The following is a 144179-nucleotide window of genomic DNA, read 5'->3' as shown; positions in this document are numbered from 1 at the left end:
CTTTACCTTTTCCCAGATTACACGCTGCAGCGAGTGCTTTAAGCTCTGCCTCTTGCGCAGAGCAGCTGGAGGGGAGTGGTTCTTGTATCACTGCCTTACCATTGTGGACTACTGCATACCCGGTGATGAATCGTCCTTGTTCACTGTCCCAAGCTCTGGATCCATCTACAAAATACTCAGCAGAGGGGTTAGTGAGTGGTACATCAGTAATATTTGCCAAGCCCTTTATTTCAACTTACATCAATGCCTGACAATCATGTTTATGTGCCATATCAAATTGAGCTTCCTCATCTGCTAATTTGAAAAACAGGGGCAAATCTTGGCTCATGGTCTCTCCCTCTTCCACATCCTGATACTTTCCTCCCTTTTCTAAATCCACTGGAAGTGGTGTAGCTGGATTTAGAACATTACAGCATTTGATAGTTATATGGGGAGGTGTAAGGAGTGAGACTTCATATTTTGTCAACCTTGATGCTGAGAGGTGACGGGTCTGAGCCTGTTGAAGTATTTCAGATACCGCATGAGGAACTTGAAGTGAGTGGGCTTCCTAACACTATGTCCTCTGTCTTTTTAACAAGTTCTGAAGCAGCTGCCACAGCTCTAACACAAGTAGGAGAACCCATAATGACTGGATCTAGGGTTACAGAGTAATACCCTAGAGGGCGCTGCCTACCACCATGTTCTTGAGTAAGGACACCAGACACATGTTCAGCCTGTTCGTGGCAGTATAAAGTAAAAAACTTGTCATAATTCGGTATACCTAGAGCTGGTGAGGCAGAGAGAGTGAGCTTGAGGGTGTGAAATGCATCAATAGCCTCAGAATTAATGGTGAAAGGCTCAGTTTTGAGGCATTGGAACAATGGGGCCATAATACTAGAGGCATTTCGTATCCAGAGACGGCAGTACTGGACTAGGCCCAAGAATGCCCAAAGGGACTTGGTAGATCTTGGAAGGGGTATTTTTAGTATAGCCTCAATCCTCCCTGGGCTGAGATGCTTAATGCCTGGAGACAGGCAATGCCCAAGGAAAGTGACTGTGGACTTGGAGTTTATCTTTTGAAGCTTTTCACCCATTTTCAGCTAAGAATATCAGCAGAGATTGAGATTCATTGTGGCATATCTGGTCAGTGGTGCAGCAAAGGAGAAGGTCATCCACATATTGTAAGAGTATGGTGGATGAATCAAAGGGGCACCAGTTATCGAGTACAGTCTTTAGGGATGTGGAAAATAAGGAAGAGGAGTTAGCAGCTCCCTGAGGAAGGACTGCCCATGCATACTGGGCACCTCTGTGGGTGAAGGCAAAATAAGAGGTACACTCCGTGGACAAGAAGACAGAGAAAAAAGCATTGGCCAGATCAATCACTGTGAAACAGGTGGCTGTGGAGGGGACCTGATTCAGGAGAGTATGGGGGTTGGGTACGAGTGGAGTATCTACTATAGTTACTGCATTAACTGCCCTAAGATCATGTACCATACGATAGGCTACTAGTTGTCCAGGTGGGGTTTTCTTTTTAACTGGGTACAGGGGAGTGTTAAATGGGGAGGTTATAGGAATAACTAGACCTCTTAACAAAAGCTCCTGGGCATTCTCATGTATTGCTGCATCCTGAGCAGCACTTAAAGGATACTGCTTTATACAGGGGGGTTGGGCACCTGGTTTAAGTTTTACAGTCTCCGGAGGGATGAGTAGTTTTCCCACATCAAGTTTGCTACATGCCCACAATTGACTGGGTATATCCTCAAGCCAAACAGGATGGGAATGAGGTTTAGAGTCTGTATTGTCTAGAACTGTGGGAATTGTTAGGGATAGAAGACTACACAATGTGTCATCATCCAGGGGGGTGGTCATCTTGGGGCCATTTGGAGTGAATTCTATGCAGGCCCCAATTCTCTGCAACACATCTGTTCCCAACAAATTAAAAGGCACATCAGGGGAAACTAAAACCTGGGTTACAATTGAAATTGAGTCATGCAAATTTAACCAGAGAGGATGAGTCATTTGTAATTTAGTAAGTCGTCCCTCTACCCCTTCACAAGTCACATAGTCGGGGGACAAAATGTCATCTGGAACATGTTCTTGCATTAATACTGTACGGGCTGCTCCAGTGTCTACCATGAATGAAATAGTTTGTCCCTCCCCCAGGGATATGGGGACAGTGAGTGTGGGTCCCTGGGGAGTGACAACGGGGCAGAGGGAGACATCTGGATTGCCAGTTTCCTATGGAGAGGGCTGGGTAGTGGCTGTTGATTTTGCGGGACATTTGATGGATAGATGTTCATTTTGCCGGCAAGACCAACATTCTACATTGCTGTAATCTCTATTTCCTCCTTGGTGGTTACTTCCTCCTCCTCCCCCCCCCCCATCTTCCCTTCCTGGTCTGCACAGGAGCCAAGTTAACCCTTTTCTTTGACATGCTTTCTAGTTCAGCACCTCGGGCTATTTCCTTTAAATCAACCCATTGCATATTGCGCCACTCCAGGCGACTAGTGCATCCTACAGTCTGAACCGTAGGTTTAAGACCATTCATAAAACACTGCAACAATAATCTGCGATCCTTATCATCATTATGCTCATATCCAAAATCCAACCATGTTTGTTCTAATACAGAGGCATATTCTGAGACTGACTGAGCCTTATCCTGTACTACAGTTTGGAACAGGTCTTGTTTTTTATCCTGCTCTGCCCGTGCCCAGTTTTGCATCTTTCGTATAAATACCCGACCTGACTCTGATGTATTTTTAATGGCTTGTTCCTGGCCTGGCAGCATCTGAGTAATTTCCATAAGTAAGGGGTCACTGCCTTTCTGCAGAATGACAGAAACTATATCATCCCATGTGGCCCGATATGCCTCCTGAACACCCTGGAGGCGCATTCTAAATGATAAGGTTTTTTTTCCGGGTTCTGGGAGCTGTGTAGCGAGGGCAATAAGTTCACTGGGGGACCAAGGCCGATATGTTTCTATTGGCCATATTTGGGGGGGATCGTGTACCGGAACATTATCAACCATCCTAGGAGGTTGAAACTGTACATGACTAGTGGTCCTCAGAGGGAACAGAGGCACCCTGGGTGTTGTCCCTGGGTGTGAAGACCCACAGGACCTGCAACAATTAACCCCAGGGGGATTCTGATGACCACAATGTCTGCAAGTCCATCCCATTGACCCAGCATAAGGCGGTGGTGCTGAAGGGGGTGCAGAATTTACATCAGGTACAGAGACTACAGGCGTCTGAGAGTTTTTCAAACTATCATAGATTACATAGACAGTTCCATGCCTGGTTTCCTCTGATTTATGTTCACTCATTGAGAGATGTTTTGCTACTTCTAACCACATTCTAGCCTGCTCTAGTTTGTTTTTATATTTCAACCATCCTTCCCAATTGCAGATATAGTTCTCCCATTCCTTCTCTTCCAAATTTCCCCACTTTCCCATACCAAATTTCCTCAATTTTAATTCACATCCTTCTACTGCTTCTTTCCCTTTCAGTCTCTCCACTATCTCACATGCTGGAACTGTGGCCACGCCCTTTAGGTTAGTCAATTCCTTACTGTTGCCAGTCCCCATGACTGCAACCACTCTGCCAGAGTTAACGCAGAACTCTCTTCAGCACACCTAGAGCCTCTCAGACTCTAAATTTGATCCCGTCCCAGTCTCCTCTGATACTCGAAAGACGGATCTGATCCTGTCCCAGTCTCCTCTGAGCCTCGAAAGACGGATCTGATCCTGTCCCAGTCTCCTCTGAGCCTCGGAAGACAGATCTTTAAGGAAGTACTAACACAGATTTTCCAGCCCTGTGAGCTAGGGAGATTCTTACACACAACCAAACAAATAACAATACCAATAAACACCGATAAATCATTAGGCCAAAAAAAGAGAGACAATGAATAACACCAAATTAGGGCAAAAAAATGAATACATAGCCCAGATAAGAATTTGCCAAAACTTTAATAAAGACATATAAAGGTAAATACACACAATAATAAAATCAAAGACACACCACAGAAGGAAAAGGATGGAGAATCTGGACCCCAATCGTATATGAGGTAATATATCCTACTAATAGTTCCCCCAGGTAGACACGTGACCACTAATATAACATTAAAGGGCATAAAATGTAAGGCAGCAAAAAATGTGAAATATAAAGAGATGACTGAAAATTACCAAAATGGTTTTTTATCAAAATATATAAATATATACAAATGGCAAGTGAAGTATAGCTTAGTAGAATAAATAAATATATATGGTATAAAATAACACCACCAAATTATACATATATATACACATAGAGCTGCATACATAGATGACAGTGTCAATAAAAAACAGCCCCTAACAGTATCATTAAAGAAGTAACCATAATTACCCACGGGAAGAAATCAAAGGTCCAGATCCCCACCACACACCCGACGCGCGTTTCGCATAGGAAATGCTTCGTCCAGGGGTGATGGGATGCTGGAAGGAACAAGTATATAAATGGATCCTGGCCAATACTGTTGAAACAGTGATGATGAACAGCTGCGTTCTTGCGCATAGCTTGATTTAGAATTTAAATATTACCATGGGTACCTGTGTGTGTAAATCGCGCTCCTGCAATAAGACGCCGCTGCCACGTCGACCGCGTGCATCAGAGCCGCCGGAAAAACAAAAGAATAGCGTACTTCCCGTCACGTGACCACAAATGGTCACATGATCGGAACTAATTCACGTGATCAGTCTCGCAAAGCGCATGCGCGATGGCATTCAGATTTAAAGCAGGAGAATTGCTAAGACCCACAGAGGTAAACTTAGAAACCAATAGAAAAGCCACATAGTAACCAAGAAATTTATATAAATAAGAAGAAATTGATAAAAATAAAAAATATAAAAAAATATATAATAAGAGACCATAGTGAAAATTGATAAAATAATCCAGTGTATTTATTATTGTATCAAGAGCCTCATACATAGAAGCAAAATATTAGAACACCAAAGAAGTGCAAATATCGACGAATAAAGATTGAAAAAAGCTGTAAAATGTGACAAAGAAAAAGAAAAACACAAAAATGTGAAATAGAAAGTGACATGTGCACCAATAGGTAATAAATATCAAGAATATATAAATATATATATATATATATACATATAAAAAACATATATATATAGAAATATGTGAAAAATATGAAAAATATATATTGTGTTAATATGAAAAATATATACATAACAAAATGTATATTAATGACAAAAAATGGCTGAAGTGGCAAGTGCTATAGATAAAACATGTATATAAAGAAAAAGGAAGGGCTGGGGGAAGGAAAAAGGAGGGGGGGGAGGGGGAAAGGGGGGAAAGGGAAGGGAAACAGGGGGGGGAGAGGGGGAAGGGGAAACAAGAAGGGAACCGGCAAAGGAGGAAAAAAGGGGAAGGGGAAAGAAGGGAAGGGAAAGGAAGAGGGAAAGGGGGGGGGGAGGAGGGGGAGGGGGGAAAAGGGGGAAAGGGAGGGAAAGAAAAAGGAAAAGAGGTTAAAGTGGCAAAAAGGAAGGCACAAGGATCCAGGACCATCTAAAGAAAAATACAGTCAAAAACACACATAAAACATACAAGAAGTAAATAAAAATGAAATAAATAAAATAAAATCAGCATAGGACTCAGATCAGAAGGCGGCTGCAGAATATTTGTACCCAATTATAAATTATTCAAAGAAAAGGCACAAAACTATTGTGATCATTCAGACCATAGTGTCATATGGTATTAAGTTTATAAATCCATTTCGTTTCTTTTTGGGACAATAGTTTCTTCCAATTTCCCCCTCTAAGACTCAAAAAAACTCGATCAATGCCCCTAAAGACTAATCCAGTCGGATCACAGTTGTGAATCATTTTAAAGTGACGTGGAATAGATTTCAATAAGGACAAGTCATCAACTTGTCCCGCCCCCTCAATATCCAACACGTGTTCACGAACACGTCTTCTGAACTCACGTGTCGTCATACCAATATATATCAGACCACACGGACATGTGGCGTGGTAAATAACTGCCTTAGTGGTACAATTAATGTTATAAGTGATTCTATATCGTGTGCCCTTAGAGTCCAGAAAAAATTCTGCAGTGTCAACATTTTTGCAGGCAACACATTTGTTGCATGGTGAACATCCCCATTTTGGACCTTTTGAACCGAAGATATATCCCGTTCCAGGTCCCTTATGATAGCTGTGTACCAGATGATCACGTAGATTTCGAGCTCTTCTATATGCAATAGATGGTTTCGTATCGATGAATTGAGAGATGGTTTTGTCCAAAGACAGAACTGCCCAGTGTTTCTGCATAATTGCATATATCTCCTCACTGTGGGAGTTATAGTCAAAAACACAGCGTACCTTTGGATCCAAGAGAAAAGTACGGGGTTTGTTATTTAGTAGATCAATTCTTTCACTGTGGCGAGCTCTTGTATGAGCTTTACAAATAAATTTCTTTCCATAACCGCGGTCTTTGAACCGTCTGTATAAGTCATCTGCCTGTTTTTCGAACCGAGAGGTGCTGGAACATATCCTCCTGGCCCTCAAAAATTGTCCAACCGGAATGTTGTTAACCAAATGTTTCGGATGCTGTGATGAAGCGTGGAGAAGGGTATTGGCGGAGGTACTCTTCCTGAATAGATCTGTCTCAATGTTTCCATAACAATCCACCTGTATTAAGATATCAAGAAATTCAATACATTCCCTACTACTTTTGTAGGTTAATTTAACATTAAGATCATTGTTGTTAAGGTCACTGAAGAAGGAACATAGTTCGTCCTGTGAACCCTGCCAGATTAGGAGTACATCATCGATGTAACGCCACCATGATACTACCTGATTCACTAAAATCGGAGGAGAGGTCTGGAAAATGTTCCTCTCCCACAGCCCCAGGAACAGGTTAGCATATGAAGGCACACAAGACGCCCCCATTGCTGTACCCTGGAGCTGCAAGTAAAGTACATCCCAAAACATAAAAAAATTATGTGTAAGCACAAAATTCAAGGACGCAAGAAGGAACGTACACAAATCACCATCCAAGCTTCAATGCCGTTGCCGTGTCGAATGGATGTGTACAGTGACTCGACATCACAGGTAACCAGCCACATATTTGGTTCAAGTTGGATATTGTCTAATTTACGCAACACGTCATTAGTATCCTTTAGGTAAGACGGCAATGTCCCAACCATAGGTCGTAAGTAGTGATCTATCAATTTACATAAAGGATCATAGATACTGTTAATCCCCGACACTATGGGCCTACCTGGTGGTGACAAAGGATTCTTATGAATTTTCGGGAGGAGATATATTCCAGCAACAGTCGGTTCATCAATCCAGAGCCCTTCCATTTGTTTTGTGGTGATAATTACTCTATCCACCGCGTCCGACAGCATTATCTCTAGTTCACTCCTAAACTTAGAGAACGGGTTAAATGTCAGCCTGCGGTAGCAATCGGTATTTTTAAGCAACCTATACATCTCCTTTTCATACATGGCTGTCGGCCAAATGACCACGTTACCCCCCTTATCGGATGGTTTAATAACCACTCCTTTAAAGGACTCAAGATCCCTTAAAGCCTGTCTTTCCTGTCTATTAAGATTATCACCCTTAATGGTCTCAGGAATCTTATCAAGGTCCTGTATGACCATTCGTACAAAAAGATCAATTTCAGGAAATCCTGATATTTGAGGGAACTTTTTGGACTTGGGAAGAAGATGTTGAGGGTATGTAGAATTACTAATACCTGATGATTCCTCCTCCAGCTCCTCCAATATCCTTAGAGTCTCAATTTCCATGGGTGTAGATAAAGCAGATCTATTAGAATATAGTTTTCTGTAAACCAATTTCCTAGCGAACAGCTGTAAATCCTTAACAGCTGCAAACCGATTAAAACTAGATGATGGAGAAAAAGAAAGACCTCGACTCAATACGAAATTTGATCACTAGATAATGCAATATCCAACAGATTAATTACCTTAAGAGAAGTCTTTTGTTGGTTACCCTTAAATATTTCCTGACGTCTCTTCCCATTGAATCGACGATATTGATCAGCGCGACGTTTGTTGTGTCGAAGATAATATCCACCATTATCCATAGATGAGACACTAGACGAAACACTAGATGAGACACTAGTAGTAGGTGTGTCCCTCGAACCTACAGTAGGGGCATCTGTTTTATGAGTCTTTTTGGAAAAATTCCATCTAAAAACTCTATTTTGTTACTTATCTTGTAAATCTCTTTGAAACCTCTTGGTTTTCGTATTAGATATCTGATTTTCCCATTCCACACAACTTTTATCAATATCTCTTTTATATTCCTCCATCTCCTCCTTGGAACATTCCGTCTGTAATTTTTTCAGAACTTCCTCTATCTCAAGCCCCAATTCATCCAGAGTTCTGCCATTGATCTCCACCAATATTTCCATAAATGTAGCGGAGCAGGTATTACAAGCCGCTTCCCAACGCATACGCATATTGAAGTTTTCCACAGGAAAAGACGGGAACACCTGCACTCGTAGCCCACGAGGTGTTAACCCTTTAGTCAAATAATTTTCAAGTGATACCATATTCCACCATGTCCGTGTCCGACGGCTAAGTAGGTGTGAAAGAGTATTTTTAAGAGCCACCTTCTGAACTGAGTCCTGCATCTGGGGTGTGTCATTTGAAAAGACTGTCTGAGCACGAATACGCCAGGACGCTTCTCTGCTCCTGTAATCCATAATGGATATAATAAAAACTGAAAAATAAATCAATAAACACCGATAAATCATTAGGCCAAAAAAAGAGAGACAATGAATAACACCAAATTAGGGCAAAAAAAAATGAATACATAGCCCAGATAAGAATTTGCCAAAACTTTAATAAAGACATATAAAGGTAAATACACACAATAATAAAATCAAAGACACACCACAGAAGGAAAAGGATGGAGAATCTGGACCCCAATCGTATATGAGGTAATATATCCTACTAATAGTTCTCCCAGGTAGACACGTGACCACTAATATAACATTAAAGGGCATAAAATGTAAGGCAGCAAAAAATGTGAAATATAAAGAGATGACTGAAAATTACCAAAATGTTTTTTTATTAAAATATATAAATATATACAAATGGCAAGTGAAGTATAGCTTAGTAGAATAAATAAATATATATGGTATAAAATAATACGACCAAATTATACATATATATACACATAGAGCTGCATACATAGATGACAGTGTCAATAAAAAACAGCCCCTAACAGTATCATTAAAGAAGTAACCATAATTACCCACGGGAAGAAATCAAAGGTCCAGATCCCCACCACACACCCGACGCGCGTTTCGCATAGGCAATGCTTCATCCAGGGGTGATGGGATGCTGGAAGGAACAAGTATATAAATGGATCCTGGCCAATACCATTGAAACAGTGATGATGAACAGCTGCGTCCTTGCGCATAGCTTGATTTATAATTTAAATATTACCATGGGTACCTGTGTGTGTAAATCGCGCTCCTGCAATAAGATGCCGCCGCCACGTCGACCGCGTGCATCAGAGCCGCCGGAAAAACAAAAGAATAGCGTACTTCCCGTCACGTGACCACAAATGGTCACATGATCGGAACTAATTCACGTGATCAGTCTCGCAAAGTGCATGTGCGATGGCATTCAGATTTAAAGCAGGAGAATTGCTAAGACCCACAGAGGTAAACTTAGAAACCAATAGAAAAGCCACATAGTAACCAAGAAATTTATATAAATAAGAAGAAATTGATAAAAATAAAAAATGTAAAAAAATATAAAAAAATATATAATAAGAGACCATAGTGAAAATTGATAAAATAATCCAGTGTATTTATTATTGTATCAAGAGCCTCATACATAGAAGCAAAATATTAGAACACCAAAGAAGTGCAAATATCGACGAATAAAGGTTGAAAAAAGCTGTAAAATGTGGCAAAGAAAAAGAAAAACACAAAAATGTGAAATAGAAAGTGACATGTGCACCAATAGGTAATAAATATCAAGAATATATAAATATATATATATATATATATATATATATATAAAAAACATATATATAGAAATATGTGAAAAATATGAAAAATATATATTGTGTTAATATGAAAAATATATACATAACAAAATGTATATTAATGACAAAAATAGGCTGAAGTGGCAAGTGCTATTTTTAAAACATGTATATAAAGAAAAAGGAAGGGCTGGGGGAAGGAAAAAGGAGGGGGGGAAAGGGAAGGGAAACAGGGAGCGAGGGGGGGGGAGAGGGGGAAGGGGAAACAAGAAGGGAACCGGCAAAGGAGGAAAAAGGGGGAAGGGGAAAGAGGGGAAGGGAAACATTTTTGTGTTTTTCTTTTTCTTTGTAACATTTTACAGCTTTTTTCAACCTTTATTCGTCGATATTTGCACTTCTTTGGTGTTCTAATATTTTGCTTCTATGTATGAGGCTCTTGATACAATAATAAATACACTGGATTATTTTATCAATTTTCACTATGGTCTCTTATTATATATTTTTTTTATATTTTTTATTTTTATCAATTTCTTCCTATTTATATAAATTTCTTGGTTACTATGTGGCTTTTCTATTGGTTTCTAAGTTTACCTCTTTGGGTCTTAGCAATTCTCCTGCTTTATATCTGAATGCCATCGCGCATGCGCTTTGCGAGACTGATCACGTGAATTAGTTCCGATCATGTGACCATTTGTGGTCACGTGACGGGAAGTACGCTATTCTTTTGTTTTTCCGGCGGCTCTGATGCACCCGGTCGACGTGGCGGCGGCGTCTTATTGCAGGAGCGCGATTTACACACACAGGTACCCATGGTAATATTTAAATTATAAATCAAGCTATGCGCAAGGACGCAGCTGTTCATCATCACTGTTTCAACGGTATTGGCCAGGATCCATTTATATACTTGTTCCTTCCAGCATCCCATCACCCCTGGACGAAGCATTTCCTATGCGAAACGCGCGTCGGGTGTGTGGTGGGGATCTGAACCTTTGATTTCTTCCCGTGGGTAATTATGGTTACTTCTTTAATGATACTGTTAGGGGCTGTTTTTTATTGACACTGTCATCTATGTATGCAGCTCTATGTGTATATATATGTATAATTTGGTGGTGTTATTTTATACCATATATATTTATTTATTCTACTAAGCTATACTTCACTTGCCATTTGTATATATTTATATATTTTGATAAAAAACCATTTTGGTAATTTTCAGTCATCTCTTTATATTTCACATTTTTTGCTGCCTTACATTTTATGCCCTTTAATGTTATATTAGTGGTCACGTGTCTATCTGGGGGAACTATTAGTATGATATATTACCTCATATACGATTGGGGTCCAGATTCTCCATCCTTTTCCTTCTGTGGTGTGTCTTTGATTTTATTATTGTGTGTATTTACCTTTATATGTCTTTATTAAAGTTTTGGCAAATTCTTATCTGGGCTATGTATTCATTTTTTTTGCCCTAATTTGGTGTTATAAATAACAATACCAAGCCTAATGCTCCACCTACTATTCCAATTATTTCTGCATGATCATATAACATTTCCCAGTTCAAAGGTTTTCCTTCTACACCTTGTAAAGGCACTGCGTGACAATTATTTCTGCAATAAGTGTTACTTTTTATACTATATGTTTCCCAGTCTGGGTATACAGGCTAAGCAAGAACTTCAGCTACTATGATTTTCCCTCTCTTGAGCTTACACAAAACAGAACACAGACACTGAGGACAACGATTCTGATTCATCAAAAACAACTTAACAATGCGTCAATCATTCAACACACACTGCACAATCGCTGATATTAATCCCCCTGCTGTATTCAGGCTAAAAACTGCATTCAGTTACCCCTTTCTTGAGGGTGCCCTTATCAATTTACAGGGGAATTCAATACCCTCAGAGTACTACCTTACCGTGAAGGATTCCTCTGTTAGAGGCAATCACACTTCCCTGATCCTCTTACGGACCGATTTCCTCTCCACCACATGTGAAGGAACACACCTACTGGGATCCCTTATCAAGCAGAGACCGTAGTCCCTTATTGGTCAATCAAAAATCATTCAGTCCCATATTCAAGGATCCTCATAGTTTACAATATCATACCAGACATTTATGACGTAGACAAAACAAACAACATAAAACAATCCTCCGACTCCTGAAATATACAGAAGAACTGGGAAGGTGCTTAATCCCGACATGCTGGGCAAGGTTGATTACTCGTCACTTCATTCAATTATCATTCAACCGTCATTCAATCGTCAATTATACATCTAAAAACCACATCAAAACATATAAGACAACAAAATCAATCACTGGCAAGGGTTCAAAACTGATTGTCTTGTTAGGACTACCAATTACCCGTCCTGGAGCCCTCTAGGTAGTACTGAATTAGTAGTAATACAAGGGATTACTTACCGTGGATTTCATTCAGTAATTCCCAGAGAGATCCTTGTTGACGGGTCCAGAGGAGGTCCGGTTATGACAATCCCAGGTTTCAGGCACCATGTACTGTTATGGAGACCGTCTTTGTTTTAAGGAGAACTTTGGAATAGACAGCAAAGGGTCTTCACATTGCCAGTGAGATTCAAATTAAGATACTTCATCGATGAAGGAAGAGATACAGAATACATGCGACATGCATTGTCAGCAGGTAGAGTCTTCTGGTGTGGCAACATAGACTCACCATATTTATTAGCTAGACACAAAGCGGAACTTCATTGTTACATACAACTGAACAGGAAACCGAAATAGACTTATCAGTAGTAAACACATTTCCCTTGACCCAACGTAAAAAACTTCTCAGGGACTTCACAGGAAACCAGTATCTTAGTCAGACATTTCACAATGTATGTCTTAAAACATTCAAGCAGAGGCCTCATGGAATAGATTGCTTTTTCTAAATTAATAATGATATCTAGATATTAAAAATTAACCATAACAAAGGTGAACCTCTGTCCCAGTCTCAAATCACTGACAGACTGAAACAGATTTTGTTCAAGAATATGACTGTATTTTGCACCATCCATCTTCCCATTGACTCAGAATATTTTACCTGTCCCTGCTGCGGAAAACATCCACACAGCATGATGCCGCCACCAATACGTTTCACTGTGGCGATGGTGTTCTTTGGGTGGTGAGCTGTGTTGGTTTGGCACCAACCATAGCGTTTACCTTGGTGGCCAAAAAGTAAAATTTTGATCTCATCTAACCACATCACCTTCTTCCATACATTTGGGAGTCTCCCACATGTCGTTTGGCAAACTCAGAACGAGCCTTACAACTTTTGTGTGTAAGTAAAGGCTTTTTTTCTGCCCACTCTTCCATAAAAGCCACCTCTATGGAGTGTATGGCTTATTATGGTCATATGAACAAATATTCCAGTCTCTGCTTGGGAACTCTGCAGCTCCTTCAGGGTTACCTTTGGTCTCAGTGATGCCTCTCTGTTTAATGCCCTCCTTGTCCAGGCTGAGATTTGAGGTGAGCGGACCTCTCCTGGCAGGTTTGTTGTGGTACCATGTACTTTCCATTTGATGATAATGGATTTGATGGTGCTCCGGGGAATCATCAGAGAATAGGATATTTTTTTACAACCCAACCCAGACTTGTACTTCTCAACAACTTTGTCACTGACTTGTTTGGAGATCACCTTGGTCTTCATGGTGTTGTTTGGTTAGTGGTGCCTCTTGCTTAGTGGTGTTGAAGCCTCCGTGGCCTTTCAGAAAAGGTGTGTATATATTGACAGACCATGTGACACTTAGATTGCACACAGGTGGACTTCTTTTCACTTAGCATGTGACTTATGAAGGCAATTGCTTGCACCAAAATGTATAGGGGCTTCATAGCAAAAGGGGTGAATACATATGTACATGCCAATTTTTAGTTATTTGATTCCATAAATTTAATTTATGCCTGTAATTTTCTCACTTGACCAACTTAGACTATTTAGCGCTGATGCATCACACACAAATTGGATTACAAAAATGTGTGTGTGTGTGTGTGTGTGTGTGGATATCAGCAGTCCATTAACCCTATAGTCATCTTTATGTATTTTTACTTCTATCTTTGATCCCAAGCAGCTAAGCAACTCACTGTCAGTAGACAATGTACACAGAAAGATGTGCTGTTAAGTTTCTGAGCTCTGCCACATGCTACATCTAAAAACTTTGTGTCACAACTGCTGCACCCAGTAAACTAAGTGACTGAAATCAGGGTCTCTTCTCCTACATTATGCTGCTCTCAGATGAGGTAGAGAAAACCTGGTGACAGATTCCCTTTAATGTGTCAATAATGATAAGCTACATGATTGAGTGAAATAAAAATATAAACCTACATCAGGTCAAAATACTGCTATGGAAAAACAAAATAATGCAGCTGCTACATCAAGCCAGTGGCTCCGTCATGATTGGGCACAAACGATTGAAGGGGTTGTCCGAGACTTTACAACTGATGACCTGTATAGGTCATTAATATGAGATCAGTGAGGGTCCTACAATCAGCACCCCATTCAATTGAATGGGTGATAAATGGCACTACTCAACTGCTCCTAAATATATGGTAGCTAGCTATTCTGATTTCTATTACAAAAAAATAATCACCATTATTTATGGCCTGTTTCACATATTTTAAAGTACAGGGAGAATCATTAGGACAGGACAGGGAGAATCATTAGTTGTCACTATATTCATATGTTTCCTGGAGGAATAACAGAGGAATGGTACAAAGATGTTCCTTTAGTGTTATTTTTATGTGGAGAATATCGGTATTTAATAAGACATGTCAGGAAAGAGGACAAGTCCATTTAAGTTTTTACAGAATATTTAGCTTTCAGCATAAATAGGAATGTTAGCCTTGTAATCACCTCCAAGGCCACATTACAATTAATGTTATATATTTAAAAAAAATAGTTTTCCTCATTACATAACCCAGGACAAAGCTAGTTGCTTCCCATTAAATCCAATGGATGTGTTAAAAATGAGCCCGTTATGATCTTAGACTCTTGTCTGCCAGCTAGTTTTGGGTGACCTCCCTACTTTATGAGTCACATATTAAAGGCTCAAATGCTACAACTGAAAATAGACAAGTTCAGCTGGAGGAAAAACAAGATACACTGAGAAATAAGAAACAGTCTCTCAGAGTAAGTTAACTATGCCAGCCAGAAGAACGTATCTAATGAATTGAGAGATAATGATTTAATTGTATGTGGCCATTTTATTCAGTTTCCATAGAAACTGCCAGAATGCCCTAAGTACCAGAATGAGTTCACCACGTTGAGACAGAAAAGAGATGGAACCAATGTATTATATGCACAATTAGGCAAATATGTTTCATCATGTGAACTTTCCGTGTAGATGTATCAATATGATTTCTCCATTTATCATATTTTCTGCATATAAAACATATTCAGATTGCTATTATGGTAAATTTATACAGATTGTGTCTACTAAAATGTAATCTGAAAGTTAATCATGCACAGGTTATGTTTTTTGATCATTAGATTTAAGAGCTTTGCTTGCCAAGGTAATAATTTTAAGTACTTATTAGAACATTCTTATATATATATATATATATATATATATATACAGTACAGACCAAAAGTTTGGACACACCTTATCATTTAAAGATTTTTCTGTATTTTCATGACTTTGAAAATTGTACATTCACACTGAAGGCATCAAAACTATGAATTAACACATGTGGAATTATATACTTAACAAAGAAGTGTGAAACAACTGAAAATATGTCTTATATTCTAGGTTCTTCAAAGTAGCCACCTTTTGTTTTGATGACTGCTTTGCACATTCTTGGCATTCTCTTGATGAGCTTCAAGAGGTAGTCACCGGAAATGGTCTTCCAACAATCTTGAAGAGTTCCCAGAGATGCTTAGCACTTGTTGGCCTTTTTGCCTTCACTCTGCGGTCCAGCTCACCCCAAACCATCTCGATTGGGTTCTGGTCTGGTGACTGTGGAGGCCAGGTCATCTGGCGTAGCACCCCATCACTCTCCCTCTTGGTCAAATAGCCCTTACACAGCCTGGAGGTGTGTTTGGGGTCATTGTCCTGTTGAAAAATAAATGATGGTCCAACTAAACGCAAACCGGATGGAATAGCATGCCGCTGCAAGATGCTGTGGTAGCCATGCTGGTTCAGTATGCCTTCAATTTTGAATAAATCCCCAACAGTGTCACCAGCAAAGCACCCCCACACCATCACACCTCCTCCTCCATGCTTCACGGTGGAAACCAGGCATATAGAGTCCATCCGTTCACCTTTTCTGCGTTGCACAAAGACACGGTGGTTGGAACCAAAGATCTCAAATTTGGACTCATCAGACCAAAGCACAGATTTCCACTGGTCTAATGTCCATTCCTTGTGTTCTTTAGCCCAAACAAGTCTCTTCTGCTTGTTGCCTGTCCTTAGCAGTGGTTTCCTAGCAGCTATTTTACCATGAAGGCCTGCTGTACAAAGTCTCCTCTTAACAGTTGTTGTAGAGATGTATCTGCTGCTAGAACTCTGTGTGGCATTGACCTAGTCTCTAATCTGAGCTGCTGTTAACCTGCGATTTCTGAGGCTGGTGACTCGGATAAACTTATCCTCAGAAGCAGAGGTGACTCTTGGTCTTCCTTTCCTGGGGCGGTCCTCATGTAAGCCAGTTTCTTTGTAGCGCTTGATGGTTTTTGCAACTGCACTTGGGGACGCTTTCAAAGTTTGCCCAATTTTTCGCACTGACTGACCTTCATTTCTTAAAGTAATGATGGCCACTCGTTTTTCTTTACTTAGAATTTGTATTATGGCAAGAAAAAAAAACAGCTAACAGTCTATTCAGTAGGACTATCAGCTGTGTATCCACCTGACTTCTGCACAACACAACTGATGGTCCTAACCCCATTTCTAAGGCAAGAAATCCCACTAATTAAAGCTGACAGGGCACACCTGTGAAGTGAAAACCATTTCCGGTGACTACCTCTTGAAGCTCATCAAGAGAATGCCAAGAGTGTGCAAAGCAGTCATCAAAGCAAAAGGTGGCTACTTTGAAGAACCTAAAATATAAGACATATTTTCAGTTGATTCACACTTTTTTGTTAAGTATATAATTCCACATGTGTTAATTCATAGTTTTGATGCCTTCAGTGTGAATGTACAATTATAAAAGTCATGAAAATACAGAAAAATCTTTAAATGAGAAGGTGTGTCCAAACTTTTGACCTGTACTGTATATATATATATGCTTACTCGTCGGATAAACGGTGGATTGTCCATTCATGCCAGACAGAAGAACGTGATCCGAGGGTGGAAAATCTGCTGTGTGTTACTGTAACAGCAAACTAGATGAGGTTTTACAGTATCTTATCCATCCAAGTGCACGACCTTCCATTCATGTATGTTACACTTTAATTGTCATTTCTAGGCCCAAGACTCTAGCTTCTCCAAATCCCTCTGTAACATTAAATTATCTTACTTTATGTTGACTACCTTGTATAGCTTAATGTCATCTGCATGTAAAGGAGTGAGAAGTTGTTGACATTGTTGACATGCATTGCCATGTTTGATATGTTGTTTTACTTATTTTGTGGCCTGCAGCACTTAGTTATCCTGCGGATACGGTCACTATTATTAAATGAACCTCAACCCACACATTTAATATTCTGTCAAGAATATTTGTTATAATTAGGTCTAGAAGAGACCCCCCTTCTTATTAGGTCCTATACCAGTTGTGAAAGGAATTTGTCTTTTATAATGACTAAAACTGTTAGGGTATGTGCCCACGATGCAGATTTTAAGCAGAAATTTCCTGAGCGTTTTTTCCTCTTCCTGGCAGAAAAGAAGCATGCAGATTTTACATGCGTTTTTTCTGCCAGGGAGAAGCGTTTTTTAAGTGTTTTTACATACGTTTATGCATGCATTTTTCAAGCGCTTTTCCCAGCGATTTTGAGCATCACTTGGAAAAGGGCTTGACAAGTTGGTCACACAATATAAATCCATGCAACTGGCATGTATTTATATTGTGTGACCGAGAGTTCTGCTTAAAATACTGCACCTATAGTAAAAAAAAAAAGAATTCTAAAGTAAAAAATAAAAAAAAATATTAATAGTCACCTCTCCGGCGGCCCCCGGTCTGCTCCCAGCGGCATCCTCTCCGGGGGCACGCAGTGTTCTGCCAGGACCTGCGGTGACGTAATTTAGTCAGCTGACCATCACCTGACCGCTGACGTCAGCGGGCGCGTAACCATCAGCTGACTAAATGATGTCACCGCAGGTCCTGGCAGAACACCGCGGGCCGCCGAGGAGAGAGGACGCCACCGGGAGCAGACCAGGGGCCTCCGGAGAGGTGACTATGAATTTTTTTTTTATTTTTAACTTTATAATTCTTTTTTAACTTGCAGGTACCATGGTACCTGGGCTGGAGGCGAGTCTCCTCTTCTCCAGACCCGGGTACCATCCGCGCATTAAAACGCATAACATCCGCATGTATACATGCGGATGTTATGAGGTTCAATGTAAGTCAATGGCGGCAATTTCGCCACGAAATCGCACAATAAATGGTTGTGCTGAGGATTTTTCCGCAGCGGAAATTTCCACAGCATGTGCACAGCACATGCGGATTATCATTGGGAAACATGGCAGACATCTTAACAAGCGATTTTAATGCGTTTCCGTGGCGGTGAAACACATTAAATCGTGGGCACACAGCCTTACTTTTGTTGGACCTGCAGGATTCTGTTCCCCAATTTATAGCAGTGTAGTTGAAGACCCCTATAATAATTACATCACCTTGATTTGCTGCCTTATCTAATTGCCTCATTATATCAGGATACAAAAGCCATTATTCCTTATTTTCACTCATAAGGATATCGCACAATATTAAAAATTTCTTCCAACAATATTAATTCATTCTTACATCTTGTTGGTGAAGTTTCTGGCATTAGCATAAACGCACTTTATATTTATCTGTATCTCTATTTGTCTTCTCACAATTAACTGTTCTAACCCTTCTTCCCGATGCCTCTCCCATTATCACTACTTTGGCCCAGGCCACTATCTACACTATCGTCCTTTCCCTTCAGTCCCTAATTTAAACACTCTCCAACCTTCTAGCAACTCTTTCTCCCAGCACAGCTGCACCCTTCCTATTCAGGTGGGGCCCATCCCTACCACAAAGCCTGTAAGCAACAGAAAAGATGCTGCAGTTCTCCAGGAACCCGAAATCTCCTTCCTCTATCAGTTCCAGAGCCACTTGTTTACCTCCCAAATGTCCTGCAGCCTCTTTGGCCTAGGACAGGTATTTTTTCAGAAAATACTACCTTTGAGGTCTTTGCGTTAACCCCTTTCCAACGTGGCCAATTTCTGTTTTTTGTATTTTCGTTTTTTCCTCCCCTTAGTCTAAAAGCCATAACATTTTTTACTTTATACAACTGTAACATTGTTTTTTGGAAATTATTTTTACGGTGTACATTGCATGGTAAGAATGACCTGGCAGTATGATTCTCCTCATCAGTACGATATCAAACTTGTCCAATTTTTTTATTATTTTAGTGGTGGAAAAAAAAACAGCAATTTGTAAAAAAAAAAAAAGTTTTTTTGATTGCGTCACCATTTTGCAAGACAAGTAACATTTTTATTTTCAGCACATGGAGCTGTGAGAGGGCTCATTTTTAGTGGGGTGAGACATTTTTATTCATGCTATTTTGGAATAGATATGACTTTTGATCATTTCTTAAAGTAATTTTTGTGAAATTGGGGTGACCAAAAAATTATTTTCTGTTTACAGTGTTTAACCCCTTCCCGACATGTGCAGTACATGTACTGCTCTGAGGTAGCTGCCTTCCTGCAAAGAGCAGTATTGTAGCGTCGGCGTCCCTGCCTCCTGCTAGGCAGGGACGCTGTTCCCCTCACCTCTCCGCTCTGTGCCCGGCGTCTTCCTCCCGCTCTGCTGGCAGCGCGCGCTGCTTCCCGGCCACAGTGCTTAGGGCGCGCGCGCGCTCCCCCTCTCTTGAAGGGGCCGCTCGCGCCGTCCTAAGGAGTCCCCGGCCAATGGCCGGAGGACTTCACCATATATAAGGCACCTCCTCCAAAATGGAGGTGTCCGAGCAATGTTGTTGCAAAGCCTTCACTCTGCTTCAGCCCTCAGGTCCCGTTTCCAGTTACCTGCCAGTCACCTGCCAGATTCCTGCCTGTTACCTGCCAGTCACCTGCCAGATTCCTGCCTGTTACCTGCCAGTTACCTGCCAGATTCCTGCTTGATACCTGCCAGATATCCGTTTACCTGCTTGCAAGCCTGCGGTCCGACGGTCTGCCTTCCGACACCTGTCAGTCTGTCTATGGACCAGCCTGCCCGCTCACCTGGGAGCGCTCATCTGCTACCTGCCTGCTAGCCTACCTGGAGGCTCTGCCGTCACTTGCCGTGACCACCTGCCTGTCCAGAGACTCTAGCCTGCTCACCTAGGAGCGCTCACCTGCTACCTGCTTGCTAGCCTACCTGGAGGCTCTGTCGTCACTAGCCGTGACCACCTGCCTGTCCAGAGACTGTCCCTGTCACTTGCCGTGAGTACCTGTCCTTCTACCCAGAGACTGTCCCTGTCACTTGCCGTGACTACCTGTCCTTCTACCCAGAGACTGTCCCTGTCACTTGCCGTGACTACCTGCCCTTCTACCCAGAGACTGTCCCTGTCACTTGCCGTGACTACCTGCCCTTCTACCCAGAGACTGTCCCTGTCACTTGCCGTGACTACCTGCCCTTCTACCCAGAGACTGTCCCTGTCACTTGCCGTGACTACCTGCCCTTCTACCCAGAGACTGTCCCTGTCACTTGCCGTGATTACCTGCCCGTCTTCCCTGGGAGCCACCCGCTTCCTTACAAGGACCGCCCCCTTGTATAGTTGCTCAGAGGTTCCGCCTCCCAGACCCGTTACAGTTTGATCGGGCCATGGAATCCGGTGGCTCCCAAGCTCCCTCGCTCTCGGACCTATGTCATGAACTGTTCCGTCAGAGGTCCCAACAGGAGTCCATCCTGAGTCACCTGCGGAGTGTCAACTCTCGCCTGGACACTCTGTCTGCTCCACCTGCAACCACCGCTAGTGTCATGACTCGCAACCCGGCAGCACCGCTGCCCACCAATACCACGGTATCCTGTCCCGGACCCCGGCTTTCTGCACCTCCTCGTTTCGGAGGTGACTCCGCTCAAGCTCGGGGCTTCATAAACCAGTGCACCCTGCACTTTGAACTCTTGTCCCACCAGTTTATCTCCGACCGGTCCAAAGTAGCCTTTATCATGTCCCACCTCACGGGGGAGGCTCTGGCTTGGCTAAATCCTCTGTGGGAGAGAGGAGATCCCCTGGTGTCCGACCTGCCAGCCTTTCTCACGGCTTTCCGGAAAGTCTTCGACGAACCCGGACGGAAGACCTCATCCGCATCGTCTCTGCTACGCCTCCGTCAAGGAGATCTCACCGTGGGCCAATATGCCATACGGTTCCGTACCCTTGCTTCGGAGCTGGCCTGGGATAACGACGCTCTGGTGTCTGTCTTCTGGAAGGGTCTGTCCGGCTGTATTAAAGATGAACTCGCCGGTCGGGACATTCCTACCACTCTCGACGACTTAATAACACTTGCCACCCGGATTGACATCCGATTCCAGGAGCGCGCCAAAGAGGTCACCCGTGAGAGGAGGTTTCCACGTCTAGCCCCCACCTTCCAGAAACCCGTCACTCCCTCCGTTTCCGTTACTCCCCAGGCACACTCACCTGAGCCTATGCAGGTCGACCAGACCAAGATGGTCAAAACCCGTCAAGACTTACGCCGTGCCGAGGGGAGCTGCTTCTACTGTGGCAGTAAGGAGCACCGGATCCGTTCCTGCCCAGAGAGGTCGGGAAACGCCTGTGTCTAGGATCGCTCAGAGAGGTCGCCCTAGACAAAAGTAAACCCTCTCCATCTCTGATGCTGTCAGTCTCTATCACCTGCAGAGAGAACCGCTATTTCGAACTGGCTCAACTTGACTCAGGAGCTGCTGGAAATCTCATTTCTCAGTCTCTGGTAGAGAAATACCGCATTCCCACCAAACCTCTGGCCGTACCTTTATCTGTCGCCGCCGTGGATGGGGGTCTCTTACCACATCCCATCCAACTCATCACCGAATCCATAACTCTGCAGGTGGGAATGCTGCATTCTGAGAGCATCTCCTTTCATGTTCTGCCTGGACTCTCTCACGCACTCTTGTTAGGCCTACCTTGGCTCCAGAAACATGCACCCGTGCTTGACTGGCAGACCGGAGAAGTCCTTCGCTGGGGACAGGACTGCCTTAGGACTTGTCTAGTTCCCGTTCATCCTGCTCGTCCTTCTCCTACCCCAGTCAGTCTACCCGGTCTACCGGTTCCCTATTGGTCTTATGCGGATGTCTTCAATAAAAAAGAAGCAGAGACATTACCGCCTCATAGACCATACGATTGTCCAATCGACCTGATACCCGGTTCTACTCCTCCCCGTAGGCGTATCTACCCTTTGTCCGCAGCGGAGACCCGGTCCATGTCAGAATATATTGAGGAGAATCTGGCCCGGGGATTTATCCGGAAATCTACCTCCCCGGCGGGAGCAGGCTTCTTCTTCATCAAAAAGAAGGACGGCTCACTCCGTCCATGTATAGATTATAGAGGCCTTAACCAGATTACAGTGAAGAATAAATACCCCCTCCCGCTCATTCCTGAATTATTTGACCGCCTGAGTGGGGCTAGAATCTTCACCAAACTGGATCTCCGTGGGGCGTATAACCTGGTCCGTATCCGTCAGGGGGATGAGTGGAAGACGGCATTCAACACCCGGGACGGCCACTATGAATACCTGGTAATGCCCTTCGGTCTCTGTAACGCTCCTGCCGTCTTTCAAGAGTTGGTCAATGACATCTTCCGCGACCTTCTCTACTCCTGCGTGGTGGTGTACCTGGACGACATCTTGGTCTTCTCTCCGGACCTTCCTACTCACCGGAGGGATGTTCGTCAGGTCCTGCTCAGGCTCAGGCAGAACCACCTCTACGCTAAATATGATAAGTGCATCTTTGAGCAGACCTCTCTTCCATTTCTGGGCTACATAATCTCTCAGACCGGCCTACAAATGGATCCTGAGAAACTGTCTGCCATCCAGAAGTGGCCCCGACCAGAGGGGTTGAAGGCTATTCAGCGGTTCCTGGGCTTCGCCAACTATTACCGCCTCTTCATACCGCACTTCTCTTCCCGGACTGCCCCTATCTCTGCGCTCACCCGTAAGGGTACTAATCCCAGAAGATGGCCGCCCGAAGCTGAGGAGGCCTTTCTTTCCTTAAAACAGGCCTTCTCCTCCGCCCCGGTGCTGCATCGTCCGGACGGCAACAAACAATTCTTCCTAGAAGTTGACGCTTCCTCCTCCGGAGCCGGGGCGGTACTTACCCAAAAGTCATCTTCCGGAAGAATGGTAACCTGCGTTTTTTTCTTCAAACTCTTCTCCTCTTCTGAGCGCAACTATTCTATTGGAGACTGTGAATTGTTAGCCATTAAGCTGGCACTGGAGGAGTGGCATTACCTGCTCGACGGGGCTCTTCACCCGGTAATAATTTACACGGACCACAAGAAGTTGGCTTACCTTCAGAGCGCCCAGAGACTTAACCCGCGCCAAGCCCGGTGGTCCTTGTTTTTTGCCTGCTTTGATTTTGTTCTTCATTTTCGCCCGGCAGACAAAAACATCAAAGCTGACGCCTTGTCCCGATCCTTCCTGGTATCTGATCTAGAGGAGGAACCTAAGCACATCATTGATCCCGCCAGAGTAATGCAAGTGGCTCCCGTGAATCTAAATCGTCTCCCTCCCGGTAAGACGTTTGTAACTGTACCTGATCGGAAGAAGGTCCTACACTGGGGTCACTCGTCTAAGCTAGCTGGCCACGCCGGTCAGAAAAAGACCCTCCAGCTCATTACCCGGCATTACTGGTGGCCTACCCTGCACAAGGATGTAATAGACTTTGTTTCTGCCTGTGTGTCCTGCGCCCGCAACAAAGTTCCGAGACACCTGCCAGCCGGGCGCCTTCTTCCTCTTCCAGTACCTGCTGCCCCGTGGCAGCATATTGCTATGGACTTTATAACGGATCTTCCTGTCTCTGCCGGTTGTACGGTCATTTGGGTGGTCGCTGATCGCTTCTCCAAGATGGCGCACTTCATTCCCCTGCCGGGTCTCCCGTCTGCACCCGAACTGGCTAAAGACTTTATCCGCCACATCTTCCGTCTCCATGGCCTGCCCCTCCACATCGTGTCAGATCGTGGGGTTCAGTTCACCTCACGCTTCTGGAGAGCCACATGTAAGTTGCTTGACGTCACTCTGGACTTCTCCGCTTACCATCCACAGTCCAATGGTCAAGTGGAGCGGATCAATCAGAACCTGACCAGTTACCTCCGGCACTTCGTTAATGCCCACCATTCGGACTGGGTGGATCTCCTACCATGGGCCGAGCTCTCTTACAATAATCACGAGAGCGAATCTTCCTCCAAATCCCCGTTTTTTGTAGTCTTCGGTCAGCATCCTCGGATCCCATTTCCCGTCTCCACCTCGGTGGACAATCCGGCTGCGGAATCTCTCATTCGCGAATTCTCCTCCATTTGGGAGAGTACCCGATCCGCACTCCTTCAGTCGTCCGAACGGATGAAAAAACACACTGACAAGAAACGCCTGGATCCTCCACAATTCCGTCCTGGAGATAAAGTCTGGCTCTCGTCCAAATATGTCCGGCTCAAGATTCCCTCCTACAAGTTAGGGCCTCGGTTCATCGGCCCACTGGAAGTTATCAAACAGATCAACCCGGTGGCCTATAAATTAAAACTCCCGGCCAACTTACGGATCCCTAACTCCTTCCATGTATCTCTCCTCAAACCCGTGGTACTTAACTCTTTTTCCAAGTCTACAGGTACGCCTCCTGCTCCGGTTTCCGCTGATAACGAGTTTGAGGTAGAGAACATTCTGGCCACCAAAAGGGTAAGAGGAAAAACCTTTTTTCTGGTAGATTGGAAGGGGTTTGGTCCTGAGGAGAGAACGTGGGACCCCCGGGAGAACATCCATGCCCCTCTCATCCTTGATAAATTTCTCTCTGGCCTAAAGAAGGGGGGGCCTAAAGGGGGGGGTACTGTAGCGTCGGCGTCCCTGCCTCCTGCTAGGCAGGGACGCTGTTCCCCTCACCTCTCCGCTCTGTGCCCAGCGTCTTCCTTCCGCTCTGCTGGCAGCGCGCGCTGCTTCCCGGCCACGGTGCTTAGGGCGCGCGCGTGCGCGCTCCCCCTCTCTTAAAGGGGCCGCGCGCGCCGTCCTAAGGAGTCCCCGGCCAATGGCCGGAGGACTTCACCATATATTAGGCACCTCCTCCAAAATGGAGGTGCCCGAGCAATGTTGCTGCAAAGCCTTCACTCTGCTTCAGCCCTCAGGTCCCGTTTCCAGTTACCTGCCAGTCACCTGCCAGATTCCTGCCTGTTACCTGCCAGTCACCTGCCAGATTCCTGCCTGTTACCTGCCAGTCACCTGCCAGATTCCTGCTTGATACCTGCCAGATATCCGTTTACCTGCTTGCAAGCCTGCGGTCCGACGGTCTGCCTTCCGACACCTGTCAGTCTGTCTATGGACCAGCCTGTCCGCTCACCTGGGAGCGCTCATCTGCTACCTGCCTGCTAGCCTACCTGGAGGCTCCGCCGTCACTTGCCGTGACCATCTGCCTATCCAGAGACTCTTGTCTGCTCACCTGGGAGCGCTCATCTGCTACCTGCCTGCTAGCCTACCTGGAGGCTCCGCCGTCACTTGCCGTGACCACCTGCCTGTCCAGAGACTTTTGTCTGCTCACCTGGGAGCGCTCATCTGCTACCTGCCTGCTAGCCTACCTGGAGGCTCCGCCGTCACTTGCCGTGACCACCTGCCTGTCCAGAGACTCTCACCTGCTCACCTAGGAGCGCTCACCTGCTACCTGCTTGCTAGCCTACCTGGAGGCTCTGCCGTCACTAGCCGTGACCACCTGCCTGTCCAGAGACTGTCCCTGTCACTTGCCGTGAGTACCCGTCCTTCTACCCAGAGACTGTCCCTGTCACTTGCCGTGACTACCTGCCCTTCTACCCAGAGACTGTCCCTGTCACTTGCCGTGACTACCTGCCCTTCTACCCAGAGACTGTCCCTGTCACTTGCCGTGACTACCTTCCCTTCTACCCAGAGACTGTCCTTGTCACTTGCCGTGACTACCTGCCCTTCTACCCAGAGACTGTCCCTGTCACTTGCCGTGATTACCTGCCCGTCTTCCCTGGGAGCCACTCGCTTCCTTACAAGGACCGCCCCCTTGTATAGTTGCTCAGAGGTTCCGCCTCCCAGACCCGTTACAAGTATATGTATAGTGCAGTGATCATGTGGGCTTACACTGAGCCCTGCGGCGGTGATCACATGAAGGTGTCAGCTCTGTGTGAGAGCTGACACCCTGCAGCACCGCTCACAATCGGTGCTAGCACCAATCGCAGGCGTTTAACCCCTCTGATGCCGCTATCAATAGTGACAGCGACATCGCAGGGCATTGCAGAGGGAGATGGCTCCCTTTATGATCCCATCAGCACAACAATCGTGTTGTATTGATGGTCTCCATAGTGACCTCCGGTTCCAAGATGGCTGCGGGGTCCTTCAGGGAGCTGCAGGAAGGTTGCCACTCAGCGCCTGCTTAGGATGCCTCCTTGCTGCCTGTTAGACACTGCTCTGATGCCAAAACAAAATTTTCATGGTAAAAATGTAATTATTTTTTCTACACTGCCCAATAGTATAAAATTATGTGAGACACCTGTGGTGTCAATATGATCACTGCACCCCTATATGAATTCATTGAGAGGTGTAGTTTGTAAAATGGGGTCAATTATGGGGGATTCAGCTGATCTGGCATCTCGTGGGCTCTACCAATGTGACATGGCACCATCAAACCAGTCCAGCAAAATCTGAACTCCAATATGGCGCTTCTTCCCCTCTGAGCTTTGCACTATGCCTCAAAAGTAGTTTTCGACCTCATATTGGGTATCTGTGTACTCAAGAGAAATTGCACAAAAAATGTTGGAGTCCAATTTCTCCTGTTACCCTTGTGAAAATGCAAAATTTTGTGCTAAAAAACATTCTTGCAGAAAAAATGTTTGTTTTTTTTATTTTCATGGCTCAATGTTGTAAACTTCTGTGAAGCACCTGGGGATTCAAAGTGCTCACCACACATCTAGATAAGTTCCCTGAGGGGTCTAGTTTCCAAAATGGTGTCACTTGCGGGAGGTTTCCACTGTTTAGGCACATCAGGGGCTCTCCAAATGCGACATAGCGTCCGCTAATTATTTCAGCAAATTTTACATTCAAAAAGTCAAATGGCGCTCCTTTAGTTCCAAGCCCTTCTGTGAGCCCAAACAGTAGTCTTCTTCCACATATTGGGTATCTGCATACTCAGGAGAAATTGCACAACAAATTGTATGGTGAAATTTTTCCTGTTACCCTTATGAAAATGCAAAATTTCGGGCTAAAAATAAAATTTTTGTGGAAAAATGTGATTTCTTTATTTTCACTGCTCAACGTTATAAAGTTCTGCGAAGCACCTAGAGGTTCAAGGTGCTAACCACTCATCTAGATGAGTTCCCTGAGGGGGATAGTTTCCAAAATGGTGTCACTTGTGGGGGGTTTCCACTGTTTAGGCACATCAGCGGCCCTCCAAACGCAACATGGCATCCGTTAATTATGCAAGCAAATTTTTCATTCAAAATGTCAAATGGCGCTCATTCCCTTCCAAGCATTCCCAATCCATGCAAACGGTATGGATTATATAGTGTGACCATAAAGAATGGTAAAAAATAAAAAAATAAATATATACTTACCTTCTGATGGCCCCCGGAGTCTTTATTCGATCCGTCCTGGCTTGCCGGCAGCTTGCAGTACACTGAAGGACCTGCCGTCACATGACTAAATGACGTCAGCGCAGGTCCTTCAGTCCACCACGATCTGCCGGCAAGCCAAGACAAGCACACCGCGGGCCATCAGAAGGTAAGTATAATATTTATTTTTTATTTTTTTATTTTTTTACAGGTTCTATTGTACCCTGGTCCTGAGGAGAGTCTCCTCTCCTCCAGACCCAGGTACCATCCGCACATTGAAACGCATGGAATGCGCATGTACAGATCCAGTGATGCGGATTCCATGCATTCCAATGTAAGTCAATGGCTGCGAAAACGCAGCGCTTCCGCAAAATAATTGGTAGTGCTGCGTTTTTTTCCGCAATGATAATCCGCAGAGGAAATTTCCGCAGCATGTGCACAGCACATGCGGATTATCATTGGGGAACATGGCAGGCCTTCTACCAAGCGTTTTTTAAGCGTTTCTGCAGCGGAATTGCAGCTGCGGAAATGCTTAAAAAATGCATCGTGGGCACACAGCCTTACTCTTGTGAAAGTAAAAAAAATTGGGTCTAAAGTAAAATTCTTGTAAAAAAAAAAAGTTAAATGTTTATTTTTTTCTTCCACATTCCAAAAATTGCTGTGAAGCACCTGAAGGATTAATAAACTTATTGAATGTGTTTTGAGCACCTTGAGGGGTGCATGTTTTAGAATGGTGTCACTTTTGGCTATTTTCTGTCATATAGACCCCTCAAAGTCACTTCAAATGTGATGTGGGCCCTAAAAAAATGGTTTTGCAAATTTTGTTGGAAAAATGAGAAATCGCTGGTCAACTTTTAAACCTTATAGCTTCCTAACGAAAAAAAAATTTTGGTTCCAAAATAGTGCTGATGTAAAGTAGACTTGTGGAAAATGTTATTTATGAACTATTTTTTGTAACATGACTCTCTGATTTAAGGGCATAAAGATAAAACTTTTGAAAATTGCAACATTTTCGCCAAATTTCAGATTTTTTCACAAATAAACGTAAGTCATATCAAATATATGTTACCACTATCATGAAGTACAATATGTCACAAAAAAACAGTCTCAGAATCACCGGAATCCGTTGAAGCGTTCCAGAGTAATTACCTCATAAAGTGACAGTGGTCAGAATTAAAAAAATTGGCCGAGTCAGGAAGGTGAAAACAGGCTTCGGGGTGAACGGGTTAATAATCAAGTTATTTTTGAGTTATAATTATAAAAAATTATTTTTATATCTTGATAGATTGGACTCTTCTGGATGCGAGGATACCACTTGTGTATTTTTTTTAAAAATGTTCTGAACTTTACTTTTAATGTGGGAAAATGTGGGTGATTTGAACTCTTATGTTTTGTTATTCATATTTTTAAAAACTTTTTTTTTTTTACTTTTTACTGGATTTGTAAGAACCTGCGATCATCTGATTGCTTGTGCTATATACAGAAATAGCACAGTATTGCTGCATATAGTAAAAATCACGTTCTCCTTTGAAGCTTGGCCACAAGCTGGGTTTCAAAGGAGCTCCATGATGACAGGCATGGAGGTCTTAAACAGACACCTGACTGTCATATCAACCCATCGGTTCTCCACGATTGCGTCACATTGGTGTCGATAGGCTCATAGAATGACGCGCCCCTATGCCAGAGTTTGACAGCGGCATTTAACAGGTTAACAGTTGCAAGAGGAGGCTCTGCTCCACCCTCGGCTGTTAGAGATAGATCCTGTCTATGTGTCATAGCCATTATCTGCCAGGTATAGGTCAGGTTCACCCCGTGGGCCCGCTCTATGCTCCTGATAGCGACTTGTGGCATACATGTACAGCAAATGTCGCTAAGGGGTTGAGCTTCTAGCCTAAATCTCTGACATAATTTTTAAGAACCTTCCACCCAATTCAAACTTTGTCATTGGTGACAATGTGCACCACCAGCTCCTCCCCTGCTGGTGGTCCTCACCCGGTCTTCCCAGTAATATATTAACATGATCTGTGATGTGTTGAACTCAAGCACAGGGAAGATGACACATCACTCAACAATTTTTGTTTCAGATTGCACTAATTGAATCCCCAACTAGCAGCACCTGTCTGGCCTGCTCTGTGCTCCTATTCCTTACTACAGGAGTCACTCCCAACTTTCAAAGCCCCATCATCTTCCATCCTAGAAAACTTTTTGGTGTGTGCCAGACCAGGACTAGCCACCTTGAATCCCAATATCTCGCCTTCTCTCACCCAGTTAGCTGCTTTATTATTATTATTATTATTTATTATTATAGCGCCATTTATTCCATGGCACTTTACATGTGATAGGGGTATACATAGCAAAAACATTTACATAGTCTTAACAAAACGAGTCAGCGACTTGTACAGGAGGAGCGAGGACCCTGCCCGCGAGGGCTCACAGTCTACAAGGGATGGGTGAGGATACAGTAGGTGGGGGTAGAGCTGGTCGTGCAGCGGTGTGGTGGAGCGATGGTTACTGCCGGTTGTAGGCTTGTCGGAAGAGGTGGGTCTTCAGGTTCCTTTTGAAGGCTTCCATGGTAGGCGAGAGTCTGATGTGTTGGGGTAGAGAGTTCCAGAGTAGGGGGGATGCACAGGAGAAATCTTGTATGCGATTGTGGGAAGAGGAGATAAGAGGGGAGTAGAGAAGGAGATCTTGTGAGGATCGGAGGTTGCGTGCAGGTAAGTACCGGGAGACTAGGTCACAGATGTATGGAGGAGGCAGGTTGTGGATGGCTTTGTATGCCATGGTTAGGGTTTTGAACTGGAGTCTCTGGGCAATGGGGAGCAAGTGAAGGGATTGACAGAGGGGTGAGGCTGGGGAATAACGGGGGGACAGGTGGATTAGTCGAGCAGCAGAGTTTAGGATAGATTGGAGGGGCGCAAGAGTGTTGGAAGGGAGGCCACAGAGCAGGAGGTTGCAGTAGTCGAGGCGGGAGATGATGAGGGCATGCACTAGTGTTTTTGCAGAATCTTTGCTGAGGAATGCACGGATCCGGGAGATATTTTTGAGTTGGAGTCGGCAGGAAGTGGAAAGGGCTTGGATATGTGGTTTGAAGGAAAGATCAGAGTCCAGGGTTACCCCGAGGCAGCGAGCTTGTGGGACTGGGGAGAGTGAACAGCCATTGACGTTGATGGATAGGTCAGATACGGGATATGAATGAGAGGGTGGAAAGATGATGAACTCTGTTTTATCCATGTTGAGTTTTAGAAATCTGGCAGAGAAGAAGGATGAGATGGCGGACAGACATTGTGGGATTTTGGTTAGTAGAGAGGAGATATCGGGTCCAGAAAGGTAGCTCTATGTATCATCAGCATTGAGGTGATACCGTGAGACTCTATGAGCTGTCCCAGACTGAAGGTGTAGATGGAGAAGAGCAGGGGTCCTAGAACTGAACTTTGGGGGACACCAACAGATAGGGGGCGAGATGAGGAGGTTGTGTGTGAGTGGGAGACGCTGAATGTCCTGTCTGTTAAGTATGAGGAGATCCAAGATAGGGCTAAGTCTGTGATGCCAAGGGATGAGAGAATCTGTAGTAAGAGGGAATGGTCCACTGTGTCGAAGGCAGATGACAGGTCCAGAAGGAGGAGGATGGAGTAGTGTCGCTTGGATTTGGCATTTAGTAGGTCGTTGGTGACTTTGGTCAGGGCAGTTTCAGTCGAGTGGTGCAGTCGGAAGCCTGATTGCAGGCATTCGAAGAGGGAACAGGAGGAGAGGTGGGAGGACAGTTCAAGGTGGACATGTTGTTCTAGTAGTTTTGAAGCAAAGGGGAGAAGTGATATGGGGCGGTAGCTAGTCAGAGAGGATGGGTCAAGGGAGGGCTTTTTGAGGATGGGTGTGATTGCGGCATGTTTGAAACATGAGGGGAAGGCACCGGTTGTTAGTGACAGGTTGAAGAGGTGGGTTAAGGTTGGGATGAAGACTGTGGTAAGGTTAGGGATGAGGTGGGATGGGATTGGGTCAAGTTCGCAGGTGGTGAGGTGTGATTTGGAGAGTAAGGAGGAGACTTGACCTTCTGTAATGTGGAAAAGTGGGGTTTGGAGGAGGAAGATTGAGTAGATATGAGAAGGGGTTGTGCGGATTTTAGGCAAAAGCTTTGTCTGATGGTGTCAATCTTCTGCTTGAAGAATGAGGCAAAGTCTTCGGCTGAGATGAGAGAAGAGGGAGGAGGTGCTGGGGGACGAAGGAGAGAATTGAAAGTGTTAAATAGCTGTTTAGGGTTGTGAGACAGGGAGGATATGAGAGATGAGAAGTAGGTTTGTTTTGCTGTAGTGAGTGCGGACTTGAAAGTAGTGAGGGATTGTTTGAATGCGATGAAGTGCTCAATGGAATGAGACCTTTTCCATCTTCGCTCCACAACCCTGGAGGCCCGTCGCAGTTCTTTAGTAAGTTTGGTGTGCCAGGGTTGCCTGTTGATTGTGCGAGATTTGGTGTGTGTGAGTGGGGCGATCGAGTCGAGAGCTGCAGCTATTGTGGTGTTATATGAAGCGGTAGCAACATCTGCATTGTGTAAGGAATTTAGGTCTATGAGAGGGAGGAGGGATTCAGAGAGTGAGTGTAGGTCAAGGTGTTTGAGGTTTCTGCGAGTGTGTGTAAGTTTGTGGAGTGGGGATTGTGCACCTGGAAAGGAGAGGGTAGAGAATGTGAGGAGGTTATGGTCAGAGAGAGGGAGGGGTGAGTTAGAGAGGTTAGATAGGGAACAGAGGCGGGTGAAGATGAGGTCCAGTGTGTGGCCATCTTTATGAGTAGCTGCCGAAGACCATTGAGCAAGGCCGAAGGAGGAGGTGAGGGATAAGAGTTTAGAGACTTGTTAGAGTTTATTGTTCTGCACCTCTATAATACTATCCTCCCCCATATCTTCCCCAGCAAGCACATGTTCAGTGAGCAGAAAACTCCTTTGCATGTTGTCAATGGATATCACTGTTGCAAGTTGCTCATTTAGATCTGGTATCTGGGCTTCAATGTGCTCAATGTGCACACATACAGCAGTATGTAACCTTAAATGGCTGTTGAAGGTTTTCATACATGCAACAAGATCTACATTGGATGACATTGTTAAAAATGGAGCACATTTTACTAATAAGGATAGCATAGCTAAAAATAGGAATATATGCAAATAAACTAAATCAGTGAATTAATACAAGGTACAAAGTCCCTGAATCCAAAGTCAGTGGATCTCAAGTCACATACTTAAAGCACCACTCCAGCATTATTTTTAATTTCAGCACTGGAGTGGTGCTACTAGTCGATGTTCTTATACTTGCCAGCTGCTGTCTTCAGCTCTTCGCAGCTCCGCTAACACCCCACGCCGCCATCTTGTGACTGACCGGAAGTCAGAGGTATCAGTCACAAGCTCTCAATGTAAGTCTATGAGAGCATCGTTCTGGCTGTGATAGACTTACATTGAGGTTTAACTTCCATATCACCCAGCAACCAATGGAGTGATCCAGCAGGTCACAAACTGCGGTGCTGATAAAAGATGAAGACAGTGGCCAATGCATATAAGATTAGGTGTAGGGAACTTACATTAGTGACACCACTCCAGTGCTGCAACAAAAAAAAAGCTGGAGTGGTGCTTTATTCACTCGCTTTTTTAGATGCTGTTAAAAGCTTTCTTGTACTTTGCTGTCATACAGCATGCAACTTACAGCTGTGTTTCCTGTAATTTGTCAAGTTTATTAAAAAGTATCCAGTTCAACCTTTTGCCAGCCTAAGAGCCTAATAAAAACAAAATGTACAAAAAAAGGCCTCAATAGTGATGTCACTGCAGCTGCCGATGCCACAAACACTGACTGGTGATGCTGAATTGTTAACGAATCTCAAAGGAAGAATAGAATAGAATAGAATTTTTCATTTTTACAATTTTGTGTTCATCTACAAAAAACATTTAGGAATAGAAAAAACCTCTTACCCTAAACTTACCGTATTATACATTTAACACATTCACTTCACCTGCTCCAATTTTTCACTTGGATCAGACATGTCAATATGCAGAAGTGGCACAATTTGTTTTAAGGAGCAATTTCCCTTATGGGCACAAGTCAGTTTATCCTATTTTCTATGCCAAAGAGTATCAGCAGAAGATATATTTTCAATTTCACTTTTCTACTTGATTGTCATTAACTACTTGATAATAATTAAGAGAATGCCAAGGGTTATGTAATACAGTCAATGTCCTGAGAACACATCCCATCTTTATATACTGTATAAGGTAGAATAATTTAACCACCATGTTTGCCACAATTGTTTCTCCTAATACCAATTTGCAACAGAAATATTGACACAAAAATCATATAGTAGCCTTGAGGATTTTCCTTCTGCAATTTTGTATTAATTTAGCAAAAATCTAAAAAGGAATATCTAATAGGCTGCAAGCTTAAAGCAAGGACCTCCAAGGTGGTATTCTCTGAAATACTACCTGTACCACGTGCCACGCCAGAGAGGCAACGGGAGATTAGTGAGATAAATAAGGGGCTCAGGAACTGGTGTAGGAAGGAGGGGTTTGGGTTCCTGGAGAACTGGGCCGACTTCTCAGTTGGCTACAGATTCTACGCTAGGGACGGGCTGCACCTCAATGGGGAGGGTGCAGCTGTGCTTGTGGAGAAAATGGCTAGAAGGTTGGAGGAGTGTTTAAACTAGGGATTGGGGGGGTATTCAATTTATAGGTGGGGAAGATAGTGCAGATAGTGACCAAGGCACAAATAAAGAAATTGGGGGTGGGGTTAGAACAGTCAATATAGTAAGAAGGACTAGAGGTACAGAGAGATACATAAAATGCATGCACACTAATGCCAGAAGCCTCACCAACAAAATGGAGGAATTAATATTAATTTTGTTGGAAAAAAATTATGACATGGTGGGGATATCTGAGAAATGGCTGGACGAGAGCCATGACTGGGCAGTTAATTTACAGGGCTATAGTCTGTTCAGAAATTACCATACAAGCAAGCGAGGTGGGGGGGTGTGTTTATATGTAAAATCATCCTTAAAACCCATCTTGCGTGAGAATATATGTGAATCTAATGAAAATGTAGAGTCCTTGTGGTTGGAGATAAGGGGAGGGGGAACAAAATAATAAATTACTGATAGGGGTTTGTTATAAGTCTCCAGAAATAATGGAAGCAGGGAGAATAACCTCATAAAGCAAATAGATGAAGCAGCGACTCAAGGAGAAGTCATTATTATGGGGGACTTCAACTACCCTGAAATACATTGGGGAACAGAAACCTGTAGTTCAAGCAAAGGTAATAGGTTTTTGACAACTATGAGAGACAATTACCTTTCACAACTGGTTCAGGACCCAACAAAAAGAGGGGCACTGCTAGACCTAATATTAACCAACAGGCCAGACCGCATATCAAATATACGAGTTGGGGGTCACTTGGGTAATAGTGATCACAAAATAATAAGTTTTCATGTATCCTTTAATCATAGAATCATAGAATCATAGAATGGTAGAGTTGGAAGGGACCTCCTGGGTCATCTGGTCCAACCCCCTGCTCAAAGCAGGATTCACTAGATCATCTCAGACAGATGTCTGTCCAGCCTCTGTTTGAAGACGTCCATTGAAGGGGAACTCACCACCTCTCGTGGCAGCCTGTTCCACTCATTAATCACCCTAACTGTCAAAAAGTTTTTTATAATATCTAATCTGTGTCTCCTCCCATTTAGTTTCATCCCATTGCTTCTAGTCTTTCCTTGTGCAAATGAGAATAAAGATGATCCTTCTACAATGTGACAGCCCTTGACATATTTGTAGACAGATATTAAGTCTCCTCTCAGTCTTCTTTTTTGCAAGCTAAACATTCCCAAATCCTGCAACCGTTCCTCATAGGACATGGTTTGCAGACCAGTCACCATTCTGGTCGCTCTTCTCTGAACTTGCTCCAGTTTGTCTATGTCTTTTTTAAAATGTGGTGCCCAAAACTGTACACAGTATTCCAGATGAGGTCTGACCAAAGAGGAGTAAAGACCGATAATGACTTCACGTGATCTAGACTGTTTGCTTCTGTTAATACATCCCAGAATTGTATTTGCCTTTTTTGCTGCTGCATCACACTGTTGACTCATGTTCAGTCTATGATCTATTAGTATACCTAAGTCTTTTTGACATGTACTGTTGCTTAGCTCTATTCCTCCCATTCTGTATATGCTTTTTTCATTTTTATTGCCCAGATGTAGTACTTTGCATTTTTCCCTGTTAAAAACCATTCTGTTGGTTGCTGCCCACTGCTCCAGTTTATTTAGGTCTTTTGGAATCCTCTCTCTCTCTTCTATAGTATTAGCTATCCCTCCTAGCTTTGTGTCATCAGCAAATTTAATCAGTTTACCCTCAATTCCTTCATCTAAATCATTGATAAAGATGTTGAACAATACAGGTCCCAGGACGGAGCCCTGTGGTACCCCACTTGAGACATTCATCCAGCTGGATGTGAAGCCATTTACAACCACCCTTTGAGTCCGATCACTAAGCCAGTTATGAATCCACCTAACAGTTGCCTTGTCCATTGCATACTTGGTCATTTTTTCAATAAGGATGGTGTGAGATACTTTGTCAAATGCTTTGCTGAAGTCAAGATATACTATATCTACAGCATTTCCCTGATCCACCCAGTCAGTGATTCTGTCATAGAAGGAAATTAAGTTAGTCTGACATGACTTGTTAGTTACAAACCCATGCTGACTCTGGTTAATCACTTCATTCTTATCCATGTACTTACATACATGTTGTTTAATAATTTGTTCAAAGATCTTTCCTGGTATAGAAGTCAGACTCACCGGCCTATAGTTCCCTGGGTCCACCTTCTTCCCCTTTTTGAAGATAGGAACAACATTTGCTCTTCTCCAGTCTTCTGGGATTTCTCCTGTTCTCCAAGAATTTTCAAAGATTATGGAGAGTGGTTCTAAAATTTCTTCTACGATCTCCTTCAGTACTCTGGGGTGTAATTCATCTGGACCTGGAGACTTGAACTCATTTATGTTAGCTAAATATTCCCTCACAATCTTTCTGTTTACAGATAACTTGGATTCCTCTATTCCATTAAAAGGACAGTGAAGATCAGTTGATGTTACATTTTCTTTCTGAGAGAAAACAGATGCAAAATAGGAATTAAAAAGTTCGGCTTTCTCAACATCCTCTCTTACCATTTCTCCATTTTCATCCTGTAAAAATCCTATAGCATCTTTGACTTTTCTTTTACTTTTGACATACCCCCAAAATCCTTTTTTATTGCTTTTGACATCTCTTGCAAGCCTTAATTCATTGTCAGCTTTAGCTAACCTGATACGTGCCCTGCAGGATCTGCAGACTGCATTATAATCTTCTTTAGATATGCCTCCCTCTTTCCATTTAATAAACATTTCTTTCTTTCTTTTTAGCATGTGTTTAAGTTCTGTGTTCATCCATCCTGGTTTCCTTAAATGCTTCCCATTCTTCCTACTTTTCGGGATTGTTAACGATTGTGCTTTGAGAATCTCATTTTTAAAAATTTCCCATCCTTTCTGGACATTTTTGTCCTTAAGGACATCCAGCCATTGGATCCCTCCTATTCTCTTTCTGAGTCTCTTAAAATCTGCCTTTCTAAAATCTAACCTTGAAGTTTGAGTCTTCACATGTCTTCCTCCTCTAGTTATCCAAAATTCTATAATAGCATGATCGCTGCCTCCTAGGGTCCCAGCCACCTTTACCTCCTCAACCATTTCCTCCCTGTTTATAAGGATTAGATCCAAAGTAGCAGATCCCCTTGTTTTCTCCCCTACCTTTTGGAAGATAAAGTTGTCAGCAAGAGAGGATAAGAATTTGCTTGACCTGTTAGTTTTACTTGAGAGAGATTCCCAACAAATGTCTGGATAGTTGAAATCTCCCATGACCACTACGTCATATTTTTTGGAGAACTTGGTCATTTGATACATAAAGAGTTCATCCATATCTTCAGCTTGCCCAGGTGGCCTGTAGTAAATGCCTACAATGGTGTCCTTTCCGTTGTTCTCTCCTTGTATTCTTACCCAAACAGTTTCCACAGAACTCCCAGTCTCTGAAGCTTCAATCTCTGTGCAGATATACGCTTTTCTAACATACAATGCAACACCTCCTCCTCGTTTATCAAGTCTGTTTCTTGCAAATAAGTTGTATCCTTTTAGCCTTTTATTCCAATCATGTTTATCGTCCCACCAAGTTTCAGTGATTCCAATGACATCATATTCCTTTTCCTGCATTAGTAGTTCCAATTCTCCTTGTTTGTTGCTCATGCTTTGTGCATTTGTATAAAAACATTTTAGTTTGTGATTGGTTTCTCTTCCTCCCATATTTTTATTATTTAAATTGTTTTGTCTTTGTTCTTCCTTTCCACTTCCAGTAGCAGAGATCTCAATAGTATTTGTCAGCTGTATGGCTTTTTCTGGCCTTTTGCTTCCCTTCCCACATTGTTCTACTTTAAAGCTCTTCTGATGAGTGTAGCAAGGCGACTTCCAAATACATGTTTTCCAGTCTTCGTAAGGTGCACCCCATCTCTAGCAAGTAGTCCATCGTATAGGTAATTCATTCCGTGATCCAGAAATCCAAATCCTTGTTGACGGCACCATCGACGTAGCCAGTTGTTCACCTGTAGAATCTTATTCCACCTCATTGTTCCATGGCCATCCACTGGGAGGATGGATGAGAAGACCACCTGCGCTCCCAATTCTTTCACTTTCTTGCCTAAGTCTTCAAAGTCACTGCAGATGGTTTCCAGGTCCTTTCTTGCGGTGTCATTTGTCCCCACATGTATTAGCAGGAATGGGTAGTGATCTGTAGGTCTGAAGAGTCTTGATATCCTGTCAGACACATCTTTAATTTTTGCTCCTGGAAGACAGCACATTTCTCTTGAGGTTATGTCTGGTCTGCAGATAGTGGCCTCTGTTCCTCTTAACAGGGAATCCCCCATGACCACCACTCTCCGTTTTTTCTTCACAACATTCTTCAACATAATAAGATGTGTAGTAGAGGGGTTACAAGGACACTAAACTTCAGGAAGGCAAATTTCCAACCGTTGAGAGATGATCTTAGTGCAATAAACTGGGACAATATCCTGAGACATAAAACTACACAAAGCAAATGGGAGACATTTATTTGCATCCTGAATAGGACCTGTGCACAATATATACCTTATGGGAATAAACATGCTAAAAATGCGAGGAAACCACTATGGCTAAATAGAGCCGTAAGGGGCGCAATAAGTGACAAAAAGAAAGCATTTAGAGAACTAAAGCAAGTAGGTAGTGGTGAGGCATTAAATAAATACAGAAAATTAAATAAATTCTGTAAAAACCAAATCAAGGCAGCAAAGATTGAGACAGAGAGACTCATTGCCAGAGAAAGTAAAAATAATCCCAAAATATTCTTTAACTACATAAATAGTAAAAAACTAAAAAAATGATAGTGTTGGCCCCCTTAAAAATAGTCTGGGTGAAATGGGGGATGAGGATGAGGAAAAAGCCAATATGCTAAATGATTTTTTTTCAACCGTATTTACACAAGAAAATTGCAATGCAGAAAACATGATTAGTGATAACAAAAATTCTCCATTAAATGTCACTTGCTTAACCCAGCAGGAAGTACGGCGGCGTCTAAAAATCACTAAAGTTGACAAATCCCCGGGCCCGCATGGGATACACCCGCAAGTACTGCTGGAATTAAGTAACGTCATAGATAGACCATTATTTTTAATCTTTAAAGATTCCATAATAACAGGGTCTGTACCACAGGACTGGCATATAGCAAATGTGGTGCCAATATTCAAAAGGGGACAAAAACCGAACTTGGAAATTATAGGCCAGTAAGCTTAACCTCTACTGTGGGTAAAATCCTGGAGGGTTTTCTAAGAGATGCTATACTAGAGTATCTGAAGAAGAATAACCTCATGAACCAATATCAACATGGGTTTACGAGGGACTGTTCCTGTCAAACTAACCTGATCAGCTTTTATGAGGAGGCAAGTTCCGGACTGGACCAAGGAAATGCAGTGGATGTTGTGTATATGGACTTTTCAAAAGCTTTTGATACGGTTCCACACAAAGGGTTGATACATGAAATGAGAACAATGGGGATAGGGGAAAATATATGTATGTGGGTTAAGAACTGGCTCAGTGATAGGAAACAAAGGGTGGTTATTAATGGAACACACTCAGACTGGGTCTCAGTTAACAGTGGGGTACCACAGAGGTCAGTATTGGTCCTGCTTCTTATCAATAATATTTCAATATTTGCAGATGACATTAAACTCTGCAGGGTAATCAATACAGAGGAGGACAATTTTATATTACAGGAGGATCTATGTAAACTAGAAGCTTGGGCTGATAAATGGAAAATGAGCTTTAATGGGGATAAATGTAAAGTAATGCACTTGGGCAGAGGAAATAAAATGTATAATTATATGCTTAATTGTAAAACACTGGGCAAAACTGTAACTGAAAACGACCTGGGTGTATTGGTGGACGACAAGCTCAAGTTTGGTGGCCAGTGTCAGGCAGCTGCTGCAAAGGCAAGTAAAATAATGGGATGCATTAAAAGAGGCATAGATGCTCATGAGGAGAACATAATTTTACCTCTATACAAGTCACTAGTGCGACCACACTTAGAATACTGTGTACAGTTCTGGTCTCCGGTATATAAGAAAGACATAGCTGAACTAGAGCAGGTGCAGAGAAGAGCGACCAAGGTTATTAGAGGACTGGGGGATCTGCAATACCAAGACAGGTTATTACACTTGGGGTTGTTTACTTTGGAAAAATGAAGGTTTAGGGGTGATCTTATTACTATGTACAAGTATATGAGGGGACAGTACAAAGACTTTCTACTGATCATTTTACTTTGAGGCCTGAGACGGGAGGAAAGAAGGTTTAATCATAATCACAGACGGGGATTCTTTACTGTAAGAGCAGTGAGACTATGGAACTCTCTGCCGCATGATGTTGTAATGAGTGATTCACTATTAAAATTTAAGAAGGGCATGGATGCCTTTCTTGAAAAGTATAATATTACAGGTTATATATACTAGATTCCTTGATAGGGCGTTGATCCAGGGAACTAGCAAAAACTTAGAACAAGGATGAATCATCATCGCCACACAATAAAAGAAAAACAAATAGATCTACCTGTAGCCAAGCAGTTTTGTTCCCCTGATCACAGCATAAAAGACATGAAATTACTGGTATTAAAAGGTAACTTCAAATCTCAAAGAGAAAGAAGAATCTCAGAATATAAACTTTCAGAGCAGGAATGAATGTGTCACATGGATTTATGTCATTCTACATCAACTAAGGAATGTGCTTCTCAGACTCTCAGAACTGTGAGGTCATCACAACACTGGACCTAGTCACAGGACAATAAAACCTTCACACTCCTTATCTATTAACTGCTAAAAATATTTGTAGCCAGAACTGTTTATCTCTTCCATAATAACTCTGCTTTCCATCACCTGTCTTACCTATTGCATTTTTTGTGTGTCTTATTGTGTATAAGTATGTGACTCTTCAGATTTTGTGGTATACTATGCCTGATGAAGAGACCTGAGTAGTCTCGAAAGCTTGCAATTTGTTACCATCTTTTCAGTTAGCCATTAAAAGGTATCAACCACTGAGGACTCTCAAATCTAAATATTTTTCTATCTACTGGCTAACATGGTACAAGAATATATATTTTCCCTATACCTTAGTGCAGATAAATCATTCACAACCAGTCCTTTAGCAGATATCAGCTCTGTTCTTGGCTTTGTCAGTATTTGTTTTCATGCCATTTATACAATGGCAATTGTCCATATTTTTCTATTTGTTTTTGCTTTGTTCAGTAAAGGTTCAGTTCGCTGTAGAAAAACAAAAACAAATCTCAAGTCAAATCATGTTCTGAACACAGCAGACAGCAATAAAGCAACATAGAATCTAAAGGCTGGGCAGAAAAATCATCCTCTTTCTGTTTATCTCTTTTTAGCAATGATTTTTAAATAATAAAAAAAAAACAAGGAGAAAGCTAAAGTGTTCTGACATTGGACATACAGTGCCTACAAGTAGTATTCAACCCCCTGCAGATTTAGCTGGTTTGATAAGATGCAAATAAGTTAGAGCCTTCAAACTGCAAACGAGAGTAGGTTTTATGAACAGAAGCATAAATCTTACAAACCAAAAAGTTATGTTGCTCAGTTGAATTTTATTAAATTTTAAACATAAATTTGTGGGTCAATTATTATACAACCCCTATGTTTAATATTTTGTGGAATAACCCTTGTTTTCAATTACAGCTAATAATCGTCTTTTATAAGACCTGATCAGGCCGGCACAGGTCTGTGGAGTTATCTTGGCCCACTCCTCCATGCAGATCTTCTCCAAGTTATCTAGGTTCTTTGGGTGTCTCATGTGGACTTTATTCTTGAGCTCCTTCCACAAGTTTTCAATTGGGTTAAGGTCAGGAGACTGACTAGGCCACTCCAACACCTTGACTTTTTCCCTCTTGAACCAGGCCTTGGTTTTCTTGGCTGTGTGCTTTGGGTCGTTGTCTTGTTGGAAGATGAAATTATGACCCATCTTAAGATCCTTGATGGAGGAGCGGAGGTTCTTGGCCAAAATCTCCAGGTAGGCCGTGCTATCCATCTTCCCATGGATGCGGACCAGATGGCCAGGCCCCTTGGCAGAGAAACAGCCCCACAGCATGATGCTGCCACCACCATGCTTGACTGTAGGGATGGTATTCTTGGGGTCGTATGCAGTGCCATCCAGTCTCCAAACGTCACGTGTGTGGTTGGCACCAAAGATCTCGATCTTGGTCTCATCAGACCATAGAACCTTGAACCAGTCTGTCTCAGAGTCCTCCAAGTGATCATGAGCAAACTGTAGACGAGCCTTGACATGACGCTTTGAAAGTAAAGGTACCTTACGGGCTCGTCTGGAACGGAGACCATTGCGGTGGAGTACGTTACTTATGGTATTGACTGAAACCAATGTCCCCACTGCCATGAGATCTTCCCGGAGCTCCTTCCTTGTTGTCCTTGGGTTAGCCTTGACTCTTCGGACAAGCCTGGCCTCGGCACGGGAGGACACTTTCAAAGGCTGTCCTGGCCGTGGAAGGCTAACAGTAGTTCCATAAGCCTTCCACTTACAGATGATGCTCCCAACAGTGGAGACAGGTAGGCCCAACTCCTTGGAAAGGGTTTTGTACCCCTTGCCAGCCTTGTGACCCTCCACGATCTTGTCTCTGATGGCCTTGGAATGCTCCTTTGTCTTTCCCATGTTGACCATGTCTGAGTGCTGTTCACAAGTTTGGGGAGGGTCTTAAATAGTCAGAAAAGGCTGGCAAAAGAGATCTTTAATCCACACATGTGAAGCTCATTATTCTTAGTGCCTGAACTACTTCTTAATACTTTAGGGGGACCAAACAGAATTCTTGTGGTTTGAGGGGTTGAATAATAAATGACACTCTGAATTAACTTTTAACGTTTTTAAAAAAAAAAAAAAAAAAATTTGCTGCAGTGCATTTCCCACTTCCAGGCTGATCTACAGTACAAATGTCACAATGCCAAGTTAATTCCGCATGTGTCAACCAGCTAAATCTGCAGGGGGTTGAATACTACTTGTAGGCACTGTAAGAATAGAAAAAAAGGAAATAGAAAAAAAGAAGGTGAAGGATGAGAAGTGGTGAACTCCGGCAGCCTCTAGATGTTATCACACATCATAGACAGGGACACATAAGCTTTCTGCCAGCATCTGACCACGGGTCCAATGAGTCTTCAAGAATTGTTTTATATTTTAGCATTACTCAGTAAAATATCTCCTTTTATTCCTGTTTGCAAAACTGTGTCACTAAGTTAGGCTCTAACATGTAACAAAGTTTCAGTTTGCTTTCCCTCCTCAAAAAAGTAATAAATACAAATCCCTGTATAGTGACATGGATTCATGGATTTGTATCATGGCAGTAGAGTATCTTCAATTTGTCATACGCCAGCATTGTTACAGCTTGGCGTCGGCACCACTCTCCTACACCATGAAAAGTGAGCCTACTCTAAAATAATATGTATCTACTTTTACTTTAGGATTAAAGCATTATTAATGAAAATATGGTCACGTGAATGTAGTCTTAGGTCGAATTCACACAAGAGTATTTTACGATCCGTTTACTGACCACAATGCCCAGTCTTCCAGTCTTGTGGTGCGTCTCTTGACCTAAACTTACAGTCTCATATGTGTCTAGGAAACTGTAAGTTAGGGTCGGGAGGCACGTGGCCAGTCCGGGCATTGCGGTCAGTATGCGGATCGCAAAATATTGTATGCTTCTGTGAACCAGGCCTCAGATTGAGTGGAGTTTTGTCCAGATATTTGGGGACAAATCCTGCCACCACCATTTTAGCTATGAAACCGCTATTTTCCATGTGGGACTATCAAAATCAGATTAGTGAGAGAGTCCATGAGAAAAGCTCTGCAGAGCATCACCACCCAGGAGACTTAGGGGACATGCAGCACACACTGTTCCCAATGGCAATTCAATGATTCTGCTCAGTTTACAAATCCCCCCATACACATTGGATTAAAGCAGTGGTTAGCACTGTAGCTTTGTAGCTGTGGGGTCCTGGGTTCATATCCCACCAAGGACCACACCAAGGAGTTTGTATGTTCTCCCCGTGATTGCGTGGATTTCTTCTGGGTTGCTCGGTTTCCTCTGACACTCCAAAGACATACTGATAGGGAATGTAGATTGTGAGCCGCAATGGGGATAGAAATGATAATGTCTGTAAAGGAATATGCTGGCACTATATAAGCAAGTAAGATAAATAAATAAATAAAGCTGATGAAAATGAGTAAGTTCCAAAAAAAACAATTGATCGCTTGGTAAAAACTTCATGAATGATCCTTTTAGCCAACCATGTACAGACTGTCATTGTTTGAAATGAATAAGATATAAAGATGCACTATAGCGCTATAGCATGAAAATATGAAATATATGAAATCTGAATTGCATTAGTGATCTAGAAAATAGGGAAAAACGAGAATACTTAGCGCATAAATTGGCCACTTCATGTATACCAAGTAGCCGTGATAAGGCGATTCTCTTTGTTGGGAACCTATCCTAATGTGAATCCACTCCTAGGCTGAAAACTATATTTATATGGGTAGATAGGATCCTGCTATGATTAAAACCGCCAGAGGCTGATGGGTTGAATGCTGCAAACTACTCTTAGTTTGCACTTGTACACACCTGTTTTCTGTTTGGAAGTGACAGTCAGTCTTTTTTTAATTGTTTGAAATTAAGTCTGCCTTATTTGATTTTTCAGAGAAAAGATCCTTGAAAGAATATTCCCAGATAGATTCTTGGTTCGTTGCTTGGTGTCACTGAATATATACAATCATGGCCGAAAGTGTTGGCACTCTTGAAATTGTTCTAGAAAAAGTATTTCTCCCAGAAAATTATTGCAATTATATATGTTTTGTTATACACAAGTTTATTTCCTTTGTGTATATTGGAACAGCACAAAAAAAAACATAGAAAAAAAGGCAAAATGGACATAATTTCACACAAAACCCCCAAAATGGGCAGGACAAAATTATGGGCACCCTCATCTTAATATTTGGTTGCACACCCTTTGAAATAAATAACTGCAATCAATCGCTTCCTGTAACCATCAACAAGCTTCTTACAGCACTCTAACTGGAATTTTGGACCACTCTTCTTTTGCATACTGCTCCGGGTCTCTCATATTTGAAGGGTGCCTTCCCCCAACAGCAATTTTAAGATCTCTCCACAGGTATTCAACGGGATTTAAATTCAGACTTATTGCTAGCCACTTCAGAACTCTCCAGTGCTTTGTTTCCATCCATTTCTGGGTGCTTCTTGAAGTATATTTAGGGTCATTGTCCTGCTGGAAGACCCATAACCTAGGACGCAAACCCAGCTTTCTAACAATGGGCATTACATTGCGACCCAAAATCCTTTGGTAATCTTCAGTTTTCATGATAACTTGCACATAGTCAAGGCACCCAGTGCCAGAGTCAGAAAAACAACCCCAGAACATCTTTGAACCTCCATCATATTTGACTGTAGGCACTGTGTATTTTACTTTGCAGGCCTCATTCTGTTTTTGGTAAACAGTAGAATAATGTGCTTTAGCAAAAAGTTCTATCTTGGTTGTGCTGACACTGATGCACCCTGTGCCTGCAGGGCAGCTTGAATTTCTTTGTAACTCGATTGGGGATGCTTATACACCATCCGGATTATCCTGCATTGCAACCTTTCATCAATTTTTCTCTGCCATCCACGTCCAGGGATATTACCTACAGTGCCATGAGTTGTAAACTTCTTGATTATGTTGCGCACTGTGGACAAAGGAACCTCAAGATCTCTGAAGATGGGCTTGTAACCTTGAGATTGTTGATATTTTTCAGCAATTTTGGTTCTCAAGTCCTCAGACAGTTCTCTTCTCCTTTTTCTGTGGTTCATGCTTAGTGTGGTACACACAAACACACAATGCAAAGCTTGAGTCAACTTCTCCCCTTTTTATCTGGTTTCATGTGTGATTCTAATATTGCTCACACCTGTTATTTGCCACAGGTGAGCCTGAACGAGCATTACTTGCTTGAAACAAAGTTGTTTACACACAATTTTGTCAAGGTGCCAACAATTTTGTCCGGCTCATTTTTGGGGTTTTGTGTGAAATTAGGTCCAATTTGCTTTTTTTTTCTCTGGTTTTTTTGTGTTGTTCCAGTACACACCAAGAAAAAAAACACGCTTATAACAAAACATGTGGAATTGCAATCATTTTCTGTGAGAAATACTGTACTTAATTTTCTGCACCAATTTCAAGGGTGATAACACTTTCGGCCATGACTGTATGGCCAGGTTGAACGGCTATAACAGAGAATATGAAGTAAAATGTTTACAGCTGTTCAACCATCAGCATTCGTTAAACATATGTATGGCGTCTTAACTAATAGACAGGCGCAAGCGTGTGGTGTGGAGCTTTAAAAGGCTAGGCAAGTCATTGTATGGGTTGTGTTAATTTACGTAGGCATAGCCAACTCTTCTATAGCTGGTGCCGATATGCTGAATACATTTTTTCAATTGAAAATCCGTTTCATTTATCTGAATTGGGTTGTTTCATGAACTTCTGCAAGCCTTATGCAGATCAATAGGACAATTCAGGAAAGTTCTGCAACAAATCTGCCATGTGTTAATATACCATTTCACCCAATCTCCTTAGTTCACTAGGTTGCAAGTCAAAGGAGAACCATTTAGTAAAAAAATTCAAAACATGGCGACCAAAATCATTACTACCAATAATATTCAAAATATATTTAAAAAGGAACCTAAAGCAGTCGTTTTTTTTTTTCTTACAAAAATTGGGACCAACCTGTCCCAATATGAGTCACGGGTCACATAAAAGCGAATAAGGAAACTGCCTATGATTTCATTTATATGAAAAGATTAAAAAAAAATGTTTTACTTTGTATAATGTAAAAGTATATAGTTAACAACAAAATGGTTAATTTGATGGCAAAAAAGACTATCAATTTATCAATTAGTAATACAAAGCTTATAGTGCTATTCCCATAATACCATGCATGTTTTGTAGTAAAAAAAAAATTCCATGAAGAAAATTATAAACCGAGACAATACAAGAGAAAGACAAGTAAAAAAAAAAACAACAATCATCAGTCATGGTAGACATGTCTTGTGTTGGACAGAATGTTCCCCTCCTCCTCAAAGCATAACTGCATGTGTGGGTACGTATTTATCAGATATTCCTCTTTCGAATTTATACTATTACTCTGTCATGCATACAGTTGGAGGTTTCTGCATCTGAATCACATATTTAAAATGCTTTTCATTCTGCTGGAGCCACCAAATTGTTAGATTCTAAAGTTTTAATATCTAAAAAAAAAACTTTAATATCTTAGGACCCTGACGTATCCTGGTAGTTTCATAGATTCCAGGTTTAAAATTCCTTTTTTCACAAGCTGAAATTATTTTTAAAAATTAACAAGAACAGAGGTTTATAGAGTCTGTATTATTAAACTATATATATTTAATATATCCTAGGCTATATTCCAGATTTTATATCTACCCTACAATTTAAAAGATATTTTGGCTTTCATACCTATGTCTTTTCAGGGCTTTGTCTGCCATTCGGAATGAAGCATATGAACTAATATATATATATATGTGTATCTATATATTTATATAGATATACATATATATATGTATATCAAAACATATATATCTAGATATACATATATAGACACAGATATATATATATATCTAGAGAGATAGATATCGTTTTATATATATATATATATATATATATATATAGAGAGAGAGAGAGAGAGAGACATATATATATACACATATGCATAAATGATATATTATATATATCTATATATGTATGTGTGTGTGTGTTTCACTGAAGATCTTTGGCTTCAAGACAGGGCCAAGCGTGGCAGGTGAAAAGATGCTGTCCTATTGGTAATTAAACAAATGGGGTGGGGGTGAGCGGGGTGGGGGTTAAAAATGGTGTGGTGGCAGCAAACAATACATCAATCTAAAATGGCGTGTGCAGAACTTGTCCAAGCTAAAAAGAAAAAAAAAACATGAACAGCACAGTATGTGGGGGTGTGAATATTCCATTTGGTGGTGGGGGGGGGGCGCACGAAAATCATGAGTCTTTTCCAGCAAAATAATAAGGTAGATGGAAAAGGGGCATACAAAGACTAGATTTTCTCATTGTCTGTAAAATATAAACACAGATGAATTCTGTCGTTAGTTGGTTCATGCTTTTCACTCTGCACAGCGGGGACTCCCTTAAGAAGTTGCTCTGTGAGAAATGTCTCTAAATAGAAACCGTGGACCTCTCGTGATGTGATTATAATCACACCCTGAACAGTCTTTCTTCCTTTAAATATGCCTCACATACCAGTGGATTTATTAGTAGCTGAGATAGACTGAAACATCCGTCTTCTAGGCTTTGGAAATTACCTTTGTGCATCAGGTGTAAATTGCCTTAAATGGGTTTTAATCAACGTTAGTTTCTCATTTTTGGCAAAAGCACAAGTGACACGTCGAATATGAAGCCACGTCAGCCTCCTGCAGCCGCTGCAAAAGCTCACCATGTTGCCGGCAAACCAGATAAAAAAATATCGATTTCACGGCATTGCAGAGTGCTTAAGCCTTTAGTAAAAGGCTCCTTTAACAGTTACTCGATTAATTACCAGAATTTCGGGGACAGCACCATATTTTCTGCTCCGTGTCAGTCACACTAATCGTTTACAAGAACTCCATTGTTTTGAAGTCCCAGCTTTTTAATGACAGCAGAGCAGAAATTATTTTTTTTTCTTCTCCGTTCGGATGACTTTTGGATTTTTGCCGCAGTGTGCATCTGCAGTCCCATAATCCTCTGCTGCGATAATCCGTACTGTGAGGGGGGCACGCCTCTAACCTGCATGTGAATGGCAAATGAGGAGCCATTTTGAAATATGTAGAGACTCGTGTGACAATGTGTGTCTTCATAAAGCAGGGCAGGGAATTGGCAAAGACGAGAGGAAAAAAGGATTTCATGCATGTCAGTGGAATAATTCTATAAAAAAAATGCTTCAGAAATTGAAAAGCTTCCAGAATAGATATTCCTAATGTTTACAACCAGTCACCTCATTAGGCATTATGATCAGTTGCTTCATTAAGCATCCAACGTGACAGCCTTGAAATGTAATTCTAGAATTTGTTCAAAACAATTAAAATACAATACGAGGGGATGCAACAATGCAACACAAGGCAACCCAACCCTGAGTTCAGTGCCCATCATGGAAGAAATCTTCCTAATTCAGATAGCATTTTCGCTCGATCATCTGCTTGATTTAGTATCCAAATACATAATATGAATTTTTCCTAAATTTGCAGTTAAAATTTTCAATTAAAATTTGCATTCATTTGAACTGTAGAGATTCATGCAAAATCTACTTACAGACAACTATATTATAGGATGTTTATGTCAAACGTTTAGCAATAGGGTTAGGATGAAACATGCTATTTTAGGGAACTGAATTACCACCAATTTCATAATATAATAATATTGGAGGCATTGCGGTTTTTACAAGTGGAAATAATGCTAATAACAGAGCATTATTAATTCCCTGATCCGAGGTGCCAAGGTTTGTATTCTGTTAATGAAATGAGCAGATGTGATGTCCGTCAGTTCACTGTGACAGTCTCTCTGCCCACTCCATTCACATGGGATAAATTAACCCAAATAGAGAAATACCAACAAAAAAAAAATAAGGATTAGCATGAATCTATTTCAACCTAGAAGTTTTGCTTACTGCTTATTATATTCCAGATTATAATGTTTATATTAGTAAGTAAATGGTGAGGCATGAGGGGTTAATACGCTTTCCATGATCCTTGAGATCTTATGGTCTCCTCTGGAATGAAATGAGGAGTTTGATGGAAAGTACATCATGGCCAGCTGGAATGGATTGGGATGCGCTGACAATCAAACCTTGGAACGACAACACATAGGGGTATAGGAATATCTTCTTCTGAACAATCGCGATTGATTTTAAAACCATCTGTGACTGGAGCAAAAAAGGGAAATTTTATCAAAGTTAGGGCTCACTCACACTGGCGTATAACGTGTTTTATCAGATAACACTCAGCCCACTCTTATACTATGGGGCAGTGGTGATCTACGATTATTTTCTCATGCCGATTTGGCATGAGATAACAATCGCAGCATGCTGTGAGTGGCTCTGATATTCGGATCACTCGCACCCATACAAATCTATGGGTGTGTCTAAAACATAGGACTGCATTCAGATGACATCCAAGTGCAGTCCGATGGACGCTCACAGAAACAATGGATAAGATGGAGAAATTACGTTCTCCATCCTCTCCGCACCAGTTATACGATTCTCTTATGCAGGACTATCGGATCACAGTAAGATGACAATCAGCTCAAACTCTGACAGAATTTGAGCAGAGTGTCATTAACATAATCCGCCCTATTCTATAACATGAGAGGATATACACTAGTGTGAGCGTACTCTTAAACCGAGTAACCAAAAACTTTCTTTTTATACAAAATTATTAGAGGCTTATTTTATTAAAAGAAAAAAATGTTATAATTTTCCAAATGCAACATGTCACAAAATAAATTACCCAATTTTCTTGATCTTAGGAAAAAGGTGTAGCCACTGCTGTGTTTCCCAGTTGCTTAGTTCTCATACACATGGGCATATTACATTCTTGCGAGCTCGCCCGCCTGTTCTCAGAGAGTTATTTGTTCTCAGAGAAACATCATTGTGTTATCTGTGGTGTTACATAGGATTGCAGGTCACATGTACTACATGACCTGTATTCACTGTTATTTGTGCTGTTACATACAGTGGCATGTAAATGTTTGGGTACCCCTGGTTAAAATTACTGCTGTTATTATTAACAGTTAAGTAAGTTGAAGATGAAATGATCTCTAAAAGGCCTAAAGTTAAAGATGACACATTTCCTTAGTATTTTAGGCAAAAAACAATATATAGTCATTTTTTACATTTTAAAAATTCCAAAAAGGAAAATGGGCAGGGGCAAAAGTTTGGGCACCCTGCATGGTTACTACCTAGTAGGAGATTTGTGTTCTCAGATAACTTTGACCAAGGTTTCAGACCTTAATTAGCCTGTTAGGGTTGTGGCTTGTTCACTATGATTGTTAGGAAAGGCTAGGTCATGCAAATTTCCCAGCTTTATAAAAACCCAGCCTTCTCTAACCTTGTGCCAAAAAACAGCATCTATGGGATCTTCTAAGCAATTGCCTAGCACTCTGAAAATTAAAATGGTGGAGGCCCACAAAGCAGAAGAAAGCTATAAGAAGATAGTAAAGCGTCTTCAAGTTGCCCTTTTCTCAATTTGAAATGTAATTAAGAAATGGCAGTTAACGGGAACAGTGGAGGTCAAGATAAGGTCTGGAAGACCAAGTAAAATTTCAGTGAGAGCTGCTTGTAGGTTTGCAAGAGAGGCAAATCGGAACACCAGCTTGACTGCAAAAGACCTTCAAAAAGATTTAGCAGGCTCTGGAGTTGTGTTACATTGTTCTACTCTTCAGAGACACCTGCACAAATATCATAGAATCATAAAATCATAGAATGGTAGAGTTGGAAGGGACCTCCTGGGTCATCTGGTCCAACCCCCTGCTCAACGCAGGATTCACTAAATCATCTCAGACAGATGTCTGTCCAGCCTCTGTTTGAAGACGTCCATTGAAAGGGAACTCACCACCTCTCGTGGCAGCCTGTTCCACTCATTAATCACCCTAACTGTCAAAAAGTTTTTTCTAATATCTAATCTGTGTCTCCTCCCATTTAGTTTCATCCCATTGCTTCTAGTCTTTCCTTGTGCAAATGAGAATAAAGATGATCCTTCTACAATGTGACAGCCCTTGACATATTTGTAGACAGCTATTAAGTCTCCTCTCAGTCTTCTTTTTTGCAAGCTAAACATTCCCAAATCCTGCAACCGTTCCTCATAGGACATGGTTTGCAGACCAGTCACCATTCTGGTCGCTCTTCTCTGAACTTGCTCCAGTTTGTCTATGTCTTTTTTAAAATGTGGTGCCCAAAACTGTACACAGTATTCCAGATGAGGTCTGACCAAAGAGGAGTAAAGACCGATAATGACTTCACGTGATCTAGACTGTATGCTTCTGTTAATACATCCCAGAATTGTATTTGCCTTTTTTGCTGCTGCATCACACTGTTGACTCATGTTCAGTCTATGATCTATTAGTATACCTAAGTCTTTTTCACATGTACTGTTGCTTAGCTCTATTCCTCCCATTCTGTATATGCTTTTTTCATTTTTATTGCCCAGATGCAGTACTTTGCATTTTTCCCTGTTAAAAACCATTCTGTTGGTTGCTGCCCACTGCTCCAGTTTATTTAGGTCTTTTTGAATCCTCTCTCTCTCTTCTCTAGTATTAGCTATCTGTTATGCACACGCCCGGACTGACTGGCGTGTGCGGGTGTTGTGGTTCCACTGGACCATGAACCGGAGAGTGCCTGGAGGGGCGTGACTAAGTATCTGGCCGATCCGACCAAGATGGCACGACGGCATACGACGCCAGTGCACCAGGGAGAAACCGGGCAGAGGGACCAGGTGCTACTCCAGGTCAAACTCCGGACACGGGGGTTGACCCACACAGGGATTACTGGAACAGGCTGGTTAGGCTGGCGCACAGACTGGAGGGTATAGGCAGGCACGACTGGTATGCAGGCAGGCGGGTAAAGGCAAGCGCAGCTAGAGTGCAGACAGGGAGGCACTAGCAGGTAGGAACACAGGCGGGATAGGACCCAGTACACACTGGGACTCAGGAACAATACAGGCAGAGGGGTACAGGCCGAAAGGACGGGCTGGAGCACAGAAAGGTTAAGACCCAGTACAGACTGGGTCACAGAACCGCAGATGCGGTAGACAACCACAGCAGAGAGGGAACGCCCGAAGCGGTGGGCAAGAACAGAGCAGGACGGGGCTGCAGGAGCAGCGAGCACAAGCAGGGCAGGACAGGACTGCCGGAGCAGCGGGCAGAAGCAGGGCAGGACAGGACTGCCGGAGCAGCGGGCAGAAGCAGGGCAGGACAGGACTGCCGGAGCAGCGGGCAGAAGCAGGGCAGGACAGGACTGCCGGAGCAGCGGGCAGAAGCAGGGCAGGACAGGACTGCCGGAGCAGCGGGCAGAAGCAGGGCAGGACAGGACTGCCGGAGCAGTGAGCAAGAGAGTCAGAGCAGGCTAGGCTGAGTAGGGGGGACAGGGCTCTGTTCACACGGAACAGACAAGAAGGGAAAGGCAGAGCCAGACACCCACAGGGTACTAGCAGAGAAGTAGCGAGTGGACCACAAACTCACAAACGGGAGTACAGAGACAACAAGCAGGAGTTAGGTACGAGTTCAGACTCTGCAGAAAAAGGAAGGGAACGGACATAGAGGCAAAACAGGTAAAGGATAGGAGAGAGTTCAGACTGGAACTGAGTGTACGGAGGAGACCGACACTGCAGCGGAATACAGGAGCGGATCTGGGAATACGGCCCCCAGAGAGGCAGGACGAACAGGCAAGGAGCGTGTTCAGACAGGACAGACAAGATATAGGAGCGGGTCTAGGTAATCAGCCCCTAGAAGGCGGGAGGAACAGGCTAGGAGCGTGTTCAGACAGGTCAGACAAGATACAGGAACGGGTCTAGGTAATCGGCCCCTAGAAGGCAGGAGGAACAGGCTAGGAGCGTGTTCAGACAGGCCTGGAAATACAGCCTCCAGGATAGGCAGACAAGAGAACACAGAACGGGACCTGGCACCTTGAGAGTGCAAGCACACACTGAATGAAACACTATGCTCAGGCAGGAATAGATGGGAGCAGCTGAGCTATATACCAGGTGACAGACAGCAATAGGCTGAGGACGCACAAGGGGTGTGACCCACAGCAGGTACAAAAAGCAGGAAGTGATCGGGCGCCGCCCTTAAGCAGCAGAAACAGACACAAACAGACAGCATGGAGGGAAGCCAGAGAGACATTCTGGACTGGAGATCAAGTGCGCGCTCTTGCACAGTGGGAGATGGACCACCATGCAAGGACGCCGCCAGGTATGTTACAGTACCCCCCCCCTTACGCCCCCTCTTCTTCAGGCCTGCCAGAATCTTCCGCAGGGAATTCGAGGACCAGTCGTTCACTTCAAGGAGATCACTTCCACTGTCCACAGGAAAAACTGATCTCATCTGGTTAGCTAGGATGCTACCTCCTATCCAGCCATCCTCAGCAACAGACGAAACGGGTGGAGTACCAGGAACAGCACACAAGGAAGTCTCTCTCCACATATTTTCAGGTGGCACCCCAGAGGGTACAGGAGACAACTGGAAGTCCTTCACCGGGTTGGAGGGGGACAGAGACTTGGGGGTAATCTCTGCTTCGAGGTACATCTTGTCAAGCTCACAGGAAGAAATAGACGGGTTATCAGGTACATAATGAGGAAAAGTCACTGTCTCTTTGTTATCTGGTGGTACCCCGGAGGATTCAGGAAACAACTGGAGGTCCTCCGCCGGGTCAGAAGAGTGCAGAGGCTCAGAGAAAACATCTGGTTCAGAGTACACTAGGTCGGACTCACTGGACGAAGCAGGCGAGGTATCGGGTACCGAGTATAGGAAAGTCTCTGTCCATTCACCACCAGGTGGCACCCCGAAGGGTTCTGGAGACAACTGGCGGTCCTCCGCCTGGTCAGAAGGGTGTAGAGACTCACGGGTAACCTCTGCTTCAGAGTACACTAGGTCGGACTCACTGGACGAAGCAAGCGAGGTATCAGATCTAGGATATAGGAAAGTCTCTGTCCATTCACCACCAGGTGGCACCCAGAAGGGTTCTGGAGACAACTGGAGGTCCTCCGCCTGGTCAGAGGGGTGTAGAGACTCATGGGTAACCTCTGCTTCAGAGTACACTAGGTTGGACTCACTGGACGAAGCGAGCGAGGTATCAGGTACAGAGTAAAGGAGAGTCTCTGTCCTTTCGCTACCAGGTAGCACCCCGAAGGGTTCTGGAGACAACTGGAGGTCCTCCGCCTGGTCGGAGGGGTGTAGAGACTCGGGAGTAACCTCTGCTTCGGAGTACACTAGGTTGGACTCACTGGACGAAGCGAGCGAGGTATCAGGTACAGAGTATAGGAGAGTCTCTGTCCTTTCGCTACCAGGTAGCACCCCGAAGGGTTCTGGAGACAACTGGAGGTCCTCCGCCTGGTCGGAGGGGTGTAGAGACTCGGGGGTAACTACCACTTTGGGGTACCGATTGTCAGGCTCACAGGACGAAGCGGACAAAGTATCGAGTACCGAGTGTAGAGAAGTCTCTCTCCATTTGTCATCGAGTGGTATCCCGGAAGATTCAGGAGGCAACAGGGGGTCCTCCGCCAGGTAGTAGAGGTGCACAGACTCAGAGGTAACCACAGCTTTGGAGCATCCTTGGACATGCACACCGGTTAAAGTGGGTGAAGCATCTGATGCCGGGTGCAGGAAGTTCTCCTGTGTGGAGTCTGGATGGGCAGAAGTCTCTTCGGGCAGGAGAACCGGAGCACTACCCACGCACATTACCCGTTGGGGCTTCTCCGGGATACAGGGAGATGAAGCTTCAGTAGGGACTTCAAGGTTGGGGTCAGGAGGTCTCAGGGAGGACAGAGCCTGGCGTGACGGCTTGCCTCTACGTCTAGCACGTCTGGACTGCCTCTTGAGGTTGGGAGATGTATTCCGGAAAGCGTAGTCACCCTGTGAAGATTCTGGGTGGACAGTAGTCTCATTGGGCTGGAGGACTATTGCGCTATCCACACACATTACCCATCGGGGCTGCTCCGGGATATTGGGAGGTGAAGCTTCAGCAGGAGCCTCCGGGTTAGGATCATCGAAGACCATTAGAAAGGCCACCAGGAAGGCCATTAGGTCCAGGAGGATCGGATCCTGTGTTTCATATAGGGGGTTGATCCATTCCAAGGCATCACCCGCCAGGTAAGACATAATGAATGCCACCTTAACCCGATCGGTGGGAAAACATAGAGGGTAGAACTTGAAGTGTAGCATGCATTGCTCCACAAATGCACGACTTTGTCTTGGATCCCCATAGTAACGTGGCGGATCCGCAGGAACGAGAGCAGATAGATCCATCTGGACGGGTGCGTAATTCGCCTGGAACTCAGCTGAGAAAAAAAAATAAAAAATTGTATTTATTTATTTTTAATGCATGTATTCGCTGGAAAACTTCTCAGAGAGCGAAGGCCGTGGGGCTCAACGGGAACCATGGCCTGAGCATGCTGTTATGCACACGCCCGGACTGACTGGCGTCTGCGGGTGTTGTGGTTCCACTGGACCATGAACCAGAGAGTGCCTGGAGGGGCGTGACTAAGTATCTGGCCGATCTGACCAAGATGGCACGACGGCATACGACGCCAGTGCACCAGGGAGAAACCGGGCAGAGGGACCAGGTGCTACTCCAGGTCAAACTCCGGACACGGGGGTTGACCCACACAGGGATTACTGGAACAGGCTGGTTAGGCTGGCGCACAGACTGGAGGGTATAGGCAGGCACGACTGGTATGCAGGCAGGCGGGTAAAGGCAAGCGCAGCTAGAGTGCAGACAGGGAGGCACTAGCAGGTAGGAACACAGGCGGGATAGGACCCAGTACACACTGGGACTCAGGAACAATACAGGCAGAGGGGTACAGGCCGAAAGGACGGGCTGGAGCACAGAAAGGTTAAGACCCAGTACAGACTGGGTCACAGAACCGCAGATGCGGTAGACAACCACAGCAGAGAGGGAACGCCCGAAGCGGTGGGCAAGAACAGAGCAGGACGGGGCTGCAGGAGCAGCGAGCACAAGCAGGGCAGGACAGGACTGCCGGAGCAGCGGGCAGAAGCAGGGCAGGACAGGACTGCCGGAGCAGCGGGCAGAAGCAGGGCAGGACAGGACTGCCGGAGCAGCGGGCAGAAGCAGGGCAGGACAGGACTGCCGGAGCAGCGGGCAGAAGCAGGGCAGGACAGGACTGCCGGAGCAGCGGGCAGAAGCAGGGCAGGACAGGACTGCCGGAGCAGTGAGCAAGAGAGTCAGAGCAGGCTAGGCTGAGTAGGGGGGACAGGGCTCTGTTCACACGGAACAGACAGGAAGGGAAAGGCAGAGCCAGACACCCACAGGGTACTAGCAGAGAAGTAGCGAGTGGACCACAAACTCACAAACGGGAGTACAGAGACAACAAGCAGGAGTTAGGTACGAGTTCAGACTCTGCAGAAAAAGGAAGGGAACGGACATAGAGGCAAAACAGGTAAAGGATAGGAGAGAGTTCAGACTGGAACTGAGTGTACGGAGGAGACCGACACTGCAGCGGAATACAGGAGCGGGTCTGGGAATACGGCCCCCAGAGAGGCAGGACGAACAGGCAAGGAGCATGTTCAGACAGGACAGACAAGATACAGGAGCGGGTCTAGGTAATCAGCCCCTAGAAGGCGGGAGGAACAGGCTAGGAGCGTGTTCAGACAGGTCAGACAAGATACAGGAACGGGTCTAGGTAATCGGCCCCTAGAAGGCAGGAGGAACAGGCTAGGAGCGTGTTCAGACAGGCCTGGAAATACAGCCTCCAGGATAGGCAGACAAGAGAACACAGAACGGGACCTGGCACCTTGAGAGTGCAAGCACACACTGAATGAAACACTATGCTCAGGCAGGAATAGATGGGAGCAGCTGAGCTATATACCAGGTGACAGACAGCAATAGGCTGAGGACGCACAAGGGGTGTGACCCACAGCAGGTACAAAAAGCAGGAAGTGATCGGGCGCCGCCCTTAAGCAGCAGAAACAGACACAAACAGACAGCATGGAGGGAAGCCAGAGAGACATTCTGGACTGGAGATCAAGTGCGCGCTCTTGCACAGTGGGAGATGGACCACCATGCAAGGACGCCGCCAGGTATGTTACACTATCCCTCCTAGCTTTGTGTCATCAGCAAATTTAATCAGTTTACCCTCAATTCCTTCATCTAAATCATTGATAAAGATGTTGAACAATACAGGTCCCAGGACGGAGCCCTGTGGTACCCCACTTGAGACATTCATCCAGCTGGATGTGAAGCCATTTACAACCACCCTTTGAGTCCGATCACTAAGCCAGTTATGAATCCACCTAATATGGCCTTCATGGAAGAGTCAGAAGAAAACCTCTCCTGCATCCTCATCATAAACTTCAGTGTCAGAAGTATGCAAAAGAACATCTAAACAAGCCTGAAGCATTTTGGAAACAAGTCCTGAGGACAGATGAGGTTAAAATAGAACTCTCTGGAGAAAAAAGGGCACAGAATTTCAGGAAAAGAACATCTCGCCAACCATTAAGCATTGGGGTCTATCAATCATGCTTTGGAGTTGTGTTGCAGCCAATGGCACGGGGAACATTTCACGGGTAGACGGAAGAGTGGATTCAATTAAATGTCAACAAGTTCTAGATGCAAACATAACACCGTCTGTAAAAAAAAAACTGAAGTTGAAAAGTGGATGGCTTCTACAAAGGGATAATGATCCGAAACACATGTCAAAATCCACAATAGACCACCTCAAAAGGCGTAAGCTGAAGGTTTTACACTGACCCTCACAGTCCCCTGATCTGAACATCATTGAAAGTCTGTGGCTAGACCTCAAAATAGCAGTGCATGCAAGACGACCCAGGAATTTCACCGAACTGGAAGAATTGTCCAATGAAGAATGGATGAAAATCCATCAAACAAGAATTGAAAGACTCTTGGCTGGCTACAAAAAGCATTTACAAGCTGTGATACTTTCAAAAGGGGGTGCTACTAGGTAGTAACCATGCAGGGTGCCCAAACTTTTGCATCGGCCCATTTTCCTTTTTGTAATTTTTAAAATGTAAAAGAAAATACAAAGGAAATGTGTCATCTTTAACTTTAGCCCTTTTAGGGATCATTTCATCTTCAACTTGCTTGACTGTTCACAATAACAGTAATTTTGACCAGGGGTGCCCAAACTTTTACATGCCACTGTAGGACTGCAGGAAACAACTACTACATCCGCAGTAATGGCAATGTGCCTTTAATTTTGGCTACTGTGACTTTTATCTTATGGACAAAGAAGGGGCATGTAATTTGTGTGGTCTACAAAAATAATGTAGAGTGAAAAAGAGCGTTGCTTGCCACAAAATTTTGCTGAAGGTATTCTTCAAAAGTTTGAAAGTATGGCATATTATGGCTGTTTTGTAGAAAGTCATAGTAGGGCTGTCACTACAGTGAATGGAGCCTTTACTGTTTCTCTAAATGACTCACAACTTCCATTAGATTTCATACGTAACAGGAAAGAAATTGTGATATGCTTCAACCAACTCCATATATGCTAGGATATTCTTTCTTACAAGCATTACTGGTAGGAGAAAAAAAGCTCCTTACATAACAGAGACAGAGCCTGTATGCCAGCACAAGGAGGCCATATGTCTTCATGCTAGAGAGCTGTACAGCCTATGTACATGGCCATAGTGTCAGTGCAAACAGCTATGCTATACATGAAGCCTTACACTGCATCCTAGCCCTAATAGCTATGCAATACATGGGGCCTTACTATGTATTGTAGCCCTAAGAGCTAAGTCATACATGGGGCATTACTGTGTATTGTAGCCCTAAGCTATGCCATACATGGGGCCTTACTGTGTATTGTAGCCCTAAGAGCTATGTCATACATGGGGCCTTACTGTGTATTGTAGCTCTAAGAGCTAAGTCATACATGGGGCCTTACTGTGTATTGTAGCCCTAAGAGCTATGTCATACATGGGACCTTACTGTGTATTGTAGCCCTAAGAGCTACTCCATACATGGGGCCTTACTGTATATTGTAGCCCTAAGAGCTAAGTCATACATGGGGACTTACTGTGTATGGTAGCCCTAAGAGCTATGTCATACATGAGGCCTTACTGTATATTGTAGCACTAAGAGCTAAGTCATACATGGGGCCTTACTGTGTATTGTAGCCCTAAGCTATGCCATACATGGGGCCTTACTGTATATTGTAGCCCTAAGAGCTATGTCATACATGGGGCCTTACTGTGTATTGTAGCCCTAAGAGCTACTCCATACATGGGGCCTCACTGTATATTGTAGCCCTAAGCGCTATGTCATACATGGGGCCTTACTGTGTATTGTAGCCCTAAGAGCTGCGCCATACATGGGGCCTTACTGTATATTGTAGCCCTAAGAGCTAAGTCATACATGGGGCCTTACTGTGTATTGTAGCCCTAAGCGCTATGTCATACATGGGGCCTTACTGTCTATTGTAGCCCTAAGAGCTACGCCATACCTAGGGCCTTACTGTATATTGTAGCCCTAAGAGCTATGTCATACATGGGGCCTTACTGTGTATTGTAGCCCTAAGCGCTATGTCATACATGGGGCCTTACTGTGTATTGTAGCCCTAAGAGCTATGCCATACATGGGGCCTTACTGTGTATGGTAGCCCTAAGAGCTATGTCATACATGGGGCCTTACTGTGTATTGTAGCCCTAAGAGCTATGTCATACATGGGACCTTACTGTGTATGGTAGCCCTAAGAGCTAAGCCATACATGGGGCTTTACTGTATATTGTAGCCCTAAGAGCTAAGTCATACATGGGGCCTTACTGTGTATTGTAGCCCTAAGCTATGCCATACATGAGGCCTTACTGTGTATTTTAGCCCTAAGAGCTATGTCATACATGGGGGCTTACTGTGTATTGTAGCCCTAAGAGCTACTCCATACATGGGGCCTTACTGTATATTGTAGCCCTAAGCGCTATGTCATACATGGGGCCTTACTGTGTATTGTAGCCCTAAGAGCTACGCCATACATGGGGCCTTACTGTATATTGTAGCCCTAAGAGCTATGTCATACATGGGGCCTTACGGTGTATTGTAGCCCTAAGCTATGCCATACATGAGGCCTTACTAAGTATTGTAGCCCTAAACGCTATGTCATACATGGGGCCTTACTTTCTATTGCAGCCCTAAGAGCTACTACATACATGGGGCCTTACTGTATATTGTAGCCCTAAGAGCTAAGTCATACATGGGGCCTTACTGTGTATTGTAGCCCTAAGCTATGCCATACATGGGGCCTTACTGTATATTGTAGCCCTAAGAGCTAAGTCATATATCGGGCCTTACTGTGTATTGTAGCCCTAAGCTATGCCATACATGAGGCCTTACTGTGTATTGTAGCCCTAAGCGCTATGTCATACATGGGGCCTTACTGTCTATTGTAGCCCTAAGAGCTACTCCATACATGGGGCCTTACTGTATATTGTAGCCCTAAGAGCTAAGTCATACATGGGGCCTTACTGTGTATTGTAGCCCTAAGCTATGCCATACATGGGGCCTTACTGTATATTGTAGCCCTAAGAGCTAAGTCATACATGGAGCCTTAGTGTGTATTGTAGCCCTAAGCTATGCCATACATGGGGCCTAATTGTGTATTGTAGCCCTAAGAGCTATGCCATACATGAAGCCTTACTGTATATTGTAGCCCTAAGAGCTAAGTCATACATGGGGCCTTACTGAGTATTGTAGCTCTAAGAGCTACGCCATACATGGGGCCTTACTGTATATTGTAGCCCTAAGAGCTAAGTCATACATGGGGCCTTACTGTGTATTGTAGCCCTAAGCTATGCCATACATGGGGCCTTACTGTATATTGTAGCCCTAAGAGCTAAGTCATACATGGAGCCTTACTGTGTATTGTAGCCCTAAGCTATGCCATACATGGGGCCTAAATGTGTATTGTAGCCCTAAGAGCTATGCCATACATGAAGCCTTACTGTATATTGTATCCCTAAGAACTAAGTCATACATGGGGCCTTACTGTGTTTTGTAGCTCTAAGAGCTAAGCCATACATGGGGCCTTACTGTATATTGTAGCCCTAAGAGCTATGCCATACATGGGGCCTTATTGTATATTGTAGCCCTAAGAGCTACGCCATACATGAGGCCTTACTGTATATTGTAACCCTAAGAGCTAAGTCATACATGGGGCCTTACTGTATATTGTAGCCCTAAGAGCTACGCCATACATGAGGCCTTACTGTATATTGTAGCCCTAAGAGCTAAGTCATACATGGGGCCTTACTGTGTATTGTAGCTCTAAGAGCTACGCCATACATGGGGCCTTACTGTAAATTGTAGCCCTAAGAGCTAAGTCATACATGGGGCCTTACTGTGTATTGTAGCCCTAAGAGCTATGCCATACATGGGGCCTTATTGTATATTGTAGCCCTAAGAGCTACGCCATACATGAGGCCTTACTGTATATTGTAACCCTAAGAGCTAAGTCATACATGGGGCCTTACTGTATATTGTAGCCCTAAGAGCTACGCCATACATGAGGCCTTACTGTATATTGTAGCCCTAAGAGCTAAGTCATACATGGGGCCTTACTGTGTATTGTAGCTCTAAGAGCTACGCCATACATGGGGCCTTACTGTATATTGTAGCCCTAAGAGCTAAGTCATACATGGGGCCTTACTGTGTATTGTAGCCCTAAGAGCTACGCCATACATGAGGCCTTACTGTATATTGCAGCCCTAAGCGCTATGTCATACATTGGGCCTTACTGTGTATTGTAGCTCTAAGAGCTAAGTCATACATGGGGCCTTACTGTATATTGTAGCCCTAAGCGCTATGTCATACATGGGGCCTTACTGTGTATTGTAGCCCTAAGAGCTACGCCATACATGAGGCCTTACTGTATATTGTAGCCCTAAGAGCTACGCCATACATGAGGCCTTACTGTATATTGTAGCCCTAAGAGCTAAGTCATACATGGAGCCTTAGTGTGTATTGTAGCCCTAAGCTATGCCATACATGGGGCCTAATTGTGTATTGTAGCCCTAAGAGCTATGCCATACATGAAGCCTTACTGTATATTGTAGCCCTAAGAGCTAAGTCATACATGGGGCCTTACTGAGTATTGTAGCTCTAAGAGCTACGCCATACATGGGGCCTTACTGTATATTGTAGCCCTAAGAGCTAAGTCATACATGGGGCCTTACTGTGTATTGTAGCCCTAAGCTATGCCATACATGGGGCCTTACTGTATATTGTAGCCCTAAGAGCTAAGTCATACATGGAGCCTTACTGTGTATTGTAGCCCTAAGCTATGCCATACATGGGGCCTAAATGTGTATTGTAGCCCTAAGAGCTATGCCATACATGAAGCCTTACTGTATATTGTAGCCCTAAGAACTAAGTCATACATGGGGCCTTACTGTGTATTGTAGCTCTAAGAGCTAAGCCATACATGGGGCCTTACTGTATATTGTAGCCCTAAGAGCTAAGTCATACATGGGGCCTTACTGTGTATTGTAGCCCTAAGAGCTATGCCATACATGGGGCCTTATCAGGGGCGGAACTACCGCCCGTGCAGCCGGTTCATTGAACGGGGGCCCCGAGGGAGAGGGGGCCCCTCCAGCCTCCAGCAGGGCCGCCATCAGGGCATGTCTGCCCTGACTCCAGTGTGGGGCCCAGCTGGTAGGGGCCCCTTTGGAGCCCCGTTGGGGGACCCCTCTTGTTAGTCTCTCTCCTCATGGGACCCCCGGCCCCATGCTAAGCGCCGGGTCCGGGACATCTCAGCGCTGCGCTGCGCTCCTGCGGCAGCGCCTTCATGATTCCCCTGATTTCCGGTCATGTGACGGTGCCGTCACATGGCCGGAAGTCAGGAGAACCTGGTGTCAGCGATTTGGACGAGCGCCAGGATTCTGCAGGGATCGCATGGGGGTAAGTATAACAAGTTTTGTTTTTTTCAAAATACAATTTATTAGGAGTGGGGGGAATGGGAGGTGTGTGTGTGTGTGATAAGAGATGCACATGGGGGGGGAGATGATAAAAGATGCACATGGGGTGGGGGGGATGAGAGAGGTGCACATGTGGGGGGAGGGGGATGAGAGAGGTGCACGTGGGGGGAGGGGGATGAGAGAGGTGCACATGTGGGGGGGATGATAAAAGATGCACATGGGGTGGGGGGGATGAGAGAGGTGCACATGTGGGGGGGGGATAAGAGATGCACATGGGGGGAGATAAGAGATGCACATGGGGGGGGATAAGAGATGCACATGGGGGGAGATAAGAGATGCACATGGGGGAGGGGGATAAGAGATGCACATGGGGGGATGAGAGAGGTGCACATGTGGGGGAGGGGGATGAGAGATGTGCACATGTGGGGGGATGAGAGATGCACATGTGGGGGGATGAGAGATGCATATGGGGGGATGAGAGATGCACATGGGGGGGATGAGAGATGCACATGGGGGGGATGAGAGATGCACATGGGGGGGATGAGAGATGCACATGGGGGGGATGAGAGATGCACATGGGGGGGATGAGAGAGGGGCACATGGGGGGAGGGGGATGAGAGAGGGGCACATGGGGGGGTGGTGAGAGCTGCACATGGGGGGGATGAGAGAGGGGCACATGTGGGGGAGGGGGATGAGAGAGGGGCACATGTGGGGGAGGGGGATGAGAGAGGGGCACATGTGGGGGAGGGGGATGAGAGATGTGCACATGGGGGGTGGTGAGAGCTGCTCATGGGGGGATGAGAGCTGCACATGGGGGGGTGAGAGATGCACATGGGGGGTATGAGAGATGCACATGGGGGGGGATGAGAGATGCACATGGGGGGGTGAGAGATGCACATGGGGGGGATGAGAGATGCACATGGGGGGGATGAGAGATGCACATGGGGGGGTGAGAGATGCACATGGGGGGGTGAGAGATGCACATGGGGGGGTGAGAGATGCACATGGGGGGGTGAGAGATGCACGGGGGGGGGATGAGAGATGCACGGGGGGGGGGATGAGAGATGCATCCGGGGGGTGAGCTGCACATGGGGGGGATGAGAGCTGCACATGGGGGGGTTATGTTTACATAACTTTGTTGCCTTATGAAGCGCAGGGGGGGGCCCCCAAAAATTTCTTGCACAGGGGCCCACTACAGTCTGTGTCCGCCCCTGGGCCTTATTGTATATTGTAGCCCTAAGAGCTACACCATACATGAGGCCTTACTGTATATTGTAGCCCTAAGAGCTAAGTCATACATGGGGCCTTACTGTATATTGTAGCCCTAAGAGCTACGCCATACATGAGGCCTTACTGTATATTGTAGCCCTAAGAGCTAAGTCATACATGGGGCCTTACTGTGTATTGTAGCTCTAAGAGCTACGCCATACATGAGGCCTTACTGTATATTGCAGCCCTAAGCGCTATGTCATACATTGGGCCTTACTGTGTATTGTAGCTCTAAGAGCTACGCCATACATGGGGCCTTACTGTATATTGTAGCCCTAAGAGCTAAGTCATACATGGGGCCTTACTGTGTATTGTAGCCCTAAGAGCTACGCCATACATGAGGCCTTACTGTATATTGTAGCCCTAAGCGCTATGACATACATGGGGCCTTACTGTCTATTGTAGCCCTGAGAGCTACTCCATACATGGGGGCTTACTGTATATTGTAGCCCTAAGACCTATGTCATACATGGGGCCTTACTGTGTATTGTAGCCCTAAGAGCTATGTCATACATTGGGCCTTACTGTGTATTGTAGCCCTAAGAGCTATGCCATACATGAAGCCTTACTGTATATTGTAGCCCTAAGAGCTAAGTCATACATGGGGCAATACTGTGTATTGTAGCTCTAAGAGCTACGCCATACATGGGGCCTTACTGTATATTGTAGCCCTAAGAGCTAAGTCATACATGGGGCCTTACTGTGTATTGTAGCCCTAAGAGCTATGCCATACATGGGGCCTTATTGTATATTGTAGCCCTAAGAGCTACGCCATACATGAGGCCTTACTGTATATTGTAACCCTAAGAGCTAAGTCATACATGGGGCCTTACTGTATATTGTAGCCCTAAGAGCTACGCCATACATGAGGCCTTACTGTATATTGTAGCCCTAGGAGCTACGCCATACATGAGGCCTTACTGTATATTGTAGCCCTAAGAGCTAAGTCATACAAGGGGCCTTACTGGGTATTGTAGCCCTAAGAGCTATGCCATACATGGGGCCTTATTGTATATTGTAGCCCTAAGAGCTACGCCATACATGAGGCCTTACTGTATATTGTAACCCTAAGAGCTAAGTCATACATGGGGCCTTACTGTATATTGTAGCCCTAAGAGCTACGCCATACATGAGGCCTTACTGTATATTGTAGCCCTAAGAGCTACGCCATACATGAGGCCTTACTGTATATTGTAGCCCTAAGAGCTAAGTCACACATGGGGCCTTACTGTGTATTGTAGCTCTAAGAGCTATGCCATACGTGGGGCCTTACTGTATATTGTAGCCCTAAGAGCTACGCCATACATGAGGCCTTACTGTATATTGTAGCCCTAAGAGCTAAGTCATACATGGGGTCTTACTGTGTATTGTAGCCCTAAGAGCTACGTCATACATGAGGCCTTACTGTATATTGTAGCCCTAAGTGCTATGTCATACATTGGGCCTTACTGTGTATTGTAGCTCTAAGAGCTACGCCATACATGGGGCCTTACTGTATATTGTAGCCCTAAGAGCTAAGTCATACATGGGGCCTTACTGTATATTGTAGCCCTAAGGGCTAAGTCATACATGGGGCCTTACTGTGTATTGTAGCCCTAAGAGCTATGCCATACATGGGGCCTTATTGTATATTGTAGCCCTAAGAGCTACGCCATACATGAGGCCTTACTGTATATTGTAACCCTAAGAGCTAAGTCATACATGGGGCCTTACTGTGTATTGTAGCCCTAAGAGCTACGCCATACATGAGGCCTTACTGTATATTGTAGCCCTAAGAGCTACGCCATACATGAGGCCTTACTGTATATTGTAGCCCTAAGAGCTAAGTCATACATGGGGCCTTACTGTGTATTGTAGCTCTAAGAGCTATGCCATACGTGGGGCCTTACTGTATATTGCAGCCCTAAGAGCTACGCCATACATGAGGCCTTACTGTATATTGTAGCCCTAAGAGCTAAGTCATACATGGGGCCTTACTGTGTATTGCAGCCCTAAGAGCTATGTCATACATTGGGCCTTACTGTGTATTGTAGCTCTAAGAGCTACGCCATACATGGGGCCTTACTGTATATTGTAGCCCTAAGAGCTACGCCATACATGGGGCCTTACTGTGTATTGTAGCCCTAAGAGCTACGCCATGCATGAGGCCTTACTGTATATTGTAGCCCTAAGCGCTATGTCATACATTGGGCTTTACTGTGTATTGTAGCTCTAAGAGCTATGCCATACATGGGGCCTTACTGTATATTGTAGCCCTAAGAGCTAAGTCATACATGGGGCCTTACTGTGTATTGTAGCCCTAAGAGCTACGCCATACATGAGGCCTTACTGTATATTGTAGCTCTAAGCGCTACGCCATACATGGGGCCTTACTGTCTATTGTAGCCCTAAGAGCTACGCCATACATGGGGCCTTACTGTGTATTGTAGCCCTAAGAGCTACGCCATGCATGAGGCCTTACTGTATATTGTAGCTCTAAGCGCTACGCCATACATGGGGCCTTACTGTATATTGTAGCCCTAAGAGCTACGCCATACATGGGGCCTTACTGTGTATTGTAGCCCTAAGAGCTACGCCATGCATGAGGCCTTACTGTATATTGTAGCCCTAAGCGCTATGTCATACATTGGGCTTTACTGTGTATTGTAGCTCTAAGAGCTATGCCATACATGGGGCCTTACTGTATATTGTAGCCCTAAGAGCTAAGTCATACATGGGGCCTTACTGTGTATTGTAGCCCTAAGAGCTACGCCATACATGAGGCCTTACTGTGTATTGTAGCCCTAAGCGCTATGTCATACATGGGGCCTTACTGTCTATTGTAGCCCTGAGAGCTACTCCATACATGGGGGTTTACTGTATATTGTAGCCATAAGACCTATGTCATACATGGGGCCTTACTGTGTATTGTAGCCCTAAGAGCTACGCCATACATGGGGCCTTACTGTGTATTGTAGCCCTAAGAGCTATGTCATACATTGGGCCTTATTGAGTATTGTAACCCAAAGCTATGCCATACATGGGGCCTTACTGTGTATTGTAACCCTAAGCTATGCCATACATGGGGTCTTATTGTGTATTGTAACCCAAAGCTATGCCATATATGGGGCCTTACTGTGTATTGTAGCCCTAAAAGCTACGCCATACATGGGGCCTTACTGTGTATTGTAGCCCTAAGAGCTACGCCATACATGGAGCCTTACTGTGTATTGTAGCCCTAAGAGCTACGCCATACATGGGGCCTTACTGTGTATTGTAGCCCTAAGAGCTACGCCATACATGGAGCCTTACTGTGTATTGTAGCCCTAAGAGCTACGCCATACATGGAGCCTTACTGTGTATTGTAGCCCTAAGAGCTACTCCATACATGGGAACTTACTGTGTATTGTAACCCTAAGAGCTACTCCATACATGGAGCCTTACTGTGTATTGTAGCCCTAAGAGCTACTCCATACATGGGAACTTACTGTGTATTGTAACCCTAAGAGCTATGTCATACATTGGGCCTTACTGTGTATTGTAGCCCTAAGCTATGCCATACATGGGGCCTTATTGTGCATTGTAACCCAAAGCTATGCCATATATGGGGCCTTACTGTGTATTGTAACCCTAAGAGCTACGCCATGCATGGGGTCTTATTGTATATTGTAGCCCAAAGCTATGCCATACATGGGGCCTTATTGTGCATTGTAACCCAAAGCTATGCCATATATGGGGCCTTACTTTGTATTGTAACCTTAAGACCTATGCCATACTTGGGGTCTTATTGTATATTGTAGCCCAAAGCTATGCCATATATGGGGCCTTACTGTGTATTGTAGCCCTAAGCTATGCCATACATGGGGCTTTACTCTGTATCCTAGCCTTTGTTCCATGATCTTAAAACTTCTTAAAACACAGGTAATTCCAGGTTCACTGATATAAGGGAAGACGTAACATGGTATATTAACATAATTCTGCATCAGAAGCATTTTGAGTAATTATAGAACAAATATAAAAGCACAAAGTAAAACATGAATGCGTGCCAGGTAAACAGCGGGCTAGGTTTTTAGCACCAAGAAATCTGAAGTAACGAGGCTTTCCACCAGGTGGTGCCAAATTATCCACAGGTCAATATATCAAGTCGAATCCTTGTAGCTGATCTAGATCTTTTATGGAGAAAGATCAATTGAAGCCTTTAGACAAGGTTGTAAATTACACCAGTTAGATTTTGTAGATAAATAATATAGATATAGATTGTCCAAAAAAACTCTGAGCTATGTATCCAACAACATTTTCATACAAATTTGGGGCATTTATCCCATATCGATAGGATATGCCTAATAGTATGATAGATGCATACTATTAGGCATATGTTCTGAAATTTTTGTAGCTCTCATAAAAATGAATGGTGGACAGCGGTCACCTTCCCAATCCTGACAGTGCATGATTGAGCTTCGTTCTCAAGACAGATTCAGAATAGCCCTCAAAGCCAAGATGCCGGTAGTAAAGGAACGATATGAAGCAAGTGTTTTGGCAACTCAGAGGAGGAGGCTGCCCTTATAATCATATTTAAAATATATATATAATCAAAAAAGAAAACAGATCAGAAAAAAATAATAAGCTTGGGTTTAAATTTTCAATAAGTTATCAAAAAAAAAACATAAGCCTAGGGAGCAGAAATGGGAAAAGTGTATCCAAATGGTTTGAGCATCATCTAATTTTCAGGGTGACTCCTTCTTATGTGCGCCTTATATACTAGACGTCAAGAGTTCACTATCCTAATACAATTTTTATTGCCTATCATTAAGCTTACAAAGAATTACTTATTGATTTCCCTTTGGTGTAGGCCACACAGATACATCCATTATAATACAAACAACCCACAACCCAGTACTTCCCGATAAAGCACTCAGAGGAATTATATACATCGTTTCAATTATATCCTATATATTTCCAAAATAAGATTGAATATGTTTTTGCAGACAGTCGGTAGATACTGATCTCTGGTTGAATTGCGGAATTTATAGACATATTTATTTCCTCCTTTAGCCAAAGCAGTGCAGGGTCTGGTTTCTGGGCGGCATGGATTCTTTCACAGTCCAAGTGAGTCATGCAAAAAAAAGTATCAATCAACAATGCTGTGGATTTTGGATCATGTCCTTCTGACTTTCCTAAAGAAAGACTATATTGTCCAGAATGAAATATGGGCAAGGAAGTATTCCAGTTGTGGAAATTGTGTGCAAAGAAATGCTGAATTAACTAGTCATTCATAAAGACTCATTTATTATTTCCTCTAGTGCAGTAAATACATAAAATATGCTGAGGCTTTGCCATTCAGCATTGCAGACTATTTCCTTGGGTGGTATTATTTTCATAAAAAAAATCTTGAAAAAAGTAGATATGTTCTGCTTTTTACAGGAAGGTATATTAAATGTATATAGTACATGAACTTGTTATAATACATTATAGATTCTCAGCAATGGACAAATCATTGTAACATTAGGTTCTGGCTGGATAAATAGACAATCTAGTCTGTATAGGAATGCTAAATTGCTTTTAACCCTTTCCAGACATGTGATGTAATAGTACATCAACTGTCGAGTGCCAGTGTATGGAGTGGGCACAGAAGCTGACAGCTGGGCATCTGATTGTAACAGTAGTAACCAGGGCTCTAACTTCTGCTGCTTAACCATGTAAATGCCATTGACACCGCTAATTAAATGGCTTGACCACCATTTGGTGTGTAGCAGCTCCCAACACCACCACTCCACCTCCTACTCCCAGTACGATTGCAGGATGCCGATGGATTGCCAAGGCAGGTGCAGGCTGCTACAGACTTTGATGGTTGCCACCTTAGTTCTCCTAGGAAGCCAAGCCTGAGGCGGGGCTTCATATGAAGACATAATTTTGCAGCTTATACAACAAGTCTTTAAACAATCACTGGTTAAAGTCCCCTAAAGGGACTAAAAAAATAACACACAAAAATTTGAATTACCCCTCTATTTCCCCAGTAAAAATAAATAATTTAAATACAGGTGCATTTCACTAAATTAGAATATCATCAAAAAGTTGATTTATTTCAATACAACAAGTGAAACTCATATTATATAGTCATTACAAACAGAGTGATCTATTTCAAGTGTTTATTTCTGTTAATGTTGATGATTATGGCTTACAGCCAATGAAAACACAAAAGACATTATCTCAACAAATTAGAATACTTTATAACAACAGCTTGAAAAATGTTTTTAAAATCCGAAATGTTGGCCTACTGAAATGTATGTTCAGTAAATGCACTCAATACTTGGTCGGGGCCCCTTTTGCATCAATTACTGCATCAATGCAGCGTGGCATGGAGGCGATCAGCCTGTGGCACTGCTGAGGTGTTATGGAAGCCCAGGTTGCTTTGATAGCAGCCTTCAGCTCGTCTGCATTGTTGGGTCTGGTGTCTCTCATCTTCCTCTTGACAATACCCCGTAGAGTTAAGGTCAGGCAAGTTTGCTGGCCAATCAAGCACAGTGATACTGTTGTTTTTAAACCAGGTATTGGTACTTTTGCCAGTGTGGACAGGTGCCAAGTCCTGCTGGAGAATGAAATTTCCATCTCCAAAAAGCTTGTCAGCAGAGGGAAGCATGAAGTGCTCTAAAATTTCCAGGTAGACGGCTGCGCTGACTTTGGTCTTGATAAAACACAGTGGACCTACACCAGTAGATGACATGGCTCCCCAAACCATCACTGATTGTAGAAATTTAACACTAGACCTCAAGCAGCTTTGATTGTGTGCCTCTCCACTCTTCCTCCAGACTCTGGGACCTTGATTTCCAAATGAAAAGTGGAACTCTGGGACCTTGTGGAGTGTGACAATGACTGCCTTCTGGACATCTGTTAAGTCAGCAGTCTTCCCCATGATTGTGGAGCCTACTGAAACAGACTAATGGACCTTTTTAAATGCTTAGGAAGCCTTTTCAGGTGTTATTTGTTAATTATTCTAATTTACTGAGATAGTGACTTTTGTGTTTTCATTGGCTGTAAGCCATAATCATCAACATTAACAGAAATAAACACTTGAAATAGATCACTCTGTTTGTAATGACTCTTTATAATATGAGTTTCACTTTTGGTATTGAAGAACTGAAATAAATTAACTTTTTGATGATATTCTAATTTAGTGAGATGCACCTGTATATTAAACAGTTAATTAAAGAAAAAAATGTATGCTATACAATTATATAAAGTAACCAATATAAACTATACAAGTTTGGTATCGGTTTAATCTACTGACCTGTAAAATCATGTTGCCAGGTCACTTTTACTGCACCATGAACATTGTAAATCAGCACAAAAATGAAAATTCCCTGGTTGAGAAGAGTTTAATACTAACTTTTAATATGGCAAGCTTTATTATAACTAGCAAAATGCAACTAGCTTCAAAAAGCAAAATCTAGAAATATACTGTAAGAAGATTTATTAGTAACTAAGCTCTTAGCTTCAGTCATATAAATGGCATCTGTAAACCTGCTTCACAATCCGATTATAATCCATATCCCTTTTACAGTAATTTTAAACTAATATTACTTGCCTTCAAATTGTTAAAAATGCCACAATCCCTAATATAATAAAAGTCATATGAAACAATATTCCATTGATATGCTTCATCAGAGGCTAGATTTAATAACACGGATGTCAAAATAAATTTATAGCGCACTTTTCTATCCCAGCATAATATTTATCATCCAGTAAACACAAAAAACACTATGATTTTCAAATATTGACTACATTCTGTATGGGCAGCATTGAAAAGCATGTAAAGTCTTTATTAGAAGTGGCAACAGCGATGATAGAAAAAATATTTTTTATTTGTCGCAATGGTCTAGCTATATGGTCTATAGTGGACATAAACAAAACCAACTGCCAATGTTCAAACCAGATCCGATGCCACTATAGATTTCGATCAGATCTCTCAAGAGGCACAATACTAGATTTATAAATCTATCCTAGCTGGTCTCCACTGTGACTGGCAAAATCCAAAAAGCCCAGATTCCATAACCTTTCATATAGCAAAACTGCAATGATTACTAGCTACTCTTGATGCCTCCAGCAGAGGGCGACATGCTTCACCTGCATAGTAGAGGACAGTTCAACACTGGAACAAGGGGTGAATGGTGGCTGCTCTATAGATAGTACTGTGCTACTAAGGGCTGAGAAGGTTATGTAGGTAACCTGTAACACACCATGAGCACTAAATGTATACAGAATGGTACGTAATATGGTTTTCCCATGAATGATATTTATCACCTAACAGAATAAGTGTTAAATGTCTAATCACTGGTGGTGGTCCCAGCAATGGAGCCCCAACCAATCTCTAGTATGGTCATCCCAACACCTGTTATTTCATGCTGCGATTTCAATGGAAGAGTCACATACACAACCATTCAATTCATAGTCCATGGGACTGGCACAGGTAGGATGTTAATTAGTAATAACCTTTTGTCTATTTATTCTGCAATCTCACCAGGGTTTTTACATGCTTTTTTTTTAATTTATAAAAAACAAATGTGTCTTAGTACATTAGGATTTTTAATTACATTTTTATTTGTGTTTTTAATATTACAGGTTTTGTGATTTACAAAAAAGAACAATTTTTTTTTTACGGTGCAAAATAAAACAATGCCCGTCTATTGGACTAAAACACAAGAAACTGTCTGAAAAAAAGCTACACACCTGCGGCATACGGGATTAATAAAAAAAGCCACAAACAAAACATACATTTATATACATATTATATAGCATTTCATATTATCCTGAATCTAAGTAAACATCCGATCATGGTATTTTAGGAGTAACAAAGAATCCCCCCAAAAAAATCAGTTTGTGAAGGCACAATAAAACTGGCAAGAAGCAAGAGATTGCTATCAAAATAATGTGATGATGGGGGGGGGGCAAAAATTATCAGTTCACCAGTGAAGGAAGAATGCCAGGTAGGGCGCAGTGCATGAATAGCTCCAGGCCGGTCATGATTAAGAGCGTTTTGCTCAAAACGCGTAGACCAGACATCTGTACACTCACTGCCATGATTTTATTTTTTGAGCAGTTTTTAATGTTAATCTGAATAAATGTGAAGTTGTAGATTTTTTTATTTTGAAATAGCTGATGCTGGATGAAAACCCTTTTCTCCTGCATTAGATAGCTGTTGGCCGAACATTCAATAGACAGCTATCTCTCCTGACTCCACCATACACATACCTTCAGCTCTGCCAAGCACTCCTGCTTCTAGAAGGCAGAGGAGTAGAAAGCCACTGTCACACTCCTGTCAGCAGCTGGTCTCGACAAAAACCAAAACCATCAGACAGTCAAAATCGGTGGGTTTGGAAGTTTTTTAGTTAATGATTATGAGGTCCTTTCATGTCCCCATATACATTAGATGAAAGTTGGCTCAAATTGATAGTATTTATTTGATTTGTGCGAGCGCAGACAACTATGTGATGTGTATGGAGGCCTCTTGACTCTTCCCGACAGATGAGAGAATGGGGAGAGAAGGATCGGTCAGTTGGAACTTTAACACCTGGTGTCTGGCAGTGGCTTTCTCCTCTCTCTATCCATTGAAAAACACTCAGTAAAGCCAGCACTCGTGTGCATGGGGGAGTTGGAAGAGATAGCTGTCTGCCAAATAAACTTTGGCCATCAGCTAGAATGCATATATTGCCATTTTCAGTGGCTTAACTTGATGAGCGAAGACCCCAATAAAAATCAGGGTCCCAAAATATCATAGTTCTTTGATAGTATTAGTCATCTCACAAAAGCCAAAGGGATCATTGGCTCCCCCCCCTAGAATACAGTGACTGGGCATGAGCGCAACCCCCTGAAACCTTTATAAGCCCTTGGCCACTTGAAGAGTTGTGTCCTGGAAGCTGAGTCAGTGACCAACTGTCTGAGTCACATGGAAATCATAGCTAAGTGTGAAAGGTTACTTGTGGTCGTAGGGGAAATGGCCAAGCACGTGGCCTTTACATATCAGATTAGAAACTACTTTCTATATCCCTAGTTTAATATACATACATGCTCATACACATATTATGATATAGCCCTGAACCCATCTGCTCATGATTCAGAAGATTTCAGGAAGAAAATGGTGTCATTTGTCATCACTTGCAGGCTTACGTCTAGGTTTACAACTAGGTATTTGACTAACTGTAGCCTGGGTGAATAGTGAGCAATGTTTGCTCCAATGACACAGACGTATGGATAATTAATCATCTGGGTGTCAGGCAAAGCTCTGCAGTTTCATCCAAAGGTAGTTTGCTAGAACAGAGACAGAGAAAAAGAATTGTATCCTAGTTAAGTTAAGCCTGCAGATTTTGTAATGGAGATTCCTTTATCATCACTGTTTAATTGTGGTCACTAGGAAGTGATCTAAAAATATTTATGTACTGATAATGACCAAATCTAATGAGGCCATTGCTCTTTATCATTTACATATCGGGGTTAATACTGCAATTTGATACCTTGGTGACACTTTTGTGATAGATTTCAATAATGTCAGGAAAGGGTTACAAATAAAACTGGTATTTGGCCCTTAAGAAAATATTCAGGCGTAAAAAGATTCTCATGATATGTTGCCCTGCTGGTACATGCTCTGATTCTGAGTAGGTCTCCAAAGTACCCTCTTTTGAATTTGCTTATTTTACTCACTTATATAGCGCCTTTAATTCCACAGCGCTGTGCAGACGTCATCATCACTGTCCCCATTGCCCAATTGGGCCTCACAATCTATATTGCCCACCAGTATGTCTTTGGAGTGTTGGAGGAAAAAAACGAAAACACGGGGAGAACATACAAACTCCTTGCAGATGTTGTCCTTGGTTGGATTTGAACCTTTGACCCTATGCTACAAAGCAACAGTGTTAACCACTGAGCCATCATGCTCAAATGGAGCAATGGCTGGGCATGTGGGTCACCCTTACATTCATTGTTTGTGGTACTGCCGGAGACAGCTAAATACAGGTTATGTCTTTCTCCAGCAGTTCAATAGACAATGAATAAAGCAGTATGGGGCTGGCTTGGACTAGCCCACAGGGAAACAGTTGAATCCCTCAGTGGAGCCCTGTGCAGGAGTGGGACTCCCATCACCCTATATATGACTAGTAGTAGGCATATATTTGAATGAGGGTAAAGCAATATTTGCATGTAATTGAACAGTGCCCCCCCCCCCCCCCAGTCAAAGTTTCTGGTGTACCCTTGGCACCACAGTCCAACACTGGTAGGGTGCCTTCACTTTGTTCAAACACAGCACTACTTACATAGGAAAACCCCATAACAATTTAACTTTTAATAAACAGTGCTAAAAATTGTCTCAATTGAGACCAACTAGGTGTTTATCCCAGCAAACATGGATATACACAATACCTAAAGTGACCTAGCACTAAGCCAAGCTGAAAAAACCATCAGTAGGGAGGTAGATGTATAGGTACACAGGCCATCAAACACTATATACTTAAGTTGGCCAAAAAGATTCCTGCTTATTTACAGTATGTCACCACTAAGATAAAAATCGAACAGGATAGCAAAGAGACGGAGTGAAACTATACGATGTGCTCGATGGGCAGCAACACATGCGGTTAGAGTCAGGGATATGATATGCTACGTAAAGATAGACCCATTACTTATATAACCTCCCAGTGGCCCTGAAACCTCTCAGACAATTCAGGGGTCCAGAACGAATATTATCAAACAGACAATATATAAGTAAACGGTATCACGCTGTTTCACATGGATGCAATAAATAATATACAGTATATCAATCCCTAGCTGGGGTATGCGAGCAGTTAACCATAGTAGGTAAAAGAACCAAAGCAAGCACTGATTACACTTCACTTCACTGAGATAATAGATAATGAATCAGGTTATGAAGATGGCTTCACAGGACTCTAGTGGAGACAGACATGTTTGGAAACTATAGAATAGCCTAGCTCTGAGTGTGCTGCAGTTTTAAAGTCCCCTGATGACTCCAGTTGGAAGAAACGCGTTGGGACCATAGGGAAAGCACAGGGCTAACAAGTGCAGTGGCTAGATGTGGACTGCCCTTGTAAGGAGGGCAGGAGCAAAGGGTGCTAGGCTACAGTGGGGAAAAAAACTATTTAGTCAGCATCTCTTTGATATCCTGTTTGATTTTTATCTTAGCGGTGACTTATAACTAAGCAGGAAGCTTTTTGGCCAACTTAAGTATATAGTGTTTGATGGCCTGTGTACCTATACATCTACCTCCCTATTAATGGTTTGAGTTTTTCAGCTTGGCTTAGTGCTAGGTCACTTCAGGTATTGTGTGTGTATCCATGTTTGCTGGGATAAGGACCTAGTTGGTCTGTATTTAGACAATTTTTAGCACTGTTTATTAAAAGTTAAATTTGATGGGGTTTTCCTATGTAAGTTGTGTTATTATCCCCATCAGCAATGTCTGTTCTGTCATCTACTTCACAGCACTACTCAGAATTTGGGGCTGGAGGGGGAGGTTAACAGTGATGGCCCCTGTCAAAAGGGGGTAACTTGATAAAATGGAAAATACCCCATAATCCATTAATAAGTTTTAACTGGACAAAGATCCAAACTATACTGTTTATATAAAACTGAAGAATTCAGTAATACAACCACTAGCTGTGCAATGAAATAAAGTGGCAATGCATGTGTTACATTTCACAAACTGACCAGGTATTCTTGGGAACGTAGCAATTACCAGAAGCAGTGACAACACATTGTACCTTGTGTGCTCTCATTTGTTCTTGAAGAAATGACAGCATGCCCATGAGATGATCTGAATGGTGTTTTCTACCTTCAGATATATGATGTATACAACGGTGGCATTTCTCCCTCGCAGTGGTGGCTTGGATCTGATTCAGCACATCATCTAAATTGATCCCTGTGTTAATGTGAGATTTCTTCCATACCCTGCATTTTATTTGTCATACTTGTCATTAATTTGTTTGTCGTACTTTACATTGTTGGGCAGAACAAATCTTTATCCATTCTGAAATGTAACACAAGCGGCACATGTAATCAAAGTTTACTTTTATTTTTTATTAATATTTATAGCATATTAACCAGATATGCTATAAATACCTGATGTGTGTGATTTTTTTCCTTTGTGACCCTACTTATTGAGATAATGGATGCATGCCAATGACAGCTATAGGGTCGCAATGGTTACATTGTGCCAAGCTTTTAAGTCTCAAGGATTGATCCAGTAATGTGAATTTTTTGCCTATTGACCCACTGAGCATGTCAATAATATGTGATCAGCTCTCATTGGAGCTTGGGGTGCATCAGCGGTAATCCAGAGCATGTGCAGTTATGAGGGAAGGTCAAGATTTCTGCACAAGTTATTGAGATATACTGTAATTATATAGGAAACAGTATATTGAAAGATATTATGTAGTTATATAACTGTATATATGTAATTGGTGGTGGGGGAAGGATCCCCATCAATAAATTACACAATAAGTTGTACTAACCTATTTAATGCTTGGACTGTGATAGTGATTGCATACTTGACAAAGATCTACTCAGATCAACATTTTGCTACTATACAAAAAGTTCATTAATCAGTCTGTTTATCAACCTTGGTTTTTTATATATTTATACCAGGTGTGGCCTTTTCCTTGCCTCTGTTGTCTCACTGTTAGCGTATTATTCTGTTTTATGTTATATATTCTAAATAAATGTGATGTTTTTAATACATTTTGTCTTGCAATTTTTCAGAATTTGGGTTATTGTTGTTATGGTGCATATTAGACTTATTACAAGAATTGTGTCTGTAGGTGTTTACTATACAAAAAGGTTGCCCTGCAATAACCAATCCAGACTACATTTTCTGTGACCATTTTGTATCTGGCCTCCAAAGTCCAACTCTGTGGAGGGCTCGAAGAGGTTTCAGTTGCTCTCATAGATGTGAGCTGGAAAATGAGTAGAAGGATGCTACCTGCCAAACTGCAGAATGGGTCTGCCAGTCCGTAGGGATACTTCACTCCATGTCTGATTCAGTTGTAACCTTGTTTCAGGACTTGGCCAGAGAGTTGAGAGACAATGGTCAGACAATGTAACAGGAAATGATCTACAGGGATGTATACCAGATTAGGCCGTGGTGGCTCAGTGGTTAGAGGAGTGCTGGGGACCTGAGTTCAAATCCCACTATGGACAACATCTGCAAGGAGTTTTTCAGTCCTCCGCATGTTTGCTTGGGTTTCCCATGGTTATCCCAATCACACTCCAAAGACATATTGTTAGGGAATTTAGATTGTAAGCCCTAATGTGGACATTGATAATTATGTCTGTAAAGCACGGTGAAAAGGAATAGTGCCACATATACGTGAATAATATGAAATGAATAATCCTGTGCCCATCTTTTCAGCCCAGCATCTGCAAGTCTAAGTGCTACTGGAAATAGAAACAGCCAGGCATAACAGAAAAAAAAGGAATATCTTCATGGTCAGCCACAGCTAATGTACAATGTACAAATAAAGCATACCCAAACCACAGACGGTTAATAATGAAGCAAGAATCAACTTGCACTGGAATATTCAAGAAGTTTAATGTTAAACATGCATATGGTTTTGTTAGTCGCAATGATAATGGTAAGGAGTGGACCTCTTTGGGCACCACACTGCCATCACCAGAAATAATCTGTGTAAGTTACTAGGCAGTTTTGGTGATGGATAGAAAGTTGAGTTAGATATGGTGGAAGGAGCCAAAACTCTGTGCCTGCGAACATTTCAGGCCCCGGAGGTGAAAGGAAGCAAATCTGCACCGAAAAAGTGAGGCATGTATGGACATTTTAATTAGAAAAGGAAACTTAGAGGTAACAGTGTACATCATTCAAATCTAAGCACATGTTCTCCTCTAGCTATACACAAGCAGGCAAGTAAACAAGGAACAGAAACAGCTGTTTTGCTGAGACATATGGAAGAAAAGGTTGATAAGAAAGGTAACAGAAGTACAAAAACAACCTTTGAAAAGGCATCATATGGTAGATCTATAACTCAGAGTAGTTACCTACCTTGTTTCTCCAAAAATAAGACAGGGACTTGTATTATTTTTTGGGATGCCTTATTTTTTTCCCATGAACAAAAATCCACATTTATTTTTGAACAAAAAAAATCAACATTTATTCAAATATAATCATGTTATCACACACTGCACATACACACATATATATACACACATGTATACACAAACTGCATATGCACATGTAAATATACACACACTGCACATACACATATAAATACAAACACACTGCACATACTCATGTAAATATACACACACTGCACATACACATGTATATACACACACTGCACATACACATGTATATACACACACTGCACATACTCATGTAAATATACACACACTGCATATACACATGTATACACACACTGCACATACTCATGTAAATATACACACACTGCACATACACATATAAATACAAACACACTGCACATACTCATGTAAATATACACACACTGCACATACACATGTATATACACACACTGCACATACACATGTATATACACACACTGCACATACTCATGTAAATATACACACACTGCATATACACATGTATACACACACTGCACATACTCATGTAAATATACACACACTGCACATACACATGTATACACACACTGCACATACTCATGTAAATATACACACACTGCATATACACATGTATACACACACTGCACATACTCATGTAAATATACACACACTGCACAAACACATGTATACACACACTGCACATACTCATGTAAATATACACACGCTGCACATACACATGTATATACACACACACTGCACATACTCATGTAAATATACACACACTGCATATACACATGTATACACACACTGAACATACACATGTGAATATACACACACACTGCATATACACATGTATATATACACACACTGCACATACTCATGTAAATATACACACACTGCACATACTCATGTATATACACACACACTGCACATACTCATGTAAATATACACACACTGCATATACACATGTATACACACACTGCACATACTCATGTAAATATACACACACTGCACAAACACATGGATACACACACTGCACATACTCATGTAAATATACACACACTGCACATACACATGTATACACACACTGAACATACACATGTGAATATACACACACTGCACATACACATATATATACAAACACACTGCACACGCTCATGTAAGTATACACACACTGCACATACACATGTATATACACACACTGCACATACTCATGTAAATATACACACACTGCACATACACATGTATACACACACTGAACATACACATGTAAATATACACACACTGCACATACACATATATATACAAACACACTGCACACGCTCATGTAAGTATACACACACTGCATATACACATGTATACACACACTGCACATACTCATGTAAATATACACACACTGCACATACACATGTATATACACACACACTGCACATACTCATGTAAATATACACACACTGCACATACACATGTATACACACACTGAACATACACATGTAAATATACACACACTGCACATACACATATATATACAAACACACTGCACATACTCATGTAAATATACACACACTGCACATACACATGTATATACACACACACTGCACATACTCATGTAAATATACACACACTGCACATACACATGTATACACACACTGAACATACACATGTAAATATACACACTGCACATACACATATATATACAAACAAACTGCACATGCTCATGTAAGTATACACACACTGCATATACACATGTATACACACACTGCACATACTCATGTAAATATACACACACTGCACATACACATGTATATACACACACACTGCACATACTCATGTAAATATACACACACTGCACATACACATGTATATACACACACACTGCACATACTCATGTAAATATACACACACTGCACATACACATGTATACACACACTGAACATACACATGTAAATATACACACACTGCACATACACATATATATACAAACACACTGCACATACTCATGTAAATATACACACACTGCACATACACATGTATATACACACACACTGCACATACTCATGTAAATATACACACACTGCACATACACATGTATATACACACACACTGCACATACTCATGTAAATATACACACACTGCACATACACATGTATACACACACTGCACATACTCATGTAAATATACACACACTGCATATACACATGTATACACACACTGCACATACTCATGTAAATATACACACACTGCACATACACGTATATATACAAACACACGGCACATACTCATGCAAATATACACACACTGCACATACACATGTATATACACACTGCACATACTCATGTAAATATACACACACTGCACATACTCATGTAAATATACACACACTGCACATACACATATATATACACACACTGCACATACTCATGTAAATATACACACACTGCACATACTCATGTAAATATACACACACTGCACATACACATGTATATATACACACACTGCAAATACACATATATATACACACACTGCACATACTCATGTAAATATACACACACTGCACATACTCATGTAAATATACACACACTGCACATACACATGTATATATACACACACTGCACATACTCATGTATATATACACACACACTGCACATACTCATGTAAATATACACACACTGCACATACACATATATATACACACACTGCACATACTCATGTAAATATACACACACTGCACATACTCATGTAAATATACACACACTGCACATACACATGTATATATACACACACTGCACATACTCATGTATATATACACACACACTGCACATACTCATGTAAATATACACACACTGCACATACACATGTATACACACACTACACATACACATGTATATATACACACACTGCACATACTCATGTAAATATACACACACTGCACATACTCATGTAAATATACACACACTGCATATACACATGTAAATATACACACACTGCACATACACATGTATACACACACTGCACATACTCATGTAAATATACACACACTGCACATACACATATATATATATAAACACACTGCACATACTCATGTATATATACACACACTGCATATGTAGCACCCTGAGGATTCGGCTGCTACAGGGGTATTGCACCTCAACCCAGAGGTGTGATATTCCACTCCCGGGTAAGGATGGAGAGTGGATCTGAGCTCGGTAGGCTGCATGCACTACATACATCCCATTTCCGAGGAACAGGCCGACGGTACTCCCACTTAGAAATGTGCAGGTACGACCGAGTCTGTTCCTGGCTGGAGTGGGAGGGGGGTGGTACATCCCAAGTAGTGTAGGGGCAGATAGGGGGAGCAGCCTGGGTAAAGTTAGGAGCTCATTGGGTGCTGGTCACCTGAGCTCACACATAGAGGGATATATAAGGTGGGCACCAACTAGAATCAGGGTCAGACGCAGAGAGTCAGACGCAGAGAGTCAGATGCAGAGAGGATCAGCTGCAGAGAACAAGTCAGGAGAGGAGAGAAGAAAGACCAAGACCCAGAGTGAGAGAGGAGAAAAGAGAAAGACCCAGAGCACAGAAGAGAAGGGACCCAAGAACCCAAATCAGAGCACCGGGTGAGGAGTCAGCAAAAGGGTACCGGAACCCAAACTGGTGGGGGTAAAAACAATCCCCAGCCAGAGACCGGAGACCGTGGGCAGTGTCTGCCACGGTCACCCACCACATTCACCCCGAAGGCACACCACATGAAGGGTCAGGGAACCCAGGGCCAAGGGTGTCCCAACAGAAGGCCCGAGGGAGCTGGACCTAGGTGGATCACTGGTGGGGACGGCTGAAGAAAGGACAGAGGGAGAGCTCAGGGCCACGCTCCGGACTTGTTTGGGGGTTGGCTGGATCCAGGACCTGGTGGACGCAGCACGGCTCGGGTGGTCACTAGCAGCTGGAGTGACCAGTACAACATCTGCAGTAAGTAAACACCCTTAACTGCACAACCCGACTCTGTCATCACTGCCGTCTGCACTACACCACCACAACCCCCATCCTCTGCGCCTGTCCCCTCTGAGGCTATACCCCTCCCGTTGGGGGTTATTTCACCAAGCTGCGCACCCACCATCAGCCTCAGCGGACCCTGCTGCAGCGGCGGCCACAGTGACCGCATCACAACGGGTGGCGTAGTCGACACAAAAGAACTTTAGTAACATCTGTAGAACTGCCACATCACACTGAGCTTAACGCCCTGGGCACGGGACCGGGTCACAGCCGCTCGGAGACTACAACCCCCCATCTGATCCGGTGCCGGGTATTCCCCTCAAAAAGGAATATGTCCCAGGGGGCGCGTCAACTTTGGCGTAGTCGGCAGGATTACGTGCCCGCAACACCCGGGTACTGCGTGCCTGAAGAAAAGTGCAAGTTTACCTCAGAAAGAAGTCTCCCGCCGGTTCCGGAGGGACCACGCCATCGGACCCCATCACAAGTCGTTTCCCGCCGATTGTCCGCCATTTCCAGCTTGTTCCCGCCATCTGCAGAGTTTCCCGCCACTGGGCGACGCTTCCCGCCAAAACCGCAGATTTCCCGCCTTGGAAGAGCAGCGGACGCCATTATGGGCGTGCCAAAGGAGGGCAAGAGGCCACCTCCCATCGTGGGCCAGGACAGAAAATGGCGCCAAAAGAGGAAACCGCCCCCACCAACAGAGACTGTGATGCTGGAGGTGTCTGTCAGCGTGAAAGAACTACCCCTGGAGCTGACAGTCACCGAGTTGCCCCGGGACCGCCCTCGAAGGGGGAGGAGACGAAAGAAAAGAGCAAAGATGGGTGCCGCTTGGAGCAGTCTAGAGCGAGCGCACCCGGAGGCAAGAGGTCTCACGAGGAGTAGCGGAGGAGCTCACCCGGAGATGGAGAGAAAGCAGAACAGCACCGGCCCGCTGGCCAGGAGTCTGCTAGAGACCGAGGAAGGAGGGCAGAGCAGCACCGGCCCGCTGGCCAGGAGCCTGCCAGAAGAAGAGCAGAGCAGCACCGACCCGATGGTCAGGAGCCTGCTAGAGTCCACAACCCCGCTAGGTCTAGCGGAGATCTTAGCGCAGCTCCCCCGAGACCGGGAGTGTGCACAGACTGCCCTGGAGGGCCTCGCACGGAGGATGGCCCGGGTACAGCGTGAGATACTGGCGGAGTGGAGCCGGGAGATGACCCAGCAAGCAGAGACCAGTCAACGGAGCACGCTACCCTGGAAGAGGAAGCAGACCGCCTCTGAGGATGGCGCGGGAGGACCCAAGGCCGGAGACGGCGCCGAGAAGGGAGCCGAACGCATGGAGGCAGGTAAAGGGGATGCCTATACCCCAAGCCGTGACACCGCTTACCTGCCCCAGCTCCCTGTCGCAGAGCCCGAAAGTCCCCCTGCTGTGCCCGTAGCCGCCATGTCACCGCTATGGACTAGGCCCCGACCGGAAGCCGCCGCAGCGACCCCTGTGACGTCACGCGCCTCGACCCGGAGCGTGACAAAGCAGGAAATACCACCAGCCTGGTCGCAAGGCCTAGTACCCCCGGGCGCCGCATCACCAACAGCGCCCCCTACCTCCGCGGAGCCTCCGGCCTGGCCGCAAGGCCAGGTAGCCCAGGGCGCCGCCGTCCTAACGGTGCCCTTCACATTCCAGGTGCCCCAGGCCTGGCCGCAAGGCCTGGGCAACCCGGGCGCCACCACCATCGCGCCCGCGCCCGTAAAACCAAGGGTGCCACACCTGGGGGAGGACTTGTTCAGCCAGCTCACATGGCCGGACGGGCGGCCCTTCATCTGGCCCGAAGGATACCATGAGCTGGAACGGCAGCAGAGACTAAGACCCCTGGATGAACCCCTGATTCCGGCTCCGAAGCCCGTGGCACGGATCTCGCCCCCGCTAGCGGAAGCACAGTTTGAGTGGGACCCCACCGGAGAAGATCTAATGGGGTTCACTCAGGAAACTCGGGCAGTCGCCGCTGAACGTACTGAGTGTTGTCGTCAGCAGCTAGCAGAGTTTGCGAAAGAACGGGAGGAGAGGCGGGTCAGAGAACAACAGGCCCAAATCCGAAGCGCGGAGCAGAAGAGCCGGACTAGGAGGAACCCCCGTGCAGCGCACTGTCCCCGCACCATCGGGACGGTGATAAAGTTCAACCCGCAGCATGGGTGGGGCTTTATTCGGGACCGTAACAACCGCGGTGACGTTTTTGTGACCCGCAGAGACGTCGAGTCCCACCTGCCGGAAGGTCACAAAGGCCGTGACCTCTACGTCGGAGACGAGGTCACTTTTACCCGGCACAAGTGTGCCAAAGGACCTTACGCCCTCCACGTACACCGCCTGACGGAGGAGGAGTTGCGGTACGGGGAGGAGGAGCCAGAGGACCCGGACGGGTCTGAAGCAACACCATACCAAGAAAAAGCAGGAGGGAGCCGTCGTTGAGGACGGGAGTAGAGACTGTATATAGTTGCCCGTCGGGGCACAGTGAACCGTTGCTGCTAAAATAGTCCCCGTTGGGACCAGTGAACTGTTTACCCGTTAACCCCTTAATCCCACAGGCTGAGGACTGTGAGCAGCCATTCCCTTTCCCTCCTTACCTGGCCGAGGACTGAGAGCGGCCAACTTCCCCTGTAAATAGTTGCGCGTCCTAAAGCGCCCCCTACCGGTTTTATAGAAAAACCAGTTTTTCTAAGAGACTGTCGCACGTTTCCCGGACACACGGTGCACAGTGTCCGGAGGAGGAACCTGAAACAAGAGACGACGAGAAAGTTGTATATGAAAAGTTTTATATATATAATGTTTTATATGTTTTATTATGTTTATATGAAAAATTTTGTATGTTTTGGTGTTTTTGTCTTTACAGCCCGAGGACGTGCTGTGATTTACCAGGGGGGAATGTAGCACCCTGAGGATTCGGCTGCTACAGGGGTATTGCACCTCAACCCAGAGGTGTGATATTCCACTCCCGGGTAAGGATGGAGAGTGGATCTGAGCTCGGTAGGCTGCATGCACTACATACATCCCATTTCCGAGGAACAGGCCGACGGTACTCCCACTTAGAAATGTGCAGGTACGACCGAGTCTGTTCCTGGCTGGAGTGGGAGGGGGGTGGTACATCCCAAGTAGTGTAGGGGCAGATAGGGGGAGCAGCCTGGGTAAAGTTAGGAGCTCATTGGGTGCTGGTCACCTGAGCTCACACATAGAGGGATATATAAGGTGGGCACCAACTAGAATCAGGGTCAGACGCAGAGAGTCAGACGCAGAGAGTCAGATGCAGAGAGGATCAGCTGCAGAGAACAAGTCAGGAGAGGAGAGAAGAAAGACCAAGACCCAGAGTGAGAGAGGAGAAAAGAGAAAGACCCAGAGCACAGAAGAGAAGGGACCCAAGAACCCAAATCAGAGCACCGGGTGAGGAGTCAGCAAAAGGGTACCGGAACCCAAACTGGTGGGGGTAAAAACAATCCCCAGCCAGAGACCGGAGACCGTGGGCAGTGTCTGCCACGGTCACCCACCACATTCACCCCGAAGGCACACCACATGAAGGGTCAGGGAACCCAGGGCCAAGGGTGTCCCAACAGAAGGCCCGAGGGAGCTGGACCTAGGTGGATCACTGGTGGGGACGGCTGAAGAAAGGACAGAGGGAGAGCTCAGGGCCACGCTCCGGACTTGTTTGGGGGTTGGCTGGATCCAGGACCTGGTGGACGCAGCACGGCTCGGGTGGTCACTAGCAGCTGGAGTGACCAGTACAACATCTGCAGTAAGTAAACACCCTTAACTGCACAACCCGACTCTGTCTTCACTGCCGTCTGCACTACACCACCACAACCCCCATCCTCTGCGCCTGTCCCCTCTGAGGCTATACCCCTCCCGTTGGGGGTTATTTCACCAAGCTGCGCACCCACCATCAGCCTCAGCGGACCCTGCTGCAGCGGCGGCCACAGTGACCGCATCACAACGGGTGGCGTAGTCGACACAAAAGAACTTTAGTAACATCTGTAGAACTGCCACATCACACTGAGCTTGACGCCCTGGGCACGGGACCGGGTCACAGCCACTCGGAGACTACAACCCCCCATCTGATCCGGTGCCGGGTATTCCCCTCAAAAAGGAATATGTCCCAGGGGGCGCGTCACATATAGACATGTATACACACACTGCACATACTCATGCAAATATACACACACTGTACATACACATTTATATACACACACGCTGCAAATACTCATGTAAATATACACACACTGCACATACACATATATATATACAAACACACTGCACATACTCATGTAAATATGCACACACTGCACATACACATTGTAATGCAGCGACTTGCTGGCATTACGGTAATGGTCCAGAATGTGTTTTACCTGACCATGTACCTTCCCCCTCAGGTAACTGGTCACATGACTGTGACATAGCACAGGTCCTGCGCGCACAGAATGTCTGTCTGATCACATGACTGTGACATCAGCAAGGTCCTGTCTGTGTGTGTGTGTGCACGGGATGGATATATAAACCCTGCTTGATGGGAGACAGGTGTGTTCGGTGTGTTCTGAGAGAGAGGCCTAGTGAGGCCGAGAGTGAAGCCTGGCAGCCTGAAAGGTCGAGCCTGGATCCTGTGCGTGGATGCCAGTGGCCTTTGAGGGAGAGCCGGCTTGGAAGGAAGGCAAGAATCCTGAAAGGCACAGGCTGGATGTTGTGAGTGTGAAAGACATACCAGTAGCCTTAGAGGAAGCGACGGCTAGAGACCCCCATCTGGGAAGCCGCAAAGCCACAGTGGTGGCAAACAAATGGACTGAAGCCGATAAAACCCGGCAAAGGTAATACTCTTTGTTATATGGACACTTTCATGGACATTGCTAATTTATTACCTTGCGGAAGGCTGTAACTGGAGCCAAGTGGGCCGGTCTGCCACTTGAGGCTCGTGGACATTATGTGTGTGAACAGCGGTTTATGATAATAATAAACGGCTGCTTTGTGAAATACCGGAAGGACATTGCACGTGTGCTTAATTTACCCGGTGCAGCGAGTATCCCCCATTATGACTAGTGCTGCCTTACATATGGTTCGAGAATGCGGGCAACTGCAGCCCGGTTGCTAGCGGCAACGTCAACCCGGTTGCTAGGGGCAACTGCAGTCCGGTTGCTAGGGGCAACTGCAGTCTGGTTGCTTGAGGCAACTGCAGCCCGGTTGCTAGGGGCAACAGCACAGGACGACGAGTATGGATTAAAGCATCTGGCTACAACTCGGCGGGGTTGCGAAGATTGTCGTCGCACTCAAATCCGGTTGTTTGCTGCAACTCGGCGGGGTTGCGAAGATTGTCGTCGCACTCAAATCCGGTTTTGCTGCAACTCGGCGGGGTTGTGAAGATTGTCGTCGCACTCAAATCCGGTTTTGCTGCAACTCGGCGGGGTTGTGAAGATTATCCGCGCACGCAAAACCTGGTTTGGGGTTGCTCGGCGGGGCCACGGAAAATTTCGGGGAGAGCGGTGTAAAGTGTCTAGTGTGTACCGTGATGGCCATGAATGGTGCAGTATCTCCAGACGGAATGGAGAAGGAGTTAGATGACCGTGTGCAATCGCTCTTCGGCATAATATAGTGTCCTGAAGAAATGCAGAAGCAGATAATGAGGGCTGTGAAGGGAGCAGCCGATGAGTCTGAAGCTGTTGAGCGATTGAAATGCCTGTTGGAGTCGCAGCAGCAGGCACTTGAGAAACAACAACAGGACTCGCAGCAGGCACTTGAGAAACAACAACAGGACTCACAGCAGGCATTTGAGAAAGAACAGCAGGTATGGGAGAAACGACAAGAGGTCGTGGTGCAGGAAGGGCAGGAGCTGTTGGCCCGTTACAGAGAGGCGGTAGCGGACCATTCTGTGAACTCTCCGGGGGCGCTATTGTTGTCCCAGAGTGCCCGGGAAGGTGGTAAGAGCTGTTGTGAACTGAGTCCTAAGACTATTGTTGATTTTTCTTGTAAAAATTCCCCTGCCGGTGTGGTTGTTAAAAAGGGGGCGGAGTCTAAAAAGGGGCGGATTTTCACAAGAGTGTAGAGTGTAGAAAATCAAAAAAAATTACTGGTGGTGGGTTGGTACCTCCTAAAAATGACAATGTGACCATTGATAACGGGGTAGCTCCAGTAGAAGGGGGTGACGTCAAAGTGGGAGGTGACCTGTTAGTCCACAACACCATGGGGAGTGACACAGACCCCGTAGCTGACGGTGACACTACGAAAGTAGAAGGAGAGGTCAGTCAGGAGGGGCTAGACGAGGTGAGAAAGTCCCCATCTCGTCGACGGCGCAAGGGCCACAAAAAGGTTGCTCCTGTAGTCCTAGCTGAAAATGAAAATAAAGAAAATGTAGTACTGTGTGCCTTTGTTTCAAGGGTGGATCCTCCTTTAGAGGCAGAAGAGGAGGTGACGTTGCCAGTAGCAACCTCCAGTAAAGTATCAGACAACTATGAAGAGTTGGAGGCAGTTATGCAGATTCGTTACAAGCAGGATGATCTACTGGGACAAAAGGATCAGGAACCGACAGCCCTGAAAGAGGAGGTGGCCAGTCAAGACCAAGAGCTGGAGCCTGTCAGGCAGCAGTATCAGAGTGATGTACAGCAACTAGGGAAAAACATGGAGAACGGGTCCTCAGACCAGCTGAGCCTGGAGTCTGAACGGCAGAAAATAAACCAGGTTGTGAGGAACTTGCAGCGAGAACTGGAGGAAAACAGCAAGGAAGTCAACAATTGGAAGGAAAAGTTCCAGAGAAATAAAGAGGAGGTTTTTCAGTTGGAGCTTGACAAAGCGGAGTTTGAAGATGAGCTGTGCGAGCTGAAAGATAGGTTCTCCCTGGTACACGTAGAGCTGATACAAGTGAAGCAAAAGCTGGATGAGGGATTACACCAGAGGGATAGAGAGCTGTCTGCCTTAAAAGAGGCGCTGCAGGTTGAAGTTTCCTGACGTGACCAAAACCTAAAACGACTGCACGAACAGTTCAACCGGGAGCTATGTGACTCCAAGAAGGAATATGGTGAACTCATGAGGGAACTGCAACAAATCAAGAGAGACTATGAGGATCTCCTCAGGGTTAAAGGAAAACTAGAGGATGATAAGGTGGATGCAGAGCACATGCGCCAAGTGGTTGAGACCACTCTGCAGGACACCCGTAATGAAAATGGTGATCTCCGCAGAAGGACCTTAGGTCTGGAAGCTCAGGTGAAGGAGCTGCAGACGTTCTGTGATAATCTCCAGAGGGCAGAGACGTGCCTTAAGGAAAGGCTCAGCAAGATGGAGGCTGAGCAGAAGCAGATGGAGGAGTCTATCGGAGAAGCCGCAGACCAGGGCCAGGAGTTGGCCGCTGGTGATGGGAGGTATGAAGCAGATACCTCCTCGAGTGATGTAAGCTCGGATGATTCGGTGGATGTAGGAGCCGAGATCAAGGAGTCACTACAAACCAATTGGAAGCAAGAGGAGCTTCAGAGACGGGCCGCTGAGAGGCAAGTGGCGGAGCTAGAGGAAGAAGTTTCCGGGCTCAAAAGTCGCCTGACAAAGTATCACTCAGTGAATGAGGCCTTCTTGGAGAAGGAAAAGGGCGAACACGTTGCACTCACTCCCTTATACCAAGAGAGGGTGGACCTGAGGAGAGTTAAGAGAGTGTTAACCACAGATAAATATGAGATGGAAGTGGTCAAGACGGAAATTCGTGAAGTTGTAGCTGTGAGTCAGCTCATGGAAAGCATACAGGGCGAAGAAGCTGGAGGTCAGTTGTCCCTGAAACCTGAGCTGGTTGATCGTCTGGAAACCACTGGTGAGACCGAAACGTCTCGGGACAAGTGCCTCGTAGATGTACCCGAGGATTTGAGGGAAGAATGCACCAATGAGTCCGTGCATGAGGAGTTTAAGAAGGCCGTGGGAGCCTGTAAGGTGTACTTGACCTCAGAAGCTAAACAGCTGGTGGTCCTGTCCACGACCGAAGTCACAGTGAAGAGGGTGGCTATCCTAAGTGACATGCACAGGCGATGTATTCGCATGAAGCGGTTTCTCCGGTTGAAGACGGAACAAGCCGTTAGACAACTGGAGTTGATGAGGAAAGCTCACAGTATGCGTGAAGAGGTCATCCGGGTGCCTCATGTTCTGGTGAGGAAGCTCGTTGGGAGAAATGGTCGAGCCATGCAGATGATGGTCAAGAAGTCTGGTGTGGTGAAAGTAAGCAGTCCACGTGATCGTCAGGACTGGATACCAGATGAAGACGGCATGGTATCATTCTCCGCTGTAGGAACAGAAGAAAGCCTGGGATATATGCGCATGCTGTTGGAGTACCGAGTGACCTACCTGCGAGAGGTAGAACAGTTGAATCTCGCTAGACTGCGAGTGGATAGACAGCATCATCTGAGTAGCAGAAGATGGCAGCCGTCTAGAAATTATGAGACCAGACAGAGAAAGGGCCCCCTAAATAACAGAACAGCTATAGCTGGAGTTAGGGACCTTTCAAGATGTCCTGAGAGTAGTGGGCGTGGGTTTAGAGGTAGTGAGACCTCCAGTAACTCAGGTTTGAGCAGCCCATACAAACGACCCAATAGAGGACGGGACAGTACGGAGTCGAACCGGACCTTAGATACCAGGGCATGTGAGTCACACCGCTGTACGACTGACCGCTGGGAGCGGGGGAGGTCTGACAAGATTATGACTGACCGCTGGGAGCAGGGGAGACCTGATAAGATTACGACTGACCGCTGGGAGCGGGGGAGACCTGACAAGGTTACAACTGACCGCTGGGAGCGGGGGAGCTCTGACAAGGTTACGACCCGGAAAGGTGACCTGACTAAGTCAGTGACAGTGACAAATGGTAGGTCCCTAAGGAATAGGCTAATGTCGTTGACTAATGTTCCAGGGGCTGAGTAGCACAATTGTAAAGTACATGGTCTCTATGTGAACTGGGGGTTATAATGTCATTGTGTATATTATGTGTTCAACCCCACAAGTTTGAACAGAGCTGGGGGTTATAGTAATTATGTATATTATGTGTTCAACCCCACAAGTTTGAACAGAGGGGGGGATATGTAATGCAGCGACTTCCTGGCATTACGGTAATGGTCCAGGATGTGTTTTACCTGACCATGTACCTTCCCCCTCAGGAAACTGGTCACATGACTGTGACATAGCACAGGTCCTGCGCGCACAGAATGTCTGTCTGAGCACATGACTTTGACATCAGCAAGGTCCTGTCTGTGTGTGTGTGTGTGTGCACGGGATGGATATATAAACCCTGCTTGATGGGAGACAGGTGTGTTCGGTGTGTTCTGAGAGAGAGGCCTAGTGAGGCCGAGAGTGAAGCCTGGCAGCCTGAAAGGTCGAGTCTGGATCCTGTGCGTGGATGCCAGTGGCCTTTGAGGGAGAGCCGGCTTGGAAGGCAAGAATCCTGAAAGGCGCAGGCGGGATGTTGTGAATGTGAAAGACATACCAGTAGCCTTAGAGGGAGCGACGGCTAGAGACCCCCATCTGGGAAGCCGCAAAGCCACAGTGGTGGCAAACAAATGGACTGAAGCAGCTAAAACCAGGCAAAGGTAATACTCTTTGTTATATGGACACTTTCATGGACATTGCTAATTTATTACCTTGCGGAAGGCTGTAACTGGAGCCAAGTGGGCCGGTCTGCCACTTGAGGCTCGTGGACATTATGTGTGTGAACAGCGGTTTATGATAATAATAATAAACGGCTGCATTGTGAAATACCGGAAGGACACTGCATGTGTGCTTAATTTACCCGGTACAGCGAGTATCCCCCATTATGATGACTAGTGCTGCCTTACAACATGTATATACACACACACTGCACATACTCATGTAAATATACACACTGCAAATACACATTTATACACACACTGAACATACACATGTGAATATACACACACTGCACATACACATGTAAATATACACACACTGCACATACACATGTATATACACACACACTGCACATACTCATGTAAATATACACACAATACACATATATATACAAACACACTGCACATACTCATGTAAATATACACACACTGCACATACACATGTATATACACACACACTGCACATACTCATGTAAATATACACACACTGCACATACACATGTATACACACACACTGAACATACACATGTGAATATACACACACTGCACATACACATGTAAATATACACACACTGCACATACACATGTATATACACACACACTGCACATACTCATGTAAATATACACACACTGCACATACACATGTATATATACACACACTGCACATACTCATGTAAATATACACACTGCACATACACATTTATACACACACACTGAACATACACATGTAAATATACACACACTGCACATACACATGTATATACACACACACTGCACATACTCATGTAAATATACACACACTGCACATACACATGTATATACACACACTGCACATACACATGTATACACACACACTGCATATACACATGTATATATACACACACTGCACATACACATGTATATACACACACTGCACATACTCATGTAAATATACACACACTGCACATACACATGTAAATATACACACACTGCACATACACATGTATACACACACACTGCACATATTCATGTAAATATACACACACTGCACATACATTACTTACCAGCCTTTCTTTCTTTAGTTCATTTAGACTCCTGCAGTTACAGAACCTTTGGTAACATCATGGTCACATGACCGTGATGTCACCAAAGATCCTTAAGCAGTTTTAATCTCAGAATAGAAATTTTTGGGGGCCACTAAGAGAGTGTGGGCCTTGAGAAATTGCCCAGTTTGTACAATCCACCTACCCAGGGGCGGACACAGACTGTAGTGGGCCCCTGTGCAAGAAATTTTGGGGGGCCCCCCCTGCCCTTCATAAGGCAACAAAGTTATGTAAACATAACCCCCCATGTGCATCTCTCACCCCCCCATGTGCAGCTCTCATCCCACCCATGTGCAGCTCTCACCCCCCGTGCATCTCTCATCCCCCCCATGTGCATCTCTCATCCCCCCCATGTGCATCTCTCACCCCCCCATGTGCATCTCTCACCCCCCCATGTGCATCTCTCACCCCCCCATGTGCATCTCTCACCCCCCCATGTGCATCTCTCATCCCCCCCGTGCATCTCTGATTCCCCCCACTCCTAGTTAATTAATTGTATTTAAAAAAAATAAAACTTGTTATACTTACCCCCATGCAATCCCTGCAGAATCCTGGCGCTCGTCCACGTCGCTGCCACCAGGTTCTCCTGACGTTCGGCCATGTGACGGCGCCACATACATAGCCATCAGCTTTTGTTTTGGCCAAAAGATTTTTAAAGCCGCCACCACGATAAGGTAGACTCTTCTGGGCGGGCCCTACTCTAACCTATTAAAATTTTCTTAAAATATCCAATACTCTTTTTAGATATATTTTTATTTAGTTTTCTTTAAGGGAATGTGTCATATACATTTTTTTTTTAAATGACCAATAATACCACATACAGGGAATACCGCCACACCATGACCAGACCACATATTACCACAACATAGTGACCGAATAATACCACACAGAAGGGAGAAAAACTGCCACACCATGACCAGACCACATATTACCACTACATTACTAATATTACCACCACATTACTAATATTACCATAAGTGTCATTATACACGGGAGCTCTATACATGGTATGTATAACGTAAGTGTCCAGGTAATCTAGTGATCACCAGTGAAATTATACACAGGAGCTCTGTATATAGTGTCAGTGTACAGGTAATACAGTGATCACCAGTGACATTATACACAGGAGCTCTGTATATAGTGTACAGGTAATACAGTGATCATCAGTGACATTATACACAGGAGCTCTGTATATAGTGTCAGTGTACAGGTAATACAGGGATCACCAGTGACATTATACACAGGAGCTCTGTATATAGTGTCAGGGTACAGGTAATACAGTGATCACCAGTGAAATTATACACAGGAGCTCTGTATATAGTGTCAGTGTACAGGTAATACAGTGATCACCAGTGACATTATACACAGGAGCTCTGTATATAGTGTCAGTGTACAGGTAATACAGTGATCACCAGTGACATTATACACAGTGTACATGTAATAGACTGACTCACCGGTGACGTCTCTAGGTGAAGTCCTTCATCTTCGCTTTTCTCCTTCATCCAGCACAGACCGCCATCACGTCTTCCAGCCAGGACTCGTCTCTGCATAAAATAACACAGTTATCTAGAGCACATTCCCCCACTTCTACATTACGCAGCTGAATACAGACGTGCATCCACCATCAATATATGGTTAGTTATTATGCAACCTACCATTCCAAATATAAATTGTAATCCACCACTGTGCCCCCATTAACTGTAAATAGGCACTTAATATATAATTTAATTAGAACCTCTACTCTTTCCGCCAATTTGTTACCAGTCACACTCCTGCATCCGCAACGCCCCCTACTCTATACTTCCTGCTCCCCGCATTCAATATTTACATGCACCCCCTGCCCCAATTCATTATATCATGTCCGTGCTCTCCCCACCCCATCATCATTTATCATTTACTCTCCCCCACCCCACATTCGTTATGTGCAGCTCATTATCCCCCTACTCCCAATTCCCCCATGTGCAGCTCTCAAACCCCCCCATGTGCAGCTCTCATCCCCCCCCATGTGCACATCTCTCACCCCCTCCCCCACATGTGCCCCTCTCTCACCCCCCTCCCCCACATGTGCCCCTCTCGTCCCCCTCCCCCACATGTGCCCCTCTCTCATCCCCCTCCCCCACATGTGCCCCTCTCTCATCCCCCTCCACCACATGTGCACCTCTCTCATCCCCCTCCACCACATGTGCACCTCTCTCATCCCCCCCATGTGCATCTCCCATCTCCCCCCCACACATGTGCATCTCCCATCTCCCCCCCCACATATGTGCATCTCCCATCTCCCCCCCCACCACATGTGCATCTCCCACCCCCCCCCACACATGTGCATCTCCCATCTCCCCCCCCACACATGTGCATCTCCCATCCCCCCCACACATGTGCATCTCCCATCTCCCCCCACACACACATGTGCATCTCCCATGTCCCCCCCACACACATGTGCATCTCCCATCTCCCCCCCACACACATGTACATCTCCCATCCCCCCCACACACATGTGCATCTCCCATCTCCCCCCCCACAAACATGTGCATCTCCCATCTCCCCCCCCACACACATGTACATCTCCCATCTCCCCCCCCACACATGTGCATCTCCCATCTCCCCCCCCACACATGTGCATCTCCCATCTCCCCCCCACCACATGTGCATCCCCCCCCCACACATGTGCATCTCCCATCTCCCCCCCCACACATGTGCATCTCCCATCCCCCCCCCACACATGTGCATCTCCCATCTCCCCCCACACACACATGTGCATCTCCCATGTCCCCCCCACACACATGTGCATCTCCCATCTCCCCCCCCACACACATGTGCATCTCCCATCCCCCCCCCACACACATGTGCATCTCCCATAACCCCCCCACAAACATGTGCATCTCCCATCTCCCCCCCCACACACATGTGCATCTCCCATCTCCCCCCCCACACACACACATGTGCATCTCCCATCTCCCCCCCCCCACACACACACACACACACATGTGCATCTCCCATCTCTCCACTCCTAGTTAATTGTATTTTAAAAAAAATAAAACTTGTTATACTTACCCCCATGCGATCCCTGCAGAATCCTGGCGCTCGTCCAAATCGCTGACAGCAGGTTCTCCTGACTTCCGGCCATGTGACGGCACCGTCACATGACCGGAAGTCAGGGGAATCATGAAGGCGCTGCTGCAACAGCGCAGCTCAGCGCTGAAATGTCCCGGACCCGGCGCATAGCATGGGGCTGGGGGCCCCATGAGGAGAGAGACGCACAAGAGGGGGGCCCCCTCGGGGGCCCCCTACCGGCCGGGCCCCATACTGGAGTCAGGGCAGTCATGCCCTGATGGCGGCCCTGCTGGAGGCTGGAGGGGCCCCCTCTCCCTCGGGGCCCCCGTTCAATGAACCGGCTGCACGGGCGGTAGTTCCACCCCTGCACCTACCCCCTAATGCCAACCCTGCATTCCAGCCTGTCACCTCTTTAGTTCCTCTAGACTCTTGCATGACCATGATGTCCTCAAAGGTCCTTAAGCAGTTTTAACTTCGGAAGAAAAATGCTGGGGGCCCCTAAGAGAGTTGGGGCCCTGGGAAATTGACCAGTTCCCCCCACCCCCACCAAACACCAGTCTTGATTGTAACTAGGGCTTATTTTTGGAGTAGGACTTCTATTTCAAGCATACTCCAAAAATCCTGTAAAATCATGCTTGAGCATATTTTTGAGGTAGGTCTTATTTTTGGGGAAACATGGTACTTGTTCAGTGCTGTTAACAAAAGGATCTAGCATAACCAACAAAGGCAAGCCAGAGTATTATACATATTTTTAAGCTTCTCAAGAAGAGATGGTTACCAGTGATGTTGTTACACAAGTAAAACCAAAAGAATCAAAATATGAACTGATTTCATCAATAACCTTTTTCAGAGAATCTGAATACCTGTGTGGAATCCTGCAGAGAAGCCTAGAGTGCCAGGAATGTGTAATGGGGAGAAACAGTTTTCAGTCAGTATGTTCTGTGTCTGTGGTTTCAGTACATGCGGCCTCCATGTTGGTGAAGCCTGTGATCTGATTGGATGAAGTGTTCTAACGGTCAATTTAGGTAAGTTGGTGCCAGTGGACAGAGAGAGGAAGACGTGCTGGCAAGATGCGGGCAGTGTTACCTGAACCTATCCAGTAACAAAGAACAAACAGTAATGACATCAGACAGTCAGAAAAGGTGAATACTGTAAGGAATTACTGTTGAAAGAATGTCACTGTATAGAAGCCACATGTGAGTAACTAATGGTGATGCGATAAGTGTATGTCACATGCTGGAGGATTGTATAAAATATATGAACAACTGAATGTAGCTATAAAGGATTATAATAATTTATATACAATGTAACTGAACAGCTGATAGATTGCAAGCTCACATTCCAATAAACAATTGATTGGGCAGCTATAGTGTTTTACTGTGAGACATTAGAAGAGAAGATGCATTTTGAACAGCTCCTATACCTTATGTAAGACATCCATACAACGAGGACATTTCAGGGTGCAGCTCCGTTATGTGATCCTGATCAATCTAGAGAGGGAATGTGTTGCAGCAGGTTCCACTCACTCTTGCAAACTATTAGTGTTCAGAATTATTATCCAACTAAATGAAAAACTTACATTTTCCCATATCTATTGTTTCTTTTCATCTGTTATAGTGATAATAATAACCAAATAACTCAACATGTACAATAATACATTTCAGACATTTAAAAAAAATATCAGTTACTAATATAGCTTCCCTTCCTTTCAATAACAGTCATAAGTCTTCCATCCATGGAGTCTGTCAGTGTCTTAATCTATTGACAATAAACTTTTTGGGCAGCACCAACCACAGCCTCCAGATACTGTCCAGAGAGGTGGACTGTTTTCCTTTATCAAAAATCTTCCATTTAAAAAGGTCCCACAAGTTCTCAATCGGGTTTAAATCATGTGAGGTATGGGCCATGTCATTATTCTTTCATCTTTAAGACCATTATTGTCTAGCCAAGCAGTGGAGCACTTCGATGCATGCGATGGAGCATAGTCCTGCATAAAAAAACATGGTTTTCTTGAAAGACTTTTTTCTGTACCACTTCTTGAAGAAAGTGTCTTCTAAAAACTGGCAGGTTTGGGAGTTTATTTTGTGTCCATTTGCAACCCGGAAAGGTCCAACTAGCTCATCTTTAATAACAGCCTATAGCAGTACCCCACCTCCACCTTGCTGGCGTCTGAATCGAAGTGGAGCATTGGGTAAGTTACTGATCCAGCCACGGGCTCATAAATCTTAACCGTCAGTAGTCACGCTCATCTTATCCATAAAATCTTACAACAATGTGTCTCCATATATTTCTTGGCCATGTCTTGATGTTTCAACTTCTGTGTCTTGTTCATAAATACCTAATAGACCAAAATTGTTAAAGGCTCTCCCATTAAAATCAAAAAAACTATAGAAATGTAGGAGTATTTAGCCAAAAGTAAAGTAAAAAAATAACTTTATTGAATAATTTTCAAGACCTATTTAAAAATATTAAAAGGAGAATGTCAAACAAAGCCATAAGCCACACAAGGGATCTTTAAATATGCAGCCAAATTATATAAATAAGTGCACACACAATAAAACCTTTTTGGAAAAAGATTGGCTCAAGAAATGTAGTCAATAATTCATATCAGAAGGTACGGATTGATGACATTGTTATAAGTATATTGTGCAATAAATCCTACATATAAAATAGTAGTCAATAATAGCAAAACCTCACAAAGTATTGGTGGAAGAATTTTTTGTGCATGAACAAAGTATTGTGGTGTATATGTGTGTGTATGTAATAGTGTATTGTGAGTGTATGTGTAAAAGTGTATTGTGTGGCATGTGTGAGTAATAATGTATTGTGGTGTGTATGTATGGTAATACTGTATTGTTTGTGTATGTAGTAGTGTTTTGTGTTTTTATGCAATAGTGTATTGTGTGTATGCAATAGTCTATTGTGGGTTTATGTAAAAGTGTATTGTTTGTATTTAATAGTGTATTGTGTGTGTGTGTATTGCAGTCTGTGTATGTAATAGTGTATTGCATGTGGTTTTCTACAAACAAGGGTATGTAACTTGGTTTTGTTTTACAATGGTGGTAGCTATATTATTCTTGTGACTGTGCAATACCTTTTAAAGGGGTTGTCCAGGACATTGATAGGATTCACACTGATGCTAACATGTGGAATCCTAACAGTTTAATGTTCTACTGTCTGGATTTGGCTGTTTTCACACTCCCGACACTTGTCTCATGTCATAACCACTGCATATGCGATTTGCATATAGAAGATCACATGGCGACGAATGCAGAGAGTTCGAACCCTGTCAAATCCTAATACTACACCAGAATCTATTTTTTGGCTGAAAATAAAGTTTCCAAAAGTATTTATAAAAGAGTGGTGTGCAAAAGACCCTATTAATGACTCACCTTGTGAGGTGGATTCACAAAGCTGCAAATCATGGTGGACAGACAGAAGCAGCGAATTGGCACAGAAGGCTGGAAGTCACGTGGATCAATGAGGACCTGGATAGACTGGAAGCCACTGTCACGCAAGGTGTGGGAAAGTGGGAAAGACTTAGTACAACACAAATGGAAGAGGGAAAGGGAGCCCACACCCTAGGGAAAGGGGGAAAGTGGAGACCTCCTAGGTTGATCTAGCGTCACCCTGTCTTCCCTAACGTCCCTGAATTGGCTCTTCACCAATCGCCCCACGCGTGCCTCACACTGTCTTTCCCTGGCGTATAGCTAAGGCTAGGGAAGGGAGGAGATGAGCACTAGTAGATCTCCACTAAACATTATAGACAACAAGGGTGGACAAACAGGGGGGAAATGCTTAGAATCCAGACAAATGCGCACACGTCCTCAGGCTCCAGAGAGGATGAGGTACTGTTCTTGCTAAAGCCTTCACAAGTAGTAATGAATATCGCTGGCACCTCCCTCTGAAACACAGCAGGTATTTATACACTCAGGCAGGGTGTTAATTAGCCAGAGGGAAGTAGCTGCTGGGTCCTAAAGACAGCCTCTAAGAAGATGACTGTAATGCCAAACGTAGAGATCTCCTGCAACCAACTGCAGGGCGACTGTCTGTCACCTCTGACACACCCGTGACAGCCACAGAACCCAAAGGGCAGATAAAGAGGGCGATAGCAAGTCTGAGGGAACACACAGAGGAAGGAAGAGGAACTACAGGAGTTTAACAAAGATGAATGTACAATATAGTCCGATAACATTTTGTGATACTTACTGCAACCAGTGGATTAACCAAGAGTTAACAAGCAGAGGGTCTGCAGCAGGTCTAAGGGTATGCAGAATCACAGAAGTTTTGCAAAGATTAATGTTTAATGTGGATGGAGACACAAACATTGGAGCACTACAAACAACACTCTAAACAGGTGTATGTTTAACTTGGGCCAAAAGGGGTAGTCTCAACGTATTCAATTCCTTTGATTAGTTAGACAGCATGAAAATAAGCATGTTTGCAATTGACTTGCTTTTTCTATCTGCTGTCCTTCTCTTCCAATGAGAGGTTTTATGCTACATAGTGTACAGCTCGTTTCCATGGAGTTTGGCCACTACTGCCTTGTGCAATAGCTACATTCCAGTAGAGAAGTTACCTCGTAAATTCCCAGTCAGCTCTCTCTAGCACATCGATTTCTATACAGCAGTTAACTGCTCAAGAAACGCCCCCCTCCCTCTCAGCTCCTGCCTGCTGCTCTTATCAGTCCTGGGTTATCAGTCCTGTGTAATTACAATCTCTTAGCATCATGGCTCTCACTGCCCTGAGCCATGTGTTTATTCAAATGAACAGTTATCTTAATATGTAAATATTCTGATAGGAGAGTAGACTCCAGAAGAAACCACTGATAGCTAAATGTGTTAAGCCCCCGTCTCACAAAGCGATATCGCTAGCGAGATCGCTGCTGAGTCACGGTTTTGGTGACGCAACAGCGACCTCACCAGCGATGTCGCTATGTGTGACACTTTGCAGCGATCAGGCCCCTGCTGTGAGGTCGCTGATCGCTTGCAAAGTGTCCTGGACCATTTTTTGGTCGTTGGCCTCCCGCTGGCCAGCACACATCGCTGTGTGTGACCAGCGGGACCAACGATCAGGCTGGTATCCATGGTAAACATCGGGTTACTAGGGGCACGCGCGCACTTAGTAACCCGCTGTTTACCATGGATACCACTCTGCTACGGTGCGCGGGAGGTTACCGTTCACCTTAGCAGAGTCGTATCCATGATAAACATCGGGTTACTAAGTGCGGGTATGCCCCTAGTAACCCGATGTTTATCATGGATACGACTCTGCTAAGGTGAACGGTAACCTCCCGCGCACCGTAGCAGAGTGGTATCCATGGTAAACATCGGGTTACTAGGGGCACACGCGCACTTAGTAACCCAATGTTTATCATAGTTACCAGCCTGCTCCTGCTTCAGCAGCAGGCTGGTAACCGGGAGCAGGACATCGTGGAAAGATTCTTTCCACGATATCGCTGCTCCCCTGATCGCTGGTGAGCCTGCCTGTTTGACAGCTCACCAGCGACCACATAGCGACGCAGCAACGATCCCTGACAGGTCGTATCGTTGTCGGGATCGCTGCTGCATCGCTTAGTGTGACGGGGCCTTTACAACAGAACTTTTGTTGAGCTTTAGGGCCCCGTCACACTTAAGGCCCTGTCACACATAACGAGATCGCTAGCGAGATCGCTGATACGTCACGGGTTTTGTGACGCAATAGCGACATCGCTAGCGATCTCGTTACGTTTGACAGGTAGCAACGATCAGGCCACTGCTGTGAGATCGTTGATCATTACAAAGCTTCCTGGACCATTCCCGGGTCGTTGCACTCCCGCTGGGCAGTGTGTATCGCTGTATTTGACACCTAACCAACGACCTCGTCAGCGATTCAGAGCAGAGACATGTAGGCGTGCATAAATTGGACTTTTCCGCGCCCCTCGCCCCACAGCGTTCTCATTTCCGGCCGCGCATAAAGAAGGCAACAGAATAGCGATTCCGTCCTTTGTTTCTGACCTCGTGCTTGATTGCAGATCGTAGCAGAGTTCTCCGGGCTGTTAATATCCGTTCATTGGACTAGTGCTGATTTTTGCGGATCATTGTAGCGTTCTCCAGCTGTGACTCCGCTTTGAAGAAATCAGGCATCTTTAGCGAGGTAGGAATTGTTTGAGGTATCAAATGAGTTTCCATTTTTAATTCATTTATAGGACATTTACCTATTATCTGTTATCATTGCTCTTCAGGGAGGGAGGGCTTGGCTTCTATCTGTATATATATGCTTTTGCATGGACAGATATTTTAGGGGTCTCATGCACACGCACCCACACAGCACGTTTTCTGTCATGCTCACTAACAGAATGGAACACTGTTTTCCTTGATATTTTTTATGTACAGTTTAAATACTTGTGTTAATTGTTTTGTTGAAAGTGTTCTCATCTTTTCATGTTATGTTTGCAGTTTGCACATCATGGACGACGGGCAGTGTGCTATTGTGGTTGCTGCATTGCTGGTTGAGGAAGCTCGGCGTCAAGATGAGGCACGAGAGCTACAGAGGCGTTCCAAACGAAAACGTCGCATGTGGACCAGAGAGTGGCTGCAGAAGAGGTCTGAATTGTCCCACATGCAACTTGTAAGAGAGCTTCAGGAGAAGAACCCTCATGATTTCCGCAACTATCTGAGGATGTCAGAGGAATCTTTTAAAGAGTTACTGGAACGAGTTACGCCACGTATTCAACGGAAGGATACAGCGATGCGTGCTGCCATTCCGGCAGATGAAAGATTGGCAGTCACACTGAGATTCTTGGCCACCGGACGCTCACTCCAAGACTTGCATTTTTCTGCAGCCATTTCAAGGCCCATGCTCAGTGTTCTAATCCCGGAGACATGTAATGCGATTTACCACAGTCTACGTAGTTACATACAGTTTCCCAACACGGAGGAGGAATGGAAAAAGATTGCCTCTGATTTTGAGCAGCTGTGGCAGTTCCCTAACTGTGGTGGGGCTTTGGGAAACATGTCCGAATCACTCAGCCACCAAATAGCGGATCCTATTTTTATAATTATAAGGGCTATTTCAGCATCATCATGATGTCACTTGTTAACGCCAATTACGAATTTATAAATGTAGATGTTGGCATGAACGGCAGGGTTTCTGATGGTGGTGTTTTAGAGCACACACTTTTTGGAGAGCGATTGGACAACTGTGACCTACACTTGCCTCCCAACTCAGAGACTACAAGTAACCTTAATTTTGTTTTTGTCGGCGATGAAGCCTTCCCACTTCATCCCAATCTTATTAAACCGTTCCCCCCAAAAAAGTCTTACCCAGGAAAGAAGAATTTTCAATTATCGTTTGTCAAGGGCACGTCGTGTTGTAGAAAATACCTTCGGTATCATGGCCAACCGCTTCAGAGTTTTTCATACGCCAATTAACATGAAGCTTACATCAATAGACTCTGTTGTTTTGGCCTGTTGCACGCTTCACAACTTTCTGTGTCGACGTGATGCAATTACGTACTGTCCGCCTGGCTTCGTGGACTCTGTGGACCTAGCCAATGTGGAAGTGGAGCTCGGAGAATGGCGTGCAAACGATCCTGCAATTGCAGGCCTTCAACCAGTGGGATATGGCAGAAACACCCAGGATGCGAAGACCTGCCGCTACAACTACTGCCAGTATTTTAACGGTCCTGGTGCTGTTACTTGGCAGCATCAGAACTTATAGTGGGCAACTACTGACAATTATACACTACTTTCAGTTTTGTACTGATTTGTGTAATAAATTGTGTTTTACTTTGCAAAAGCTTTGTTTTTCATTGTTTCAGTAGTAAGGGCCCGTATATACATACGTGTACTCCAGGGGCGTACATAGGAATCATGGGACCCCATAGCAGAAGTAATTGGGGACCCCCACAAAAAAAAAAAAAAAGTAAATAATTGTTGGGGACACAGAAGAGCAGATCTCACAACCTTCTAGCCTTTGCATAGCAACTTTCTTCCTTTCTGAACTCCTAGATTCCTCTTTCATAGCCCCATAAAATGTGATGCCAACAAAAGTGTCCCCCTTAACACAGTATGATACCCCAATGGTGAATTCCTCCTTTTTAGCCTCCACATGCACAGTGTAATGACCCTACTGTCAGGGCTGTGGAGTTGGAGTTGGAGTCGGTATAAAAAGGACCGACTCATAAAATATATAATTAATTGGGTACACTAGTTCAATGCAGTTTGTGTGGAATATTTTTTTCCAAAGAATTTGGGAAATTTATGAAATGTCCTATAAATGTTCTATTCCTGATTGGATCTGGACTTTTAGCTGAGATGAATCTGTGCTATAGGAAATGTATCACATGAGCCATGTATGAGGGAGTCGGAGTCGTGGAGTCGGAGTCATGGAAATTGAGGAGTCGGTTTGGCTTGCCGACTCCACAGCCCTGTATATCAGGATGGGAGAGCATATACATATGCATACATATACATAATGCACTCGCTGTGGTCCTCCACACAGTATAATGCAGCCCCCCATAGGGTAAAAGGCAGCCCCAGTCCTCCAGTATTATCAGTACTGACTGATTTACAAAAATAAATAAATACATACTTACCACTCCTCATTCCCCGCTGCTTCAGTCTCTGCAGCCTGTCTCTCTCATCACGACAGCAGCTGGTAGCTCCATTGTCTGACACAGCGTGGTGCATCGTAGCAGCATTGCCGCTGTTTGATTAACCGCCGCCCACCGCAGTAATGGCTGCGCGTAGTGTGCTGTACGGCTGTGTCTTGTAGTAATGACGCAGCAGGGGCGACACAAGCACAATTAAAGGTGCAGTGTCGCCCTTGCCATCATTACCACAAGACACAGCCGCATAGCGCGCGGCCATGTCTGAACACAGTGGCAGTGGGCGGCGGCAGCAATCAAACAGCGGAGCGTGGGGTACAGAATGGGGGAGACTGCTATGGGGTCCGCTGGCTCACGGTTATGTGGCCTGCCGCCAATGGCGGTACGCCACTGGTGTACTCATATGTATACAGATACATCCAAATACATCCATATACACATACATATTCAGATACATAAAAATCTACACCCATATCCACACTTATATACAGATAACTAGATATACACATACATAGTCACAGACACAAAAGTATGCATACCTATCTAAAAATATAGATATATATTTATACTTAAAACCACCTAGACACCATGTTCCTGTGTGACCGTCAGACTGGAGACGCTGCTGCGTTCTACAGATGACGCATTATCGATACAGCGTCTCCAGTCTGACAGAGATGCTAATAATTCAGGTCGCAGCTAGCGCGCAGTAGCTTCCTCTAATAAGCGCGCGGGCGACGTTAATACGTCGTGGGCGTGGTTACCGACGTTGATGCGTTGTGGGCGTGTTTAACGACGTAGTTGCGGCCTAGCTCATCAGTAGCAATATGGCGTCCAGAGTGAGAGCATCTTCTTGGGGCGATGCCGAGGTGCGCTACCTTGTAGCACAACTGGATGCACTGGATTATGAGTGCCATGTGCACTCTGAACGTCCAGTGCTCCATAAACAGGCGGTGCTGCAAAGGATCGGTCGGGGCCTGGTCCGGAGATTTGGGGTGCAGCGCTCTGCTACCCAAATCAGGAAAAAGCTGGCAGATCTGAAATATAGATCTGCCGACCGTATCGCCAGCATCCGGTCACAGACTTTGCCCCATTGTGGTGAGTGGTTTTAAAATACGTTAGCACAATATATGGCAGCACATTAGCTACAACTGCAATTACCTTAGGTATCTAATGTTATTTGTTTTCCAGCACCTGCAGTCCCCAGAGCCCCAGCGGGAGTCACCTGCAGCCCCGGAGCCCCAACAGCAGTCATCCACAGGCTCGCCAGCATCACTCCGTGATATAGGTGCAGCTTCATCTTACGGTAATGCTTTCACATAAAATACGGTCCATACAACTTGGAAAGTATAGGGCTGTCATGTACTATGAAGTGTTGTGTCTTTCCCTAGCCGGTGATGCCAGGGGATCCGGGTGGTCCATCAGCTCGTCATCACCCGAGCAAACCGAAAACCGTAAGTGTTAAATAACAAACATGTACCTGATAGACTGTGTGCCCACAATGCGTTTTTTAAGGCGTTTCTGCAGCGTTTTTACAGCTGTGGAAACGCATTAAAAGCGCGTGGTAGAAGGGCAGCAATGTTCCCCAATGATAATCCGTATGTGCTGTGCACATGCTGCGGAAATTTCCGCTGCGGATTATCATTGCGGAAAAAAACGAAGCACTACCAATTATTTTGCAGAAGGGTTTTTTTTTTGCGCCGCCATTGACTTGCATTATAATGCGCCAATTCCGCAATACTGCATCTGTACTTGCGTAATTAGCGCGTTCTAATGTGCGGATGGTACCCGGGTGTGGTGCATCGTGGGAACATAGCCTTAATTTGATGAATGTACAGAATTATTGGACTTAAGTTTAACAATTACCTCCGTAGAAATCCCAACATTACACAATCTCCTGGCGTCACAGCGGAGACTTAGTGAAGAGATCCACCAGCACGGAGTGATGCTGGCAAGATTTGTGGCAGCCCAAGAGCGTCGCGGCAGCCAATAAAAAAATTTTTTTATGTTGCTGATATTTTTTGGTTTGTTGTTATATTTCTTCTATTTTTATAAAAAAAAAGTTAAAGTTTATATCCACTGTTGTCTACACTTTGTTACAAACAAACAAGATGTTTCATCACTCACACCCATTATATGTATGCATCTGTATAGATCAGAGGTCTCAAACACACGTCCCGCGGGCCGCATGCGGACCCTCCGGCTGCTTCATGCGGCCCGCAGGCACAGACCCCGTAAGTATCGCGGCTCTTTCCAGCAGCCGCCGACATCAGCGCTGTAGTGCAGAGTATTGCTGTGCGGAGACCGGCTCTCTGCACAGCAATACCAGTGCCAGCCGCCAATCCTCCATACCACGTTCCGTAGCCGGGATGTCGTCATCTTGCCGATGGTGCTGTGGGAACACAAAATTAAAGTTAAGATTTGGTTACAACATCCAGCAGGTATCTTATGACCAGCATGGGTACACGTGTACTAAAAAACAAATGTGAGGGCGGCTAAACTATGGCATGTACATTGAAAGTATAAATGCTATTTACAGGGAAGCAAAGAAGGTACTTACATCTTCAACAGGGGAGTCAGTCCGGATGTCGGGGTCTTCTTCTGGGGTCGGCCGCATCGTACACGCCATTCGTCGAGGTAGCTCCTGGTCACGGGTGAAGGCAAGCAAGTCATAATACCATAATGTCGGCACATAAACCTCATCTGTGCCGGTACCCGACTTCTTTGACTTCTCCACCCGGTTGAGTTCTTTCTTATATACGGTGCGTAGACCCTGGATTTTTCTCTTCACCAGCTCTTCATCCACCTTCTCGTTGGGGCCATGCCTTTTAAAGAGGGCAATCAATTGCAGGTATGCCTCCCTCTTTTTCTCTCTATTGCAGTAGTCTGTTGATTTTATTTGCCAAAGGCACAGCAGAGAGCGGTAGAGGTCAATCATTTCCCTCACAAACTCTTCACTTTTGAAAGCCATCTGAAAAAGGATAGCATACAGTGAGCATACATGAAACATTTTAAAACATAGTAAAAAATACTGCACACTGTTTGTTGACCCCCTTAAAAATGGCCTCCGATGCATAAGCAAATGTACAGTACAGACCAAGAGTTTGGACACACCTTCTCATTTAAAGATTTTTCTGTATTTTTATGACTATGAAAATTGTACTTTTACACTGAAGGCATCAAAACTATGAATTAACACATGTGGAATTACATACTTAACAAAAAGTGTGAAACAACTGAAAATATGTCTTATATTCTAGGTTCTTCAAAGTAACCACCTTTTGCTTTGATGACTGCTTTGCACACTCTTGTCATTCTCTTGACGAGCTTCAAGAGGTAGTCTTCCAACAATCTTGAAGGAGTTCCCAGAGATGCTTAGCACTTGTTGGCCCTTTTGCTTTCACTCTGCGGTCCAGCTCACCCCAAACCATCTCGATTGGGTTCAGGTCTGGTGACTGTGGAGGCCAGGTCATCTGGAGTAGGAACCCATTACTCTCCTTCTTGTTCAAATAGCCCTTACACAGCCTGGAGGTGTGTTTGGGGTCATTGTCCTGTTGGAAAATAAATGATGGCCCAACTAAACGCAAACCAGATGGAATAGCATGCCGCTGCAAGATGCTGTGGTAGCCATGCTGGTTCATTATGCCTTCAATTTTGAATAAATCCCCAACAGTGTCACCAGCAAAGCACCCCCACACCATCACACCTCCTCCTCCATGCTTCAAGGTGGGACCCAGGCATGTAGAGTCCATCCGTTCACCTTTTCTGCGTCGCACAAAGACACGGTGGTTGGAACCAAAGATCTCAAATTTGGACTCATCAGACCAAAGCTCAGATTTCCACTGGTCTAATGTCCATTCCTTGTGTTCTTTAGCCCAAACAAGTCTCTTCTGCTTGTTTCCTGTCCTTAGCAGTGGTTTTCTAGCAGCTATTTTACCATGAAGGCCTGCTGCACAAAGTCTCCTCTTAACAGTTGTTGAAGAGATCTGTCTGCTGCTAGAACTCTGTTTGGCATTGACCTGGTCTCTAATCTGAGCTGCTGTTAACCTGCGATTTCTGAGGCTGGTGACTCGGATAAACTTATCCTCAAAAGCAGAGGTGACTGTTGGTCTTCCTTTCCTGGGGCGGTCCTCATGTGAGCCAGTTTCTTTGTAGCGCTTGATGGTTTTTGCAACTGCACTTGGGGACACTTTCAAAGTTTTCCCAATTTTTCGCACTGTCTGACCTTCATTTCTTGAAGTAATGATGGCCACTCGTTTTTCTTTACTTAGCTGCTTTTTTCTTGCCATAATGCAAATTCTAACAGTCTATTCAGTAAGACTATCAGCTGTGTATCCACCAGACTTCTGCACAACACAACTGATGGTCCCAACCCCATTTATCAGGCAAGAAATCCCACTTATTAAACCTGACAGGGCACACCTGTGAACTGAAAAACCATTTCCGGTGACTACCTCTTGAAACTCATCAAGAGAATGCCAAGAGTGTGCAATGCAGTCATCAAAGCAAAAGGTGGCTACTTTGAAGAACCTAGAATATAAGACATATTTTCAGTTGTTTCACAATTTTTGTTAAGTATATAATTCCACATGTGTTAATTCATAGTTTTGATTCCTTCAGTGTGAATGTACAATTTTCATAGTCAAGAAAATACAGAAAAATCTTTAAATGAGAAGGTGTGTCCAAACTTTTGGTCTGTACTGTATACTTGTTGGGTGTGGCAAAAACCCACTAAAATAACTTACCGTGTAAACAAAGCAATATAGCTGCCTGAAGAACCAAAAAATCGATGTTGAGTCACAGCTGAAGAAAATCCACAAACCAGAACGCTTGTCAGGAACAAAGCCCAGATGAATGGAATCACAGCTGTAGAACGCTACTAGGATCCAAAAATCAGGACAGGGCCTTAACAAATCCCAGATGAATGAATCTTGCCCGGAGAACACTGCTACGATCGGAAAGCAGAGCGCAGATAGGAACAAAGGAACAGAATTGCTGCAACGTCGCCTTATTTTAAACCTGCCGCCAATCAGAACGCAGTAGCGTCCACCAATCGGAGATGAGGGGGCGCGGAAAAGTAATTTTCTGCACGCCTTTGTGACACAGTACAATTCCTATCAAGGTGTGGATCGTTGAAATAGCTGCTGTGTGAAAGCGTCCCAGCGACCAGCGAGATCGTTAGTTAGATCGCTGGGGCGGCCGAAATCGTTGGCAAGTTCTGCATGTTTGACGGCTCCCCAACGATCTCTCCAGCGATCTCAAAACCGTGACGTAGTAACGATCTCGCTAGCGATCTCGTTATGTGTGACAGGGCCTTTACTCACATACGTTTTGGCAAATTTGCAGTCTAGCTTTTTTTATCTCTGTGTTAGCAGTGGGGTCCTCCTGGGTCTCCGGCTAAACCTCACATTTCATTCAAATTTTGATGGATAGTTTGCGCTGGCACTGATGCACCCTGAGCCTGAAGGACAGCTTGAATTTCTCTGGAACTTGATTAGGGCTGCTTATCCACCATTCAGACTATCCTGTGTTGCAACCTTTCATCAATTTTTCTCTGCCATCCATAACCAGGGAGATTAGCTACAGTGCCATGGGTTGTAAACTTCTTGGCTATGTTGTGCACCGTGGACAAAGCTACATCAAGATCTCTGTAGATGGACTTGTAACCTTCAGTTTGTTGATATTTTTCAACAATTTTGGTTCTCAAATCCTCATACAGTTCTCTTCTCCCTACCGCCGCGGTTCTGGTCCGGCGTCTTCTTGCCTCCCTGCCGCTGCTGCTGGTACACGCAGTTTCCCTGGTACTTTGCTTAGAGCGCGTGCGCTCCCTCCCTCTTAAAGGAGGCGCGTTGTCCTAAAAAGTCCCCGACCAATGGACGGAGGACTTTCTCTATAAAAGGCACCTCCTCCAATATGGAGGTGCCCAGGCAAGGTTGTTGCTCTGTTATACTTACTTTGCTTCAACCCTCAGGTCCTCTGCAAGTCAGTCCTGTCCGCCAGTCTGTTCTTCAGTCCAGTCCGCCAGTCTGACTACTTTCCAGCCCGACAGTCTGCCTACAGTCCAGTCCGCCAGTCTGACTATGGGATCTGCCCGCCTGCTTACCTGGAAGCACCTGCCTGTTACCTGCTGTGCCCGCCAGCCTGCTTACCTGGAAGCACCCGCCTGTTACCTATTGTGCCTGCCAGCTTGCCTACCCGGAGCACCCGTCTGGCTATCAGTCGGATCAGCCTGCCTGACTACCTGGACCACCCGTCAGCCTGCCTGCCGTGCTCTTCCGCTGTACCGGTCAGTTCCTGCCTGCTGACCCGTGGGAGTCACCTGCTCTCATACAAGGTTGGTCCCAGAGTGGCACCTGGTCCCTCTGCTCGGTCCCTCCCTGGTTCACGGAGTCGACTGAGCAGCCGCGCGACCTTGGTCAGACCGAGTAGATACTTAGTCACGCCCCTCTGGTCCCTAGTTGCACTGCAGCACAGAGGTTCCACCACCCGGATCCGTAACAGTCTCTTTCTGTTCTCCAAGATTAGTGTGGAACACATAGACACACAATACAAAGATTGAGTCAACTTCTCCCCTTTTTATCTGTTTTCATGTGTGATTTTCATATTGCCCACACCTGTTACTTGCCACAAGTGAGTTTGAACGAACATTACAAGCTTGAAACAAAGTTGTTTACCAACATTTTTGGAAAGCAGACAACAATTTTGTCTGGCCCATTTTTGGGATTTAGTGTGAAATTATGTCCAATTTGCCTTTTTTTCTCAGTTTTTTTTGTTGTTCCAATACACACAAAGGAAATAAACATGCATATAACTAAACATGTAATTGGAATCATTTTCTGGGAGAAATACTTCATTCTCTGGAACAATTTCAAGGATGCCATCACTTTCAGCCATTACTGTTTATAAGATTGCACATTTGTGTGCGATCCCAACATGAAAGTAACACCAGTCACCGTTTTTTAAAGGCTTGTTATTTACCTTTGCTGCTTTAATGCAGGAACCAGATGTAAGTAGGCTAATGATGGGCCATGGTAGTTTGAGGTCCAGTGCTTTGTGATTGCCCCCAGGCTAAAATTTGCCATCCTCCGATTGTTATTGTTGTGATAGGACGTATACTGTCATACCACTAGTCTCAATGGTAAAATCATCCTGACAGCTTCCTTTTAAGTGATGGGGGCTCCAGACATATCTTTGTAATGTCTCAGAACTTTATTTAACTTTATATTGAATTATCCAGATGAAAGTACATGCAATGTTAAATTAGGTTACTGTCCAGTATATTTTCAAGAAGTTTAAACATCATTTTTCAATGAAAGAGATAACATTTGCACTGCTCTCAGCATACTCCCCTATGTTCATCAATTAGAGTTAGTGACACATGTTAATACACCACTAATATCTAAACCAATTTTCATCTGAAGTCAATCATCTTAACAACTACTCATTCTGGTAAATCAAATGTTTGTTGTGGGAAATGGTGAACGTAAACAATACATTATAAAAATGTCACCAAAAAGGATGTTTCAGTGCAGATTGCTCCATTGAAAACCAGCATCTGGATGCTTGACCTGCATTCAATAACTGAGCTGACATTATAAAATGCAAACATCTGTCTTCATAATTAAATAAAAAAGTGAAATTTAAAGAAAATAAATCAATGTTTAGTTAGTTTTATAATGTAACACTTAATGGTGTCAGCATATAATTATATTGAATCTGCGGAAGCAACCATGCAAATGGGAAGTAATAAGGTTACAGATGATAACTTTTTAATTATGTTAACTAAAATATTAGCATAATAATTAGCGCAAAGCCTGATGGTTTAGAGCACTGAATGCAAAAAACATATTTGAAGGACAGCTTTAAGTATAACATTACTATGTGAATAGTAAGCAGTGGAATTCCTATGGGAATTACTGCTAAATAGTCCCATACTGTACTCTGCTGTGAGCATGCAGGCATAAAAAAAGAGCAATTAGTATATTTTCAGATTTAGGTTACATAGCTTGTGGTTGTTGCTTCCCTCTTTGGCTTTGTAAAAGATTGAAAGAAATTGTCCACCCTTAAAAACTTTTTTTTTATACTAAATAGGTAAAAACTTCTGTGCTAGTTAATTCACTAATGTATTTTAATAGGGAGCACATTTTTATCTTCTACAATGTTTAACTATAAAAAAAAAATCACAATACGACTGCCTGCAGCTGACACTAGACAGAGCGATTAAAGTAGATGTTTGTTGTAATCTGCGACACTTTTTTGTTATTTGTCTGCCACGCCCTCGGCTAAAGTCTGCCAACTTGTCAAATAATTATCAGTACTGGCCAAAACTGGTGTAAAAACACCGAAAGTTACACATATTTTGCATATTTATGAGTTGCGCAATTTTTTTCACCATTTTAAGCAATTTTGAGTGGTGGTAAAATTGAGTGCTGAATCAGAGCCTAAGACCATGTAGTGCTTTGAGGAACTTATTCATCTTTAACAAGACTTTGAGGCTAAAAATAACACTGGTAAATTCACTCCAAGGCTTAACTCATACAATTTTAACAGTATTTTAAATCCAACGCAAGGCTGGAAATACAAAGAAGAAGGTGCTGTTTCCTGAATGTCACCATGATAAAAGGAAACTTGTCAGCTATGGTTGGGACAGCATGAAATCTAGACATGCTACCTTATTGCAGAAAGACTTGACTGCCCCTCGAGGAAGCTACCATGAAACGCGCGTCGGGGATCCGGCGATAAGCACTGGCAACGTCACATTGCATGGGTAAGAAACTCTCCCCTCATTACCTATTTCCTGCATCTTTGCAACAAGCGTGTAACTACAATTCATTGCTTTCCTCTGATGGATTTACTTTAGCATACTTTGCACCTATTACAGGTTTAACTAGTGACACTGCACTGTGTCATTTCTTGCAAATGTTGCATACATTACCAAATTGAGTGGGCTGCTCTTCTCGATACAGAGGAATGCAGGACATGAGAGGCTCCCATGCCCTTTTACACTAGAGTAGGCATTCTTTATTTATTACACTATATGGTCCAGACCTATGCACACATGCATTTGTAATGTTCCTTTTATATCCTGTGTGATTGCCCATGCTTTGGCTTTCATGATTGTGTACTCACTAGCCCATCCATTTATTTCTTGTCTTAATCATGTATTACTCTACCTGTTTTTTGATATATTTATGAACATTAATAAAGTTTTTGCATTGTATGATAAACAGGTTTATTGGAATTACTTATGCTTATCTTTATTTGGGTCTTCATGCTCCCTTTGTCTTTTGATTATTTGTTCTTATTACAGTAAGATAATCTTTAGTTTAAAATATTGCTGCTTCATGCTCAGCATGTCTCTCCATATTTGCATATAGGAAGAGATCTATCAATCAAGCCGAGCTGGGTGGGAAGAAGCCAGGAGGAACTGCCCATCAGACTCCTTTTCTCAAGCCCAGAGTCCTCTTCACACGTAGTGTTTTGGCATAAAACATACCTTTTTGTAGGGAACGGAGTACGTCTAAATTTAATGATGCCCATGGTTTGGGCAACATGAAATGCTTGACAGGTGCCCTTTAAGGATGAATGCATATGTTGTGGACCTGATGGGGATTTTTCGCATTGTTTACACAGTAAAATTTGCAACTGTTACGTATACATTTTGTTGCAGATTTTGTATAGACTATCAGCCTATGCATTGCAAAGCATAAATTCATATTTTATGAATACAGCATAAAAAATTGACATGCTGCAGGTTTTAACACAGGTCAAGTAGAGGCAGAAATGTCACACAACATGTAGATGAGATTATTAACATTTCATTAACTTAGCTGGTACTGTATTATGCTGCACGTTTTCCGCATACAAAGCCATGTGTAAAGTATACCTAGTACGCATTTTCCCTAATGACACTTTCTTTACTAAACATAGATTTTCAAGAAACTTTCAGAAAACTATTTTTCTGAGGACCAATTTAGTGCTCAAGTGGATATGAGGGGCTTACCGGTATATAGAAGACAACTTCACAAACCAGCACATTTGAAATTTACACTCTTAGAAATATTCAAAATATTATTTAGGAAGTGACTTAACCCCTCATGTGTCTCACACATGAAATGTAAATTTTTTTTGCTGATATTCAATTCTGATCGAATTTTATTTGTAACACAGCAAGCCAAGCCAGGGAAGCACAAGCAAGAATTAAATCTCCAGGACTTGGTCGCAAACTTTATATGTGATTGGCTTACAGACGCATTACACCTACAGACAGTACATTAGTATTAATTTTACCTTGTACAAACCAATTACGCACAATTTTAAACATTGGAAAACCCCATTTAGACAGACTTGAAAATCATGCAAACATCTTTGCTGAGAGTCAAAATCTGATTGAAGTACAGTTATATGAAAAAGTTTGGGCACCCCTATTAATCTTAAGCTTAATGTTTTCTTAAAATTGGTGTTTTTGCAACAGCTATTTCTGTTTGATATATGTAATAACTGTTGGACACAGTAATGTTTCTGCCTTGAAATGAGGTTTATTGTTCGAACACAAAATATGCAATCTGCATTCAAACAAAATTTGACAGGTGCATAAGTATGGGCACCCTTATCATTTTCTTTCTTTAAATACTCCTACCTACTTTTTACTGACTTACTAAAGCACTTTTTTTGGTTTTGTAACCTCATTGAGCTTTGAACTTCGTAGCCAGGTGTATGTAATCATGAGAAAAGCTACTTAAAGTGGCCACTTGCAAGTTATTCTCCTGTTAGAATCTCCTCTGAAGAGTGGCATCATGGGCTCCTCAAAACAACTGTCAAATGATCTGAAAACAAAGATTATTCAACATAGTTGTTCAGGGGAAGGATACAAAAAGCTGTCTCAGAGATTTAACCTGTTAGTTTCCACTGTGAGGAACATATTAAGGAAATGGAAGAACACAGGGACAGTTCTTGTTAAGGCCAGAAGTGGCAGGCCAAGAAAAACATCAGAAAGGCAGAGAAGAAGAATGGTGAGATCAGTCAAGGACAATCCTCAGACCACCTCCAGAGAGCTGCAGCATCAACTTGCTGCAGATGGTGTCACTGTGCATCGGTCAACTATACAACGCACTTTGCACAAGGAGAAGCTGTATGGGAGAGTGATGTGAAAGAAGCCGTTTCTGCAAGCACGCCACAAACAGAATCGGCTGAGGTATGCAAAAGCACATTTGGAGAAGCCAATTTCTTTTTGGAAGAAGGTCCTGTGGACTGACGAAACCAAGATTGAGTTGTTTGGTCATACAAAAAGGCGTTATGTATGGCGGCAAAAAAACACAGCATTCCAAGAAAAACACTTGCTACCCACAGTAAAATTTGGTGGAGGTTCCATCATGCTTTGGGGCTGTGTGGCCAATGCCGGCACCAGGAATCTTGTTAAAGTTGAGGGACGCATGGATTCCACTCAGTATCAGCAGATTCTTGACAATAATGTTCAAGAATCAGTGATAAAGTTGAAGTTACGCAGGGGATGGATCTTTCAGCAAGACAATGATCCAAAACACTGCTCCAAATCTACTCAGGCATTCATGCAGAGGAACAATTACAATGTTCTGGAATGGCCATCCCAGTCCCCAGACCTGAATATCATTGAACATCTGTGGGATCATTTGAAGAGGGCTGTCCATGCTCGGCGACCATCAAACTTAACTGAACTGGAATTGTTTTGTAAAGAGGAATGGTCAAAAATACATTCATCCAGGATCCAGGAACTCATTAAAAGCTACAGGAAGCGACTAGAGGCTGTTATTTTTGCAAAAGGAGGATCTACTAAATATTAATGTCACTTTTCTGGTGAGGTGCCCATACTTATGCACCTGTCAAATTTTGTTTGAATGCAGATTGCACATTTTCTGTTAGTACAATTAACCTCATTTCAAGGCAGAAACATTACTGTGTCCAACAGTTATTACATATATCAAACTGAAATAGCTGTTGCAAAAACACCAATTTTTATAAAACATTAAGCTTAAGATTAATAGGGGTGCCCAAACTTTTTCATATAACTGTATATCATAATATTTCAATGGCTTCCTGTGTCTAGCCTGCGTGTAATAACATCTAATTTTAGTATAGAACTCCTTTTCTGACATTAAGAGGTTATTCCCAAAATAATAATCTAGCCTTATAATACTGTACAAATACAAATGCATCTCACAAAATTAGAATATCATCAAAAAGTTAATTTATTTAAGTTCTTCAATACAAAAAGTGAAACTCATATATTATATAGAGTCATTACAAACAGAGTGATCTATTTCAAGTGTTTATTTCTGTTAATGTTGATAATTATGGCTTACAGCCAATGAAAACACAAAAGTCATTATCTCAGTAAATTAAAATAATTAACAAAAAACACCTGCAAAGACTTCCTAAGCGTTAAAAAAGGTCCATTAGTATGTTTCAGTAGGCTCCACAATCATGGGGAAGACTGCTGACTTGACAGAAGGCAGTCATTGTCACACTCCAAAAGGTCCCAGAGTTCCAATTTTTATTTGGAAATCAAGGTCCCAGAGTCTGGAGGAAGAGTGGAGAGGCCACAATCCAAGCTGCTTGAGGTCTAGTGTGAAGTTTCCACAATCAGTGATGGTTTGGGGAGCCATGTCATCTGCTGGTGTAGGTCCACTGTGTTTTATCAAGACCAAAGTCAGCGCAGCCGTCTACCAGGAAATTTTAGAGCACTTCATGCTTCCCTCTGCGGACAAGCTTATTGGAGATGGAAATTTCATTCTCCAGCAGGACTTGGCACCTGTCCACAAAAGTACCAATACCTGGTTTAAAAACAACAGTATCACTGTGCTTGATTAGCCAGCAAACTCGCCTGACCTTAACCCCATAGAGAATCTATGGGGTATTGTCAAGAGGAAGATGAGACACCAGACCCAACAATGCAGACGAGCTGAAGGCTACTATCAAAGTAACCTGGGCTTCCATAACACCTCAGCAGTGCCATAGGCTGATCGCCTCCATGCCACGCCGCATTGATGCAGTAATTGATGCAAAAGGAGCGCTGACCAAGTATTAATCGCATTTACTAAACATACATTTCAGTAGCAACCTATAGTGTGACACATAAGCAGAAGGTATAAAAAATCTAATTTTTATTGTATTAATATTTTAAAACAGTATAGAATACATAAAATGAGGGGAAGGGAACGACAAAGAAAAGGTCACCTGGGTAGACAGCTATAGTACATAATAAAGTCTCCACCAAAAATTGAATCATATGATACACAGGTGTAGGGGGAACTATACCACAATTGATCATCTAAATATAACTTAAAGTGCAAAGTGCTAATATGTAAACAAGATAAGAGAATGATTACAAAATAGTGAAATCTATGGATATAGTATCACAAAAGTACAGAGTAGATATAGTATCACAGGAATACAGGGTGGATAGAGGATAATGAAGCTGTACTAACCCAAGAGACCTGAATCCAACGCGCGTTTCGCCTGGGCTTTTTCGCCTGGGCTTTGATCCTCGTCAAAGCCCAGGCGAAACGCGCGTTGGATTCAGGTCTCTTGGGTTAGTACAGCTTCATTATCCTCTATCCACCCTGTATTCCTGTGATACTATATCTACTCTGTACTTTTGTGATACTATATCCATAGATTTCACTATTTTGTAATCATTCTCTTATCTTGTTTACATATTAGCACTTTGCACTTTAAGTTATATTTAGATGATCAATTGTGGTATAGTTCCCCCTACACCTGTGTATCATATGATTCAATTTTTGGTGGAGACTTTATTATGTACTATAGCTGTCTACCCAGGTGACCTTTTCTTTGTCGTTCCCTTCCCCTCATTTTATGTATTCTATACTGTTTTAAAATATTAATACAATAAAAATTAGATTTTTTATACCTTCTGCTTATGTGTCACACTATAGGTTGCTATTAATTATGCAAACACATGGGCATACTTTTCTGCTATGTGATTTAGGTTTTTGATTTGTATACATTTCAGTAGGCCAACATTTCGGATTTTAAAAACATATTTCAAGCTGTTGGTATAAAGTATTCTAATTTACTGAGATAATGACTTTTGTGTTTTCATTGGCTGTAAGCCATAATCATCAACATTAACAGAAATAAACACTTGAAATAGATCACTCTGCTTGTAATGACTCTATATAATATATTAGTTTCACCTTTTGTATTGAAGAACTGAAATAAATTAACTTTTTGATGATATTCTAATTTAGTGAGATGCACCTGTATATTTGCTAATTTGTGTCAATAAAACTCCTTTTTAAATCTGCCCCGTTTTGCACATATCACCCCTAAGGCTATGTGCCCACGATGCAGAAATGCTCCGGATTTTTTCCTGAGCGTTTCTGCATCTCCCTGACAGAAAAAAACGCATGCGGATTGTACATGCGGATTGTACATGCGGATTGTACATGCGGATTGTACATGCATTTTTCTTGCCAGGGACATGCGGATGTGAAGCGTTCTTCACGTGCATTTCCGCATGCGGGTTGTCAAGCGCTTTCCAAGTGATTTTAGCATCACTTGGAAAGTGCTTGACAACTTGGTCACACTATATAAATCCATGCAACCGGCATGGATTTATATAATGTAACCGTAAAAGAATGGTCAAAAATAAAAAAATAAATATATACTTACCTTCTGATGGCCCCCGCAGTCTTGCTTCGCTCCGTCCTGGCTGCCGGCAGATCGGGGTACACTGAAGGACCTGCCATCACATGACTATGACGTCAGCGCAGGTCTTTCAATCCACCGCGATCTGCCGGCATGGGAGGACGAACGCAGCGGGGGCCATCAGAAGGTAAATATAACATTTATTTTTTATTTTATTCTTTTTTCGCATGTTCTATGGTACCCGGGTCCGGAGGAGAGTCTCCTGTCCTCTAGACCTGGGTACCATCCGCACATTGAAACGCGTGGAATGCGCATCTACATATGCAGTGATGCGTAATCCATGCATTTCAATGCAAGTCAATGGCGGCGAAAACGCAGCACTTACGCAAAATAATTGGTCCGCCATGATAATCCGCAGCGGAAATTTCCGCATGCACAGCACATGCGGATTATCATTGGGGACATGGCAGGCCTTCTACCAAGAGTTTTTTAAGCTTTTCTGCAGCATTTTTGCCGCTGCGGAAACGCTTAAAAAATGCATCGTGGGCACACAGCCTCAAGGATGCCCTTGCAGCCTCTATTATCTTCTATTTGCCATTGCAAATGTCCTGCTATAGTTTCAGTGCTCCTGAATAATCATGCATAATGCAGTCTTATTCAGCTGGCTTCCCACCAGCATGGCTCTGCTGTGTCTCCATTTCTGACGTAGAGTGTAATCTACCTTCACTCTATGCTCATGACCTGTACAGTACTTTGCCTGGCCAATTTTATTTTCTGCCATCTACATCAGTATAGCTGTCTGCATGTTTTTACATCATTGATAGCTGGTTCCTAGCAGAACTAAACTCATTTTGAAGTCGGCCATTTTGGATCCAACTTTATTTTTTTCACTGAGAAGAGGGTCATGTGAGACATCAAACTTACTGAGAATTTCATAAGAAAAACAAGGGTGTGCTTGGTTTTAACGTAACTTTATTCTTTCATGAGCTTTTTACAAGTTTATGACCACTTATAAAATGTGTTCAAAGTGTTGCCCATTGTGTTGGATTGTCAATGCAACCCTCTTCTCCCACTCTTGACACACTGATAGCAACACCACAGAAGAAATGCTAGCACAGGCTTCCAGTATCCATTGTTTCAGATGCTGCACATCTAAACTACCATAAATGATTTGAAGCTTAGATTACATAATAGACAATACATTAAAGTCAATACAGTTATATGAAAAAGTTTGGGCACCCCTATTAATCTTAAGCTTAATGTTTTATAAAAATTGGTGTTTTTGCAACAGCTATTTCAGTTTGATATATGTAATAACTGTTGGACACAGTAATGTTTCTTCCTTGAAATGAGGTTTATTGTACTAACAGAAAATGTGCAATCTGCATTCAAACAAAATTTGACAGGTGCATAAGTATGGGCACCCTTATCATTTTCTTGTTTTAAATACTCCTACCTACTTTTTACTGACTTACTAAAGCACTTGTTTTGGTTTTGTAACCTCATTGAGCTTTGAACTTCATAGCCAGGTGTATGCATTCATGAGAAAAGCTACTTAAAGTGGCCACTTGCAAGTTGTTCTCCTGTTTGAATCTCCTCTGAAGAGTGGCATCATGGGCTCCTCAAAACAATTGTCAAATGATCTGAAAACAAAGATTATTCAACATAGTTGTTCAGGGGAAGGATACAAAAAGCTGTCTCAGAGATTTAACCTGTCAGTTTCCACTGTGAGGAACATAGCAAGGAAATGGAAGAACACAGGGACAGTTCTTGTTAAGGCCAGAAGTGGCAGGCCAAGAAAAACATCAGAAAGGCAGAGAAGAAGAATGGTGAGATCAGTCAAGAACAATCCTCAGACCACCTCCAGAGAGCTGCAGCATCAACTTGCTGCAGCTGGTGTCACTGTGCATTGGTCAACTATACAACGCACTTTGCACAAGGAGAAGCTGTATGGGAGAGTGATGCGAAAGAAGCCGTTTCTGCAAGCACGCCACAAACAGAGTCGGCTGAGGTATGCAAAAGCACATTTGGGGAAGCCAATTTCTTTTTGGAAGAAGGTCCTGTGGACTGATGAAACCGAGATTGAGTTGTTTGGTCATACAAAAAGGTGTTATGCATGGCGGCAAAAAAACACAGCATTCCAAGAAAAACACTTGCTACCCACAGTAAAATTTGGTGGAGGTTCCATCATGCTTTGGGGCTGTGTGGCCAATGCCGGCACCGGGAATCTTGTTAAAGTTGAGGGACGCATGGATTCCACTCAGTATCAGCAGATTCTTGACAATAATGTTCAAGAATCAGTGATAAAGTTGAAGTTACGCAGGGGATGGATCTTTCAGCAAGACAATGATCCAAAACACCGCTCCAAATCTACTCAGGCATTCATGCAGAGGAACAATTACAATGTTCTGGAATGGCCATCCCAGTCCCCAGACCTGAATATCATTGAACATCTGTGGGATCATTTGAAGAGGGCTGTCCATGCTCGGCGACCATCAAACTTAACTTAACTGGAATTGATTTGTAAAGAGGAATGGTCAAAAATACCTTCATCCAGGATCCAGGAACTCATTAAAAGCTACAGGAAGCGACTAGAGGCTGTTATTTTTGCAAAAGGAGGATCTACTAAATATTAATGTCACTATTCTGGTGAGGTGCCCATACTTATGCACCTGTCAAATTTTGTTTGAATGCAGATTGCACATTTTCTGTTAGTACAATAAACCTCATTTCAAGGCAGAAACATTACTGTGTCCAACAGTTATTACATATATCAAACTGAAATAGCTGTTGCAAAAACACCAATTTTTATAAAACATTAAGCTTAAGATTAATAGGGGTGCCCAAACTTTTTCATATAACTGTATCTAGCTTAGTTTTTAAAGAAGACCAATCAATTCCTGGAAAAATTCTCACTTTAAAATGTTACCACAATATAAAACCTTTCTCAAATTAACATTATTATGGGAAAAAATCTGTTTAATTTAGTGATAATAGCTCTGGCCCTTTAAGAAAGGGAGACTGATGTCTGTAATCTATCAAATAATCCTCTTTAATTACCTGTTCCCAGCAAGGAGGGTTCCTGCTGCATACGGGTCATATAGAGGTTAATAGAGTGCTAGCGATAACTATGAAATGGTCTATGGATTTTACAATTATTTATATGACAACAACTTAAACCCTTACACTCCACATTATTTTCGAGATTTGATGTATTTTTACGTCATAAAGATGACGCCAGCTTAGGTATTGAACTCACAACATCGGCGATGGCAGTCAGCTGTAGTATACAGCCAAGCTCCTGTTGAGAAGGCCTGGGATCAAAGCTGGTTCTGATCCCAGTTGTTTGACACCTTAAATGCTGTTGATATTTACAGCAGCATTTAAATGGTCTCTGTACCCCCTCACTGTGATGTGGGGTGCCAATGGGTGCTATGGCTACCGAACTGTGAACTATAGCCTTTAATTCTGCCAGATATGGAAGCCTATTATGTACCTTCCAGCATCAGGGTATAATAGAAGTATTGCAATGTATTACAACAGCAATCATACAGTTATGTTAAGTTCCATATTGGAACTAACTAAAACAGAACCTGTTGTCAGATTCATGCTGCCCAAATCACGGGTAACCAACACACATCACAACAATGATATGGTCACTCCAAAATTAATGTAACAACACACATCACCCCCTATAGGCAACATTAAGGGGTATACTGGAGTCTAGATTCAATTGAAATTAAAAATTTGATTTTTATTGAATCATGTTAAAAACAATCATTGCACACACTTAAAAAGTTAACCAGGAAAGATTTTTTTTCTTCAACTAAACAGTATTGTACAAGTGGGACTCAAACTGGAGGCTGGTGTTAAGAAATTTTTTGGGGGTTTAAGGCATATACAGTTATATGAAAAAGTTTGGGCACCCCTATTAATCTTAAGCTTAATGTTTTATAAAAATTGGTGTTTTTGCAACAGCTATTTCAGTTTGATATATGTAATAACTGTTGGACACAGTAATGTTTCTGCCTTGAAATGAGGTTTATTGTACTAACAGAAAATGTGCAATCTGCATTCAAACAAAATTTGACAGGTGCATAAGTATGGGCACCTCACCAGAAAAGTGACATTAATATTTAGTAGATCCTCCTTTTGCAAAAATAACAGCCTCTAGTCGCTTCCTGTAGCTTTTAATGATTTCCTGGATCCTGGATGAAGGTATTTTTGACCATTCTTCTTTATACACAATTCCAGTTCAGTTAAGTTTGATGGTCGCCGAGCATGGACAGCCCTCTTCAAATGATCCCACAGATGTTCAATGATATTCAGGTCTGGGGACTGGGATGGCCATTCCAGAACATTGTAATTGCTCCTCTGCATGAATGTCTGAGTAGATTTGGAGCGGTGTTTTGGATCATTGTCTTGCTGAAAGATCCATCCCCTGCGTAACTTCAACTTTGTCACTGATTCTTGAACATTATTGTCAAGAATCTGCTGATACTGAGTGGAATCCATGCGTCCCTCAACTTTAACAAGATTCCCGGTGCCGGCATTGGCCACACAGCCCCAAAGCATGATGGAACCTCCACCAAATTTTACTGTGGGTAGCAAGTGTTTTTCTTGGAATGCTGTATTTTTTTGCCGCCATGCATAACGCCTGTTTGTATGACCAAACAACTCAATCTTGGTTTCATCAGTCCACAGGACCTTCTTCCAAAAAGAAATTGGCTTCTCCAAATGTGCTTTTGCATACCTCAGCCGACTCTGTTTGTGGCGTGCTTGCAGAAACGGCTTCTTTCGCATCACTCTCCCATACAGCTTCTCCTTGTGCAAAGTGCGTTGTATAGTTGACCGATGCACAGTGACACCATCTGCAGCAAGTTGATGCTGCAGCTCTCTGGAGGTGGTCTGAGGATTGTCCTTGACTGATCTCACCATTCTTCTTCTCTGCCTTTCTGATGTTTTTCTTGGCCTGCCACTTCTGGCCTTAACAAGAACTGTCCCTGTGTTCTTCTATTTCCTTACTATGTTCCTCACAGTGGAAACTGACAGGTTAAACCGCTGAGACAGCTTTTTGTATCCTTCCCCTGAACAACTATGTTGAATAATCTTTGTTTTCAGATCATTTGACAGTTGTTTTGAGGAGCCCATGATGCCACTCTTCAGAGGAGATTCAAACAGGAGAACAACTTGCAAGTGGCCACTTTAAGTAGCTTTTCTCATGAATGCATACACCTGGCTATGAAGTTCAAAGCTCAATGAGGTTACAAAACCAAAAAAAGTGCTTTAGTAAGTCAGTAAAAAGTTGGTAGGAGTATTTAAAACAAGAGAATGATAAGGGTGCCCATACTTATGCACCTGTCAAATTTTGTTTGAATGCAGATTGCACATTTTCTGTTAGTACAATAAACCTCATTTCAAGGCAGAAACATTACTGTGTCCAACAGTTATTACATATATCAAACTGAAATAGCTGTTGCAAAAACACAATTTTTTATAAAACATTAAGCTTAAGATTAATAGGGGTGCCCAAACTTTTTCATATAACTGTATACATGATAGTGGCAAACAGCCCAAATTAATTATGGTCAGTGATAGTCACAAACAGCCTAAAAAACATAAAGTGCAAGTGCCATCTAAAGTGACTGTGTCAACAGCATGAGCTTGTTGCCCAACCTATGCCATCTAAAGTGGCTGTGCCAACCGCATGAGCTTATTGCCCGATCCTGGATGAAGATATTTTTGACCATTCCTCTTTACAAAACAATTCCAGTTCAGTTAAGTTTGATGGTCGCCGAGCATGGACAACCCTCTTCAAATGATCCCACAGATGTTCAATGATATTCAGGTCTGGGGACTGGGATGGCCATTCCAGAACATTTTAATTGTTCCTCTGCATGAATGCCTGAGTAGATTTGGAGCGGTGCTTTGGATCATTGTCTTGCTGAAAGATCCATCCCCTGCGTAACTTCAACTTTGTCACTGATTCTTGAACATTATTGTCAAGAATCTGCTGATACTGAGTGGAATCCATGCGTCCCTCAACTTTAACAAGATTCCCGGTGCCGGCATTGGCCACACAGCCCCAAAGCATGATGGAACCTCCACCAAATTTTACTGTGGGTAGCAATGCTGTGTTTTTTTGCCGCCATGCATAACGCCTTTTTGTATGACCAAAAAACTCAATCTTGGTTTCATCAGTCCACAGGACCTTCTTCGAAAAAGAAATTGGCTTCTCCAAATGTGCTTTTGCATACCTCAGCCGACTCTGTTTCTGGCGTGCTTGCAGAAACGGCTTCTATCGCATCACTCTCCCATATAGCTTCTCCTTGTGCAAAGTGTGTTGTATAGTTGACCGATGCACAGTGACAACATCTGCAGCAAGTTGATGCTGCAGCTCTCTGGAGGTGGTCTGAGGATTGTCCTTGACTGATCTCACCATTCTTCTTCTCTGCCTTTCTGATGTTTTTCTTGGCCTGCCACTTCTGGCCTTAACAAGAACTGTCCCTGTGTTCTTCCATTTCCTTACTATGTTCCTCACAGTGGAAACTGACAGGTTAAAACTCTGAGACAGCTTTTTGTATCCTTCCCCTGAACAACTATGTTGAATAATCTTTGTTTTCAGATAATTTGACAGTTGTTTTGAGGAGCCCATGATGCCACTCTTCAGAGGAGATTCAAACAGGAGAACAACTTGCAAGTGGCCACTTTAAGTAGCTTTTCTCATGATTGCATACACCTGGCTATGAAGTTCAAAGCTCAATGAGGTTACAAAACCAAAACAAGTGCTTTAGTAAGTCAGTAAAAAGTAGGTAGGAGTATTTAAAACAAGAAAATGATAAGGGTGCCCATACTTATGCACCTGTCAAATTTTGTTTGAATGCAGATTGCACATTTTCTGTTAGTACAATAAACCTAATTTCAAGGCAGAAACATTACTGTGTCCAACAGTTATTACAGATATCAAACTGAAATAGCTGTTGCAAAAACACCAATTTTTATAAAACATTAAGCTTAAGATTAATAGGGGTGCCCAAACTTTTTCATATAACTGTAAGTAAAGTACAACTACTTACAGCCAAATAGAAAGAGAAAGTAACCCACGGCTCCTGATGCTGCACCCCCTGCATGGGTAGCATGAATTATACACTGGCTGTGCTATTGTAGCCAGTTACACTTGACTCTAAAACCCTGCAGCGTTTCAAAGAAAATATACTTTTAGTAGCAGGCTGAAGACTATGTATCTCAGCTGACAAGTCCTATGCATTGCCCGGCTGCTTGTCCCCGCCCTGCTCCAATTGTATGACAGGTCTCTACCTATGTGTGTGAATATGGAAAAACCTATTAGTCAATGAGCAGAAGGGCAGAAGTTGGCCAGGGAGTGCAACAAGCTAGACAGCTGAGACTGTGCCCAGCCAGCTTTCCAAAGTTTTTTCTCTTTTGAAATACTGTAGCATTTCAGAGTAAAACATACAGTACAGACCAAAAGTTTGGACACACCTTCTCATTTAAAGATTTTTCTGTTTTTTCATGACTATGAAAATTGTACATTCACACTGAAGGCATCAAAACTATGAATTAACACATGTGGAATTATATACTTAACAAAAAAGTGTGAAACAACTGAAAATATGTCTTATATTCTAGGTTCTTCAAAGTAGCCACCTTTTGCTTTGATGACTGCTTTGCACACTCTTGGCATTCTCTTGATGAGCTTCAAGAGGTAGTCACCAGAAATGGTTTTCACTTCACAGGCGTGCCCTGTCAGGTTTAATAAGTGGGATTTCTTGCCTTATAAATGGGGTTGGGACCATCAGTTGTGTTGTGCAGAAGTCAGGTGGATACACAGCTGATAGTCCTACTGAATAGACTGTTAGAATTTGTATTATGGCAAGAAAAAAGCAGCTAAGTAAAGAAAAACGAGTGGCCATCATTACTTTAAGAAATGAAGGTCAGTCAGTCCGAAAAATTGGGAAAACTTTGAAAGTGTCCCCAAGTGCAGTTGCAAAAACCATCAAGCGCTACAAAGAAACTGGCTCACATGAGGACCGCCCCAGGAAAGGAAGACCAAGAGTCACCTCTGCTTCTGAGGATAAGTTTATCCGAGTCACCAGCCTCAGAAATCGCAGGTTAACAGCAGCTCAGATTAGAGGCCAGGTCAATGCCACACAGAGTTCTAGCAGCAGACACATCTCTACAACAACTGTTAAGAGGAGACTTTGTGCAGCAGGCCTTCATGGTAAAATAGCTGCTAGGAAAAGGACAGGCAACAAGCAGAAGAGACTTGTTTGGGCTAAAGAACACAAGGAATGGACATTAGACCAGTGGAAATCTGTGCTTTAGTCTGATGAGTCCAAATCTGAGATCTTTGGTTCCAACCACCGTGTCTTTGTGCGACGCAGAAAAGGTGAACGGATGGACTCTACATGCCTGGTTCCCTCCGTGAAGCATGGAGGAGGAGGTGTGATGGTGTGGGGGTGCTTTGCTGGTGACACTGTTGGGGATTTATTCAAAATTGAAGGCATACTGAACCAGCATGGCTACCACAGCATCTTACAGCGGCATGCTATTCCATCCGGTTGGCGTTTAGTTGTACCATCATTTATTTTTCAACAGGACAATGACCCCAAACACACCTCCAGGCTGTGTAAGCGCTATTTGACCAAGAAGGAGAGTGATGGGGTGGTACGCCAGATGACCTGGCCTCCACAGTCACCAGACCTGAACCCAATCGAGATGGTTTGGGGTGAGCTGGACCGCAGAGTGAAGGCAAAAGGGCCAACAAGTGCTAAGCATCTCTGGGAACTCCTTCAAGATTGTTGGAAGGCCATTTCCGGTGACTACCTCTTGAAGCTCATCAAGAGAATGCCAAGAGTGTGCGAAGCAGTCATCAAAGCAAAAGGTGGCTACTTTGAAGATCCTAGAATATAAGACATATTTTCAGTTGTTTCACACTTTTTTGTTAAGTATATAATTCCACATGTGTTAATTCATAGTTTTGATGCCTTCAGTGTGAATGTACAATTTTCATAGTCAAGAAAATACAGAAAAATCTTTAAATGAGAAGGTGTGTCCAAACTTTTGGTCTGTACTGTACATGGATGCAAATGCATAGCCAATATCTGATTCATGTTGTCTTTGGTTCGGGTAGCATGGATCTGATGAAAGGTTTCGCCACATGCAGTATTGCAATACTGAGGACCAATTGTTTTATAAATTATGTTACTATGAGCTTAATCGAGACATTATTGTATCATATGTAACTTTTCATTTTCACTGTCCAATTGTAAAGAAATCTGTGAAACATTTGTTGGGTATCTGTTGTTATTAAAATAGAATCACTTCTGATGGGGTTTCTACCATAATAATTCCTTATGGGCTCCGCAAAGACTATATGGAAACCCAAATATTGCACCAAAACTTGCACTCCTAAAGCTAAATGGCTCTCCTTCCCTTCTGAGTCGTGCCATGTGCCAAACAGTAATGTGCTACCACATATCGAATATAATTTTTTATTTTCACGTATAAGTGGTATAAAAATCTAAGAGATATCTGTGGGAGAAAAATGCTCACTACACTCAACTATACATTTCTTGAGGTGTGCAGTTGTAGTCTCCAAAATGAGGTCTTACTTATACTTATCACATCTTTTCTACAATTTTTAGAGTTTTTCCATGTGTGGACATTATATTGGGATCATAACTTGAAGGGAACCTGCACCAGAAAAATTGCTATTGTGACACTGAGTCAATACTCAAATGTGACGCTGAGTCACTACTCATGGACAAGCCGTGAGACAGGGAAGCCAGGAGGACCAAGGTCAGATATCCAGAGGGCTCGAGGGACAAAACAAGTGTGTGGTCAGAGACGGTAGCGTAGCTACCGGGGGGGGGGGGGGGGGCAGAGGGTGTGGTCACCCCGCTCCCAGTGCTCAGGGGGGGCCCCCCACGGGATGCCGACTCGGAGCTACGCTATGCTTAACATTCCGATATACTTAAGCCAGGGCTGCACAGCAAGCGGCTCTCTGCTGGCTCCCTTCTCCCTGTGCTCAGCTGTATTCAGTCTCTTAGATGTGAATACAGTTGAGCAACACTACAGCGAGGGGACATAGGGGAGCTCTCATCATCTCCCCGCCCCCGACATGCAGTAAAGTGAAGAAGTCACACACAGCTGACCTCATCACTGCTGTGATCACTGAGCCGCAGAGCATCAACGGACAAGTCCTGCTTGCACGTAATGAGGCAGTGGGGAAAATTGTGAGAGGAAGCAGCAAGGGGGGGGGGTGGACCATATAGAAAAGTGTGGAAAGTAAGGAGAGGAGGAAGCTTGGGAACAATACGGAGGAGTGTGGGGACCATTTGGAGAGGTGGGGGCCGTATGGAGAAATGGGTGTTCACCATGAAGAAGAGGGGGACAGTATGGAGAGGTGGGAGCGTAGGTGACAATATGGGTATGGGGTAACAGGATGGAGAACTGGGAGCATCTGAGGGCCATATGGAGAAGAAGGAGTGTGGTGAGATTGTATGGAGGTGTGGGGGGACTATATGGAGAGGTGGGGGACCATATGGAGAAATGGGAGCGTGAGTGGATCGTATGGAGAAGTGGGTGTAAAATATGAAGAAGTGGGGGGACAGTATAGCGACAATATGGAGAAATGGGGGTACAGAATGGAGAACTGGATGTGTGCGAGTCCATATGTAGAAGTGGGAGTGTGAGGGGATTGTATGGAGAAGTAGTGGAACAGTAAGTAGAGATGGGACAGTATGGAGAGCTGAGAACATGGGGAACAATATGGAGAAGTGGGGGAACAGTATGTAGAGATGGGAGTGTGGCGGGACAGTATGGATAGGTGAGAGCTTTGGGGACAATATAGAGAAGTGGGGAAACAGTATGTAGAGATGGGAGTGTGGCGGGACAGTATGGACAGGTGAGAGCTTTGGGGACAATATAAAGAAGTGTGGGCACAGTATGTAGAGATGGGAGCATGAGGGGACAGTATGGAGAGGGGAGAGCTTTGGGGACAATATGGAGAAGTTGGGGCACAGTATGGAGAATTTGGATTCATGTACTGACAGTGCATCTGGTAATGGATTCATGTACTGACCGTGGTTCTGATATGGTGCAAATGTACCAATCCATAACTGATCAGGGGTCGTCACCCTGCTGCCACCATCACCCTGTTGCTGAAGTGGGAAAGGTAAGCACCTTATAGAGCCAAAACTTATAGGGACTTTTATTGTATATGAAGGATGTTAATGCGAAGGCACAGTATCTTGTGGGCAGTATGCAGAGGAGGAAAAATGTGGTTCTATTGCTGTATTCATCTACTGGTTGTAGCATACCTGGCGGCGTTCTTGCATGGTGTTCCATCTCTCATCATGCAAGATCGCAAACTTCATCTCCCGCCCAGCTTCCTGGTCTGGCTTCTTTCCTTGTGCTCTGCTCTGCTCCACTTTGGCTGCATAGGGCGACGCCCGCTGAACTTCCTGTTTCTTGTACCTGCTGCGGACACGCCCCTGTTGCACCTTCAGCCTATTGCTGTCCATCTTTGGGTATTTATACCACCTTCTTCCTCAAGATGGCGCCTGAGCATTGTTTCTTGTCAGTTGGTTTTTTGTCTCTGACATGCCAGGTCCTATCCTGTTTTCCTGCCTGTTTTCCAGTTCTGTGTCTGAACTGTGGTCTGTTCTTGTGAACACGCTTCTTGCCTGTTCTTTCGCCTTCTAGGGGCCGTATTCCTAGATCTGCCTGTCTGTGCCTTGCGGTATCTGTTCCCGTCTGAACAGAGTCCTGTTTGTGTTCCTGCCTTGCGGTATCTGTTCCCGTCTGATCAGAGTCCTGTTTGTGTTCCTGCCTTGCTGTCTCTGTTCCCGTTCCTCTGTTCCCTGTTGTCTATGCCTCGTTTCTACTTTAACCTTGTCTCCCTTTTCCCTCTATGTCTGTTTTCTGCGTCTTTCTGCAGAGTCTGAACCCGCTCCTAAATTCCTTCTCGTCGTCTCTGTACCTCTGTTGTGAATTTAGTGTACGCTCGCTACTTCTATGTAAGTACTGTGCGTGCTTCTGGTTCTGCCTTTCCTTCTCCGTCTGTTCTTTGTGAACAGAGTCCTATCCCCTTGCCTTGTTTACCGCTCTGCGGTGTCCGCTCTGCTCCTGCTTAGCTTGCCGCTCTTGCGGTTTCTGCTCTGCTCCTGCCTTGTTTACCGCTCTTGCGGTGTCCGCTCTGCTCCTGCTTAGCTTGCCGCTCTTGCGGTTTCTGCTCTGCTCCTGCCTTGTTTACCGCTCTGCGGTGTCCGCTCTGCTCCTGCTTAGCTTGCCGCTCTTGCGGTTTCTGCTCTGCTCCTGCCTTGTTTACCGCTCTGCGGTGTCCGCTCTGCTCCTGATTAGCTTGCCGCTCTTGCGGTTTCTGCTCTGCTCCTGCCTTGTTTACCGCTCTGCGGTGTCCGCTCTGCTCCTGCTTAGCTTGCCGCTCTTGCGGTTTTCACTCTGCTCTTGCTTTGCTTGCCGCTCCTGCGGTTTCTGCTCTGCTCTTATCTTGCTTACTGCTTCTGTGGTTTCCGCCCTGCCCTGCTTCTGCCCGCTGCTCCGGCAGTCCTGTCCTGCCCTGCTTGTGCTCGCTGCTCCTGCAGCCCCGTCCTGCTCTGTTCTTGCCCACCGCTTCGGGCGTTCCCTCTCTGCTGTGGTTGTCTACCGCATCTGCGGTTCTGTGACCCAGTCTGTACTGGGTCTTAACCTCTCTGTGCTCCAGCCCGTCCTTTCGGCCAGTACCTCCCTGCCTGCATACTCGCCTGTATCCACCCATCTGCATACCTGCCGTGTTTGCTTACATCCACCAGTCTGTGCCAGCCTAACCTGCCTGTTCCAGTAATCCCAGTGTGGGTCAACCCCCGTGTCCGGAGTTTGACTTGGAGTAGCACCTGGTCCCTCTGCCCGGTTTCTCCCTGGTGCACTGGCGTCGTATGCCGTCGTGCCACCTTGGTCGGATCGGCCAGATACTTAGTCACGCCCCTCCAGGCACTCTCCGGTCCATGGTCCAGTGGAACCACAACACCCGCACACGCCAGTCAGTCCGGGCGTGTGCATAACACTGGTTCTGACACTGCATTCATTTACCAATAGTGGTTCTGGTGCTGCATTCATGTACTGACGGTGGTTCTGCATATATTGTAGCTGTGGGCCTACCATACTTTGTATTGGGAAGCTGTAGGGCATTGTATTGTGTATAAGGGAACTATGGGCCCATCATACTGTATATAGGGGAGCTGTGGGGACATCATACTCTGTATAAGGGAGCTATGGGTCCACTATACTGAATATAGAGGAGCTGTATATTGGGGTAGCCAGTGGACATTATTAAATGTCAAGTGGACACTAGTGAAGCATTATTGTTATGGGGCACTCAGAGTATTGTATCCATCAAAGGGGCAAAATGGGGACACTTTTCTAGGGCACTTGCACAGAGCATTAATTTTTTCAAGGCAGAAATTTTACCATCTAGAGGGCACAAGGAGTAATTATTACTTTCCAAGGGGCACAGTGGTGGCATTACTATGTGGGGCAGTAAGAGGAGCTGTTTTTGTATCACACAGCAGGTGCAGTAATAGGGACACGTATGGCAGCAGCGGCTCAATATTGGGGTATCAGCAGGATGAGGAGTTTGTGCAGGTTGGGGATAGATGGGGACGGTGCGGGAAAAGTGAGAAGTCAAATGTGTTTTTGTTGTAATCTCTGCAGACGTGTCCTGGCTGGAGAAGTCGTCATGTCAGTCTGGGCCAGATGGAAAAGACAGGAAAATTAATGACTCCACCAGAAAGAACATCAGCTGTAAGTTACTATATATAACTGTACTGTGATTACTTGTATGTTCGGCAGCACTGGTATCTACCACTACCCACGGTTACCTGGTTAGGGGCCCACTCAGATGTTTCAACCCCCTGAGCTGAACCCCTAGCTATGCCTCTGGTCAGAGACCAGTCTGGGGTCAAATACCAGGAGAGTACATCAAGATTAGGGAGTTAGAAAAGCGCATAGTAAGAGGTACCTGCAGTCAGAGAGCATCAAGAACAGAAGGGTTAATCCACACGAATGGTCACAACAAATCCTAGGTCCGGAAACAAGATCAGAGAAAGACACAATCAGACACAGAGCTAAGCACACACCAAACAAAGCAAAGACACAGCTGACATTGAACTGCTCACAGCTAGCCAGTTAAATAGCTAGCAAATCACCAAGGATGGGGGCACCTGGGGAAACACCCACAGATTAGGCCAGATTGATTGTCAATCAAAATGCTGACAGCCCAGGCTGCCCCAGCAACAGGCTGGATGACTGGACTGTCACTCACAACACTGACAGTCTAGCACATTCCAGATCCCATAGGGCAGCTGAGCCATAACTCACAGCATCCCTGGGCCAAAGATGAAACCGTAACAGCTATTATCCTACAGACATGGGGCTATTAACTAGTGTTGAGCCACCCCCGTAGTGTTCGAGTTCGGTTCGGTTCGTCGAACACCCGTGTGTTCGCCGAACTGTTCGTCGAACTGTTCGTCGAACACCTTCGAACACCGTTAAAACCAATGGCAGGCAAACAAAAACACATAGAAACACATAGAAAACACCTTCAAAGGTGTCCAAAAGCTGACAAACTGCTCAGAAGACACAACTAACACATGGAAAAGTGACAAGTACATATAGTCATGCGAAAAGAAAAGAGGTGGAGGAGTAAAAGGAGGGGGAGACACAGATATAGGCATGTCATGCCCTTCTAAAATCCAAAAAGTGAGAAGCCGAGACGGCCAGTCCGCTCCTGCCCGTGCCACCTCCGTGTCGCCGGGTTTGTGCCAGAGCCGCGGTGAACCCTGACGGCCAGCCCCCCTCTCCCAATACTGGTGCCTGTCCGCTGGTGGGTCGAGAGAGCCCCCCTGTGGTGGAGGCAGCTCTAAGCTTTTTAATTTAAATTGTCCCTCTAATTTGAATGAATACACTTTAAATCCATTTACAAGGATCTATTGGAGGGCAAGTCTCATGCCAACAGCCGCGTAATTCCAGCTCCAGTAGCGTCCACTAAAGCTGCTGCAGTTAAAAAGCTTTTATAAGGATCGAGCTCGGCTGTCCACCGCAAGGCATCCTAGTGCCAGTCCCAGCCCCTATGCCTTGGGGTGCCTCCTGATGCTCTTCACTAAGTATCCCGTGGTCCCGAAGCATTTCCTTTGAAAAAATTAAGTGTCCAAACTACAGGTGGTGTAGCTTGCTTAACAGCCGGGATAATCCGCTGACTAGCAGACACTGCTACTAGGCACAAAGTATTTCCTGGGCTAGATGCAGTTAAAAATTTGTAAGTAGATACTCTCGTTGGATGCTGAGAAAGCATTCCATAGAGTCTCCTGGCACGCCATATATGATTCTCTTAAAAAGCTTGGGGTAGGGGTCTAGGGCACCCTTTTATAGCCAAAATCACGGCCCTGTATCACAATACGTCACCTAGGCTGAAGATAAATGGAACTGTAGCACCGAGGGCTCGGTTGCTACAGACGTATTGCACCTCACCCAGAGGTGTGATATCTCACTCTCAGATAAGGATGGAGTGTGGATCAGGACCCGACACCTGCATGCATTACACCACATTGCCGTGGGGCAGGGCGACCAATATGCCCCTGAGATGGGCACGACAGTCCCTGTCCCTGGCTGGAGTGGGGGGAGGGAACACTGAGGAAGGGGAACCCTGCAGTGCAGGAGCAGGGAGGAAGCAGTTCCTGGGTGCATTGAGAAGGGAGTATAAAAGGTGGGCACCATCTTAGTTCAGTGCAGAGAAGTCTGAGCAGAAGTGGCAGGGAGCAGGGGCTCTGCATGAGCTCTGCTCCGGAGGCGGGCCTAGTAACAGAGGCCCAGGCCTGCAAGAGGGAGAAGGAAGGAAGAGGAGCGGAGAAGGCTCCAGGAACGAGGAATGAAGGGATCCCAGGGGTGCGGACGGGCGAGTCGCCACCGCACGCCCGAATCCACCTGCGTGGAGGGGTCAGGCCAAAGGGGGAGACCGGTCCCCGAACTAGTGGAGGCAGGAAACGACCCTCAGCTAGAAACCGGAGGCTCTGACATTTTATGTGGCGCAGCCCCTTGCTCCACCCGCTAGGAAGGCACCACATAGGGTCAGGGAAACTGGCGCCAAGTTTACCAAGAGGAGGCCCGAGGCAGCCGGACAGAAGTGTTGGTAAGAAAGGCCAGACAAAGGACACACAAAGGGGGTCCTGTGAAGCGCTCCAAAGTTATCTGGGAGTTGTCTGAGCCCCTCACCTGGTGAGCACAGTACGACGTGGGCAGCCGTTACCTGCAGACGTGGTCTGGATAATAAGAACTGTGAGTAAAGGCCCTGAACTGCATCACTGACTCCGTGTCGTTACTGCTGCTGCCCTGCACCATCACCCCCATCCTCCGCATACACTGCCCTGAGGCTATACTCCTCCCGTGGGGAGTTATGCTACGCTCTGCTGCACCCACAACACCAGCCTTAGCGGTCTGCCCTGTAGCGGCGGTTCACTCTGACCGCAATCCACGGGTGGCGTAGTCGGACATTTAAACATCCAAACCACATAAATAGTTCCGCCACTGGTTTGACCGCCCTGAGCCACGGAACCGGATCGCCGCCACGAAGACTACAACCACCAGCATCCACCAAAAAGGGTCCGGCTCCGGGTGTCCCAAGGCCCAGGGGGTGCGTCAGAACATTTTCATCACCTTTCACAATCACCAATGGGACAAGGCAGGTATGTCCTCTGTCCCCTCTCTTATACATCCTAGTGACGGAGCACCTGCTCTCATCAATTCGCCATAACCCCAATATTAGGTGGATTGAGGTGGGAGGCACCGAGTACAAGTGCTCTCTATTTGCTGATGATGTCCTAGTATATATCACTCAATCACATATATCCATCCCTGCTGTTAAGGCTGAAATAGATCACTTTGTTACATGGTAAAATTTTAAAATCAATGCAGCGAAGTCTGAGGCCCTCGATGTCTCCCTCCCTAAATCCATATAGGATTCCATCCAGTCCAACTTTCCCTTTGCCTGGCCCTCACAGGGTATCAAATACTTAGGAATTCCTATTCATAGAGACCTCTCCCATCTATGTTATCTTAATTTTGGGCCCTTTATTGAACAATTCCATACAGACCACGGTTGGCAAGTTAGAACTGTAAGATTCACTACGTGAACCACTGGTGTTTTGTGGAAAAGCACATGTACACCGCGTTCCAAATTATTATGCAAAAAGTGTTTAGGAGTGATAAGGGAAGAATTTGTTTGTTTGTCAGTTAAACTCATTGATGGTGATGTGTGTCAGGGCTCTTTATATCACTGTAAGCAATTGCAGACACCTGTGCTAATTAGTTTGGCAGGTGTGTCCAATGAAAGGCAAGACTACTTAAGAAGGCTCTCTCACATTATTAAGCAGCCTACATTTTCTGCCAAAATGGGAAAGAAAAAGGATGTGTCGGCTGCTGAGAAGCAACAAATTGTGGAGTGTTTAGGTCAAGGCATGACTACAATCAACATTGTGCGATGATCAGGATGAAGTGTCTTGGCAATCAAGAAGTATGTAGCTGATTCACAGTACACACGTGTGCGTGCTGATAAGGGCAAATTGAGGACTCTTTCCTACAGGCAATTACGTCAGGTTGAAAGAGCAGCGGCAAAAAAGCCTTGTCATAGCAGCAGACAAGTTTTTGAAGCTGCTTGTGCCTCCAACGTCCCCCGAACAACAAGATGCAGGGTCCTTCAGAGGTTTGCAGCTGTGCATACGCCATCCTGTCGACCTCCTCTATCCACTTCACACAAGCAGAAACGGCTCCAGTGGGCCAAACATTACATGAAGACTGATTTCAAAACTGTTTTGTTCACGGATGAGTGCCGTGCAGCGCTCGATGGTCCAGATGAATGGAGTGGAGGATGGCTGGTTGATGGACACCCCACGCAAACACGGCTACAGCGCCAACAAGGAGGAGGTGGAGTAATGTTTTGGGCTGGAATCATGGGGAGAGAGATTGTCGGCCCCTTTAGGATCCCTGAAGGCGCTAAAGATGAACTCCATAATGTATGTGGATTTTCTCAAACAGCACTTCCTGCCATGGTTCAAGAAGAAGAACCGTGTATTTCACAGCAAGATCATTTTTCTGCATGATAATGCACCATCTCATGCTGCACATAAAACATCTGCATCTCTGGCTGATATGGGCATAAAAGGGGACAAACTTATGGTGTGACCCCCATGCTCCCCTGACCTCTACCCCATTCAGAACCTTTGGAGCATCATTAAAAGGAGTGTCTATGATGGCGGGAGGCAGTTCACATCTAAGCAACAGCTCTGGGAGGGTATTCTGTCCTCATGCAAAACAATTGAAGCAGAAACCATCCAAAACCTGACAAATTCAATGGACGAGAGAGTTCAGAAGCTCCTTTCGAACAAGGGGTCCTATGTGAAAATGTAACATCACCTAGAATAAAGTTTTGAGTTGAAAACTGTTTGATTTCAGTTTCTAACAACCTGCTAATGCTTATAATTTCAAAAATGACCATTTTTTGGTCTTTATTAAAATGAAAAGGTTGATCGAAAAGTTTGGGGGATCTAAGAGTGTGGCAACCCAGTAGTCATGATTACTTCGAATTCTGACAATATGAGGGTCATGCTGCAGGTAGTGCAGCAAGAAGGCACTTATGTGTCTTGCGCATCTCGGAGCCCCAAAATTATTTTCCGGGCTAGATGCAGCTAAAAATTATTTTTAATTTTAAATCTGGTGAAGCTTATTATAGATGGCCTAATAGGATCAGTGCTGCACACTGCTACAAAGCCCAAATTATTTTCCAGTCAAGATACAGATAAACATGATTAGTAATTTGAAAACTTAAAACGGTTGGTAGGGTGATTTTAACCAATCATCAAGCTTTTACTCTCCCCAGGATGACACAGGGGTAGAAAAGTCGTTTCGGATCCATGATTTGTTCATCTTTATGAACGTGAGTCTGTCTACATTATCAGTGGAGAGCCGCGTGCGCTTATCTGTCAGCACACCACCAGCAGCGCTGAACACACGTTCAGACAGAACGCTGGCTGCGGGGCATGACAAGATCTCCAAGGCGTAAGTGGCTAGCTCCGGCCATTTATCCAGATTGGAAGCCCAAAAAGAGCAAGGGTCCAGTGACACAGTCGTGGCTTCAATGTTTACTTGGAGATACTCCTGTACCATCGTCTCTAGGCGTTGACTATGTGTCAGACTTCTTGTCTCCTGTGGCCTTGCAAAGGATGGGCTAAAAAAGTGGTGAAATGATTCCGCAAAATTGATGTTACCAGCAGATACTGTGGTTCTGTTACGGTTTGAGTGCTGAACACTTGACGGTCCCACGGTTGGCAAGTTGGAACTGTGAGATTCACTACGTGCACCACTGGTATTTTGTGGAAAAGCACATGTAAGATTCTGCAACAGTCTCTGCTGATACTCCTGCATGCGTGCATCCCTTTCTATGGCAGGAATAATTTCTGCAAATTTACTTTTGTACCGGGGATCTAACAGTGTGGCAACCCAGTAGTCAGGATTATTTCTAATTCTCACAATTCGAGGGTCATGTTGCAGGTAGTGCAGCAAGAAGGCACTCATGTGTGTTGCGCATCCAGGAGCACCAAGTCCCTGTTGTGTTGGTGGCGAGGTAACAATCATGCTTCCTTCCTCTGTCCTCTCCCCCCAACCTCGCACAACAGAAATGTGATCAAGGTCTCCCTCATCTGATGAGTCTTCCATCAGTTCGTCCTCCACTTCTTCCTGGGCTCCTGCACCTTCCTCACTAGTTTGGCTGCTACCATGCGCCCTGGTAAAATCATCTCCCCCACCCTCACATGCCTGCCGCCCTGGTGCTGCCGACCGTCTGGACCTTGCAGATGTTAGCCCTTCCGCATACAACTCCTCCTCCTCTACTTCCTCCACCTCCTCTTGTGCCACCACCTGACTCCGAATTCTGTTTAACATGTGCTCCAGCATGTAAATCACCGGAATAGTCATGCTGATAATGGCATCGTCAGCACTAAACATCTTCGTCGCCATTTCAAAACTGTGCAGAAGGGTGCATAGGTCCCTGATCTGAGACCACTCCTCCAGCGTGATTTGCCCCACCTCTGAATCTCGTTGGCCCAGGCTATACGTCAGAACGTATTGCACCAGGGCTTGTCGGTGCTGCCACAGTCGCTGCAACATGTGCAGAGTTGAATTCCACCGGGTAGGCACATCGCATTTTAGCCGGTGAAGTGGCAGGCCCAACGACTTCTGTAGAGATGTAAGTCGCTGAGCTGCGGGATGCGAACGGCGGAAGTGAGCACACAGCGACCGTGCCCTCTGCAGAAGGCCATCTAGTCTGGGATAGTGGGCTAAAAATTGCTGGACAACCAGGTTCAACACGTGAGCCATACAAGGCACGTGTGTGACATTGCCCCGGCGAAGGGCCGCACCCAGGTTTGCAGCATTGTCGCACACGGCCTTCCCTGGTTTCAGGTCCAGTGGAGACAACCATTCATGAAATTGGTTCTCCAGAGCTGACCACAACTCCTCAGCTGTGTGACTCACATTTCCCAGACATTTCAATGTAAAAACCGCCTGATGACGTTGAGCCCTACTGCCAGCATAGTAAGGAGGTGTGCAGGATCCCTTCTGCGCAGTTAGAAAGCTTGTGGCATGACCAGACAGGCTTTGGGTGCAGGTGGAAGACCGAGAGGAGATTGAGGAGGCAGAAGCAGTGGAGGAACTTTGACATAAAGAGGATTGACGCACAACTCGTGGGGACGGCAAGACTTGGACAGCAGCCCCTTGTCCTGCTGTCACCATAGTTACCCAGTGCCCAGTCAGCGACATGTAACGCCCCTGTCCATGCCTACTCGTCCAAGTGTCTGTGGTGAAATGCACCCTGTCACACACAGAGTTTCTCAAAGAAGCGGTGATGTTGTGTGCGACATGCTGGTGGAGCGCAGGCACACCTTTCTTTGAGAAGTAGTGCCGACTGGGCATCTGGTACTGGGGCACTGCGACGGACATAAGGTCTCGAAAATCCTCTGTGTCCACCAGGCGGAAAGGCAGCATTTCTGTAGCCAAGAGCTTGCAGATGGTGAAATTCAACCTCTTAGCTTTCTCATGGCTAGGAGGAAATGGTCTTTTACTTGTCCACATCTGAGGGACCGAGGGCTGGCTATTGTGCTTAGACAGGGTTGATAAGGGTGTCCCCGGCAAACTGCCGGTCTGTGAGGAAGATGCAGGCGGACATGTTAGGTTGCCTTGATCCAAAGGTGGTGCTATCGATGTCGGACAGCGCTCAACACCAGCTGATGTTACCACCTCCAAAGAAAATGATGACCTGCCAATCACGCTGGCTGTTGCGGGTAAAGAGGTGGCAGGTCTGCGCCCCAAAACAGGTGTGACTGCTGTCCCCCCAGTCACAGAGGATGAAGAGGCAGCGGATGCACAAGATATGGCAGACGGTGGTTGGCCCGGCCGACTAGGCCGCATTGTAGCACACTGAGCTTCCCACTGCAACTTATGCTTCATGTCCATGTGCCGGTTCATGCATGAAGTACTCAAACTATGTATTTTTTGGCCTCTACTTAGCTTTTGCTGACAAATGTTACAGATAACACGAGTTGGGTCATCTTTATCGATCTGAAAAAATGCCCAGGCTATGCAAGGCTTAGCACCCATGCGACCTGAAGAGCCACCACGTCTTGTGGTGAGAGGCAGAGTTGTGTTTGAGGATGCAGTTGTTGACGTGCTTCCAGTACTACGTCTCTGTCCAGGAAGGCGCAACCTGACCTCGTCGTCACTAGCATCTTCCTCCACCTCCTCTGCTGACCTCATCTCTTGGCTGACTGTGGGTTGACAGTAAGTGGGATCTCCAACCTCATCATCATCACCCTGTGCGTTATCACACCCGTCGTCCTCAGAGCCAACCTGTTCCTGCCCTGACAAAAAACTAAAGTTGTCGCTCCAATCAGGTATTTGAGTCTTATCATCGTCTTCCTCATTGTCTCCACCAACAGGATGTTATGCACACGCCCGGGCTAAGCGGCGTGTGCGTGTGATTGGTAGTGATTCCACTGGACCGTGCCGGAGAGTGAATGCCTGGAGGGGCGTGACTAAGTATTCACCCGATCCGACCAGGGTCGCACGACGGCATACGACGCCAGTGCACCAAGGAGGAACCGAGCAGAGGGACCAGGTGCTACTCCAGGACAGACCCCGGACACGGCTGTTGACCCACACAGGGGAATACAGGAACAGGCTGGTAGGCTGGCACACAGACTGGTGGGTATAGGCAGGCACGACTGGTATGCAGGCAGGCGGGTATGCAGGCAGGGGGGTAAAGGCAAGCACAGCTAGAGTGCAGACAGGGAGGCACTAGCAGGTAGGAACACAGGCGGGATAGGACCCAGTACACACCGGGACACAGGAACAATACAGGCAAAGGGGTACAGGCAAGCACGGCTAGAGTGCAGACAAGGCTGAGCAGGGAGGACAGGGCTCTGTACACACGGAACAGACAGGAAGGGAAAGGCAGAGCCAGACACCCACAGGGTACTTGCAGTGAAGTAGCGAGTGGACCACAAACTCACAAACGGGAGTACAGAGACAACTGGCAGGAGTTAGGTATGAGTTCAGACTCTGCAGAAAAAGGAAGGGAA

The sequence above is a fragment of the Phyllobates terribilis genome, unplaced genomic scaffold (genome assembly GCF_046119375.1).
Source record: "Phyllobates terribilis strain yellow unplaced genomic scaffold, ASM4611937v1 Scaffold_4__5_contigs__length_816908805, whole genome shotgun sequence".
Classification (NCBI taxonomy): domain Eukaryota; kingdom Metazoa; phylum Chordata; class Amphibia; order Anura; family Dendrobatidae; genus Phyllobates; species Phyllobates terribilis.
The sequence above is the reverse complement of the archived record's forward strand: the minus strand, read 5'-3'. Positions refer to the sequence as shown.